Below are 144,179 nucleotides of genomic sequence, written 5' to 3' on the forward strand. Positions count from 1 at the left end.
TTCTGTGCCTCGTTTGACAATAATTCACCCAATTTCCTTCTCCATTCTACCTCCGTTTCCTTTTCTATCTTTAAATCTCACCGTTGGGCCTTCAAAATTCCAAATGCCCAGTTCCCCTCTGCTACTCTGTTACAAGTTCGCAAGGCTGCAATTTCCAGGGTAATATTTCGCCGTGCTGTAGGGTGAGGGGAGGAAAAGTCTAACCAATGAAGCATGCAGTGAGACGCACTGCTCCAGCAAATTCTGGGCCAATTATTTTCATGGTAGATACAACAGTACTGTCTGAGTTCTGCTTTCGCCCGCTCGAAATAAACTCTTGACAAAGTTTCCAAAACAAAATACACAGTCCGAACCGGAAACAACACAGGATGTCACAAAGCTAATGGTGCTCAGCTACGCGGACGCGCATTTTGTTTCAAAAAGAAAGAACAACAAGTGTATACACAGACTTCAACTGGGGCAAGGAAAGGAGAGCTAGACGCTGTATAATTAAGATCTGTCTGCATTCAGGCACAGTCGGATTGCAAAGAATGTCTAGCAAAACAAATCAGCGCCCTTGAACTTGCTCCCAAGAGATATTTATTGGCAAGAATCAGAGTCACTTACATCCTCATACCATTAATAACTCAGTCAGTACTGTTCTATGGGAGTGGGGAGAAATTCATTACCATTTCTCAAGGAAAACATGAAATATTACTGTGTGAATATTACACTGGAGCTACTTTGATAAATAAACAACCAAGTGCAGATAGTCAGACTTTACGCCAGTTTACATATTTTCTTTTTTTTAAAATTGAGAGTACCCAATTCATTTTTTCCAATTAAGGGGCAATTTAGCGTGGCCAATCCACCTACCCTGCACATCTTTGGGTTGTGGGGGCGAAACCCACGCAAACACGGGGAGAATGTGCAAACTCCACACGGACAGTGACCCAGAGCCGGGATCGAACCTGGGACCTCGGCGCCGTGAGGCAGCAGGGTAACCCACTGCGCCACCGTGCTGCCCATTTTACATATTTTATAAGCTCCGAAAAGATGAAATTCATTATTCCTGTACAAACCCACAATGCCTTGTTGCTTTGCTACTATTTTAACAGACATTAATTAATTTCATAAACAGATAGGGCTGGATTCTCCGTTTCAGCGACTAAGTGCTGGCTTGAATGGAGAATTTGCGAGACATTTACGAACAAACACCGATTCTGGGACGGTGAGGGGCGAGCAGTGGCGGCGGGTGAAACTCCCGGCTCCCGCGCCGAAAACGGCAGAAGAATGACCGGGTCCCTGGCCGCGCATGGCTGACAACCTTCAGCGGTCGCGCCGTACAACATGGCGTGGCCGTGCGCGGACCTGACCTGCCACCCGCGACCCCACAGGCTAACTCCTGGTCACCCCCCCACCAGTCCCCTCAGCCCTCGTGGAAGCCGGCGGCATGGAGCCCGGCCGAGTGTGGCGGCCCCTGGACACAGTCCGCAGCCACCACGCCGGGTTCTCCACCGCTGAGACCACACGTGTCCTGCACCATTGGGAACTCGGTCCGTCGGGGGGGGGGGGGGGGGGAGCATCGCGGGAGAGGGCCTGCCGATGAAGCGCCAACACTGTCCCAACGGCGCGCCACGCGATGATGCCATTTCCGTGGGGGCGGAGGATGGCTGACTGGCATCAAACCGGCATCTGCCCCAATTTGGGCGGCGGAGTCGATTCTCCGCCTGATCACCGATTACGATACCGGCGTCGGGCAACTGGGAATCCAGCCCATAGTGTCTGTATATCGAAACATATATTCCAAGCATTAATGAGGAAGCCATAAGCAGCATGTTTCATATTGTGATTTACAAAATAAATAGGGATGACGGTGGCCATTCGGCCAATCTAAGCTAATAAATTCAGATTGACTTTTAAACATTCCTCCAGCTGCTCCCCTTCCCAGAGAAACATTAGTGAAGCAGTTGGAATTGTAACAATACTCTTATGTCAGGCCACAAATGATCAAAATTAGTAAATGAGGTTTCACTACCTGTCTCAGTGGGATATCAATTTGGAACCTCCAGCTGGTCAGTTTTTTCACAGTGCCAAAACTATTAAACTACTTTAGACATTTTAACCCTTTCTTGCTCCCCTCCCTGCCCCATCTCATCAGCATTGTTGGTGAGATACCAACTGTTCCAGGGCTCTATCACTGTGAAAACAACATTGATCAATCCATACAAACATACTAATTAGGAACAGGAGGAGGCCACTCGGCCCCTCGAGCCTGCTCCGCCATTTAATAAGATCATGGCTGATCTGATTGTAACCTCAACCCCACATTCCCTCCTTCCCTGATAAGCTTAAAAAATCGGGAGACTGGCACGTGGCTGTTGAGGGAGAGCGAGGAGGTAGGACATGCAGAGGCGCGACTGTGGTAGTCACCACTGTTGTATTATATTGTATATATGGGTATTACGGTAAGGCCCCTGTACTACAGGTACGGGGGTAGATCGCTGCCTGCTGGCTCCGCCCAGTAGGTGGAGTATAAATGTGTGTGCTCTCCGAACAGCAGCCATTTCGTAAGCTGCTGTAAGAGCCACACATCTCTGTGTAATAAAGCCTCGATAACATTCTACTCTCGTCTCGTCATAATGGATAGTGCATCAATTTATTACACAGAGAGTTTTCAGAGATGGATCTCCGCATCAAGCCGGATCGCCTGCAGCTGCATCCTCAAGCAGACAACACTCAAAAGGACTTCCAACATTGGCTAGCTTGCTTTGAAGCATACATCGGGTCTGCGCCAGACCCAATCTCAGAAGCACAGAAGCTCCAGATTCTGTACACGCGGCTGAGCTCCAACGTTTTTCCCCTCGTCCAGGACGCGCCTACCTACGCAGAGGCCATGGCGCTACTGAAGGTGAATTACGCTCAGCAGAGCAACAAGATCTATGCCTGGCACATCCTATCCACGCGGCACCAACTTCCCGGAGAGTCTGTGGAAGATTTCTGGCGTGCCCTGCTCGCCCTGGTGAGAGACTGTGATTGCCAGGCCGTTTCGGCCACTGAACATTCGAACCTGCTAATGAGAGACGCGTTTGTTACGGGCATAGGGTCTGACTACATCCGCCAGCGCGTCTTAGAAGGGGCCACGCTTAACCTCGCGGCGACCAAGAAACTAGCGCTCTCACTCACAGTCGCTTCACGCAACGTACAGGCTTATGCCCCCGACCGCACGGCACCCCACCCTGTGCATCGTGGACCCCGCCAGCGGCCACCCCATCGTGGACCCCATCAGCGACCGCCCTCAGCCAACTGCACGCCTGCGCCGCGCGGCAGCCAACCAACCCCGGGGGACCCAAGTGCTACTTCTGCGGACAGACAAAACACCCCCGGCAGCGCTGCCCGGCACGGAGCGCGCTCTGCAAGGCCTGTGGCAAGAACGGACATTTCGCTGCAGTGGGCCAGGCCTGCTCAGTCGCCACTATTGTCCCCGTATCCCCCACGTGCGGCCCGTGGGCGCTGCCATCATCCTCTCCTCAGACCACGTATGGCCCGTGGGCACCGCCATCTTGCTCCACTCACAACACATGCGGCCCATGGGTGCCGCCATCTTGCTTGCCTCAGAACCAATGGGCACCACCATCTTCCCTGCTCCAGGACACGTGCGGCCCATGGGCGCTACCATCCTACCCGCCTCAGAACCCCTGCCTGTCGCGCACCTCATCGGAACGCTCATTGCCTGCAACCGCCGCCGACCAGCCGCGTCTCGCCTCGGTCACGATCGACCAGTCTCGACCGCACAACCTCGCGACCGCTTCGACAAAGGTGAAGGTCGACAGGCACGAGATATCCTGCCTTCTGGACTCCGGGACCACGGAGAGCTTCATCCGCTCTGATACGGTAAGGCGCTGCTTCCTCGCGGTACACCCCGCTAACCAAAGAATCTCCCTGGCTTCCGAATCCCACTCCGTGGCGATCCGGGGGTACTGCATCGCCACCCTCACTGTCCAGGGCGTAGAGTTCAGCGGCTTCCGGCTCTACGTCCTCCCCAACCTCTGCGCTGCCTTGCTACTCGGCCTGGACTTCCAGTGCAACCTCCAGAGCCTAACCCTGAAATTTGGCGGGCCCCTACCACCCCTTACTGTGTGCGGCCTCGCGACCCTTAAGGTCGACCCGCCTTCCCTGTTTGCAAACCTCACCCCGGATTGCAAACCCGTCGCCACCAGGAGCAGACGGTACAGCGCCCAGGACAGGACCTTCATCAGGTCTGAGGTCCAGCGGCTGCTGCGGGAAGGTATCATCGAGGCCAGCAACAGCCCCTGGAGAGCCCAAGTGATGGTGGTGAAAACTGGGGAGAAAAACAGGATGGTCGTTGATTACAGTCAGACCATCAATCGGTACACGCAGCTCGACATGTACCCCCTCCCACGCATATCTGATATGGTCAATCAGATTGCACAGTACCGGGTCTTCTCCACAGTGGACCTGAAATCTGCCTACCACCAGCTCCCCATCCGTAAGGCGGACCGCCAATACACTGCGTTTGAAGCAGACGGCCGCCTTTACCATTTCCTTAGGGTTCCCTTCGACGTCACCAACGGGGTCTCGGTCTTCCAATGGGAGATGGACCGAATGGTTGACCGGTACGGGCTGCGGGCCTGATGCCCTGGACAACATCACCATCTGCGGCCACGACCAACAGGACCACGACGCTAATTTCTCCACACCGCCACATTCCTCAACCTAACTTACAACAAGGAGAAGTGTGTGTTCAGCACAAACCGATTAGCCATCCTCGGCTATGTGGTTCAGAACGGAGTTCTAGGGCCCGACCCCGATCGCGTGCGTCCCCTCATGGAACTCCCCCTCCCCCACTGCCCCAAGGCCCTCAAACGGTGCCTGGGGTTCTTTTCGTATTACGCCCAGTGGGTCCCAAACTATGCGGACAAGGCCCGCCCACTCATTCACTCCACCGCTTTCCCACTGGCGGCCGAGGCTCACCAGGCCTTCAACCGTATCAAGGCCGACATCGCCAAGGCCGCAATGCACGTGGTCGATGAGACGCTCCCCTTCCAAGTCAAGAGCGATGCATCAGACGTCGCTCTGGCCGCCATCCTCAACCAGGCAGGCCCGTGGCATTCTTTTCCCGCACTCTCCATGCCTCTGAAATTCGGCACTCCTCCGTCGAAAAGGAGGCCCAAGTGATCGTTGAAGCTGTGCGGCATTGGAGGCATTACCTGGCCGGCAGGAGATTCACTCTCCTCACTGACCAACGGTCGGTTGCCTTCATGTTTAACAACACACAGCGGGGCAAGATCAAAATGATAAAATCCTGAGGTGGAGGATCGAGCTCTCCACCTACAATTACGAGATTTTGTATCGCCCCGGTAAGCTCAACGAGCCCCCCAATGCCCTGTCCCGAGGTACATGTGCCAGAGCACAAGTTGACCGACTCCGGACCCTGCACGACGATCTCTGTCACCCAGGGGTCACATGCTTTTACCACTTCATAAAGGCTCGCAATCTACCCTACTCCATCGAGGAAGTCAGGGCTATCACCAGAGACTGCCAGGTCTGCGCGGAGTGTAAACCGCACTTCTACCGACCAGACCGTGTGCGCCTGGTGAAAGCCTCCCACCCCTTGGAACGCCTCAGCATGGACTCAAAGGGCCCCTCCCCTCCACCGACAGCAACACGTACTTTCTTAATGTGGTCGACGAATATTCCCGATTCCCCATCGCCGTCCCATGCGACATCTGCCACCGTCATCAAAGCCCTCAACACCATCTTCGCTCTGTTCGGTTTCCCCGCCTACGTCCACAGAGACCGGGGATCCTCATTTATGAGCGTGGAGCTGTGCCAGTAGCTGCTCAACAGGGGCATTGCCTCGAGCAGGACGACCAGCTACAACCCCCGGGGAAACGGGCAGGTGGAGCGGGAGAATGGGACGGTCTGGAGGGCCGTCCAGCTGGCCCAACGGTCCAGAAATCTTCCGGCCTCCCGCTGGCAGGACGTCCTCCCCGACGCCCTTCACTCCATTCAGTCGCTTCTGTGCACCGCAATCAACGAAACCCTCCATGAACGTCTCTTTGCCTTCCCCAGGAAGTCCACCTCCGGGGTTTCGCTCCCAACATGGCTGGCAGCTCCAGGACCCGTTCTCCTCCGCAAGCACGTGTGGCTCCACAAGACGGACCCGCTGGTTGAGAGGGTACAGCTACTTCACGCAAACCCGCAGTACGCCTACGTAGCGTACCCCGACGGCCGCCAAGACACAGTCTTCCTCAGGGATCTGGCACCAGCTGGGACTCCACACACCTCCCCCCGCTGCCTCGCGCCACCCACCCCTCCCCCAGCGCACCCCACCATAGCCCCCGCTCCAGGCCAATCTGTCCTCCTCTTGTTCCCTCCCAGGGATGAAGAGGATTTCGACACGCTCCCGGAGTCACCGAAGACCAAGCCGACACCTGAGTCGCCACCAGCACTGCGGCGCTCTCAACGACAGATCAAGGCGCCTGATCGTCTAAATTTGTAACCTTCTCTGTAATTTTAAAACCAATCTGTATGTATATAGTTTTCCACCGCCCCCGCTGGACTCATTTTTAACAGGGGGTGAATGTGGTAGTCACCGCTGTTGTATTATATTGTATATATGGGTATTACGGTAAGGCCTCTGTACTACAGGTGCGGGGGTAGATCCCTGCCTGCTGACTCCGCCCAGGAGGCGGAGTATAAATGTGTGTGCTATGCGAACAGCAGCCATTTCATAAGCCGCTGTAGGAGGCCACACATCTCTGTGTAATAAAGCCTCGATTACATTCTACTCTCGTCTCGTCGTAATTGATAGTGCATCAGCTACCATGGGCTGATGGTCCTGACACTGGCTGGAATGGGGGGGGGGGGGCAGCAGGGCAGGGGAGGAGGGGGGTGAGTGTGATGGGCGGCAAGCCGTGGGGCTGGGATGACCCCCCCCATGGGACTGGAGCAGTGTCCAGGCACGGACCGTCATTGCCGCAGCGTGCAAGCAGCCATATTGCTGCGCACCCCACTGACCACCCACCCTGGCCCCTGGTTCTGCAGAGTGGCACAGGCCATATGGATGCCCCCCCCCCGCACTCTACCCTCCGCCGATCTATACCCCCCCCCGCAACTAGCTGCCACCCACCAGCGGGGCATCACGAGGCCCACCTAAGGACCATGGCCACAGTTCCCCTACTATAGGGGGTGCCGGACGGGGGCCGTGGAGCGTACCACAGGTAAGGGTAGCATCAGCCGATGGTACCTCTGGCAGCAAGGACGGGCGCCAGGGCCAGAGGCTACCTGCGGGCACCGACGGGGCAAGGGGTGCGGGGCTCAAGGGTGGGGCACATGCGGGGCAGGATCTGCAATGCCATCCGGGGCCACCGTGCAGCCCGGTGGAACTGGGCACAGGGGGGTATGCACCATGCTAACACGTCGGCTATTCACCCACAGCAGACAATGGATATTGGAATTCACCTAGCAATGGTGGCCTTCCTGCTAGTCGCCGCAGCCCTGAGAGATGCAGCGTGATGAACGAGCTGGAGCTGCTCGCGGAGGAGGAAGATGCAGCAGCAGAGCCAGCCCCAGAGGAACAGGAGGCAGCCGCTGAGGATGGAGAGGCAGTCGCCCAACCGGCCGAGGGTGGAGGAGGAGGTGACAAGGAGGCGACGCATGAGGCCGGACTGGGCAGGTGCACAGTGTGACATCTCCGCCGGATGATGGCGCACCTGGCACGCGGTGGAATGGGGGAGGACACCCGGTGGACGTCAAGGTGACGGTCGTCCTGAACGTTTACGCCATGAGGTCCTTCCAGGCGCCAAATGGAGACCCATCCGGGATCTCACAGGCGTTGGTGCACAGGTGCATACATGCCGTCATGGAAGCCCTATATGCCTAGTCGGTACAATACATCCATTGTCTTATGAAGAAAGGCTGAGGGAGCTAGGGCTATGTTGAACTAGTGTAGAACTGGTTCATCCTCAGATGGAGTATTGCACCCAGTTCTGAACACTGTACTTCAGGGAAGTTGTGCATTGGAGAGGCTGCAGCAAAGATTCAGGAGTATAATTCCAGGGATGAGGGACATGCGTCATGATGATAGATTGGAGAAATTGGGACTGGAGAAACAGGGCTGAGAGGAGATTAGATAGAGGTATTCAAAATCATGAGGGATCTGGACAGAGAAAATAAGGAGTAAATGTTCCCACTCGTAAAAGGATCAAGAACGAGAGAGCACAGATATTAAGTCATTTGGAAAAGAAGCCATAGTGATCTGAGAAAAAGGTTTTTCATGCAGCGAGTGGTTGGGGTCTAGAATGCATTGCCTGGGCGGCACGGTAGCGCAGTGGCTAGCACTGCTGCCTCACGGGCCGAGGACCCGGGTTCGCTCCCGGCCCCGGGTCACTGTCCGTGCGGAGTTTGCACATTCTCCCCGTGTCGGTGTGTGTCTCACCCCACAACCCAAAATTGTGCGGGGTAGGTGGATTGGCCACGCTAAGTTGCCCGTTAATTGAAAAAAAAATGGAATGCACTGCCTGAGTGTGGTGGAAGCCGGTTCAATACATGCATTAAAAAGGGAATTAGTGGCAGCACGGTGGCGCAGTGGGTTAGCCCTGCTGCCTCTCGGCGCCGAGGTCCCAGGTTCGATCCCGGCTCTGGGTCACTGTCCATGTGGAGTTTGCACATTCTCCCCGTGTTTGCATGTGTTTCACCCCCACACCCACACATGTGCGGGGTAGGTGAATTGGCCACGCTAAATTGCCCCATAATTGGAAAAAATGAATAGAACACTCTAAATTTAAAAACAAAGAGAATTAGACTGCTAGCACTGCTGCCTCACAGCGCCAGGGACCCGGGTTTGATTCCAGCCTTGGCTGACTGCCTGTGTGGAGTTTGCACCTTCTCCCGTGGGATTCCCCTGGGTGCTCTGGTTTCCTCCCACAGTCCAAAGATGTGCAGCTTCGGTGCATTGGCCATGCTCAATACACGGGGTTACCAGGATGGGAGTGGGCTCCAGGGGGAGTGCTCCTTCGGAGTGTCGGTGCAGATGCAATGGGCCGATTGGCCTCCTTCTGCACTGTAGGGATTCAATGAATTGCAATGAAAAGAAACAATACGGGGAGAAGGCAAAAGAATTGCATTCAGGGAATTGCTCATTCGGAGAGCAAGCACAGACAAGGATGGGCTGTGTAAAAACGTTGTGATTCTGAGATAGCTTGCAGCTTGGCTCCTCTCCTACCTGACACCCCTTCAGCTCTGTGATGTATACTGTACTTCAAATAACAGACTTCTGGCCTGTTCTAGCTGTATGGATAATGAGATCTACAGTATTTATCTTTCTGTTTGACATCTATTATCAAATTGGAGTGCTCGCAATTCTGTACAGCATAAATGGAAGCCGCTTCTCCAGCCCATGTCAAAACTTCCAGAATGTTTCAAGGTTCCCATGCACACCCTCCAACCTAAATGTTTGCCAAAAACAGGAAACAAAGTTCCCCCAGAATGCCTGCAAAAATATGAAGACTGAAAGAAACTGTTAGGTAGTTTCAATAAAGGCAACTGATGTTACTGATTCTGTCTGCTCGCTCATTGATGTTCCCCGATCTAAAGGCACGTAAAAGCGATCCAGGGGCAGCATGGTGGCGCAGTGGTTAGCACTGCAGTCTCACGACGCCGAGGTCCCAGGTTCGATCCCGGCTCTGGGTCACTGTCCGTGTGGAGTTTGCACATTCTCCCCGTGTTTGCGTGGCTTTTGCCCCCACACCCACAAATGTGCGGGGTAGGTGAATTGGCCACGCAAATTGTCCCTTAATTGGAAAAAATGAATTGGGTACTCTAAATTTATTTTAAAAATAAAGAAATAAGTAAAAGCGAGCCATACAGCATTATTAGACTGGCTCACTCGGACATAGACCCTCACCCCCCACCTGTCACAAAGCACGTTAATGCTATCTGAGAGGTTATCCCAATTTGGAACACCAGATCGTGGGGGTGTAGTTTTATTGTGTTTTGATGTGAGGAGACAAGTGAAACCCCAGTGAGACTAAATAGCCCAGTTGTTGGTTAACAATTGTTAAAGACCATTTATTAAAGTAAAGACAGATAGACACAAACAGGACTATTCTACTCTCACAATTAAGATGTATGAATTACTAAACACGCACAGTTTATGGAGAAACCTTGTTACAATATATATCAGCGATACCTGAACCCTGTAAGACTTCCTCTGTTCCCCAAACATCCAAGTTGAATACCCATTATAGTTACCACACAATACAGGGATGATACTCCAATCTGGGAAACGTTTTTTCCTGGTCCAGCGAAGATATTTTACAACTGATGTTACGAAGGTTTTCAGCATTGCCTTGGCTCTAAGACTTAGAAGCTCATTTACTGCAAACTTGGCCTTAAGGCTTGGCCGCTGGAAACTGGCTTATCTACTTTCTGAGACTGCTAGATGGCTTCTCAGGGTCTGGGCAATTAAACCTTTGTTGTTCTTTGATTATGTCTTCTGTTTATTCGGTTTCCTTGACTATACATTAATCTATCTATATCTCAGGGGCCTTCCCAATCGCCTAGAATCTGTTTCTCCTCTCTAAGCTAGTCACACTTAATTATTACCTAAACGGCTGTTCTAAACCCGTTACCGGGAGAGAGGCAGACCAACTGAGGTCCTTTGAATGCTGTCGACTGCTATCTCCAGACAGATTCATGACACACCTCTTTTGGTGCAGGGTGGCACATTTCAGAAAGTACCCTTTCTCTTCACCTTAGCAGAGAAAGAAAAATGCCATCACTAATGTTTTCCTGTTCTTGTTGTGGCTTAGCATATTCCACACCCTCCCTCATGCTAGTTCCATTAGCACATATTTTACCACTGCTGCTTGTTCATTTACACACAATATAATCTTCCCATCTCAAACTGGTTCTTCTTTAACACATGAAAACCACACCACCAGCAGCACCCCGTAGCAAGTAAACGTGTACAATGTGTCTCAATCGTATCTCCATTCTTTTCTTCTCCCCTTTGCCAACACGTACACATCAACTTGTATTTATTTAGCACCTTTATATATAACATCCCAAGGATTGTTCTCAAATAAAATTTGACACCAAGCGGCAGAAAGGAATAGTAGGAGAGGTGAGCAAAAGCTGGGTCAAGGAGGGTCATTTTAAGGAGGAGGGAGGGGTATTGAGCCAGAGGATTTTCAAAAAGGAATTTTAGGGCTGAGGGCTGAGGCATCTCATGTGACTGCCGCCAGAAATTAAAACCAGGCGTGTGCAAAAGACCAGAATTAAAGGGACGCAAAGATCTCAGAGGCTTATAGGGCTGAAGGAGGGTTCAGAGATAAGGAGGGGTGAGGCGATGCTCAGATTTGAATAAAAAGAATAATTGAGACTGCCAGGCTTCAAGCGTAGGTTGGTGAGCGTGGGGATGATGGGCAAATAGGGTTTGATGCAAGTTAGGATATAAGTAGCAAGTTTTGGATGAGATCAAAGTTAGGGGAGCTGGAAGGCTGGCCAGAATTGCATTGAAGCAGTCAAGTCCAGTAATAATAAGGACACTCATGATGCTTTCAGCAGGAGGTGAGTTAAGGCAGGGGCAGAGGAGCGAGTTTATGGAGGTGGAAATAGATAATATCCCACAAGGGACCTATGGGGTTGGAATGGTCATCTTCCCAGTGTTTCTTGTGGAGTCCCGCTAGGGGCTGGATACCTCATTAATCATTGAATAAAAGTAAGGCACCAATTAGATTAAAACTCGGTAGGAATCTACCAGGTGGTGTATATATTGTTTGAAAATAAAACTTTGTTTCTTATTTTACTTGGTGTGGACTCCCCGTGTCCTTATTAAAGATAGAATTGGTGATGGATCAGATGTGTGGCTGGAATCACATCTCAGATAAAATAAATCACCAAGAAACAGTCTGGTTCTGTCTCAGCCCATCACCAAGTTTGTGACGGGGAATGAAGAAATAGCTTTGGTCATCCAAATATTTAGCTGAAGGAAATTTCTTCTTATCCAGTACTGGAAAAGGTCAGTGGGTCTGGCAGCATCTGGGGAGCGAGAAACAAGAGTTAACATTTCAAGTCAAATATGGCTCTTCTCCGGCAGAAGCCATTCTGGACTCAAACGGTTGATTCTGTACCTCTCTCCACAGATGTTGCCAGACATGCTGAGATTTTCCAGCACTTATTTTATTTCATATCTCTAGCATTCACAGTGCTTCACTTTTATTCTGGATGCTGGACAAGCAGTCTGAGGATCTAGAAACGTTGGGAGTTTGCTGGGACAGATGCCATGGCAAGGTTGAGTTGGATACCATCAGTGTTCACGTGAAACCGAGTGGTTTTTTAATAATATCGCTGAGTGGCAGCATTTGGATGAGAAATAGGAGGGAGCCAAGAGGTGGTAATACAGGAATGGGAAGAGAAGCTAATGCAAATAATTTTCTGGCTACCACTGGATAGAAAAGAATGGAATGATTATGGATTATATTACCTCGTAAACCAGTGTGTGATATTGTCACATCGTTCAGGATATAATGTTTAGACAGAGTGTATGCCTTTATTTTTAAATTAAAGTATGAATTATGTAGGAGTCTTTCCTGTTTATTTCCTTTGTTTTATTATTTTCGTCTGTGGACCCATATTCGGGATGTGACCTTAAGCAGCAGACTCAGTTGAAACAACCTGCTTACCAGGACACTATGTTCCCAGTCTTTGTATTTTGGCGAGGAGAAGCCAGACTCTTCGGCACCGGGTGGATCTTAGGAACCAGTTGTGGAGGGAGTAGTTTCGATTGGTTAACTAGCAACTGGTGGGTTAGCCAGGGACAGTGTTCTGCCTCACAACGGTCAGTGATTGGTTCCTGCGTGATGTTCTCTGAGAGAACTTTGCAGAAGTGGACCTTGGAACGAAAGGTACTCTCTCTCTCTCTCTCCCTCTGCTTGCAGAACATCTCTATTGCTCCAAAAGCAGTGGGTGCCTGGCTCACCCTTGATGCAGAGTCTGCAGAGATGGTAGATAATCTTGCCAGAGAAAATCGTCTCAAGCCTAGAAGGAAAAAGTATCAAAATGTAATCCTGAACTTCAGAATGACATTGACTGGAAGTCAGCCTAGTGCATCAGAGATCCTTGTCCTTTTATTTTTCTTTTCTTTTCCTTTACAACACCATGGGGAGGCAATGGCAGAGTGGTATTGCCACTGGATTAGTAATCCAGAAACCCAGGTTCAATCTGAATTCATTAAAAATCTAATGACTATGAAACCATTGTTGATTCTTGTAAAAACACAAGTAATGTCCTTTAGGGAAGGATAGCTGGTACCCTACATGTATCTCTAAACCCACAACTCCCAAATGGCCTTGCAAGTCATTTAGTTCAAGGATGGCCCAGCCAACAGTGCCCACATTCAATGAATGAATGAACAAGCACACTGATACCCTGGGTCGGATTCTCCACACCGCCACATTTCAGTTTCATCCCGCCGGCAGGATGCTCCGTTACGTCGGCCGGTCAATGGGATTTCAGCCCCACGCCGTCGGGAAACCCCCCAGGCTGCTGGCAAAATGGAGGATCCCGCCGGCAGTGAATCCAGCTCCTTGACTTTGAAGTGATGGTGCCTGAATGCACTGTTCAAGAATCCCCCAACCCTCCATACCTTGGCTGGTGGTTGGGATTGCCTTGGGAATGAACCTCAGCAGTCTGGCAAATGGTAATAAGATGTGGTGGGGGTGGGCAGGCCAAGATGATGGCAAGAGGGGGAACCTTGGGGTATGGAACGCTTTGAGGATTTCTGGTGGGATTATTCCTCTCACCTCCTGGCTCACTGGGAAGCCTGAACCCCCTCCCTCGTGTAGCCTTATGGGAAGGCTGTCACTGCATTCGCCTGTTTCAGAAAATGGGACTAGAATAGTTAGGTGGTTGTTTTTGACCGACACGGACGTGATGGGCTGGAGGGCCTTTGTGTGTAGAAAGTGGTGCAAGTTAGGAAGGGGAAGGAGTTGGGAAAGGTTTTGGAAAGTCAGTTACATTTTCTGTTTGTTTAATTTTTATATTATACATGTTAAAAGGTTACTTGTGTTTTAAAGTTACAAACGTGGAGCGCGATTCTCCGACCCCCCCCACCGGTCCGGAGAATCGCCGGGGGCCGGCGTGAATCCCGCCCCCGCCGTGTCCTGAATTCTCCGCCACCGGAGATTCGGCGGGGGCGGGAATCACGCCGAGCCGGATGGCGGAAATCCCCCGGCGATTCTCCGGTCCGCAATGGGCCGAAGTCCCGACGCTGTCAACCCATGCCAGCCGGCGAGGATTGAACCACCTTTCGAACGGCGGGACAAGGCGGCGCGGGCGGGCTCAGGGGTCCTGGGGACGGCGCGGGGCGATCTGGCCCCGGGGGGGTGCCCCCACGCTGGCCTGGCCCGCGATCGGGGCCCACCGATCCGCGGGTGGGCCTGTGCCGTGGGGGCACTCTTTTCCTTCCGCCTTCGCCATGGTCTCCACTATGGCGGAGGCGGAAGAGACCCCCTCCACTGCGCATGCGCGGGGATGCCGTGAGCGGCCGCTGACGCTCCCGCCCATGCGCCGCACGGCGAAGTCATTTCCGCGCCAGTTGGCGGGGCACCAAAGGCCTTTCCCGCCAGCTGGCGGGGCGGAAATCAGTCCGGCGCGGGCCTAGCCCCTCAAGGTGAGGGCTCGGCCCCTCAAGATGCGGAGAATTCCGCACCTTTGGGGCGACGCGATGCCGGACTGATTTGCGCCGTTTTTGGCGCCGGTCGGCGGACATCGTGCCGATTGCGGAGAATCCCACCCCTGGTGACTGCAGTTTATTGGGCTCAACCAAGGACCTCAGATATCTTGAATAAAATCTAATTTGACCTGTGTTGCAACTATGGATTAAATGTAGCTGGAATTGACTACGCACTAGCCCAGGGTGTTCGGGACAATTATTTGTCTATTTCCTTCTCCCAGTTGTCTCACGTCTTCCTTAATCACATACTAGATGTGTCAGAGGAGGTTGAAGATCGACGGTTCCCTCAGTTTTTTCTCTAGTTGTTCTGGGCTAGCTAAGGATAAGAATAGTTTAGGAAACGGTTTGGCATCCTACAGATCGGATCACACTACAGCGATCCAGCTGTGAGGGACTTACAAAATTGCACTCATACTACAAACTTGAAGCAATTATGAACTTAACATCAATTCACCACAAACTATTCTGCTTGCCAGTATTAGTTCATGATGTCACAATAGGGGTATAGTGGTGTAATGGTTATGTTACTGGACTAATATTCCTGCGAATCAGAGTTCAAATTCAGAATTCAAGTTGTGAATTTAACTTCAGGTTTAGTAAGTCTGGAAATTAAACAGCTGGATTATCAGTGGTTAAGACGCAATATTTTGTGACATCCACGTGCTGAGAAAATAACGAAAAACAAATCTGTGTTCTCTGATGTTTAAGGTGCAATGTCTAGAGGCATCCACACCAAGCTTGTTTTGTGCTGTGTTATTTCTCACTTTCAACAGCATCAACCAATTACATAGCAGGGACTCTGACCTGTTGCGAAAGTTTCCACACTACCAGTCTCCAGAGCTTTATTGAACACTAAAATAAAATTAGGTTTGTTACAGTAACCACCTGTGCTCAGTGATCCAACCTGTAAATCAAGATTTTATACAATCGCCTGAGGCACAGCGTGTGCAACCAACATTTTGACCACAAAACCAGAAATGCAAGTTGCTGACTGCATTGAAAATTGGTTGAAGAATCTTTCACTGCCAAGGCAAAACATATTAGATCATCATCTGTTTCTCTCTCCGTGGTTTTAATTCAAACAAAGTTAACACAACATAAGATTAGGCATGCCCGAGCGGAGGGCATATCGACATTCACAAACATTAAAATCAATTGGAGGGAAAACATGATGCTAAGTTCAGTATTTGCAATGTTGTAAATATAGCATTAAAAAAAAAATCAAATTTATAATTTTCCATCGGTGCGTGTTCCCACATAATTGGAGGTGTTAGGAGGTCAACTTGCTTGGCTGCTTCCAGGTCAAGCACTCCACTTCCATTGAGCACCTCCTCCTAAACGCCAGGCCAAATATTGAGCACCTATTAAACTCCCGAAGGCTATGAAAAGGTAGGAAAACATGCCAAAGTCTGAATCCGTCAACCAGGTACTCCTACTTGACAATGTTAGAAATGAAGGCCCCTTTACTAGTAAACCAAGCCTTGCTTTAGAGAGAATTGAGCAGGTGATGCTCATTGAAGCTTGTATTTAAGAGATAGGTTTTCTCCCAGTTGGGCAGTTGCTCCTGGACAGGGTGAGGATCCAGAAGGGAAGAGTAGAAACCAATGTTTGTACTGAAGACCATAGGAAAAAAACAGAGGCTGTGTCATGTCAACATGTTAGAACAGTACCTCAGCCAAGAAGTGAACAAGCAAATAACTGTCTTTCAGATGGCAAAAGAACTGGGGGACAAAAGGGAGAGTGAGGACAAATTAGGAGGCCAGGGTGAGGCGTGAATTGAACCCCCTTCCGTCTGAAGGGGTTAGCAAATAGAACATTTTAGAGAAACTAAATTCACCATTTTCACCCATTTAAATGGTTGGACAAAGAAGAGGCTGATTGGCCATTTCGCTAAGAAATTGAACAAACACCAGAAATGATATTCCACTGTGCAGAAATAAACCTTAGGATTAGTGTTGGCTCTCAAACACTTTTTGATATATGACCAAAAAGGATACACAGAAGCCACAGTCTTTATCAGGCATTGTCAAACTCGGGGGCGCAACCCGCAGGTGGGTCACGGGCGGGTGTCGGGAGGGCCGTGGAGCCATCCGTCGCGGCGCTCCCGATCGCGCAAATCTGCACCCAACAGCCGGCTGTTAATAACGCCAGCTGCAAGTGGCCTTGAAAGTGGCCATGAGCATGTAAAGAAAATGCAGCCGCACTGCGCATGTGTGCCAGATCATCAGCTTTTTTTAAAAAACGATCGCAGCTTTTTGTTTTACAAGTTGAGGGGGGTTTTATTCATTTACTTTTTTTTTCCATTTATTTTATTCATTTTATTTTTATTTACAAGTTCGGGGGGTTTTATTTGATAGAATTTTACAGGAAAAAAAATGCAGAACTGTGGACAGATGGAGACTCCATACTTTCCAACACCGGAAGGCTTCCCCTTCATCCAACAGATTCCATTGGCACAGGTGGTTCCATTCCGACCTCCTCAGAAGACAAACATGGGACACAACCGACAGGATACCCTTCGTCGTCCAGTACTTCCCCGGAGCGGAGAAACTACGTCATCTTCTTCACAGCCTTCAACACGTCATTGATGACGATGAACATCTTGCCAAGGTCATCCCCACACCCCCACTACTTGCCTTCAAACAACCGCGCAACCTCAAACGAACCATTGTTTGCAGCAAACTACCCAGTCTTCAGAACAGTGACCACGACACCACACAACCCTGCCATGGCAATCTCTGCAAGACGTGCCAGATCATCGACATGGATACCACTATTACACGTGAGAACACCACCCACCAGGTACGCGGTACATACTCGTGCGACTCGGCCAACGTTGTCTACCTCATACGCTGCAGGAAAGGATGTCCCGAAGCGTGGTACATTGGCGAGACCATGCAGACGCTGCGACAACGAATGAACGGACATCGCGCAACAATCACCAGGCAGGAATGTTCCCTTCCAGTCGGGGAACACTTCAGCAGTCAAGGGCATTCAGCCTCTGATCTCCGGGTAAGCGTTCTCCAAGGCGGCCTTCAGGACCCGCGACAACGCAGAATCGCCGAGCAGAAACTTATAGCCAAGTTCCGCACACATGAGTGCGGCCTCAACCGGGACCTGGGATTCATGTCGCATTACATTCATCCCCCACCATCTGGCCTGCGAAATCCTACCAACTGTCCTGGCTTGATACAATTCACACCTCTTTAACCTGGGGTTACCCCATCTCTGGATCTGTAAAGATTTAATCACCTGCTAATGCTCGCATTCCTAGCATTGTTTGGCATCTTTGAATTTGTCTATATATGTGTTTCTGGAACAGACCTCTGCATTCACCTGAGGAAGGAGCAGGGCTCCGAAAGCTAGTGACATCGAAACAAACCTGTTGGACTTTAACCTGGTGTTGCAAGACTTCGTACTGTGCTCACCCCCGTCCAACGCCAGCATCTCCACATCATACAGATCACCATAGTGCAGAGAAAAAAATGTGTTTGCAGATGCACTCTCCAGAGTTCAAAACTGGTACAGGAACAACAACCAGAACCTGAATAAGGAACAACCAACAGAGTAAAAGGGATGTGAGTGTTGTGCATGAACATGCATGCGTGGGTTCTGTTTATTTTGATTATTTGTGTTCTTTCCCACTCTTGTAATGAAATGAGAGTGAATGTCATTTCATTCCCTTTAGTGCAGAAATGCTACAAGGATGTGCTTGTTGAATATACAATTCCAATGTTTTGTATCTGGCTGGATGGTAAAAAAATGGGGACCCTATACAGACAATGGAAAACCACTCAGCCTGCTGCTAGACACACAATTTCACATTCCACCGAGTAGGAAGGAGAGCATGAAATATCCCACCGTGTCAATTCTCACCACCCTGAACCTTTTCAAGTGTATCTTAGATGAGACATTAAAATGCAATGATTTGTTCTGAAACAATAACTGCAGCAGGCACTAATCAATAGAATTTCTCTGGAATATGCAACCACCAAAGTATTTCTGCTTGACATTTCAGGCTGATTGAAGCTGTGCGCTCTCTCTCTCTCTCAAAAGTTGTGCTGGGCTTGCAAGGTTATCATCTTGGGAAGAAAAAAACTACAGCAAACTGAGGTCATCTCAAAAAACCGTGGAGGGGAGAATCACGTGATGCAAGTGTGGAAATAGTAGTGTTTCCATGGGCTCTGGTGCTACTCAGCAATTAATCCTCTAATTTATCGTGCTTATGTGGTCCATACTTACATAATCCAGGAGTGAATACGCCATAGTATGTCCCATATAAATATATTTTATTAAAGTTTTTCGATCAAACAAAAATTTCCCATTTTACAACTTTATAATAATATATACATTGATCATTTAAAAAAATAAATAATATGCTAACTAACGGCAACTGCCAACAACAAAATAAGAGACAACAGAAATAGTAACTAAAATAGTAACTTCGTAAAATCTAATATAAATAACTAATATATAAACACACACATAAAACCCCTGAGGACCCAAATGAGACCTCCCCCACACACCTCCCCCCTGGGTTGCTGCTGCTACCTTTCCTATTTTCCCTTATCGCTCTGCGAGATAGTCGAGGAACGGTTGGCACCGCCTGGTGAACCCTTGAGCCGAACCTCTTAGTGCGTACTTTATCCGCTCCAATTTTATGAACCCTGCCATGTCATTGATCCAGGTCTCCACACCCGGGGGCTTAGCTTCTTTCCACATAAGTAGAATCCTTCGCCGGGCTACTAGGGACGCAAAGGCCAAAACATCGGCCTCTCTCGCCTCCTGCACTCCCGGCTCATCTGCAACCCCAAATATAGCCAACCCCCAGCCTGGTTCGACCCGGACCCCCACCACCTTTGAAATCACTTTTGCCACACCCACCCAGAACCCATGCAATACCGGACATGACCAAAACATGTGGGTGTGGTTCGCCGGGCTTCCCACACCTATCCTCCACTCCAAAAAATCTACTCAGCCTTGCTCCAGTCATATGCGCCCTGTGTAAAACCTTGAATTGTATCAGGCTGAGCCTGGCACACGAGGACGAAGAGTTTACCCTACTTAGGGCATCTGCCCACAGCCCCTCCTCAATCTCTTCCCCCAGCTCCTCCTCCCATTTTCCCTTCAGCTCCTCTACCATCGTCTCTCATTTCCCTATATATATATCTGACACCCTACCATCACCCACCCATGCCCCCGAAATCACTCTGTCCTGGATCTCTTGCGCCGGGAGCTGCGGAAATTCCCTCACCTGTTGCCTCACAAATGCCCTCACTTGCATATAGCGAAATGCATTCCCAGGTGGCAACCCATATTTTTCTGTCAGTGCTCCCAGACTCGCGAACGTCCCGTCTAAGAACAAGTCCTTCAATTTCGCAATTCCTACTCGCTGCCAAGATTTAAATCCCCCATCTATCCTTTCCGGGACGAACCTATGGTTGTTCCTTATCGGGGACCACACTGAGGCACCCGTCACTCCCTTATGTCGTCTCCACTGCCCCCAGATTTTCAGAGTTGCCACCACCACTGGGTTTGTGGTGTATTTTTTCGGGGAGAACGGTAACGGCGCCATCGCCAGTGCTTTCAGACTAGTTCCCCTAAAGGACGCCATCTCCAATCTTTTCCACGTCGCTCCTTCCCCTTCCCTCATCCAGTTACATATCATTGACACGTTGGCGGCCCAATAATAATCACTTTGACTCGGCAGTGCCAGTCCCCCTCTGTCCCTACTGTGCTGCAGGAACCCCCCCTTTACTCTTGGGGTCTTTCCAGCCCACACAAAGCTCATAATACTCTTGTCCACCTTCTTAAAAAAGGCCTTTGTAATCAATACAGGGAGGCACTGGAACACAAAAAGAAACCTCGGAAGGACCACCATTTTAACCGCCTGCACCCTGCCTGCCAATGACAGGGGCGCCATGTCCCACCTCCTAAAGTCCTCTTCCATCTGCTCTACCAGTCGTGCCAAGTTAAGCTTATGCAAGGTTCCCAGTTCCTGGCCACCTGGATCCCTAAATACCGGAAATCCCTTGTTACCCTCCTCAACGGTAAATCGTCTATTCCCCTGCCCTGTTCCCCAGGGTGCATCACAAACATTTCACTCTTCCCCATATTCAATTTATATCCTGAAAATTCTCCAAACTCCCTGAGTGTCTGCATTATCTCAGGCATCCCCTCCACTGGGTCCGCGACATACAACAACAAATCATCCGCGTATAATGACACCCGATGCTCTTCTCCTCCTCTAAGTACCCCCCTCCAGTTCCTAGAGCCCCTCAGCGCCATGGCCAGTGGCTCAATTGCCAAAGCAAACAGTAACGGGGACAGGGGACATCCCTGTCTTGTACCCCTATATAGTCGGAAGTGGTCAGATCGTTGCCTATTTGTAATCACACTTGCCACCGGGGCCCTGTACAGTAGCTGAACCCATCTAATGAACCCCTCTCCAAATCCAAATCTCCTCAGTACTTCCCACAGGTAGTCCCACTCCACTCTATCAAATGCTTTCTCTGCATCCATCGCCACCACTATCTCCGCCTCCCCCTCCGGTGGGGGCATCATCATCACCCCCAGCAGCCTCCGTATATTAGCATTCAATTGCCTCCCTTTAACAAACCCCGTTTGATCATCATGCACCACCCCAGGGACACAGTCCGCTATCCTCGTCGCCATCACCTTGGCCAAAAGCTTGGCATCTACGTTCAAGAGGGAAATAGGCCTGTATGACCCGCACTGCAGAGGGTCATAGAATTTACAGTGCAGAAGGAGGCCACCCAGCCCATCGAGTCTGCACCGGCTCCCGGAAAGAGCACCCCACCCAAGGTCAACACCCCCACCCCATCCCCACAACCCAGTAACCCCACCCAACACTAAGGGCAATTTTGGACACTAAGGGCAATTTTAGCAAGGCCAATCCACCTAACCTGCACATCTTTGGACTGTGGGAGGAAACCGGAGCACCCGGAGGAAACCCACGCACACACGGGGAGGATGTGCAGACTCCGCACAGACAGTGACCCAAGCCGGAATCGAACCTGGGACCCTGGAGCTGTGAAGCAATTGTGCTATCCACAATGCTACCGTGCTGATCTCTTTTCAGGATCAGCAATATCGTCGCCTCCGACATCGTCGGGGGTAGTGTCCCCCTTTCCCTAGCCTCATTAAAGGTTCTCGTCAGAAGTGGGGCCAGCAGGTCCACGTATTTCCTATAGAACTCCACCGGGAACCCATCCGGTCCCGGGGCCTTCCCTGCCTGCATGTTCCCAATTCCTTTTACCACCTCCTCCACCTCAATCTGCGCTCCCAGTCCTGTCATCTCCTGTTCCTCAACCTTCGGGAACTCCAGCTGGTCTAGGAAACGCATCATTCCCTCTTTCCCTTCCGGGGGTTGAGCCTTATATAGCCTCTCGTAAAATACCTTAAACACCCCGTTCATCCTCTCCGCTCCCCGTTCCATCTTTCCCTCCTCGTCTCTAACCTCTCCGATCTCTCTCGCCGCCCCCATCTTCCTAAGTTGTTGGGCCAGCAGCCAGCTCGCCTTCTCTCCATATTCATACTGCACTCCCTGTGCCTTCCTCCATTGTGCCTCCGCCTTACCCGTGGTCAACAAGTCAAAGTCCGTGTGCAATCTCCGTCTTTCCCTGTATAGCCCTTCACCTGGAGCCTCCGCATATTGCCTATCCACCCTCAAAATCTCCCTCAACAATCTCTCCCTTTCTTTACCCTCTTGTTTCCCCTTATGGGCCCTTATGGAGATCAGCTCCCCTCTAACCACCACCTTCAGCGCCTCCCAGACCACTCCCACCTGGACCTCTCCATCATCATTAATCTCTAGGTACCTTTCAATACATCCCCTCACCCTTACACATACCCCCTGGTCCGCCAACAGTCCCGTATCTAATCTCCAGAGTGGGCGCTGCTCCTTTTCCTCTCCTACTTCCAGATCTACCCAATGTGGGGCATGATCTGAAATAGCTATAGCCGAATACTCCGTTCCTGCCACCTTCGGGATCAGCACCCTTCCCAGGGCAAAGAAGTCTATCCGGGAGTACACTTTGTGGACATGGGAAAAGAAGGAAAACTCTTTACTCCTTGGCCTAGTAAATCTCCAGGGATCCACTCCTCCCATCTGCTCCATAAAGCCCTTAAGCACCTTGGCCGCTGCCGGCTTCCTCCCGGTCCTAGATCTGGACTGGTCCAGCCCTGGGTCCAGCACCGTGTTGAAGTCCTCCTCCATTACCAACTTTCCCATCTCCAGGTCCGGGATGCGCCCCAACATGCGCTTCCTAAAGTTCACGTCATCCCAGTTCGGGGCATATACATTCACCAGCACCACCGCCTCACCTTGCAATCTGCCACTCACCATCACGTATCTACCCCCACTGTCCGCCACTATGGTCTTCGCCTCAAACAATACCCGTTTCCCCACCAGTATTACCACCCCTCTATTTTTCGCATCCAAGCCCGAGTGGAATACCTGTCCCACCCATCCTTTTCTTAATCTGACCTGATCCGCCAGTTTCAGGTGCGTCTCCTGAAGCATGACCACGTCTGCCTTTAGCTTCTTTAGGTGCGCAAATACCCTTGCCCTCTTAATCGGCCCATTCAACCCTCTCACGTTCCACGTGATCAACCGGGTTGGGGGGGCTCTTTACCCCCCGTCGACTAGCCATCCCCTTTTTAGACCAGCTCCTCACCCGGTTCCCACGCACCCGCTTATCCCCCCGACGGCGCCCTCCCATCCCATCCCGTAACAGCTCCCCCTCCCCCTTAGCAGCAGCAACCCAGTTAACCCCCCCCCCCCCCCCCCCGCCCGCTAGATCCCTCTCTAGCTTAGTTGCTCCCCCCATATTGCTTCCGGAAGTTAGCAAACTGTGGCTGACCTTGGCTTCCCTCGTTTATCCTTAGCCTCCCATTATGTGAGGCCCCCTCCTTCCTGCGCCCCCTTTTCCCGCCACAATTTCCATAGCGCGGGAACAAAGCCCGCGCTTCCCTCTCGGCCCCGTCCCTGATGGCGCAGCTCCCTCTCTCCTTCCTCCTCCCCTTCCCCACCGGCGCCCACATTTCTTCGTGTCCCCCCCCTTCGAGGGGAAAGAAAATTTTCCCCCATCTGATTCACAGTCCCTTACCACCACCTCACTACTTCATTTCAAACACTCTTTCTCCAATCTAGTCCAACTTCTCCTCTTCAATAAATGTCCACGCCTCTTCTGCCGTCTCGAAGTAATGGTGTTTACCCTGGTATGTAACCCACAGTCTTGCCGGCTGCAACATTCCGAACTTCACTTTCCTCTTGTGGAGCACCGCCTTGGCCCCATTGAAACTCGCCCTCCTTCTCGCCACCTCCGCACTCCAGTCCTGATACACGCGGATCACCGCGTTCTCCCACCTGCTGCTCCGTGTCTTTTTCGCCCATCTCAGGACCATCTCCCTGTCCTTGTAGCGGTGGAACCTCACCACTATTGCTCGAGGTATTTCTCCTGCCTTTGGTCTTCTCACGAGGACTCGATACGCTCCCTCCACTTCCAGGGGGCCCGTCGGGGCCTCAGCTCCCATTAAGGTATGAAGCATCGTGCTCACATACGCCCCAACGTCGGCTCCCTCTGCCCCTTCGGGAAGACCCAAGATTCTTAAGTTCTTCCTCGAGCTATTTTCCAGGGCTTCCAGTCTCTCCATACACCTCTTATGTAGTGCCTCGTGCGTCTCCGTCTTCACCACCAAGCCCTGTATCTCGTCCTCATTCTCGGCAGCTTTTGCCTTCACTCCACGGAGCTCCATCTCTTGGGTCTTCTGCGCCTCCTTTAACCCCTCAATCGCCTGCAGCATCGGCGCCAGCACCTCCTTCTTGAGCTCCTCCACACATCGCCGGAGGAACTCCTGCTGTTCCAGGCCCCATACCAACTGGCCTCCCTCCACCGCCATCTTGCTTCTCACTTCCCTTCTTTGCCGCTGCTCCAGAGGATCCTCCGCAATCTGGCCACTATTATCTCTTCTGTCCATTCACATCCGGGGGGACTCCCTTCTATGTCGCCTCACAGTGGGTTTAGCCTTCGAAAATTGCCGTTGGGACTCCCGATAAGAGCCCAAAAGTCCGTTAAAACGGGAGGTGCCGAAACGTGCGACTTAGCTGGTCATCGCCGCACCCGGAAGTCTCCGTCCCATACTATGTTGATGACAAAATGCAGATGAATCCTAAAACAATCGTCCACAAAAGAGAGCAGTCAGATGCAGCTGGGGTGGAGCTGACTGCTTAACATGAAACTTAATCCTCGAGTGGCACTCCTGAAGGTATTACAGCCGATGACTGCTAATATTATTAAAGTCCTTGACTTTTGTTTGTTGGCACAGAATATCAGTGCTCATGAGGTTGATCTACAGAATGGCTGCAGTAAGTGACTCGATGAAGCGGAGGTGAGAATCCTGACCATTGAAAATGAAATTTCCTCAGTTGAGGCCCGCTTGCAATCCTTGGAAAACGAGCTATGTGGTATGTCAGAAATCCTGTAGGATTTGGAGAACGGAGACCCGAAGAAAAGTGTCTGGGTTGTCAGGAGTGAAGGGTAAGCTTCCTGTTAAATTCTTTGAGAGCTGGTTGCCACATTTTCTTAAGCTGGATATGGAAGCTGGGTGTATTAAGTTGGAAAGGTCACATCGTATCCTGTCTTTGAGGCTGTGGGACAATCAACACTCCGGCCCGTAATCATTAGTTTTCATATCTTCGGAGATCGCCAAAGAGCGTTAGAAACCTGCTCTACAATGGAGCGAAGGTCTCTTTCTTCCAAGACTTCTTGGCGGCGACGCAACAGAAGCGTAGACGAAGTTAGAAAATGACTCAAGGTTGTTGGAGTGAATTATGCACTTCTTTATCCGACACCTTTGAAAAGACAATAATTCCTTGGCTTTAATGAACTCCTTGGAAGGTAATAATTTAGAGTAACAATCGGCAGTTAACTGTAAAATCCAGACTCTATCCGTTGTCATTATATTAGCTGCCTGATCCTATGTTGCTATTTATCATGTTAGCAGAGATGTGTGAGCAATTGAATCATAGAATCGCTATAGTGCAGAAGGAGGCCATTCGGCCCATCGAGTCTGGACTGACTTTCTGAAAGAGCACCGTACCTAGGCCCACTCCCCTGCCTAACCCCATCTAACTTGTACATCCTTGGTCACTAAGGCACGATTTTAGCATAGCCTGTCCACTTAACCTGCACATCTTTGGACCTTGTGTGAGGAAACTGGGACACCTGGAGGAAATCCACACAGATACGGGGAGAAAGTAAAAACTCCACACATGCACCCAAGGCTGGGATTGAATCCGGGTCCCTGCAGCTGTGAGGCAGCAGTGCTAACCACCATGCCATCCTTAACAATCTGTGGGACTGCCATTTACCTTGAGTGGAAAACACCCTTCAGCATGCTCCTTCTAGCTAAGTGGTGCGCTGTGTAGATGGTATGGTAATGGGGCTGCGTGATAGGTATCCATCTTTCTTCTTCTTATCCCTATGTTGGTGATTGTAATCTATGCTTTATGGTCTTAATCATGACAAATATGAGTAGCACCACTGAGGGAGGTAGACAAGTAGTTGAGTCTTCATGGGTGGAGTCAAAATGCAGAAAGGATATTTTATTTCCATTCTGGCTTATTTTATCTTTTTTTTTTGAGGAATATTACTTTTTTCCCCCCAAATGTACACAATAACAAAACATCCAACAAAGCAAAGTTTGTACATTTTTTCCCGTTTAGTCCCTTCCTTCTTCCCCCATCCTCTTGATGAACAGCTCCTCAAATATTCTTCCACTGTACCCAAGCCCTCTTCTGACCCCCTTAAGGCAAATTTAATCTCCAATCGGAGAAACTTTTCCAGGTTTCCCAGCCAAGCTGCAAATCTTGTATCTGACCTCCAATTCAAAAGAATCCATCATTGGGCAGAGAGGCAAAGGCCACAGTATCGGTCCCCTTCCCCTCCAACGGCTCTGGCATCTCCGAAACCCCCAAGATTACCACCATGGGGTCCGGTTTCACCTCAGCCCCCACTATCCTTGATAGGATCCCAAATCTCCTCCCAGTAGTTCTCCAACCTCTCACATCCCCAAAACATGAGAACATGATTCACCGGCCCCCGCCCACACTTCTCATATGCATGTTACCTCCGGAAAGAACCCACTCATCCGAGGCATGTGGACCCTGTGCTTTAACTGAATCAAGCCCATTCTGCCACAGGAGGTTGCGTTCACTCGCCGCATCGACTCACCCCAGAGTCCCCATCCTCTCTCCCTTCCCAACTCCTCCCACTTCTGCTTACTCCTTTCACCTTGCCCTGCTCTCCCAACCACCCATACATTTTCCCAATCTTGCTCTCCCCCACCTCACCTGGGAGCAGCCTTTCTCCAGTAGCATGTACTCTTGTAGTTGGGGGAACCTCCTTTCGCGCAAAGTCCCGCACCTGCCAGTACCTAAACTCATTCCATTTCGGCAACTCGAACTTCTCCTGCAGTTCATCCAACCCAGCAAATTTCCCCTCACGAGGACAAATCCCTGACTCGCTGCAGCCCCTCCACTGCCTGTACATCCCATCCATTGCCTCCCGCCATCAACCAATGATTCCCACAGTGGGTGGGATTCTCCGACCCCCCGCCGGGTCGGCGAATCGCCGGGAGCTGGCATGAATCCCGCCCCCGCCGGGTGCCGAATTCTCCGGCACCGGATATTCGGCGGGGGCAGGAATCGCGGCTGTCGGCGGGGCCCCCCCCCCCCCCCCGGCGAGTCTCCAGCCCGCGACGGGCCAAAGTCCCACTGCTGTCATCCCTGTCTCGCTGGCGTGAATCAAACCACCTCTCTTACTGGTGGGACTAGGCGGCGCGGGCGGGCTCCTGGGGGAGGCGCAGGGCGATCTGGCCCCGGGGGGTGCCCCCACAGTGGCCTAGCCCATGATCGGGGCCCACCGATCCGCAGGCGGGCCTGTGCCGTGGGGGCACTCTTTTCCCTCCGCCTCAGCGATGGCCGACATGAGAGATCCCCCCCCCCCCCCATGCGCGGGGATGTCAGCGGCCGCTGACGCTCCCGCGCGGACGTCCGCTGCCCGGCGAAGTCCTTTCGGCCCCGGCTGGCGTGGCGCCAACGGTCTTCCACGCCAGCTGGTGGAGCGGAAACCACTCCGGCGCGGGCCTAGCCCCTCACGGCGAGTGCTTGGCCCTTAAAGGTGCAGAGAAATCCGCACCCTTGGGGTGGCCCGACGCCGGAGTGGTTCACGCCACTCCATCCCGCCGGGACCCCCGCCCCCGCCGGGTAGGGGAGAATCCCGGCCAGTGACACCAACATTTGATCCAATTTAAAGTGCCTCCTCAACTGAATCCATCTCTTAATAGTCAACTCCAACACCGGACTCCCCGTATACCTCCTTGGAGCCAATAACAACAGGGCCGTCACCAGGGCCCTCAAATCCGAGCTGTTACAGAACTCCCCCTCCAATGGGATGTACTCCACCCCCTCACCTCCACATCCACTGCCCAATATTAGTGCATCAGGTTTGGGAGTGCCATCCCCCTCCGCCTGCCTTTGAGCTGAGCCCTCTTAGATCAGCACCTCCACCTTCCGGAAAAAGGCTTTAGGGAGAAAAATCAGGAGGGGCTGAAAAACCAAACAGAAACCTTGGAAGCACATTTATCTTCACCACCTGCATCCTCCTGTCAACGTCTCAAGTGCAGCACGTCCCAACTTTTAAGATTTCCCATGACCTCTTCACTAACCCCGTCAAGTTCCACCTATGCATTGTGGCCCACTCATGGGTTACCCGAATCTCCAGATACGGAAACTGCTCCCTTGCCACCTTGAATGGTAGCGCTCCCAGGTTTGCCCCGCAGCATTCACTGGAAACACCTCACTTTCCCGCATGTTCAATTTATAACCCAAAATGGCCCTGAATCTCTCAAAGCCCATTATTCTGCCCATACTCTCCAGTGGGTCCGACATAAACAGCAACAGATCGTCTCCATAGTGATAGCCAATTCTTCCCATCTCCCTCACAATCCTTTGCCACTCAGCCAATGCTGAAGGACCATCGCCAAGGGCTCGATCGACAAAGCAAATAGCAATGATGACAATGGGCACCCCCGCCTCATCCCCTATGCAACCCTAAATACGTCTCCCATGGGGGACGCATACAACAAACTCGCGACTCTAACCTCGGCCCAAACCTTCTTAGAGCCGGAAACTAGTACCTCCACTCTACCCGATCGAATGCTTTCTCCGCAAGAATGGACACGAATACCTCTGGCTCGTGTCCTCCTTACGGAGTCATAATTACATTCAACAACCTCTTAATATTACTCAAGAGCTACCTCCACTACAAAAAACTGGTTTGGCCCTCAAAAACCATCTCCGGCACACACCTCTCCAACCTACATGCCAACACCCTCTCCAGGACTTTCACGTCCGTGTGTAGGACCCACATTCCAACACCATCGCCAGGACTTTTACTTCTGTGTGTAGGACCCACATTCCAGTGGGCCTTTCCTTTTCAGGATCAACGGGATCGACGCTTGCGTCAGCGTAGCCAGCGGCTCCCCCTTTTCCATTGCCTCACTAAACATACCCAACATCTGCATCCTACCAATACACTCCATCCAGGAACTGCCCCAAATCTGCGCCTCCCCCACCGGCTCGGCCCTATACAGCCCCTCGTAGAAGGCCTTAAACGTCCTGTTTTTCCTCCCTGGTACTACCCCACCCCCCTTACACGATTACATTTCTGTACACAAATTTGAACGTGCAAAAAGCACAGAACTACAGTGGAAAGTAACAAAAATGCCAACAGGTCCTGAAAAATTCCCAAAAATGCACAGTACAAAAACCCTCCAAAAAAGTATGGGATGAGGCGGGGGAGATGAAACCGCCCCCCCCCCCCCCCATACAACTTCTCCCAGTCAGCAAATAAAAAACAAACCTTTACAGAGGTAACTCCTCCACCCAAAGCCATCCCTCTGCTCTCCGCCAACTTGTGCTCCTTGATAAAGTAATTCACCTCCTCCGGCGCCCGTATTGCATCATTGACTTTTGTCTAAATACGTGTTTCTGGAACCCACCTCTTCATTCACCCGAGGCAGGAGCTGCGCTCCGAAAGCTAGGGAATCGAAACAAACCTGGTGTTGTCAAGACTTCTTACTGTGCCCACCCCAATCCAACGCTGGCATTTCCACATCATGGCCCCATTTCCAGTTTACCAGTGGTGACGACCCTTCCCCCTCTACCATTTTTGTAATTAACACTGCGCCCTAAGCCTCCTCCAACTCTTTTGCCAGGTCTTTCACAGTCTTCTATCGAGTTTGATAACCCGTAAACATGCCCATCCAGGGGAGAACCTCTTCCCCCTACACTCTCGCACCACTTTGCCGCTACCCAAAATTCAGTTAAAAAGGGCTAAAACCAATGTTTTCAAGCAGGAGCTGCCCTGTGTGCAACCACTCACTCCATGGCCGCTTCCAGAAGTCCCATTTGCAAGATCTGATCACAAAACATACTTACATCTCAGTAGGGTATAGCTTTAAATGTTGAATTAAAAACTCTGCTCATGATTGCTAGATTGTAGACCTGTTAGTTGCATTTATTTCTTAGTGCAAATCTTTACGTTCATGTGGAAATTTTATAAATTCCATTCACTGAACAGTATGGCTGATGGCTCACTCAAAACGGCAATGTCCTTTAATTAATCTTTGTTCTGTGGAGATTCAGCTAACTTTCGTGTGGTGGGAGTGTGAGCACAACAGTGAAGCTTCCAGAGACCTGCACAGAGGAAGATTGGGAAAGAAACAGCAGGAGGGGAAGCACCAGTAGTATCCACAGTCCCATTCCAAGTCAAGATCCCATATAAACCAAGTTTGTGTTACCAAATGAACAAGTGTGTACAACACAGCAAGGGACAGTTTGGCCAGGAGCATGAGATTCCCTGCATTCAAAGTCGACATAACCACAGGTGCAAAACAAAAACAAATGGCCACATGGAAAACACACCAGAAGGCCAATACTTAAATCACAACTTTCCAAGCAGTAGCAACAGGGGACATGTTAAAAACACAATCATGTTTTGACAAAATACAGAAAAGATAAAGATGTAACTGTGTAGCAAATATTTCCTTGCATGGTTTTGTTTGAAGACAACACATGAGTAGTCAGGATAACCTATTCCTCCCTGTATTGGCATATACATACAAACATATACACACGAAAAATGAAAGCACACTTTAAATATAGAAAACTTTATTTAAGGAATTTTAATAAATAAGGCACATTCAAGACTGGAGCTAGCATTTAAATAGTTCCAAAACAGAGCACTTTATATAGAAACATCACCAAATGAGAGACACATAAGTTAAGATGTGAACTCTGAGCCAACTGGACACCATTTATGGATAAAACAAGATGATATTTCACAGGTCCTAATGTGAGCTTTGAGGGGAGATTAGCAAAACAGCTTCAACTCAGTAGGCAATACAGTCACTGGGCTGTTTGCAAGAGACCTTCTGTAGCTCGGGTACATACAACACTGTGCTTTAGAACATTTAAATTCCATAAAGATTTGTTTTCCCAATTACCACTGGCTTTAAAAGTAGATGTCCTTTAGCCACTGAAAGCATTTGGAAGCCAGGAACATCTGCAGAAAATACTCAAAACAGGAACAGTTGTGTTTGACCAAATATGCTCAATTCAACAGTGTCCAAAAGGCACTCTTGGAGTAGTAAGAATTAATCATTGCAACATTTTTTCTCCATTGTTAGAATGCACATCTGTATCCTAAGAGTTTTTTCAAATCTGCAATTTACTAAAAAAAAAAAAAATCAATTCTTATCTTAGTTTCATTCAAAGGCTAACAATGCAGATTTAAAAAAAAAAGTTGTCATTTACCAAACACTTGGGAGATTTTTCAGTTCTGTAACACCAGAGTGCTGCAGGGTACAGCCAAGTGCAGTCCAGTCTGTGTTTAAGATTTGGAAACTGTCTGCTCAACAAGTTGTGCATAAAAATTATTATGGTCTTTATACTATTTATTTAAATTGAGAAAAGCTTGTTGATGTGCCGCTGCTTTAATCATCTAATTGCATTAATTATGGAGTTTCACTGATTGAACTAAAAATAAATAGTTTGTGCCAGGAGCCGTGCATTTCACCGCTTGAGGATGGAATTGAAAATTGCACAAATTCTTAAAGTTTAACATTTTTGAAAGTTTATTTTTTCCTTATCCCCACAGCTGTAAAAAAAAAAAAAATCAGACCAAATTTCTAATATAAAATAATTGCAGTGGCATATCTTAACTGGCGCACACAATGAGAAATTGAAACAGACCTGGATGGTTAAAAAAGAAAATTCTGCTGCAATGAACCATGTGTGCAGGAGTCAAAATGTTTTTCTTCCCTGGATAGGCTGATCTTTATCTCAATATACAAAGATAAAAAGGTTTTACAATAAAAATTGAGCAGGACTCATTACAAAAAAAATGTATACATCTACACACAGTAAAATCACAAAAGGGTGTACTGACAGGAGAACAGCATTCGTAATTCTGAACTAATATCCAAAGAGTGAAGCTGCCCCTTCCTCTGGATAAAAAGCATTTTGTACCTAAAGCTCACTGTGCACTAGTAGGTGCAGTGTCCCAATAGCGTTGTTAGTAAACATTTTTGTTGATACTTCCAGCAAAACTTACATCTTCGGAAAAAAACCCAGAATATTGCTGTCCCAAAAGATAAAATACAGGAAGCAACGGTGTGTTCCATTTAACTTTAAAATAGATGTTTAGATGGAACTTTGGACATGTTACATTGGAAATCAGCTCCACGGTGGACTCTACAGCCTCACCACAAATGCAGATTGCAGTTATGAATATTATAGATTATTTTGGAGTGGGTAGATGACCATGGCTTGTGCTGAAGTTTAGCCATCTGTTACAGTAAACGCACTCTCCATAAAAAAAGTTAGCCGAAATGCCTACATCATAAAGAAGAATAGTCATTTAAAAACCCCAAAATACACAATGGAAATGCCATGGGTTTTAAGTACTGGGTTACTAAAACAGAATATATAAATACTTCTTTCAAGAATGCCTCTCTCATTCTTCATGAATTTGTACTTCTTACGAGAAACCTTTTAGAGAAGAAGAAGAACAGGCAGCATGTTGCCTTTGCAAGGTCGTGGAAGTCTGGAGTATTAAGACGAAATGCAGATATTACTTAGATTAAAGAGGGCCCATTTGTTTTGGTGGTCTATACAAGCTCCCATGCAATACAAAAGAGAAGTAGCACAATTAAAATCCCAAAATATACAAGTGGGCTCAACCTTCAGGATACACAGAAATATGTAACATATTGGGGCAAAATACAAAACATTGGGCTTTGTTGACCTGATCACCCCCTCAACACCGCTCCGTATTTTGTAATACAACTCCAGGTGATATACATTCCAGAGACCCAGCTCATGCTTTGCAGAGTCTCATGTCACAGGAAAACATATTGGAAAATTGGGAGCAACAAATTGAGCCCATTAACCTCTGCATAAAACTGTTCAAATTCTGCTTTTCTTGATCTAGCTTCCACACGAGAAGCAAGAGTCTCTGAAAAATTCCCACCAGGTTTGTTGGTAATACTTGAAATTCAAACTTAAAGCAGAGAGATACAGGTAAGCTAGTAACATGGAAAATGCCCATTTATAAGGCGTGCGATGTATCATTATGATACATTTAAATACTTTTAAATAAAAAACTTTTAAATAAAAACAAACACAAGTAGAGTTTCTATAGGAGGCTGGACACTTTTGAACACACCAATAGCCAAAAGCCACATTTTAACTGCAAGAGCTTGGTAGATGCACACGTTGGTCTTTTCTCTTTCCATAGAATCTTTACAGTGCAGAAGGAGGCCATTTGGTCCATTGGCTCTGCTCCGAGAGAGCAGTCTACTTTGGCCCAATCCCCCGCCCTATCCCCCCAACCCATTGGATAAGGGGCAGCACGGTAGCATTGTGGATAGCACAATTGCTTCACAGCTCCAGGGTCCCAGGTTCGATTCCGGCTTGGGTCACTGTTTGTGCGGAGTCTGCACATCCTCCCCGTGTGTGCGTGGGTTTCCTCCGGGTGCTCCGGTTTCCTCCCACAGTCCAAAGATGTGCAGGTTAGGTGGATTGGCCATGATAAATTGCCCTTAGTAACCACAATTGCACTTAATGTTGGGTGGGGTCACTGGGTTATGGGGATAGGGTGGAGGTGTTGACCTTGGGTAGGGTGCTCTTTCCAAGAGCCGGTGCAGACTCGATGGGCCGAATGGCCTCCTTCTGCACTGTAAATTCTATGATAATCTAGGATACTTAGGGGCAATTTAGCATGGCCAATCCACCTAACCTGCACATCTTTGGACTGTGGGAAGAAACTGGTGTACCCGGAGGAAACCCACGTAGACATGGGGAGAATGTGCAAACTCCACACAGTCACCCAAGGCCAGAATTGAATCTGGATCCTTGGAGCTGTGAGGCAGCAGTGCGAAGTGCTGTGATACCATGCCACCCATATTCCCTGCTAGATAGGAATGTTGGTTCTAGGCATCTACTGCATGGAGTCTGCTACTACAGGGAAATGAACATAGCTTGGGTAATTTACCCAGTTAGTGCCCACTCTCAGAAGCAAAGATAATCAGAAATTCCTACCCTCACTGCTCTGGACAGTGCATCAATGATCAAACACACTGCATTAACATCCTTCCTGCACGTGTTATCTTTACTCACTAATCTCAACAATGATCAATCCCAACATTACAGATTTTTAAGAAATTTATATTGATACTACCACTCAAATAGGGGATTTGACCACTGTCTGAACATGTAAACAATAGGGAATGAAGCAGTGAGAGGGAAGACAGAGATTTACAACCTGAGAAATGGTTACACAATTTCCTTCTTTACCAATTACTTACTGACAATAGCAACATATGGAAAAACTGCTAAATGAAAGCAAAAGACTGAACTGGGAGCGTGTTTACTCTTAAAAAAAATACAGCAACTGGATGGATAGCGTGATGTGCCCAATAATTAGTGAAGAATATATATACACTTCTAATGCAAAGAATTTTGAATTAAACCATGCAATAAATTCAACAAATAGACATACAAATGATTATGAATAAAACTTAAGAAAATTGAATCTTTCAATAGTTTGGATGTTTATTAATTGGGAGAACTGACGTCCAAGACATATCAAAATGAACCTGGTTAAGAGAATTCTACCCATAAATTTAACAACTTGGAATAACTTTCTGATTAAAAAAACAAAAACACTTTTGAAAGATTATTCTGAAGTTTCAATTATAATTTAACCCAGAACATTAAAACTACAGATTTAAGAGTACATAATAAGCCAGTATTAACATAAGTAATATGTATCATTGACTCTACATATGACAGCACTGAAAAGCTTAACACTTGCAAAATATTTTTTTTTTAAAAAGCTATTCTAACCTCAAGGTTTTCTTTCTGTCCGATATCAAAATGACCAAAACACCATGTAAGAAATTTGCAGTAATGAGTACATACTAAATGTTACTGTGTAAATTCTATCTTGTTACAGTGTGATTGGGACTAAAATTGCTAAAGAATGAAATTAGATGATCTGTTGGGGGTGGAGAATTGACATTGCAATTTAGCCTATAATTTGGACAGGTCAATAAAAATGTTAGGGCTATGGTGTCCCTGAATCAGATGATATAGAGACAAAAGATGCACAACATATACAGCTAAATCACCATTTTGCTATTTTTCCTTCCAATTCAGTTTGAATGATTGGACAGTTTTCTGTACATTACAAATCTAACAGCCACTTAATGGTTTGAATTGGTGGTGGGGGGAAAGTTTTTTAAGACAGCAACTGACATGTCTGACTATTATGATATAACCCTCAATTTGGTTAAAGCAGTGAAGTTCAACAATGTTCAACTACTTTAATACTTTGACCACTCAATTCTTAGGCCATTGCTATTTTGGCATATACACCTACTCTGGAGCCACCTGTGGATCAACATCTGGTGTGGTTCGAGTATCCAGCTGCTCTGGCTGAGATGCCGCTTGATTGCTCATTTTCTCCAGGAAGTAGGCAAAAGGATTTTCTTGATTGCTTTCCATTGCTTGATAGACCAGGAAGAGGAGAAACACCACAAATATGAACAGTAGGATCTGTAACCACACTGGTACAAGACGTTGTGCTGGCTTGCTCTCCTTTGTAACCAAATAGGTGTTTCTCTCTTTATAATTCTTTCTCTCTGTAGCCCGTGTCAGCAGCTCATCAAAGTTGTACTGAATTGGTCGACCTGCTGCTCCTTTGATGGGTCGTCTTCGTGTTGCACTGTGCAGAGAAACAAAAATGTACATGTAAATTTATTAGTGGAGGAGTTCCTGAATGTACTCAATGAATAGCAGGATACTAGAAAGGTCAGAGGAAAAGAAATCTTGGGGCACTTGTCCATAGATCCCTTAAGACAGCAGGACAGGTTAATAGGGTACTTTGGAATGTATATCAGCCTTTGTCAGGCGTGACATGCATTATAAGAGCAGGGAGATTATGTTGGAGCTGTAAAAACAAAAACTTTGGGAAGACCATTGCTGGAGTAAGGTGTGAAATTCTGGTCGCCTCACTATGGGAAGGATGTGATTATATTGGCGAGGGTGCAGTGGAGATTCACCACAATGTTGCCTGGGATGGAGCGTTTGAATTATGAAGAGAGGTTGAATAGGCACAGGTTGTTTTCTTTAGAGCAGAGAAGGCTGAGGAGAGACCTGATTGAGGTGTGTACGATAATGAATCGCATGGATAGGAAGCAGCTGCTTTCCTCTTAGTTGAAGGGTCAATAATTTTAAGGTGAGGGACAGGAGGTTTAGAGGGGATTTAAAGGAGGAATGTTTTCACCCAGAGGGTGGTAGGAGTTTGGAATGCACTGCCTGGGAGGGTAGTAGAGGCGGGAAACCTCACAACCGTTAAAAAGTATGTGGATAAACACTTGAAATATCGTAACATTCAAGGCCACGGCCAAGTGCTGGAAAGAGGAATTAGTGTAGATTTAGTATAGTTTTGTTGGCATATACTCGACGGGCAGAAGGGCCTTTTCTGTACTGGAAAACTCCATGACTAAGAGTCCTTTGCCCCCTCACCCCACCCCTCCCAAACTACTGGTATTTGAAATATTTAAGCTTAAATAAAATTGATATGCGTCTTACTTGATTCCTGATGGAGAGTTCATTTCATCTGGAAACATTTGGGTCAACACATCTCCAATCTCCTTTGGCTGCAATTAAAGGATAAATTATATTGCTTTAATATTTGCGATGTTCCAGCTGGATATAACTAGCTGACTACAACTACAAAAATGCTTCTGCTTTTCCCCCCTAGATGTATTCAGATGTCTGCAAAAATAGTCATTTCGCAACTCATGAGTGCAGATGAGGACTTGTAAAACATTTCCCTCCCAGTACAGCAATGGATAATAAATACGAACAGTGCAGAAAGTTCTCTTTCACCTATGACTGTAAATTAATTAAGTAAATTCCATAATTCATCAACAAAATGAAAATAACACTGGCTAGACTGAAGACAGTAGAATACTTCAATTATTCTATCCAGCAATGTAACAAACCTTAAGTGCCCCCCCCCAAAAAAAAGTGTGGTTTATTATGGTTAATACACCACAGTAAATACATGGCGAGTAATTAATAATCACAACAGGTTTTGATTCCAGAAAAAACTAGGGGCAACATTTACATGGGGCACATAAAAATTTATGTTTTTATAAGCCAAAAGGCACACAAGTATATACAGTTAAACAAAAAAGCTTTTCTGAAATCACTCATTCTTGCTAGGGAACAGTTCCTTGGTTCTGGAAGTCTTCCAGTACCTTGCTACATGGATACTGTGAAATAAACTTAAAACATTTTTTTTTTAAGATTACCCAATTATGTTTTTCCAATTAAGGGGCAATTTAGTGTGGCCAATCCACCTACTCTGCACATTTTTGGGTTGTGGGGGCGAAACCCACACAGACGCGGGGAGAATGTGCAAACTCCACACGGACAGTGACCCAGAGCCGGGATTGAACCTGGGACCTCAGCGCCGTGAGGCAGCTGTGCTAACCACTAGGCCACCGTGCTGCCCGTGGATACTGTGAAATGAGACAGAAATTGCAGTAGGCTATGCAGCTAACGAAGAGCAATACAGCAGTGTCATATTCTTGCTATCACAATCTCTCTCCCCCTTCACTTAAGCAGAAATAAGTTAACAATAACCACCGCAATAAACACTTATTCCCATGCTCTCTAAAACGTGCCCTGAATGGAGAAAATGTCAAACAGCACTTCACAGAAGTAGATGCAAAGGATGGATTAAAATGAGTGACCAAAGGTTGGTCACAGAAATGAGATTTAAGGAAGACATTAAAGGAGGAAGTCCGGAATGGAAGGCTCAGCCATCATTGGTGAGGTAGGATGCACAAAAGAGGCTGAAGTCAGAAGAATGGAGAAATCTTGCGTGAGTGGGCAGGAATGGAATCTTACTGAACAGAGGGGCCATTTGACCCATTGTATCTGTGACATTTCTTTAAAAGTTATCCAATTAGACCCATTTCCCTGATCTTTCCCCACAGTGTTCCAGCTTTCTCCTTTTCAAGTGAATTCCCTTTTGAATTACTACTGAATCTGCTTCCACTGCTCTATTAGGCAGTGCATTCCAAATCATCATAACTTGCTGCATTAAAAACTAATTTTCTTTCAGGGATATTTTGCCAACTGCCTTAAATCTGTTACTGACCCTTCTGCCAGATGAAACTGTTTTCCCCTATTGACTCTATACTTTTGAACACATCTATTGAATCTCCCCTTAACCGTCATTGCTCACAGATGTATAGGCAAGGGGGTAGGGAAGAAAGGTGTGTAAAATTTAAAATTTGAAGCATCTGGGGGAGTCAAGAGACATGTCAACAAGAACATGAATGAAGTCAAGTCAACATGGGACAGATAGGATACCAAAAAGAGTTTTAGGTGAGGTGAACTTTAAGAAGGGGAGACAAGAGCACTTCGTAAATCTAGAAATGATAAAAGGATTCAATTAGACCTGGAACCAAACTAGGGAACTTGTTTAGTGGCTTAGTAGTACAGAGGCTTGCCTTTTTACTTTATGTTCAAACCATTGTCCCAGTACCCGGAAAATGAGTACTACTATGAAAATTATATAATGCACATCCCAAAAGAAAAACAGTGGGATGGATTCTCCGATCGTTGAAATTGTGTTCGGCGATTGGCTGGAGAATGCGTTTTTACGCTGTAATCAAGGGTGGCACTGTTTTTCCGATGCTCCACCCCCTCAGAAACAGTGTACTTGAGGAATATGCTGCACACCGTCGGGATGACCTCAGGGTGTCACCTAAGGCCCGCCCCAATGCTTTGCCCCTGATGGGCCGAGTCCTCGACTGCGTGGGGCACAATTCCTCACAACTTTCGGAGACCTCGCATGGCAGCTGCGGACGGCGTTCCGCTGGCGGGGGAGGGTTTCGGTGGGGGGTGGTCCGGGGGTAGTTTTTGGCAAGCCTGGTCCGCGCACGGCCGGCGCCATGTTGTACGAATGCGCTGTCACGGACCTGGCCATTCTGCAGCCGTATCCGGTGCAGGGGCGTCGCCGACTTTTTGGTCGTAAGACCAGACGCATCCTGCGGACATAGCCGCAGGATTTGAGAATCCAGTCCAATATTACCCACACAGAAAAAATTATTTTTTGGGCAATGTTTACAAGAACCACAACATGTACCTGCACCATGCAGTCACTTCCATTTACATTTATTAAAATATTAAACCAATATTTACATATTAATCTGAGCATTCAGTAACACAAAGCTACAGCGAGTCTGTTGTCCATGTGTGCTGGCTAACTGCTTTTTGTCAAGTATGAGATGACAAATTACTGGATTGAAACATGCTCCACTGTAACATGAACTGGAATGTGACAAACACAAGACAACGCACAGGACAACGTACAAACACTACACATTATTCTAGTATTTTGAATCTGCTTTTGTACTTCGAAGGAGTACAATTCACATTAAAACAGCAAAATTCTGCATTTTTTGCTGCAGTCATACATTACACCAGACTATTGTTTTTTAATAAAAAGTATTTTTATTCAAATTTTTAACATTTAAAACACACATTACAAAGTAAAACCAAGACAAAACCCCAAACTTGCACCCGAACCATCCCTGCGCAACATCCTAACCAACTTCTCCATCCCCAGCAGTTCAAGGTAACCAGCTCCTTGAAATGTAATATAAAGAAACTCCATCTCTTATGGAACCCCTCACTCGCCCCCCTTGGAGAAAATGTCACCTTTTCCAAGTACAAGAACTCCATTAAATCCCCCGGCCAAACAGAGGCACAGGGTGGAGAAACTGACCTCCACCCCACCAGGACCCACCTGCGAGTGATCAACAAGGCAAAGGCTAAAACATTTGCCTCTGCTCCAGTCTGCAACACCGCAGGTCCGACACCCCAAATATGGCCCCGACGACTGGGCTCTAAATCCTCATGCAAGATCGCCGAGATGGTGAAGAACAACCTCCAAAATGTCTCCAACGTCGGGCAGGACCAGAACATATACACAGGATTGCTCATCAACTCCCACACTGCTCACAAACATTCTCCACCTCCTCAAACAACCGGCTCATCTTTACAGGTGTGCTCTGTTAGCTGTATCAACCCCAGCCTCGCACACGAGGTTGAGGCATTCACGCTCCACAGCACCTCACACCAAAGCCCCTCCTCCAGTGCCATCCCCAGCTCCTCCTCCCACTTGGCCGTAACCCCTTCAGATATGCCATATCCTCCTCATAAATCCTCCCATACATCGCCGAGATGCCCCCCCCCTCCCCCCCCCCCCCAAGCAACGAGGAAGGCTGTGCCACCGGAAAAGATGGAAAAACCTTTTTGCAAAATCATGCACTTGCATGTACCTGGCCACCACCATCGGATTTCCTGAGTACTTCCCAAATGGGAGTGGCGCAGTTGCCAGCGTCGCAACTCCGACCCCATACAAGTGCCAGCTTCCATCCTCATCCACAAACCCTCCATCTCCCTGCTCCAATCTAGCACCAACCTTGCACCTTTTCAGCGTTTGCCGCCCAATAATAGCATAACAAGTTCTGAAGGACCAGCTCCCCCCCTGCCCCCCCCACCCAAACTGTCGCCCTCTCTGAAGCACCGTCCTCAATCTTTTTCACCGTATCTGCCCATACAAACGACAAAACCAACCTATCCATCCCCATAGAAAATGGCAAAATGACCGGTAGGCACAGAAATAAAAATAAAAACTGCGGTCAGAAGTTAATCTTAACCGCCTGCAGCGGGCCTGTCAAGGGTAGGGGAAGGCTACCCCACCTCAGTAAATCCACTTTGACCCTACCCACCAGCCTCGTGAAGTTCAACTTATATAGCCGAGCCTAGTCCCAAGCCACCTGCATTCCCAGATACCTAAAGTGGGTTGTTGCCACCCGAAATGAGGCGCCCAAAATGCAACCTCCACCTACGTATTTCACCGGAAGTCCCTACATCAGACTATTGTAAACAAACATCAGTTCTAGTGGTGAGGGGATTAGACAGAAGAACTCAAGGAACGAGACTGAGAAAAAGGAAGAAAAAAGGCCTGGTTTTCTAAGTTTGTGAAATCTACTGCCACCATTGAATGTCATGACCAGAATTGATCGAATTATTTTCTTTACACCTCTCTCCATTTTCTCTTTGTTGTCCCGGACATGCTTTCAGTTAACAATTTTACTATAGAGCTGATTAACAGCATACAGATTTAGTTCTGGCCTGCTGTGAGAGCTTTCAATCTTTTTTTAACATCTATCTTTGTTCCTGATGCATTAATTCATAAAATGATCACTATAGATTTGACTGCAACATTCACACTGCAAATGTAATTATGTATTTAATACTGATGAGGTATAATTAAGGCAACAGAGTGTCATACTGTTACTAAAATAGATGTAGGCGCACACCTTGAATGAACTGATTAATTTAATTGGTGAATATTATATGCAGAGCTGTGCCATTCCCAAAGTCTAGACTTTATTTAAGCCGTATCATAAAACTGGTTACAATTGCATTCAAGAAAATTATAAAATTACATGGAATATACAGCACTTAAACAGGTCATTTGGCTCAACTAACCTGTGCCAGCATTTATTGCTGTGCATGAATCTCCTCCCTTCATCTATTCCCATCAGCAAACCCTTCTATTGCTAACTCTCATTTTTATCTAGATTCCCCTTCAATTCACCTGTCCTCATTTCCCTGACTACCCCTTGTAATAACAAGTTTAATTAAAAAAAAAGTGTACCCAATTCTTTTTTTCCCAATTAAGAGGCAATTTAGCGTGACAAATTCGTCTACCCTGCACATCTTTTTGGGTTGTGGGGCAAGACCCACGCAGACACGGGGAGAATGTGCAAACTCCACACGTACAGTGACCCGGGCCGGGATCGAATTTGGGTCATCGGCGCCGTGAGGCAGCAGCGCTGTGCTGCCCACAAGTTTCAATTTCTAACCATTCTTTGGGTAAAGAGGTTTTGAATTCCTCACTGGATTTTGTACAGATTATTTTATATTCAAGGCGACCAACTTTGGTTTCTCCCATATCTATTCTATCAAACCCCTTGATAATTTTAAACACCACTATTTGGTCACTCAAGAAAAACCCTCCTCCTGTTCAACCTCATCATTGCAATTCACCTCTACACCTTCTCCAGTACCTTCATGTCCTTTTATTAATAGAAACAAGAACAGAACATTACAAATTCAAAATAACTTCATCGCATCCCAATTTTATTCCTGTAGAAATGAAATAATACGTTTTGACTTTTAAAATAGCCATAACAACCTGCATTGCTTCTTTTGGCGATTTATGTACCTGTATTCTAGATTCCTTTCCCCGATTTAAGACTTATTTTGCAAGCAATACATGTGGTCTCCTATTCTTGCTACCAAAATATAAGAACTCCACATTTAGTTCAATTTGTTAATTACACACTCATTAGGTAAATTTACTAATGTTATCTTGTATTTTGTTGCAGTCTTCATTAACTATAGCTGCAATTTGATATCTTCACGTTCTGAAATTGTACTTCCAATTCTACAATCCTAATCATTTGTGCAAATTGTGAACAGCAGTAGCTCCAATGGAACACCAGGTTCCACCGTTTGCCAATCTGTGTGGTGAAGTATAAATAAATATTACACAAAAGTAAATAAGGTATTCACTTATCATGAATTTGCAGTTAAAACTATTTCCTCACTTCGGTTTCCATTCTGCTATTTTCGTAATGCGAGTGGCCTATTTTAGAAATTTGATCAGCCAAAATTGACCAGCCCAGTGGAAAAGAAAGTTGATCATAGGGCGCGATTTAACCAAAAAAAAAAAAAAATCAGTCTGTTTCGGGCGAGATTAGCTGGGTTGCTCCCGGCACTTGTAGCCTCCAACTCTGGTGGAATGTGGCTGGTAAATCACACCCATACTTTTCACCTAATTTATATGGGCATCATTACCTGAATTGGTTCCGATTTGCTGGTACTACTTGCCGCTGTGGCCGTGACTTTCATTGTGTTTTGCCTTTGATATGAAGAATCTGAAGAGACATATATTGATAACATGATTATTACAATTTCCTAAATTCAGAGTACAGCAGAATATAATTGGGGATTAAATCCATAATTGGGGATTAATACCATTGGCTATACCATTCTAAGCTTCAGTTTTATGATTCAGCAGGTGTTATGCCATCATAAATCCACACTACATTATGTGCTGTCTCCCAAACCATAAAATAATAATCAATGTCCTAGAGTGAACAAGGTTCCATTTTAAAGACCAAGGTTCCATAAATGTCTTGAGACATTAGAAATGCCCAAAGCAGATGTCGCAGGACGAGCTAATTCAAAGGATGCCATTAACCAATTGGACAAAGGTTGGGAACAGTTAAAGGCATTGCCGTTACAATTCCTTATTATTTGTTTCAGTAATTCAAAAGCAATGCAAATTGGTTAAAAACAGTGGCAAAATTATCATGATTACAAGTGAATTTTGATTAACTTGATTTCATCATTTCAAAATTCTAAGAAGGTGAATAAGATCACTAACATGAATCATAATTAAAGCTTAAATTTGCATGAGATGCACAGAATTCATGGCAATAAAATATGAGAACCTGTGAAATTAAAGATTCTTAAAATCAAAAGCACGAAACAGAAAGTATGTCCGTCTTTAGGTTGCCACGTTCAATGGTCATAACCAATCATTTAGTAGGATGTATTGCTTTATAGTGAAACACTGTCCTGGTTCATATCTTATTTGTAGAAAATGTAGATGTGTAAAGGTGCAGGCTAACACGCAGGCACAAGAATGGTGTGTTTTTGACCTAGAAAGTTGGCTCACCTCAGACTCAGTAAGTGGTGGTTATCTGCAGAAGAAAGGAGAGACACCAACATCCTTTCTGACAACTGAGGTAACGGAACAGTGCATCTTTCGCTTGTCACAATTATTTAAAATAAGTTCATGATCTTCAGGAAAAATCCTGATTCACTCTATTGAATAAATAGAGTATCTGTACTTACCTCAGTCATTACTCATTTTTCGAATTGGTTTTATCTGGTTACATTTTTTATTTTTATTTGTATATAAATTCTAGTGAGTCACTGAGCTATAGAATCATTAAAAAAATCAGGATGAGAGTCAGCCAATTAGCTCCTGTAATTGAGGAGCTGTTTTCATGTCAGAGTGATCTCCTCTTTCCAATTTCCCTGCATTTGCCCTGTACTTTTTCATATTTAGATCTTCTATAATTTTCACATTTTAGAATCCCACATCACAAAAATGGACATGCTCTGGCTCGGAAATGTGATTATTCTTCAATTGCTCTTGTGCCGTTCAAATTTTCAGGTGCAGGAGTGTTTTTGTCTTTTTTACTTGTTCTTGAGATGTGGTAATGGTTACAAAGAGCATATTTTGTCAATCCCGAATGCTCTCGAAAGGTGGTGATGAGCTGTCTTCTTAACTGTTGCAGTCAGTGCGGTATAGGTACATCCACAGTGCTGTTAGGTAGGGAGGGACTTCCAAGATTTTGACCCAGCGACAATGAAGGCACAATGATATAGGGCGGGATTCTCCGACCCTGTGGTGAATCGCGCCACACGATTCTTCGCTCTTGGCGCGGCGCCAGTCGCGGGGCGCTCTACGCGGCCGGACCACCAATTCTCCAGCCCGGATGGGCCAAGCGGCCGTAAGAAAAGAGCCGAGTCCCGCTGGCGGCGTTCTAACCTGCTCTGGGCCGTCGGGACCTCGGCGTGTAAGGGTCGGGTGGCGGCCTTTTTGGAGGGGGGGCGACCCTGATGGGGCCTGGCCCGCGATCGAGGCCCACTGATCGGCAGGCTGGCCTTGGTGGCTGGGGGCCTTCTTTCCTACGTGCCGGCCCCTGTAGTCCTGCGCCATGTTGCGTCAGGGCCGGCGTGTTGAAGGAGGACACTGCGCATGCACACGTTGGCACCGGTTCCACAGAGCATGTCCTCGTTGGTGCCGGCGCAACTGTGCATGCGCGGATCCCGCGGCGCACAGTTCGTGCCGGGATCTGCAGCTGGAGCGGTGCGAACTGCTCCAGCGCCGTGCTGGCCCCCTGGAGGGGCCAGAATTAGTTGTGGGAGCGGCCCGTTCACGCAGTCGTAAAACGCAACGGCGTTTACAACGGCGTGGACATTCTTCCGCGGGATTGGAGAATAACACCCATAGTTCCAAGTCAGGAAGGCGAAGAACTTGGAAAAAACATGCAGGTGGTGGCGTTCCTATGAGTCTACTACCTTTGTAGATAATAAGTTTGCAAGGTGCTGTCGAAGGAGCCTTTGAAATATTTTGGACGTTTCTAAATTTTCCTTACCGAGACTGGCTCTACATTTTGTTCATTTTAATGTATTTTTATGCTGCAACTATGCCACATTATAAAATGAAAAGCTTCATAATCATGCTGGACTTGAATGATGATTAAATAAGTATGTAATTTAAATTTTCATATTTACAGTAGAAATATATGGTATGGATTCATTTCATTTTCTGATTGTTTACATTGATTTCTGGGCATAAATTCCCTGTGTCATTGGGATAATTGGGTGTATTTGACATTGGCAAAATGGGCACAACACTGGTAATGCTTTGTGACTGTATTTAGAGGAGCACATACTAAAGTACGTTTATGGAATTATCCAAGCACAATGAAGGGCACAGCGCAATCTCAATTAGTGGAGGTCAGTCAGGATATACTTGATTGAAGTGCCCACAGGGGTAGGGAAGAAATTGACCAGAAATCCTGCTTATTAAGCCTTTTCAGCTTGTGCTGGAAGTGCCAATACAGATATTCAGAGAGGGTAGAATTGGGCTCATACAGCCCATTAACACTCACCATGACTTTTGTAGCCATCTGGGATGGCCAGGTCCCGATTACAAAATGGACACTTTGCAAAGAATGCAGGGAAAATTGGACAATACCGAAAAAGCAAGCAGATGCAAGGTCTGTCTGTTGATTAGAGCTGTAGCTCTCAGACAAGACCGATACTGCAGAACCATCTACATACTAATGAGCCATCCCCGGGAACAAAAAGGCAACAGTTAGGTAACAATGCTAAGACAGACACCCCGGTCAGCCAGAGGAGACTAAAACAAAGCAAACCAACGGCCACCTAGGACACGCCCAGCAACCAGGGAACTCACCCCTCTATTGGAGGAAAATCGATAAGGACGATTGGGAAACAGCCCAATTAATTGGGGCCAAGTTCAAGGCCCGCCCAAAAGCGCGCAAAGCGCTTTGGGCATAAAAAGGATTCCCCAAGAGCGAATCTCTCTCTTGGCCTTGGCTCACAGTGAGGAGAGACCTGCCAAAGCTACTCCAGGCCAAGTAAGTTCCAAGTCAACGCATGCTACGAGATAGACGCTCCTAGTTGCTATCCTGTAAACAACTCAACCCAGCAGCCTCAGAACCGAGCAACGGCCATTGTTCCTCTGACTGAGTGGGCACCCGAAGCTAAGTATAGGCTTTTAGTAATAGTGATAGTTTAGGTTGTAGAGTTTTATGCATGAGTATGAGTATATTTGACTGTGTGTAAATAAATGAGCATTGCTTTTGAACTTACGAACTGGTGTATCGAGTCTTTGATCAGTATTCGGTTTTGAACCTTGTGGCGGTATTGAAAGATACCTGGCAACTCTTGAGCAAAGGTAATTAAACAGAGCCAAATTAAGAGACAACAGCAAGTTTGCAACACTTTCTCACACCTGTGCAATGTACTGGGAGCCTGTGAGACCACACTGATAGGTGGTCAATATTTTTCATCCTTCCTAAATGTAGCAAGATCTTCAAGAGTCCATGCTTCACCTAGATTGTTTTCCTTTTCCAAATGTGCAATTGTGAAATATTACCAAAGTTTGAAGAGAAATGGATCATTTCAGTCTAGGAGTGTATTGTCTAGATTACATTCAACTGCACCAAGAAACTCTTTCGCTCTTTAATCTATGGAACAACACAACTTTTTGCACAAAACATCAAATGGATATTTCATTTCTAGAATCAGTCTGAACCAAGACTCCCATGCAGTCTTTATTTTGAGCAATCTAAACAGTAAAGAGAGTGCTGGAAATAAGCAGCAGACTCAATTTCCCAATGCACGATACAGCAAAACTGTAATGTAGGTTATCTAGACTTGAAATGTTAGCTCCAGTACAAAGCAGCCTGCTTGATTGCCACCTCTTCCACTAATATTCAATCCCTCCACCACCAACAAACAGTGGCAGCAGTGTGTACCATCTTTAAGATGCACTACAGGAACTCACCAAGGTTCCTTAGGCAGTACCTTCCAAACCCAAGACCACTACCATCTAAGAGGACAAGAGCAGCAAATACCTGGGGACACCACCACCTTGGGAGTTCCCTCCAAGCCACACACCACCCTGACTTGGAAATATGTTACCATTCCTTCACCACTGCTGGGTCAAAATCCTGGAACTCCCTCCCCAATGGCACTGTGGGTATACCTAACCTCTGAGTGCAGCAGTTCAAGAATTCAACTCACCACCACCTTCTCAAGAGCAACTAGGGATGGGTAATAAATGCGGGTCTACTGAGTGACGCCCAATCCCGTAAAATGAATAAATGATCGGTTCAGGCAAATAAGAATCCCTGGTTGGAATATAAAACTTAGCGTTACGATTCCAGCTGATGTTAAGACTAGACAAGCCCCGGATAGATCCTAAACTTAGCTTTTTTTGAAGAAATTGTAAAGGTCCATATTGAAGATATTCACAAGAGAATGCCAGTGTACTTTTAACAAAAATATAACATTTTTTTAAAACAAGAAAAATGAACTATATTTCATTAGATAGAAAGGTTGGAATGATACCAGAAAATGATTCATACGGACACAATTCCTTTTATCCCAGCAATACCCTTACAGACACAAACCCCAGTGATTTACCGCCATTTGAAAACCAAGGCTTCTTGATTTGGGCTCGGGGGAAGGGGGGGGGGGGAGAGAAAGAGAGGCGCAAAGATTACCGGGATTCCCTCCGGGATTGCATCTGCCTCGATCCAAACGCAATTTCATGTTATGGGTGGACAGGGTCATGGATGGAAAGCCTGCTCGTGCCCCTATTAAGCTACTTAAGGGCCGTTTCCCACCCAGCCTCAATTTTAGGCTGGCAGCTGGATCAGGGTGCCAAATATAAAAAGTTATCTTGATCTCAGGTGGGAAGCGCCTCACGCGTGTTCACCAATCTGAAAATCTAAGCCATGGATTCCCCTAAATGGAGTTCCTCAGCAGTCTTGCTGGAATTAAAGAGGGAGTTTAGAACTCCTGGTTTCACTGTCTTTTGCATACATGCACTGACTGAGCTGCCCTTCTGTCTTTCCCTATGTTTGTGTGTGTACCTGGACCACTGTCGCTCGGCAACAGCAGTTTTTCTACTTTAAAAAAAAAATCACTAAATTACTAACCCCTTTGTAACTCATTTCTTTGCATCAAAGGCTGTAAAACCTCATTAAAAATGTACGTTTTACAAACAGGACTTCCAGGTGTTCCAGCACCAAGCTCCCAAAAAACACACAAAATGAAAATAGAACCATGATCCACCTCTCAACACACAAATATAAATTAAACTTGAAGTTATACATTATTCCTAACACTAGTTTCAACTCACCAATTATGGTGCGTGTGGAGCCCTCAGGAGGAAAGTCTGCAGAATAGAATAACAATTTTGTAAATATTTCAATTTAAAAGGAAAGCAAGGCATTTCAGAATAGAGGAGTTAGAAAATCTAGCAGATATAAAATCTGATCCACTTAATAAATAGTGAAAGCTTATATATTTGGGAATTCAAACCCAGGGATAAACATTCCGGTACCTCAACTGACCACTTCACAATTTCTACTCTTAAGTACAGGCCATGATTTAATGGCATTATCTGAGGTCCTCAGAATTTAAGTGTTGAATACATGAATTGGAAGAAGAATTCAAAGAGGAATTCAGAAAAATTCAGATTTAATTGGAAACATTATAAATCTAAACAAGGATCTCTCCTTTAAACTCCATCTTCATAAGATTGCCAAATCTTCTGCATACTATGGGCTAATTATCAAAAGAATATGACCATGCCATTGTTCCTGGATCCATTTTGTCATTGATTGATGGATGCATGAGCACGGTCAAGATGAAACTTCAGGCTATACAAAGATTAAATGAAACAGGATAATATACTGTTCTTTCATTTTTTTTTTAAAATAAAATAATTTTTATTGGGGTTTTCACAAAATATCAACAACAGAATGAAAAAGGAACCCAATAGAATTAAATACAGAACATCCCCTATACATAAATAATAAATTAAAACCCCGAATTAACACAAAGCAAACATTGCAAATATATACACCCCTCAGATCCCCCAGGGTAAATAAACAAAAATAAAATAGAACCCCCCCCCCCCGGGTTGCTGCTGCTGCTGACCATTGTCTACCGTTCTGCCAGGAAGTCCAAGAACGGTTGCCACCGCCGAAAGAACCCTTGTACTGATCCCCTTAAGGCGAATTTCACCCTCTCCAATTTAATAAACCCCGCCATATCGTTGATCCAGGATTCCACGCTTGGGGGCCTCGCATCCCTCCACTGAAGAAGAATCCTTCGCCGGGCTACCAGGGACACAAAGGCCAGAATACTGGCCTCTTTCGCCTCCTGCACTCCCGGCTTCCCTGCAACCCCAAATATTGCGAGCTCCCAGCCCGGCTTGACCCTGGATCCTACCACCCCCGACACCGTCCTCGCTACGCCCTTCCAAAATTCCTCCAGCGCTGGACATGCCCAGAACATATGGGTGTGATTTGCTGGGCTCCCTGAGCACCTAACACACCTGTCCTCTCCCCCAAAGAACCGGCTCATCCTTGTCCCGGTCATGTGTGCCCTGTGCAGCACCTTAAACTGGATGAGGATGAGCCTCGCGCACGAAGAAGAGTTCACCCTCCCTAGGGCATCTGCCCACTTCCCCTCTTCGATCTCCTCTCCCAACTCCTCCTCCCACTTGCCTTTCAACTCCACCACCGAGGCCTCTTCCTCCTCCTGCATCACCTGGTAAGTTTCCGAGATCTTCCCCACTCCAATCCACCCCCCGCGAGAGCACCCTGTCCTGTACTGTGTGTGGCAGCAGCCGCGGGAATTCCACCACTTGCCGCCTGGCAAACGGCCTTACCTGTAAATATCTAAAGGTGTTCCCCGGGGGGGGGAGCCCATACTTCTCCTCCAGCTCACCCAGGCTCGCGAACTTCCCGTCCACAAACATGGCCCCCAACCTTCTTATCCCTGCCCTGTGCCACCCCAAAATCCCTCCGTCTATTCTCCCTGGGACAAACCGGTGGTTTCCCTGTATTGGGGTCCACACCGAGGCCCCAGCTTCCCCCCTGTGCCGCCTCCACTGCCCTCAGATTTTGAGGGCAGCCGCCACTACCGGGCTTGTGGTATACCGCATTGGAGGGAGCGGCAGCGGCGCCCTTGTCAGCACCTCCAAACTCGTACCCTCACAAGACGCCGTCTCCAGCCTCTTCCATGCAGGCCCCTCCCCCTCCATCATCCACTTGCGCACCATCGCCGCATTGGCGGCCCAGTAGTACCCACAGAGATTGGGCAGTGCCAGCACCTCCCCCCCCCCATCCCTACTCCTACTCCGCTCCAGGAACACCCTTCTCACCCTCGGAGTCCCTCGCGCCCACACAAACCCTGCTATGCTCCCGTTGACCCGCCTAAAGAAGGCCTTTGGGATAAACATGGGGAGGCACTGGACCAGGAACAGAAACCTTGGGAGCACTGTCATCTTAACTGACTGCACCCTACCCTACCCGCCAGGGACAGCGGCAGCGCGTCCCACCTCTTGAACTCCTCCTCCATTTGCTCCACCAGCCTCGTGTAATTAAGTCTATGCAGGGCCCCCCAGCTCCTGGCCACCTGGACCCCCAAATACCTGAAGCTCCTCTCCGCCCTTTTTAGTGGGAGCTCGCCAATCCCCCTCTCCTGGTCCTCTGGGTGAAACACAAACAACTCGCTCTTCCCCATGTTGAGCTTGTACCCTGAGAAATCCCCAAACTCACTGAGGATCCCCATTACCTCCGGCATTCCCCCCACCGGGTCCGCCACATATAGCAGCAAGTCGTCCGCATAGAGTGACATCCTATGCTCCTCCCCACCCCGCACCAACCCCCTCCAGTTCCTCGACTCCCTCAGTGCCATAGCCAGGGGTTCAATCGCCAGTGCGAAGAGCAGGAGGGACAGGGGATACCCCTGCCTCGTCCCTCGATGCAACCGAAGGTACTCAGACCTCCTCTTGTTCGTGACCACACTCGCCATCGGGACCTTGTACAACAGCCTAACCACCTGACAAACCCCTCCCCAAACCCGAACCTCTTCAGCACCTCCCACAAGTACCCCCACTCTACCCTATCGAAGGCCTTCTCAGCGTCCATTGCCACCGCTATCTCCGCCTCCCCCTCCCTCGCCGGCATCATAATAACGTTCAGGAGCCTCCGCACATTCGCGTTCAACTGCCTCCCCCTCACGAACCCAGTTTGGTCTTCGTGGATCACCTGCGGCACACAACCCTCAATTCTCGTGGCTAAGACCTTCGCCAGCACCTTGGCATCTACATTTAACAACAAAATCAGCCTGTAAGAGCCACACTGCAGGGGATCCTTGTCCTGCTTCAGGATCAAGGAGATCAGTGCCCGGGACATCGTCGGGGGCAAAGCCCTCCCTTGCCTCATTGAAGGTCCTAACTAGCAACGGGCCCAACAGGTCCACATATTTCTTGTAGAATTCGACCGGGAAACCGTCTGGCCCCGGTGCCTTCCCCGCCTGCATGCTCCCTATCCCTTTGGCCAGCTACTCCAGCCCAATCCCGCCACCAGTCTCTCCTCCACCTTCAGAAACCTCAAATGGTCCAGAAAGCGGCCCATCCCTCCCTCCTCCAGTGGGGGCTCGGACCGATACAGTTCCTCATAAAAGTCCCTGAAGACCGCATTGATGCCAGCCCCACTCCGCACCACACTCCCTCCCCTATCCTCAACTCCCCGATCTCCATCGCTGCCGAAGCGCCTTTTCCCCAGACTCATAAATCGCCCCCTGGGCCTTCCACCACTGCACCTCCGCCTTCCTGGTGGTCAACAGGTCGAATTCGGCCTGGAGGCTACGCCTCTTCCTCAACAGTCCTTCCTCAGGCACCTCTGCATACCTCCGGTCTACCCTCACCATATCCCCCACCAGCCTCTCCCTCTGCTCTCTCTTCTCCTTGTGGGCCCACTGCCTTCAGCGTCTCCCATACTATCCCCACTCGGACCTCCCCGTTATCGTTGGCCTCCAGGTATCTCTCTATGCTTCCTTGGACCCGCTCACTCACCTCCTCGTCCGCCAACAGCCCCACAACGGGCGCTGGTCCCTCTCCTCCCCCGGCTCTAGGTCTACCCAATGCGGGGCTTGATCCGAAATGGCTATCGCCGAGTACTCGGTGTCCTCTACTCTCGCTATCAGCGCCCTACTCATAATAAAGAACTCGATCCGGGAAAAAGCCTTATGAACATGCAAAATTCCCTAGCCCCCGGCCTTGCAAATCTCCAAGGGTCCACCCCTCCCACCTGGTCCATAAACCCCCTCAGCACCTTAGCCGCCGCCGGCTTCCTACCCGTCCTACACCTGAAGCGATCCAGTGCCGGATCCAACACCGTGTTAAAGTTATCAGGCTCCCCACTTTCAAGTCCGGGATCCGACCCAACATGCGCCACATAAAACCCGCATCGTCCCAGTTCAGGGCATACACATTGACCAGCACCACCCTCTCCCCTTGCAGCTTACCACTTAGCATTATGTACCTGCCGCCATTGTCTGTAACAATGCTCAACACCTCGAACGACACCCTCTTTCCCACGAAGATCGCCCCCCCACCCCCCGATTTTTGGCATCCAGCCCCGAATGAAACACCTGACCTACCCACCTCTTCCTCCATCTTACCTGGTCTACCACCTTCAGGTGTGTCTCCTGGAGCATGACCACATTCACCTTCAGCCCCTTTAGGTGCGCGAACACCTGGGCCCGCTTGACCGGCCCGTTCAGTCCCCTTACATTCCAGGTTATCAGCCGGATCAGGGGGCTACTCGCCCCCCTCCCCCGCCGACTAGCCATATCCCCTCCTTGGCCAGCCACGTGCCCAGACCCCACTCCCCTCCCGTTCCCCACGGCGGCAGACCCCCGTCCCAACCCCCTCTACTCGCTCCAGCTCCCCCTTGACCATAGCAGCAGCAACCCGGTTCCCCCCCACAGCTAGGACCCCTCCTAGCTGCTTTACTCCCCCCATTGCATTCCCGCAAGTCAGCTGACTCCTGCTGACCCCGGCTACTCCCACCACTCCTTCGACTCCTCCCATTGTGGGACATACCCTCGCCCTCCTCCTCCTCCATACTCACCCTCCATCTCCATAAACCATCCACAGGCTCTCCGCCTCCCCCTTCCATCCCAAGCGTGGGAAACAACCCTTGCTTCCCCGCCCCCTCCTGCGCGGGAAAAAGCCCGCGCTTTCCACCTGCCCGGCCCCGCCACCTCTGACGCCGCTCCTTTTACAGGCCCTGTCCCCTCACCCCCGACTCGGGCCTCCCCCTCCCCCGTGGGGCCCCCTCCCCCCTACCGGCCATCCACCCCTACTCCATTTACTTACCCCCCTCCACGAGCCCACCCGACAGACCCAACCAAAACAGTGTCCAACCCACCCTAACCGAACCAAAAAGAAATAAGAGCAACGAACCCCCCCCATAAAATGTACCACCCCAACAGCAATCCCCGACCACCCATCCCGACCCTCAGTTTGTGTCCAGCTTCTCGTCCTGGACAAAGGCCCACGCCTCCTCCGGAGACTCAAAATAATGGTGCCCTTTATTGTAGGTGACCCACAGTCGCGCCGGCTGCAGCATGCCAAACTTCACCCCCTTCCTGTGCAGCACCGCCTTCGCCCGACTATACCCGATCCTCTTCTTTTCCACCTCCGCACTCCAGTCCTGGTATATTCGAACCTCGGCGTTCTCCCACCTGCTGCTCCTCTCTTTCTTGGCCCACATGAGCACGCACTCCCGATCAGCGAACCGATGAAGCCGCACCAGCTCGTTAGCCGTGGGCCTCCTCGCCAGCACACTATGGGCCCCTTCCAGCTCCAGGGGCCTCTGGAAGGACCCCGCTCCCATTAGAGAGTTTAACATGGTGACCACATAGGCCCCCACGTCCGACCCCTCCAGCCCCTCCGGGAGGCCCAGAATCCGCAAATTCTTCCGCCTCGATTGATTCTCCATCTCCTCGAACCGTTCCTGCCATTTCTTGTGGAGCGCCATCACCTTTACCGCAAGGCCTCGTTGTCGGAGATCTTTTGTCGGACCTCGCGGATCGCCACCCCCTGAGCCGTCTGGGTCTCCAGCAGCTTGTCGATAGATGCCTTCATCGACTCCAGCAGGTCCGCTTTGATCTCCCTGATGCAACGCTGGATAACCTCCTGCTGCTCCTGCGCGCACTGCATCCATGCTGCCTGGTCCCTGCCCATCACCATTTTGCTCTTCTTCCCTCGCACCTTCTTTGGGTTCACCACCACTTTTTTAGTTGCCCCGCTCCTGGTCCAAGCCATACACTGTCGGGGAACTATTGCAATCTCCTTCCCACACCGGGAAATGTTGAAAAAATTCCGTTGGGGGCCCTGAAAGAGCCCAAAGGTCCGTTTTTAGTGGGAGCTGCCGAATGTGCGACTTAGCTCCGCATAGCCGCAACCGGAAGTCTCCCTGTTCTTTCATTTACGCGTCACATGTTGAATTGCAGTCTGGATCAATGCTAACTACTGAAAGGATTTATGGTTGGAACTGAAATTAGCTTGTAAATGCTCAATCCTACTCGAAATGTAGAAATATAGAAAATAGGAGTAGGAATTAGCCATTTGGCCTTTTGAGCCTTCTCCGCCATTCAATATGATTATAGCTGATCGTCTATCTCAACATCATCAACTATTGCGCTCCCCCATACTCCTCAACACCTTTGGAGTCTAGAAATCTATTTCATTCTTAATTATATTCAGTGACTTGGCCTCCACGACCTTCTGTGGTAGAGAATTCCACAGGTTCACCACCCTCCGACTGAAGAGATTTCTCTTGATCGCATTCCTAAATGGCATATTCTGTATACTGAGACGGTGACCACTTCTTCTCAACCGTCCAAACAGAGGAAACTAACATCCATGCATCCAGTCCTGTCAGATTTTATACGTTTCAATGAGACCCGCTCTCATTCTTCTAAATTCCAATGAATACAGGTCTAGTTGACCCAATCACTCCTTGTACAACAATCCTGCTATTCCAGGAATTAGTCTGGTGAATCTTTGTTGCACTCCTTTATGGGAAGTATATCCTTTCCTGGATAAGGAGACAAAAACTGCACACAGTACACAAACTGTAAAGCTGCAGCAAGATATCCTTGTTCCTATACTCAAGTCCTCATGCAATGAAGGCCAATGTACAATTTGCATTCTAAACCGATTACTGCACCTATCTGCTTGGTTGCTTTAAGTGACTGGTGTACATCGCCATTTCCCAATTTATCACCACTTAAATAATACTCTGCCATTATGTTTCTCCCTTTACGTTCATCCACACTATACTGCATCTGCCATGTACTTATCCACTCTCTCAACTTGTCTCAATCACCTCTTAACATCCTCCTCACCAATCATGCTCTCACCAAGTTTTGTGTCGTTAACAAACTGAAAATATTACATTTTGTATTCTCATCCAAATCATTGATGTATGTTGTGACCAGCAGGGGCTCGCACACTGATCCCTGTGGGACCCCAGCAGTTACCATCTGCTACTCTTAAAAAAACACATTTAATCACTACTCTCTGTTTCCTGTCTGTTAACCAATTTTCAATCCATGCCATACCCCTCAGGGGTTTCATTTTGTACACTCGCCTCTTATGTGGAACTTTATCAAAAGCTTTCTGAAAATCCAAAAATGCCACATCCACTGGTTCACCTTTATCAATTCTGCTAGTTACATCCTTAAAAAACTCCAGGTTTGTCAAATATGATTTCCCTTTCATAAATCCATGTTGACTAGGTAAAAGTTCACACCATAAATATTTGGCACCAAGTGGCAATCTGTTCCAGATAAGATTGTAATACAAAGAGGACAGGTGAAGCAGAACTTCAATCTACAATTAAACTTTTCCCTATTTAAAGTCTCTGATGTAAAGAGCAAATAGCTAAAAATGCAATCCCCAAGCTGTCATATTTTTCACCTGGATTATCGTAAAATTAATTTTAAACTCATATATTTGTTTAGGTACTGAAGGAAAAAAACTTGTTATATAAGATAACAATTTTTAAAAATCCTGATGAAATATACAATCCTAAACATGAGGAATGGAAGATAGTTGTATATTTAGTGCTGTCTCAGGGTCATTTCATTGATTTATTGAGCTTTTACTTTTAAAAGTTATGAATGCAGACAATCCAGACGATTAATGATTAGACTTGTGAATCATAAATACTATTTCTAAATTTACAGACTACACCAAAGTAGTGGTGGTGGGTGGGGCATACAATACGGAAGAGGACAGCAACCGTACAGGAGGACATTAATAAACTTACAGAACATGCAAATGAAGTTCAACACAAATGTAAAGCAGCACATTTTCGTAGAAAGAATAGGGAAGTCAATTATTAATTGGAAGGTGTCAAGTCGAGGTGGGTAAGGGGTCTTGGAGTCCAAATACACAAAATCACTAAAAGCTGTGTCACAGGTTAGCACCGTCATTAAAAAGGCAAACAAAGCACTGGGTTTTATTTCTAGAGGGATAGATTAGAAAAACAGGGAGGTTATGCCAAATCTATATTGATCATTGGTTAGACTACATTTAGAATACAGAGTACAGTTCTGGTCACATAAAATAAAAACGATATGGTGTCAAGGAAAGAGATAGTTTAAATAGTTTAAAAGATTTATATTTGTATTATGTGTGTTAGAAATAAGTGGCGTGAATCAGAGACGGTGTTGTGCCCGGCACCAATCGGGGTGGTCAAAATCGAGATTGGTGCCGGGTGAGAACCATTTTGTGATTCACCCAGCCAACTCCCGATGGCGAGTTCCGATCACACCCAAACATGATGAGAATATCATTAACCCCCATTTCATTCATTTTAATCTCATTAATGAGATTGAAGTTGAATGCAGCGGCCTCCCGGGAATTACCTGATTCCCCAGTGGGAAGTCAAACGGGCATAATTTAGTGCTCCTTTTCAAAAACATAAACCTGGCTCAATGGCTACTGACAAGAAGTGAGGAGGCAAGTACCCATTTCCCAGTATGCAGCTCAAGGTCACCGGTGCCACTGCCCCAGTGCTGGGAGGATCCCGTCAGGGGGAATAGGCTTGTTCAGAGGGCTGTTCCAGATCATGGGTCACCCCTATGCTGGGGGCGAGCGGCTGTGTGTCCGTGAGGCCTTCAAGCTCTATCTACCAAACTCTTCCAGGACAGAGCCTTGCTGCGGCTTCTATCCTGAAATTCAATTTCTCTTCTCTTGGTTGTGAGCAACCTCAAGTTTCACAGCTCAAGGTTATTTCAAATGAGGAATTAGCCTGGTTAGTTATGAGAGACTAATGCTCCTCAGCTCTGAAGTGCCTACTTGAGGACACAAGCGCCATGCCTCAGAGGACGATTAGCACAATGCATGTCCAGCAAGCTTTGATGCCTGAATACTGTGCCTGAACTCTGTCATGGTTGGGAGATATTAGGAACTGAAATGGGGTCCAAGATGTAGCAGGCAATTTAAGGGTGAGACAGACTGAGGGAAAAGACTGTCAGCAGCAGAGTCAGCGGGATACACCCACACCCCGAGTTACCTTGTCCCATTCAGATTTAACCTTGTTCGTGGGAATACACAGGATGCCCTGTTCAGCCAGGATCATCCACTCAAGATCGTTGTCATTTGGGACAAACTTGTTTGACCAGCCATTATTCCATCGCAGTCTGATGACATATTTGTCTGTCAATGGAAGGTTAATTGCATATGAATGACATAACTCTGCTCTTTTGCAGAAACAAGAGTGGGAAATCCGACAGCAAGATAACGATAATGGATTCAATTCTGGCCAACTCAGGGGAGAACTTTAGTTTTAGGGGTGGGTGGAGCTTAAAGAGAGAGAAAGAATGCTCTTCTGAACAGTTACAAGAAAAGGCTGTGAAAATCGACCAAACAGATCATGAAAGTTGCCACCAAGGCAGGCTTTGGAAAGCGGTTCTGAAGAAATGTTCCGAACAGTAGGAAAATTGCTTCATAAATGAAAGTATTGCCTTGGTTGCTTGTGTAAGCAGCATGAGAGTGACATGGTTAATTAAATTGCTGTTAATGGGAACTAGTGTGTTAACCATTAGAATATTCATGGACAAAGACAAGAGTGGTCCTAAAGGAAGAGTGCTAAATTGGGGAAAGGCCAAGTATAACAAAATTCGGCGGGAGCTAGGGAATGTGGATTGGGAGCAGCTGCTTTCAAGGGTAAATCCACATTTGAAATGTGGGAGTCTTTTAAGGAAAGGTTGATTAGAGTGCAGGACAGACATGTCCCTGTGAAAATGAGGGATAGAAATGGCAAGATTAGGGAACCATGGATGACAGGTGGAATTGTGAGACTAGCTAAAATGAAAAAGAAAGCATACATAAGATCTAGGCGACTTAAAACTGATGAAGCTTTGGAGGAATATCGGGAAAGTAGGATAAATCTCAAACGCGCAATAAAGAGGGCTAAAAGGGGTCATGAAATATCTTTGGCTAACAGGGTTAAGGAAAATCCCAAAGGTAACTAGAGAAAGGATTGGCCCACTCAAAGACAAAAGAGGGAATTTATGCGTGGAGTCAGAGGAAATGGGTGAGATGCTCAATGAGTACTTTGCATCGGTATTCACCAAGGAGAGGGACATGACGGATGTTGAGGCTAGGGATGGATGTTTAAATACTCTAGGTCAAGTCGGCATAAGGAAGGGGGAAGTTTTTGGAATTCTAAAAGGCATTAAGGTGGACAAGTCCCCAGTTCCGGATGGGATCTATCCCAGGTTACTGAGTGAAACGAGGGACGAAATAGCTGGGGCCTTAACAGATATCTTTGCAGCATCCTTGAGCACGGGCGAGGTCCCGGAGGACTGGAGAATTGCTAATATTGCCCCTTTGTTTAAGACGGGGAGCAGGGATAATCCAGGGAATTATAGACCTGTGAGCTTGGCGTCAGTGGTAGGCAAACTGTTGGAGAAGATACTGAGGGATAGGATCTATTCACATTTGGAAGAAAATAGACTTATCAGTGATAGGCAGCATGGTTTTGTACAGGGAAGGTCATGTCTTACAAACCTAATAGAATTCTTTGAGGAAGTGACAAAGTTAATTGATGAGGGAAGGGCTGTAGATGTCATATACATGGACTTCAGTAAGGCGCTTGATAAAGTTTCTCATGGCAGGTTGATGGAAAAAGTGAAGTTGTATGGGGTTCAGGGTGTACTAGCTAGATGGATAAAGAACTGGCTGGGCAACAGGAGACAGAGAGTAGCAGTGGAAGGGAGTGTCTCAAAATGGAGAAAGGTAACTAGTGGTGTTCCACAGGGATTCGTGCTCGGACCACTGTTGTTTGTGATATACATAAATGATCTGGACGAAGATATAGGTGGTCTGATTAGCAAGTTTGCAGATGATACTAAGATTGGTGGAGTTGCAGATAGCGAGGAGGACTGTCAGAGAATACAGCAAAATATAGACAGATTGGAGAGTTGATCAGAGAAATGGCAGATGGAGTTCAATCCAGGCAAATGCGAGGTGATGCATTTTGGAAGATCTAATTCAAGAGCGGACTATACGGTCAATGGCAGAGTCCTGGGGAAAATTGATGTACGGAGATCTGGGAGTTCAGGTCCATTGTACCCTGAAGGTGGCAATGCAAGTCGATAAGAGTGGTCAAGAAGGCATACAGCATGCTTGCCTTCATCGGGCGGGTTATTGAGTACAAGAGTCGGCAGGTCATGTTACAGTTGTATAGGACTTTGGTTAGGCCACATTTGGAATACTGTGTGCGGTTCTGGTCGCCACATTACCAGAAGGATGTGGATGCTTTAGAGAGGGTGCAGAGGAGGTTCACCAGGATACTGCCTGGTATGGAGGGTGCTAGCTATGAAGAAAGGTTGAGTAGATTAGGATTGTTTTTGTTGGAAAGACAGAGGTTGAGGGGGGACCTGATTGAGGTCTACAAAATTATGAGAGGTATGGACAGGGTGGATTGCAACAAGCTTTTTCCAAGAGTGGGGGTGTCAATTACAAGTGGTCATGATTTCAAGGTGAGAGGGGGAAAGTTTAAGGGAGATGTGCGTGGAAAGTTTTTTACGCAGAGGGTGGTGGGTGCCTGGAACACTTTGCCAGCGGAGGTGGTAGGGGCGGCCACGATATCATTTAAGATGCATCTAGACAGATATATGAACGGGCAGGGAACAGAGGGAAGTAGATCCTTGGAAAATAGAAGACAGGTTTAGATAAAGGATCTGGATCAGCACAGGCTGGGAGGGCCGAAGGGGATGTTCCTGTGCTGTAATTTTCTTTTGTTCTTATTAACAAACTGCATGTAATCTGTTATGATGTGGTGATGCCAGCGTTGGACTGGGATGAGCACAGTAAGCAGTCTTACAACACCAGGTTAAAGTCCAACAGGTTTGGTTCAAATCACTAGCTTTCGGAGCACCGCTCCTTCCTCAGATGAATGAAGAGGTAGGTTCCAGAAACATACATATAGACAAAGCCAAAGATGCAAGACGATACTTTGAATGCGAGCATTTGCAGGTAATTAAGTCTTTACAGATCCAGAGAGAGGGATAATCCCAGGTTAAAGAGGTGTGAATTGTCTCAAACCAGGACAGTTGGTAGGATTTCCCAAGCCCTGGCCAGATGGTGGGGATGAATGTAATGCGACATGATTTATTTCTGACAGCAAGGTTAGGGATGTAATAATAGTGGTGATGGAACTTATAACTTGGCTGGGTATTTTATCTCGTATAACTAATCGTGGAGAAGAGTGTCAGTATTGTCTCAGTGGTGGCACTTTTGCCCGAGTCCGAAGGTTATGGGTTTTAAGTTTCACTCCAGAATCTGGACTGGCAATTTATTCAATTCAATACTAAAAGAGTACTTTGTCTAGCTGTATTTTAAAAAAATGGGAGTAATTTGCTATTTAATTTTTTTTTAAAATTTAGAGTACCTAATTATTTTTTACAATTAAGGGACAATTTAGAATAACCAATCCACCTAGCCTGCACATCTTTGGGTTATGGGGTAAGACCCACGAAGACATGGGGAGAATGCACAACCTCCACACAGACAGTGACCCGGGGCCGGAATAGAACCCAGGCCCTCAGCGCCGTAGGCAGCAGTGCTAACCACTGCGCCGCCCAAGTACTTTGCTATAAAAGAAAAACCAGCAGTTGAAATAACTTTTTCACATGATCCAGGACAACTCAGTAAAATGCAATTTCTCTTTCAGGGCCACTTCATAATCAAGGAATTCTTAAGTCTACAGACTGGACAGTTGCATGATGCAGCAAATCAAATTTGACAACAAAATCACAGATTTGGATTCAGCAGGAGGCAGAGAAACAAGCTTGCCAGAGAGGAGGCTAGAGACAAAAGTAGTAAGCAAGTGTAATTAAAGAAACTAGAGTTCTACTGAAGGGTCACATTAGAAAAAATTACTGATCCCTTTCTTTTATACGCTGCCTGGTCTGCAAAGCTTTTCTAGTTTTTAGACATTATTACTATGTACACAGACTGTGACTTTGAAAACAAGCAAGATATTAAAAATAAAATATAAAACAAAATGCACGAAATACACAGCAGATCAGGTAGCATCTGTTGAGAGAAACAGATTTCAGGTCGATCAAATTCTGCCCTATCACCACAAATGCTACCTGACCTGCTGCATATTTCTAGCAACTACAATGTTTTGCCTTTATATTGAAAATAATATCAACTTTACCGTCTTCCTCTTCACTGTCTGAGTATTGGTCAACATCTCCTGTTCCATTTTGTTTGAGTGGGGGCACAGCAGGCCCTTGTCCCATCAATTTCAGCAGCTTTTTTTCATAAACCATTCTAGTAGTGGCTACAAAATAGAGAGGGGAACAAGGTCAACAAAAACAACACTGAAGAATGATTAGCAAATAGACAATCTGTGGAATATTTGGAAGGATGGCAGCAGGTTAAGTATACATTCATGGAAAGTGGTAAAATCAGGGTCGTTTTGTATGCTCGTTTAGGGTCATTCAATTGTGGAAGGGGAAAAAATGGCAAGTGGAGAACAAAAACGATTCATTTTGTAAAAAAGTTACATTTTTGTTTAACTAACACACTCAACTGTGTGACAAGGGAATAAACTTCATCACCGACTAGCGTTTTCTAGGAACATAGGAACATGAGTAGGCCATTCATTGAGTCTGCTCCACCTTTCAATGGCTGATCTGTGGCCTAACTCTATTTGCTTAACAAAAATATATCTAGCTCAGATTTAAAATGAACAATTGATGTAGCATTAATTGCCGTTTGTGGAAGAGTTCCAAACCTCTACACCCTTTTGTGTGTAGAAGTGCTTCCTATCATCTCTTCTGAATTGTCTGGCCCTAATGTTTAGACTATGCCCCCTGGTTTTAGAATCTCCAACCAGTGGAAACAGGTTATCTTTATCTACCCAGTCTTTTCCTGTTAATATCTTGACTATTTTGATCAGGTCACCCCTTATCCACCTACATTCTAGAGAAAACAGGTCTAATTTGTATCTCCCCTCATAACATAACCCCTGAAGTTCAGATATCAGATATATTCCCGCACCGGCCTCCCCGAACAGGCGGCGGAATGTGGAGACTAGGGGCTTTTCACAGTAACTTAATTGAAGCCTACTTGTGACAATAAGGGATTATTAATTTAATTAATTAATATCAACACTCTCTCCAAGGCCACAATATCCTTCCTAAGGTGTGATGCCCTGATTTACTCACAGTACTGCAAGCGGGATCTAACCGGGGTTTTGTAAAGCGCCAGGGTCCCAGGTCCAGTTCCCGACTTGGGTCACTGTCTGTGCAGAGTTTGCACATTCCCCGTGTCTGCATGAGTTTCCTCCAGGTGCTCTGGTTTCCTCCCACAAGTCCTGAAAGACGTGCTGTTAGGTAATTTGGACATTCTGAATTCTCCCCGTTTACCCGAACAGGCGCTGGAATGTGGCGACTAGGGGCTTTTCACAGTAACTTCATTGCAGTGTTAGTGTATGCCTACTTGTGACAATAAAGATGATTATTATTAAAGCCACGGCATAACTTCTGCATCCTTATACTCCAATCCTCTAGATATAAAGGCCAGCATTCCATTAGCCTTCTTGGTTACTTGCTGCACTTGCTTGTGGCATTTTAAAGAGCTATGCATCTGAACCCCCAGATCTCTTTTGGACATCTACTAAATTTAGCTTCATACCATCTAGAAAGTGCCCTGATCTGTCCTTTTTTGGTCCAAAATGGATAACCTTACACTTGCTTACTTTGAAATCCATCTGCCAGTTTTGCCCATTCACCTAGTCTATCAATATCCCTTTGTGATTTTATGCTGTCATCTACACTTTCTAATAGTACAAGACAGATCAAGAGCTTGTTATGGAGGTAAATTACAGCTAAAAATTTAAATGTTAAATCATTCCACTACTCAAATCAAGAACATTTCTACATAAACAGAGCAACAACAATAATTGGCATTTATATGGTACCTTTAAAATCATAAAGCACCCAAATGCGCTTGAGGTGCAAGATCTGACAAAATTTGACACTGAACCAATGGAGGAAATATTAGAGCACATGACCAATGCTTGATCAAAAGATTTAGGTTTTAAGCAGTTTTGAATGAATGAGAGTGGTGTGGTATGCCAACATCTAGAGACTGACAGCACAGTCACCATGGGTGAGAAAAAAAAAGCATGAATTAGGGCCAAAGCAGTTTACAGAAATTATGGATGATACCCTGGATGGAGGTGAACGCATGGATAAATATTTTAAAATCAAAGCACTGAAATATTTGAAGTCACGCAAGAGAAGCAGTGAACTTTCAACTTGCTTGAAAATCTGTAGCTTGTTATAATTAAAAGGTTTAGTCACACCAACTATCCCACCTAATATATAGAGGAAAAACAGGAAATACTCAGGCAGCATCTGTGGAGTGAGATAAAATCCAATTTTCTGTCTCCCCGTGTTCCATGTAGCTAGAATTCTGTGGAGATAGTAACATTTAAAGAACATAATAGTCCAAGGCGTGTTACATTTGTTCCTGACTAGTAAAAAAATATGCACCTCTGGTGGGATTTTGATATGTCATTCAGACCAGTTCAAGTGTCAGTGAACAGTTCAGAGGCAGTCAGTTTTTTTGGTTAGTCAGGGAAGGGGTTCCAGGCAGCAACAATACTGTTAGCTGGCTGTGCACTTCGAATTTGGAAGGTCTGGGGGCTGTTTGATGACTCAAGCTGTGGAACAGGTTAGGGCTAAATAAGTCCTGGAAACTACTGATAGTTCAGAGTTGGGTCAACGATATCCGCAGCAGTAGGGACAGGGACAGCTCAGTGAACTAGCTGCTTGGTAAAAAGCCAAAATATGCTTGTAAGTAGTTTCTGGAACCCTGGACAACGCAGTCTCAGAAGACATTGATGTACCAGGCAGTGAGCAGTTATTAAGGCATTCTGAATTGGAGTGGCTTTGAGGGAATTCCAGGCTCGATCTTGAAAAGGTGCAGAATTGAGATCTCTTGAGATTTAGTGATTCTCAGTCTTTGACGTTTGGGCAGGTTGCTGAAATCCGTGGGATCTACATGTGCACTATGGGGTGTTTGCTCACATTTTAGCTGTTAATTCGTTGCCTCATGTTATAAGCTATATATTGCAGATCGTTTTACATTTCTAACTTAGTTTATTTTGTTTGTTCAAAACAGTGGAATCTGGTGGCTTTTTTTCTCTTAATATCTCAAACTTTGTCCTTTAAACACAAAGTTACTGGTCTCCTTGTATTGGATTGTATGGGAGATCTAGTCCAGGATCATATTAAGAGTTAATGGTTTAGATTTTCAAATGGTTGAGGGATTGGGACCTGATGTTGACACAATTGTCAAATTGTTCTCCCAAGGTCGTCTGGGGATCCCAATGCTTCCAGGATATACCAGTTTTACAAAGGGTTGGTAAGGAGGTGGAGGTACAGGAAACACAATCACCGATAATGGCACATTAAACTGTTTTATAGGCTTGTTAAAGGGCATGTGTGGTTATGAATGGAATTATATTTTTCTAGCCAAACGTCAACAGCTTGGTGCATGTTAATGCACTTAAAAAAGGTTTACTGCAGAACCAAACAAAATTTATTTGTCTTGGTGTTAAAATAAAATTTGATGGCCTCACTAGTGCCGGATCGAGCGATGTACTTAAACTTGGCGTTCTTGGCCACGTTCCACCCTACTTCACCTCCTAACCTTTTAAAGAACTGCCTCCTCTATCCTGCAAGGAGGCTGCAGCCTACCTTTGTCACTGATGTCAGCTGGGCAACCCCGACGTCTTGGAGGCACCTGATGGCTCCAATTGGGCGCCAAGCTCGCTTCCTGCCCAATTAGGTTATTTGATTAGGTTGAGCAGTAAGCTTACAGATGATACAAAAATTGGTGGGGTGGTAAATAGTAAGGAGGATAGCCTTAGGTTACAGAAGATACGGCATGATCAGTGGCAAATGGAATTCAATCCAGTTAAGTGAAAGGTGATGCACTTGGACAGGACAAACAAGATAAGTACGAAGTCTTACAACACCAGGTTAAAGTCCAACAGGTTCGTTTCGATGTCACTAGCTTTCGGAGCGCTGCTCCTTCCTCAGGTGAATGAAGAGGTATGTTCCAGAAACACATATATAGACAAATTCAAAGATGCCAAACAATGCTTGGAATGCGAGCATTAGCAGGTGATTAAATCTTTACAGATCCAGAGATGGGGTAACCCCAGGTTAAAGAGGTGTGAATTGTGTCAAGTCAGGACAGTTGGTAGGATTTTGCAGGCCAGATGGTGGGGGATGAATGTAATGTGACATGAATCCCAGGTCCCGGTTGAGGCCGCACTCATGTGTGCGGAACTTGGCTATAAGTTTCTGCTCGGCAATTCTGCGTTGTTGCGCGTCCTGAAGGCCGCCTTGGAGAACGCTTACCCGGAGATCAGAGGCTGAATGCCCTTGACTGCTGAAGTGTTCTCCGACTGGAAGGGAACATTCCTGCTGGTGATTGTTGCGCGATGTCCGTTCATTCGTTGTCGCAGCGTCTGCATGGTCTCGCCAATGTACCACGCTTCAGGACATCCTTTCCTGCAGCGTATGAGGTAGACAACGTTGGCCGAGTCGCACGAGTACGTACCGCGTACCTGGTGCGTGGTGTTCTCACGTGTAATAGTGGTATCCATGTCAATGATCTGGCACGTCTTGCAGAGATTGCCATGGCGAACGGGCTATGGCACTCGACTCATCGATCGACAGTTCCAACGCGCCACAGCGAAAAACCGCACCGACCTCCTCAGAAGACAAACATGGGACACAACCGACAGAATACCCTTCATCGTCCAGTACTTTCCCGGAGCGGAGAAACTACGTCATCTTCTTCACAGCCTTCAACACGTCATTGATGACGATGAACATCTTGCCAAGGTCATCCCCACACCCCCACTACTTGCCTTCAAACAACCGCGCAACCTCAAACGAACCATTGTTTGCAGCAAACTACCCAGTCTTCAGAACAGTGACCACGACACCACACGACCCTGCCATGGCAATCTCTGCAAGACGTGCCAGATCATTGACATGGATACCACTATTACACGTGAGAACACCACCCACCAGGTACGCGGTACGTACTCGTGCGACTCGGCCAACGTTGTCTACCTCATACGCTGCAGGAAAGGATGTCCTGAAGCGTGGTACATTGGCGAGACCATGCAGACGCTGCGACAACGAATGAACGGACATCGCGCAACAATCACCAGGCAGGAATGTTCCCTTCCAGTAGGAGAACACTTCAGCAGTCAAGGGCATTCAGCCTCTGATCTCCGGGTAAGCGTTCTCCAAGGCGGCCTTCAGGACGCGCAACAACGCAGAATTGCCGAGCAGAAACTTATAGCCAAGTTCCGCACACATGAGTGCGGCCTCAACCGGGACCTGGGATTCATGTCACATTACATTCATCCCCCACCATCTGGCCTGCAAAATCCTACCAACTGTCCTGGCTTGACACAATTCACACCTCTTTAACCTGGGGTTACCCCATCTCTGGATCTGTAAAGATTTAACCACCTGCTAATGCTCGCATTCCAAGCATTGTTTGGCATCTTTGAATTTGTCTATATATGTGTTTCTGGAACATACCTCTTCATTCACCTGAGGAAGGAGCAGCGCTCCGAAAGCTAGTGACATCGAAACGAACCTGTTGGACTTTAACCTGGTGGTGAACTGTGCTCACCCCAGTCCAACGCCGGCATCTCCACATCAAAACAAGATAAGGGAATACATGATGAAGAATGCTGGGAAGCACTGAGAATCATAGAAACTTTTGTGTGCATGTACACCAGTCCCTTAAGGCAGCAGGGCAGGTGATTGAAATGGTTAAGAAGGCATATGGTATACTTGCCGTTATTAGCCGAGGCATAGAGCTGAAGAGCAGGGAGGTTATGCGGGAACTATATAAAACATTGGTTAGAGTTAGAGTATTGTGTGCAGTTCTGGAATCCATGTTATAGGAGGGAAGTGATAGCACTGAAAAGGGTGCAGAGGAGATTTACTTATGAAGAGATTAAGATAAACTGGGGTTGTTTTCCTTGGAGCATAGAAGACTGAAGGGGGACATGACTGAGATGCATAAAATAAGGGGCATAGCATAGATAGCATAGGCAGGAAGAAACCTTTCCCCTTGGATGAGGATCAGTGACCAGAGGGAATAAATTTAAGGTAAGGGGCAGGAGGTTTAGAGAAAATGTGAAGAAAAACCTTTTCACCCAGAGGGTGGTGCGAGTCTGGAACTTACTGCTTGAAAGGGTGGTGGAGACAGAGACCCTCACAACATTTGAGAAGTGTTTAGATGTGTACTTGTGATGCCAAGGCATACAAGGCTATGGGCTAAGTGCTAGAAAATGGGATTAGAATGGTTAGGTGGTTGTTTTTTTAAAAACCGATGCAGACACTATGGGCCTAAGAGCCTGCTCTGTGTTGTAGACCTCTATGACTATGAGGTCAGGACAAGGAATTCATTCGGCTTTGAAAATACAGACTAATGTTTCATGTCTGTCACTTTTTGTCAGAACTGTCTGACAAACGATCATCAATCAGAAATGTTAACCCTGTTCCTCTCCTCACAAATGCTGCCAGGCTGGCTGAGTGTTTCCAGCATTTATATTTCAGATTTCCAACATCCTCTGTTTTGCTTTGCCACTTTGTTAAATGTTGATCACAGGAGCTCTGTAACTAAAGACAGATTTTGCTGATTGAATTTTAAATGGAAGTAGTTATCATAACTTAGCCTGGCTGCATCCATCAAAAGTAGCATTTATCCTATCGTCGACTTCCAAATAAATCTAGCTGTATTTTCGAAATTCCCATTGTTTTGGTATTCAGAAACAATAGGCAGTGACTGAGCAGTGGAGAAAAATATCTTTCAATTTTATACGCACCCACAATAGGACCAGGCGTAACTCCATGTTTCATAAGCTGCTCTTTTAATTCTTCATTGCTCAGCTGCGTGACATCCATTTTATTTGTATGGCTATTTTCAATTTCTTTTAGTTTGGGCAGTTCCTTAGTTACAAAGCAAACAAAAGACAAATGTACAGTTTAATAGCAGTTGCAATGAAGTATGCAGTATCACTACATCACAAATGGAAGCTGACTAAAGATATGAACTACAACACATGCAAAGTTTATTTCAGGAGGGATAGGTAAATTAGTAAGATAAACACAGTATGGAAGGCAAATAACTACACATGCAAATAGAGTCATGAAGTAAAAATTTAGAGCACTATCGAACGGTTTTGTTGTGCCCCACTTGGTGATGCAACGAGACTGCTAAATCTCATGAGAGGCTTCTCATGGGTTCTGCAATGCTCGGAACGTTTCGTGAGATCTAACGAGATCTCGCAAGACGTCGCAATCGGGATCTTGCTCTCACTGGCCGAGATCCAGCTCGAACTCAGCTCGTCAGTGCAGGAAATGAAATAAGTGCGGCCTCGGTGAGGCCAAAAAAAAAGTCCAGTTTGACAGCGGGGTTGTTCACACCCTGCTAAACGCACTCAAAACGGGACTCTTTCACTCCTCCCCCATCAAATTGTGCTCTTGGTTTGAAAACACACATCAGTGCATTTGTATTCAATTTATAAACAGCAGAATCTGCACAGTCTTGTTAAGACTGATCATAAGCTTTGAAATACAGCCATTTTATTAAAAAACTTGCCAATATTCTGTGGAATATATAACAATTATATTTTAATTCCATTGCTAATTTGTGGTTGAGGGCGTGTTACACCTTTCAGTAAATTCCACATAAACCTGTGAAATGTCATGATGACAAATGATTTAACATTACACCCTATTAAGTTTTAGTAATTTAAAACTATCAGGTGTCTAACTTTGTAAAACCATCAGAACCTCAACCTCAATAAGTGGCCGGTAGGACTGAATTTTGTAGTGTTAAAGGCAATGGCTAAAAAAATTCCCAGGGTACAACACTTCTCAATTCAGAAAAATGCATTAAATTACTAAAACAGAACCATTAACATTCCTTATTGATAAAATAACCCTCATTTAATGTCTAGTGAGTGTATGGAGACTTGGGAGAAAAACACATGACAAGTTTTGAAGTTGGAAATTAGGGTTGTTTTGGGACCTATTGGGCGCTATTCCCCCCCCCCCCCCCAACGCCAGGTGGGAGAATCGCTAGGGCGCCGTGCGAATCGCGCCCCGACTCCCGCACGCAATTCTCCCACCCCCCCGAAACCAGCGGCGTGCGATTCGCACCGCGCCGCTTGGAGAACCGGCGAGCGGCGATTCTCCAGCCGGATGGGTCGAGCGGCCGCTACGACACGAAAGGTTCCCGCCGGCGCTGTCCACCCCTGGTCGCTGCCGGCAGGAACTCTGCGGGAACGCTGGGGGGGCTCCTTCACCGGGGTGGCCTCTGATGGGGTCTGGCCCGCTGTTTGGCGGGCCGGCCTCCCCCCCCCCCCCCCCCCCCCCCGCCGGGCCTGCCTCCTTCCGCGCGCGGCCCCAGAACACCGGCTCCCTGTTGGTGAGGGGCCAGCATGCATAAGACGTTCCCCGCGCATGTGCAGGATGGCACGGCCCAACTGCGCACGCGCAGGATTGGGCTGCCCCAACTGCGCACGCCGAGTTGGCACGGCGCCCATTTGGCGCCACGTAAGGACACTGGAGCGGCGTGAACTGCTACAGCACCGTGCTGGCCCCCTGTGGGGGCCAGAATAGGTCGTGTCCGGGCCCTGTTTGCGCCGTCGTGAAATGCAACGGCGTTCATGACGGCACAATATCGGAGAATCGCCCCCATTGTAGGTGGAAAATACAAGTCACTGTTTGTAAACCCCCCCACATAAAACACTTGAACCATTTTTAACAGCATGGGTATTTTTAGATTGGGACAAGATTTATTGTTGTGGCAGTTAAGGAAATTAAAATGAAAAGCATTTGCAGGTATGCTTCTTTCAAAGTAAAGAATCCTGCAAGTGGTTTATACATCACATGTCCAATCACCATCCTTGCTAGTGATATAATTACATCAAATAATAATTAAACTATAAACAATTTACACCAAATCTAACTTCAGCCTATCACTACAACATGATAGATCAACCAAACTCCTTGACAGAAAGTCCTGATACCAAGATTAGCACATTACTGCCCGATCTATTCATGGCCCTTACCTTTCTTATCTACTCACTGCCCCTCAGTGACATCATCTGAAGTTGTCATCAGGTTCTAAATGTATGGTGATGATATCCATCTCTATGTCATCACCAACTCTCTTGACTCTCCTGATGCTTATGTTACCAACCTGCTTGTCTGACATCCAGTCTGGATGGATAGCACGTTTTCTAATTAAGCCTTAGGAAGACCAAAGCCATTTCCTTCATCCACTGTAACAAACTGTTCTCTCACCAACGATTTCATCTCCGTTCCCAGCCAGTGTCTCAGTGATGGAGACCATTTGTGAGCTCAGCATCGTTTTTGACCCAAATTAAGCTTTCAACCCCATAATCTTTCCATCATAAAGCCAACCTACTCCCACATGCGTAGCTTCAGCATTTTGTTACTTCCAGACTCAAATATTGGAATGATCGCCGAGATGGCTTCTCACTTTTGAACCGGAGCTTAAATTTGCAACCTGTTAAAACTCCCACCCTATCCCACTCACCTATAACTCTGCTTGCGGACAAGTCTACCAACAGCTCAAATTTAAAATGCTCACTCCATTGTCTCATCCCTCCCTATCTATTCTTAAAAAAATAATAGGCAACCTTAAACACTGGGCTTTTAAACATCTCCTACTCTCTGCCCCATTATTGGTAGCATTGCCTTGATCCAATAGCCACCCAGGGCCTCAGACTCCCTTCCCAAAACTTTCAACTTCTCTCTCCTCCTGAAAACCTAGTTCTTTGACCAACTTTGAGTCTGTCTCAAAATCATTTTTGACTTGGTGTCAATTTTTATCCAATTATGCACATCATACAATTTAAGTTAAAGGTGCTACATAAATGCACGTCATACTTCAACAATCTAGCTATGTTCACACACCAAAAGTAAAATTGAGAGACATGCAGGAATTAAAATGACAAAAAGGTAACATTTACAGACATTTCAATACCAACTGAAGTGATGGTCTGCTGTGCCCTCCACAACCTTGCACAGCAGCGGGGCGATGATCTGGAGGTTGGTGATAAGGAACATATGGCCACCTTTAAGAGGAGGATGATGAGGTGGCGCTGGACCAGCAGGGTCTAGAGGACGAAGCCGGGGAGGAAACCGAAGACCAGCTGGTGCCGACAGGTCGCCACCTGGGATGGCCACTTCCAGAATACAAAATAGATGCGCACAAAGAATGTAGGGAAATGTGGACAATACTAGACAAGCAGGCACAGTGCCTGAATGTATATTTGGGAAGCAGTTACCAGACGGAATCGAAACTCTGGATCGATTAGCATATTGATGGCCCATCTCCGAGGAACAAAGGACGAACACTCAGGTAGTTGATACTGTTACAGACATCCCGGCGCCAGAAAGACACAAACAAAGCAAGGCCAACGGCCACCTAAGACACGCCCAGCCATCAGGGCACCCACCCCTTTTATTGGTCAAGATCGATAACAATGATCAAGAAGCTGCCCAATTAATTGGGACCAAGTTTAAGGCCCGTCTAAAAGCACGCGAAGCCCCTCCAAGTATAAGAAGGAACCCCCACGAGAGATTCGCTCTCTTGGATTTGGCTCTCAGGCGGAGAGACCCATCCACCAGCATCACCAGAAGCAAGTACGTTCAAGGTCAACGCTCGCTACCAGACGGACGACCTTAGCTGTTCTCCTGTATCTCTTTGAACCCAACAGCCTCAGATCCGAACAACGGCCATTGTTCTTCTGACTTAGTGGGCATCCGAAGTTAAGTATAGGCGTTAGCATTAGAGATAGTTTAGTTTGTAGTACTGTTGTGCATGAGTAGATCTGACTTTGTGTGTAAATAAACAGTATTGACTCTGAACTAACTGGTGTATTGGCTCTTTGATCGGTATTCGGGTTGAACCTTGTGGCGGTATCGCGAGATACATGGCGACTCTGAAAGTAGAAACATAATTAGGATTAAGAAAGTTGACCATATTGACCGCCATATTTATAACCAGATAAACAGAGCAACATCACTGGCGACATCTGATGGGACTCGACCTAGAAGTGGCTTTGCCATTCCGAGAACACCCAAATTTGAATTAGAGATCCAATTGGAAAAAGAAAAACCACAAGCGTAAGACCAATACCGATCAAACCTCCGAGATTCGGAAGTGTGTTATTTGCATGCGTACTAACAAGGGAAATAAGGTAAACTTGATAGATTTTGTTGCATAAAACTATCGGGAGTTTTGTAGACCGGAAAATAGAGCAAGCCGTACCTGTGTTTACATCACCACTTTATTCCCCCCTGTTCCAAATTCGGTAGAAACCCAGAGATAGCGATAGAAATGGCAATGAAGGCAATGGAACGCCTTATGAACGCCCAGGAATTCGAGGTCGCAGCGACCAGTAGAGTAGGGAAGAGGAAATCAGAAAATATCTCAAAGGGAAAGGATGGCCCCTTTGGAGTGAATTTTGTGCGAACGATGAAACTGGTCTCGGAAGTATAGGGCATACTTGGTGGGAGAACCTGAGAGATCCATAAGAAGAGCTTAGGGAAAGCTCGTAAGCCGATGGCAATCGTGTCCTGCTTGGCACAATTAGGAGGCACAGAGGAGGTTGTGAGGATGCTCTGCAGAGAGATTGAAGAGAGATAAGAATAGTGAGGGAGACGTGAGTGAGTACGAGAAAGTTAACAGGGAACTGAGAGAGCAGTTAGCGGCGAAGGACACGGAGATGGCGGATCTCAAATGGGCAGACCAATCTTGTCTCGCCCATTTAAGCAGCTTTCAGTCGCAATATGATAAGGCCTACCGAGGCACGCAACGCGCGGTGTTGGTAAGAGAAGAAACAGAACACCAAGTCGAGCAGTTACAGAAACAATGGAACGATTTAAAAGCAGCCCCACGAGCACGCCACAGTTCCACGATGGAACAATGGCAGAGCTCGGTAGACCACGCCAAATGCCGAAAGCAAATTGCAGACCTGCAATCCCTGCTTTCTATACAAAATGGATTCCAGAATACATTTGGACCCCAATTAGACCAAGAAAATAGCCCCGATTGGCAGGAGTTAAATGAGACTGAACATAGATATGTACATGGCACATGTACTCAGGACAAACCACAGAGAAGAAAAGCACCCCCATCCCCGACTGCACAGACAGAGCACAACCCTTTGAACCCTGTCACCACACAGCGCAGGGCCACATCAGACGGAGACCCCGATTTTCTGTACACCACCCCATTAACCGTCGCTCAATTAAGGGACGCGTGCGATAAGATAGCACCGTTCCTACCCACATCGGACCCACACCATTATTTCGCAAGAGTCAAACAACAGGTGACCATGTACCGCCTGGATGAAAAAGAGCACGTGAAGCTCACACTTCTGAGCCTCGACCCCTCAGGCGTGGCAGCCCTTCCCGACCCACAAAATGTAGGAGGAGGCACCCTCCAAGAAATGCATGCAGCGATCCTAGATGCGATCGGCTACAATAAGGGAGAGCCCGTAGAAGGCCTAAACAAATGTAGGCAGAAAAAGACCGAGCACCGACCGCACAGCATTTGCTGGACTCCTGTGGATTCATTTCACAGCGGTATTTGGAGAGTTAGCCCGCACCCATTTGACACCAGACAATATGGCCAAATGGACTCGAATCCTTGTCTCTCACGCGACAGAAGCAGGACAGAGAGCTTGCGCAAATTACGACCCCTCAGACGAGGCCCACAATGAGAAATGGGTACTAACGAGATTGTCCCGAGCTTGGGAGCTGTCCGTTCAGGGAAAATCAGCTTACGGTAAAGCAGAGGAAGAGCAGGCAGTTACTAACATGCATCCAGTTAGGACACACCAGAACCCCACATGGGTAAATGAGGGAAGAAACAGCCCACAGCAGCCTAAATCCCAAGAATGTTACAATTGCGGACAATTAGGACATTATGCACGAGAATTTAAAGCCCCCCAGAAGCAGCAGCGAAACCAGCAGGCAGGCACCCTGAATAAGAATAGGGCCAGGCCAATCCATAGTGTTAGTGCCCGTTCCGATAGCGCAGATATGAACGGCACCGATTGACGGTGTTTGGACTCCCCAATTTGGGTCTGCGACACCCTTTGGGACAAGTCCGGAAGACCGGTAGTGGCAGGCACAATCCGGGGATACCCCGTAGAAATTCTTTCGGACACAGGAGGGTACCGCACCACGCTCAACTCCTCCACAATGTTTCAACGAGACACATGGTCCACCACAGACACCATTACTCTCAGCAGTTTTACAGGGCACTTGCAGCAGGGACACATCACAGCCCCTGTAGCGATTCAGATAGGGAACATTAAAACTAAACACCCCGTAGTTCTAGTCGATCTACCCCAGACAGCCGAACACATTTTAGGCATAGATTTTATGAGCTCCCGCAATCTATCGTTCGACCCCGTAAACAAATGTGTGTGGAGAACGGCAAAGGCAGCACGAGTCCCCGCCACGATCACAGTTGGAGACTACGCACACAGGATTAGCGCAGTAGGAAACCTCTGGTACGAACCTCGATCCATTAGTCAGGACAGAAAGGCAAGAGACGTTTTGCAGCGACACAAAGCAGCTTTTGCCCAGCACAAGCACGACTGTGGCAAGACCGCTGGCTTAGTGAACATTACAGGTCCCGACCCCAAACCCCAAAAGCAGTACGGTTTTCCCCAAGAAGCAGAGGGAGAAATCGCAAAGGTTATCCAGAGTCTGCCTGACCAAGGCGTACTCCGTTCAGTAGCCTCAACAAACAATGCCCCAATTTGGCCCGTCAGGAAACCTGATGGATCATGGCGACTGACCATCGATTACCGGGAACTAAACAAAGTAACCCCAGTAGCAGCCCCCACAGTAGCCACGAGTTCTGAGACAATGTTAAAGCAGGGACTACAGTCAAAACGTTTTTTGGTTTTGGACATTAGCAACGGCTTTTGGTCCATCCCATTGGATAAAGCTTACCAATATAAATTTGTTTTCACCTTCCAGGGACAGCAATGCACGTGGACGTGCCTTCCACAACTCCCCCTCCATTTTCCACCGACAGCTGGCGAATGGATTAGCCAAATTTTCCCGACCCGATTGCCTTGTCCAGTATGTAGACGACTTGCTACTACAGGCGGACACTAAGGGAGAGCACATTTCGCTTCTCGCCGAACTATTAGGACTCCTTCAACAAATTGGATGTAAAGTGAACCCCAAAAACGCCCAGATTCTACAAGAAAAAGTAATTTATTTAGGAACAGTGACCACCCATGGCAAATGCGAGATCGAGCAGGAACGCATCGACTCCATTGTCAAATTACACCTGCCCCATAATGTCACAGCCCTCCGGTCATTTCTAGGACTGGTTGGCTACTGTTGGAATCACATCGACGGTTTTGCCACAAAGGCAGCGCCCCTCCCCAAACTCCTAAAGAAGCAAGCACCATGGGAATGGCTTCCACAGCACACGGATGCATTAAAACGAGCCCTCAGCACAGACCCCGCAATACAGGTCCCAGATCCACTCTCCCCATAAACAATTGAAGTTGCAACCACCGACCGAACCCTTTCGGCCGTGCTCCTCCAAGAAAGACACGATCGTTTAGGCCCCGTATTATACGCCTCACGAGTACTTGATCCAGTTGAGCAAGGATTTTCTGTCTGTGAAAAGCACCTGCTTGCAGTTTTTTGCGCAGTTCAATACTTCGCTTACATAACAGGACTCAACCCCATCACCATTTTAACTGTGCACAACCCAACCCAACTTCTCCTGGATGGTAGACTAAAGGACGGCACAGTCAGCCAAATTTGCGCCACCCGATGGACCCTGCTCTTACAGGGACGGGACATAACAGTGAAGAGGACAAGAACACACTTTCCTTGCAGACAATTTACACTATGCCGGCACCCCACATGAATGCGAAATCATCTCCACCAAACACAACACAGGACCATTTGTATCAAAGTCAGCTCCCCCGAAACCAGGTACTCCAACCCAGAGACTCCAGCCCACAGACATAGGCGCACCCCTAAAGATTTATGTGGATGGCTCCTCCACAGTTTTGAACGGTAAAAGGATTACCGGTTGCAGTATATATGTAGATGACTTGCAGGGACGCGCGTTAGAGGAGATATATTTGAAATTGCCCGGACATTTAGGCTCACGGGCAGAACTAGCAGCAGTAGCGTATATTGTAGAGCACCCAGACTCGTTCCCGACCCCAGCCGACATATATTCCGACAGTCTATATATGTCTGTAATAGTTTAACAGAATTCCTACCCCTGTGGGAATCTAGAGGTTTCGTTTCCGCAGATGGAAAACCCCTACCCTCAGCCCCATTACTCCAGCATATTCTAAGGACAGCTAAAGATCGGAAATATGGTATTATTAAAGTTCGGAGCCACCATCGTTCTTCCCACCCCCCCCCCCGGGTAACGTTAAGGCAGACGCCCTAGCAAAGGCAGGTTCCAGACACGGTCACTTTTGGAAGCCTCCCGAGAGTGCCCCAGTACACGCGGTTCAGGTCTCACAGACCAACATTCAGGATTTAGCGCAGGCCCAAAAAGTTGAAGAACAGCTCAGGGAAGTTTTAAAAGGCAACTTCCCAGCCCCCTACGATAAATACAAGAACACGTTGACGACACATGACGGTATAATTTTAAAAGAAGGTATTTATGTGGTCCCCACTCAAGACAGAAACCAAATTATTTGTCAATTCCATGACAACCATGGACATCAAGGCATAGAAGCAACCCTCACCCACCTCAGACCTCTTTGCTGGTGGCCCGATTTAAAATCCAATGTAACGCACTACATTGAAAACAGTTTAATCTGCGCCCAGAACAATCCCGACAGATATGCAAGGAAAGGTCAGCTTAGTCACACCCGCCCCGTTAATGGCCCCTGGACGAATTTGCAGATTGATTATATAGGACCCCTACCCCCCTGCAAGAATGGTTTTAAGTATGCGTTGGTGGTCATTGACACCTTCACAAAATAGGTGGAAGCCTTTCCATCCAGAACGAACACGGCTAAAGCGACAGCCAAGATCCTCACTCAGCACATATTTACAAAATGGGGACTTCCCCGCAGCATAGAACCCAGGCTCACATTTTACAGGACGAGTGATGGAAAACGTCTTCACAATTTTCGGAATCAAACAAAAATTCCACATTGCATATCACCCCCAATCAAGCGGAATAGTAGAGAGAATGAATAGGACTCTCAAAGCAACCCTAAGGAAAATGGTGCAACAGCACAACAACACCTGGAACACAGTTCTCCCCTTATGAACTAATGTTCATAAGGAACACGGTATCCACGTCGACAGGATACACCCCCCACACCCTCATGACCGGACGGCCCATGAAGGGGACAGGTCGATTTGGCCAGTCCCACAGTCACTGCCCTCACCCATGAGAAAGCAGTTCAGCAGATTGTCGAGAATGTAAAAACAGCCCAGCTCACAGCAACTGTTAGGCTTGGGACACGGAAGAAGCAACGTAAAGTTTGCTTCGACAAAACAGTACACGCCACAGAATTTGTAGTAGGGCAGCAGGTCATGCTATCCCTAAACAACCCCAGCTCGTTCCTCTCCCCCAAATTTGCAGGACTGTTTGTACTCCATTTCTGATAAAGTCAGCCCCTCCGTATATAAAATTACTTATCCCAATGGCAAGTCTGCATGAACGTAAGAACTAGGAGTAGGAGTAGGCCATCTGGCCCCTCGAGCCTGCTCCACCATTCAATGAGATCATGGCTGATCTTTTGTGGACTCAGCTCCACTTTCCGTCCCGAACACCATAACCCTGAATCCCTTTATTCTTCAAAAAACTATCTATCTTTATCTTAAAAACATTTAATGAAGGAGCCTCTACTGCTTCACTGGGCAAGGAATTCCATAGATTCACAACCCTTTGGGTGAAGAAGTTCCTCCTAAACTCAGTCCTAAATCTACTTCCCCTTATTTTGAGGCTATGCCCCTTGTTCTGCTTTCACCCGCCAGTGGAAACAACCTGCCCGCATCTATCCTATCTATTCCCTTCATAATTTTATATGTTTCTATAAGATCCCCCCGCATCCTTCTAAATTCCAACGAGTACAGTCCCAGTCTACTCAACCTCTCCTCGTAATCCAACCCCTTCAGCTCTGGGATTAACCTAGTGAATCTCCTCTGCACACCCTCCAGTGCCAGTATGTCCTTTCTCAAGTAAGGAGACCAAAACTGAACACAATACTCCAGGCGTGGCCTCACTAACACCTTATACAATTGCAGCAGAACCTCCCTAGTCTTAAACTCCATCCCTCTAGCAATGAAGGACAAAATTCCATTTGCCTTCTTAATCACCTGTTGCACCTGAAAACCAACTTTCTGCGACTCATGCACTAGCACACCCAGGTCTCTGCACAGCAGCAGGTTTTAATATTTTATCATTTAAATAATAATCCCTTTTGCTGTTATTCCTACCAAAATGGATAACCTCACGTTTGTCAACATTGTATTCCATCTGCCAGACCCTAGCCCATTCACTTAGCCTATCCAAATCCCTCTGCAGACTTCCAGTATCCTCTGCACTTTTTGCTTTACCACTCATCTTAGTGTCGTCTGCAAACTTGGACACATTGCCCTTGGTCCCCAACTCCAAATCATCTATGTAAATTGTGGACAGTTGTGGGCCCAACACTGATGCCTGAGGGACACCACTAGCTACTGATTGCCAACCAGAGAAACACCCATTAATCCCCACTCTTTGCTTTCTATTAATTAACCAATCCTCTATCCATGCTCCTACTTTCCCCTTAATACCATGCATCTTTATCTTATGCAACAACCTTTTGTGTGGCAACCTTTTGTCAAAGGCTTTCTGGAAATCCAGATATACCACATCCATTGGCTCCCCGTTATCTACCGCACTGTTAATGTCCTCAAAACATTCCACTAAATTAGTTAGGCACGATCTGCCCTTTATGAACCCATGCTGCGTCTGTCCAATGGGACAATTTCCATCCAGATGCCTCGCTATTTCTTCTTTGATGATAGATTGCAGCATCTTCCCTACTACCGAAGTTACGCTCACTGGCCTATAATTACCCGCTTTCTGCCTACCTCCTTTTTTAAACAGTGGTGTCACGTTTGCTAATTTCCAATCCGCCAGGACCACCCCAGAGTTTAGTGAATTTTGGTAAATTATCACTAGTGCATTTGCAATTTCCCTAGCCATCTCTTTTAGCACTCTGGGATGCATTCCATCAGGGCCAGGAGACTTGACTACCTTTAGCCCCATTAGCTTGCCCATCACTACCTCCTTGGTGATATCATAGAATTTACAGTGCAGAAGGAGGCCATTCAGCCCATCGAGTCTGCACCGGCTCTTGGAAAGAGCACCCTCCACCCCATCCCCCCAACCCAATAACCCCACCCAACACTAAGGGCAATTTTGGACACGGCCAATCCACCTAACCTGCACATCTTTGGACTGTGGGAGGAAACCGGAGCACCCGGAGGAAACCCACGCACACACGGGGAGGATGTGCAGACTCCGCACAGACAGTGACCCAAGCCGGAACCGAACCTGGGACCCTGGAGCTGTGAAGCAATCGTGCTATCCACAATGCTACCGTGCTGCCTACTCAAGGTCCTCACCTGTCATAGCCTCATTTCCATCAGTCACTGGCATGTTATTTGTGTCATCCACTGTGAAGACCGACCCAAAAAACCATAAACACATAAACCAGCTTAAGGCACACAGAACAACCATTCACACCACATCTCACTTGCAGCAGCAGATGAACATGCCCCGCCCAACGACGACCTATTCCTACCCTCCCCCAACCAGTCCAGCCCATCCTCAGACACTACTTCGACTCCACCCCCAGAGGCACGACTTTGCCTCTCCCTTCATTCAACCAGCAGCGACGGCCCCATAGCACCGTGACACGAGTACACCCCTGCACCAGGCCCCACTCCCAGCGACTCCGAACAAGATTCCAGAAACCCCTTTGAGACCACGTACATTAAAGCCCCTGATCCAGACCCACCGACTATGGATTGCCCCCTCCCACCTTGACACGAAACATTGGCACCGCGACAATTCTTATAGACTCATCCGGAATGATGAGATGGACCCGAATTCGCCCCAGGAAGCCTTCAGCACGACTACTCCAGTCACGAGTATGGCAACCAGGAGAAGATGATGACTTAAGAGTCTGACTCCCACCAGACAAGCTCCTTTGCGACTCTGTTCGCTATAGAGCAATGAGGTGTCCAGATGATGGTAAAAAGGAACCGATGGAGATTTACGGTGTCCTTCTGATGGAACCTGCACAATTTTGTTGTGTTACGTTAAATGTTTGTTACTGTAAATGTTAAATGTTGTTTGTTCACCTAAAGTTTATTCATAGCCCCATGCCACCATTCCTTTAACGCCCACTGGCAGTTAAAGGAACAGATTTGTCGGTAGACAACCGATCATAACTACTCTTCTGATTCGAAGGTAATCATACGAGGCAGTATCCACGATGAACACAAATTCTTTCCATTCTTGTCCGGTCGCTCAGGCAGTGGAGAAATGCCACTGGTCCCCGCCCTGCCTGAGGACCCCCATCTGGTCAGCTACGCTCGGGTCGTGCACATACGGCATTGGTCACCGTCCTACTCGGCGATTCCACCCATTCTTACCCGCCGCGGCCCATACGCACCCCATAAGGAACTTTTGGTTCAAAACTCTTTTGTTTTCCAGCGACCCTTAGATTGCTCTCCATATGCTATTTACATCTTCAAACACTGGGATGGCACACTCACCGCATCGATCGCACAGGCTGTGAGACTGCTTGCGCTGTGACAGTATTTTCTTCTCGGATGTTTTGTCCCAAAATATTTAGTTTAAAAAAATAAAAAATAAATTTTTTTTTAAATGTGGGAGTCACAGATGATGACCAATTATAATGGGTAATTGGTAATAAAAGGACAGACAGACAGACATACGAGATCTTAAGCAAGATAATAACAGATATTATGCTCGAGTCCACAGAAGCCACAGAAAGACCACGGAAGGAAGAAGAGAACATGAGGACAAACATCATGGTCTACATTTGGATCTTCGCGGGATCCCTACAGTTGCGTGCGACTTAGGAAATGGCAAAGGAAAGCCTCCCGCCCTCCGGTATATATATTCAGACCCCCTATTTTCAGACTTCAGTAAATCCCCCACTCTCTTTAAGTGAATTAAAGTGCAACAACTTTTTTGTTTGTTTATTTGTTCTAATAAAAAGATGTAAAACTCTGTACTCGACTGCCAAGCTACAGATCCTGTATTGCTGCTACTGTATAGTTTATACTGTCGTAAATTCTTTTAAGTGACTCAGGATAGTTTAGATAAGAATAGTTAAGAGGTTCCCGTGTTTAATTGTAATGCATGTCTGAATGTCATAGCGCCTCGCAGAATTTTACAATAATGTGTGTATATAAAACAATTTAGGTAAAGTTCCAAATCATAGGACAGAGTAGAGTCGAGCCTGTCCTTGATTGCGGGTGCTCGACTTAGGCAGAGAACAAAGAAGATGCGGTAATATGATCCTTCACGCTTCGCGTTGAGGATCACAAGGAGGGTGTGTAGCCATCTGGGATGGCCATTTCCAGAATACAAAATGGACGCTCACAAAGAATGTAGGGAAATGTGGACAATACTAGACAACAAGCAGGCACAGTGCCTGAATGTATATTTGGGAAGCAGTTGCCAGACGGAATCGAAACTCTGGGTCGATTAGCATATTGATGGCCCATCTCCGAGGAACAAAGGACTAACACTCAGGTAGTTGATACCGTTAGACATCCTGGCGCCAGAAAGACACAAACAAAGCAAGGCCAACGGCCACCTAAGACACGACCAGCCATCAGGGCACCCACCCCTTTTATTGGTCAAGATCGATAACAATGATCAAGAAGCTGCCCAATTAATTGGGACCAAGTTTAAGGCCCGTCTAAAAGCACGCGAAGCCCCTCCAAGTATAAGACGGAACCCCCACGAGAGATTCGCTCTCTTGGATTTGGCTCTCAGGCGGAGAGACCCATCCACCAGCATCACTAGAATCTGGTTATAAATATGGCGGTCAATATGGTCGCCTTTCTTAATCCTAATTATGTTTCTACTTTCAGAGTCGCCAGGTATCTCTCGATACCGCCACAAGGTTCAACCCGAATACCAATAAAAGAGCCAATACACCAGTTAGTAAGTTCAAGGTCAACGCTCGCTACCAGACGGACGACCTTAGCTGTTCTCCTGCATCTCTTCGAACCCAACAGCCTCAGATCCGAACAACGGCCATTGTTCCTCTGACTAAGTGAGCACCCGAAGTTAAGTATAGGCATTAGCATTAGAGATAGTTTAGTTTGTAGTACTGTTGTGCATGAGTAGATCTTACTGTGTGTGTAAATAAATAATATTGACTTTGAACTAACTGGTGTATTGGCTCTTTGATCGGTATTCGGGTTGAACCTTGTGGCGGTATCGAGAGATACCTGCCGACTCTGCAAGTAGAAACATCATTAGGATTAAGAAAGGCGACCATATTGACCGCCATATTTATAACCAGATAAACAGAGCAACACACCCTAGCAGTGTTGGCTTCAGTGCCATGCATTGTCGATGACATTTCCTGCGCCCGTAGCCTTTGGGACTCCTCCAAACGCCTATGGATCTGCTGGAGTGACGCTGACATCTCCCTCTGAATGTCTCGGCCACTCCCTGATATCTCCATCAGCTCCGGGTAACCTGTTCCACAGGCTCAGCATCAGACTTGGACCCAGCTGGGTCCTGGGATCCAGCAAACCTCCGACTGCTGTCCCGCCTGCGGGTTCCTGCCTCCACCTGATGTACATCAACAGCAGTGTGGTGCTCACCAGATTGTGCCCCAGAACACTAACATGTCCCACTCAGGTGTGTGTATCTGCACTATAGGCTGGTGGGGATGGCGGCTGTGACACAACTCTTCTGGTGGCATCCTCTGAGCTCTCCTCCGAGGTGGTCTCCTGGGAGACTGGAGAGTGTGCCACCCGGGATGGGCAGGCACCATCGGCTGGAGGAGCTGTGGGAGAATGGACGTATAGTCAGTGGGAGGGATGGGTCAGTCAGTAAGGCAATAATTCACATTTGACAGGTCCCCCGGATGGAGCCCGGTGGTTCCTCACCTCTGTGACATCCGCCATCCTCCGTGTGGGTGTCCTTGGCCACACAGGTCACGTCCAGAGCACGTTCATCGAAGGTGGTGAGAATTCTGATGGTCTGGCACACCTTAGCCAGTCTGGGTTCTCTCCTGGCGACTGTGGGCGAGCTTTTCCTGGAGGAGACACAGAGGGCATCGGTAGCCATACACGTGGTTCACAGTGGTTGGGGGGGGGGGAGATGGTGTGAAGGGACGGTTGAAGGAGTGTGGGGTGGAGGGAGGTTTAAGTTTTGCATGGAGAGTTTGGGGGTGGTTGTTCCCGTGTGGGGGGGGGGGGCTGTCCGGTGTAGGTTATTGATCTTCCTCCGCTACTGGACCAGTCCTTCTGATCACACTCCCGGTGCTCACAGCTGTTGCCACCTCAACCCAGGCAGCACTGGCTGCCCTATGGCTGACCCTCCTGGACCCTTGGAGAAACAGGACATCCCTCCTAGCCTCCACAGTGTCTAGCAGCCTCCCCAGGTCAGTATCCCCGAACCTTGGGGCTCGTTTCCTCAGCGCCACTGTTGCGAGCTGGTTGGTATTGGCTGAGCGAGTGCAGCTCAAGGGCTGCTCGACTTTATTAGCTGGAGGGCTGGCGAGCGCAGTGCTGGCGAGCCTTCATTTGCAGCAAGAGGCCCGTCAGGCCTCGTTAAGTGGACCAATTAACGTTGAATAGCATTGCCGGCCTCGCTGGGCTGAGCGCCCAGAAGCTCGTGGCAATTCATGCTCACTACAATACTTCAAAATCTTTCCGGAGTCACGTCCTGTGACTCCTCAGGTTCTATTGGTTGAAAAATGCAGGGGTTTCAGTTAATTTCCACCAAGAATTCTTCCTTCTCAAATTTAGTACCAATAGGGCTAAAATATGTAGCAGCAAAATAAAGTCACAGGTCAAATTTCATTCTGGTAATTAATTCCATTCAAATTACTTGCCCGTGAATAAGTTTGCACTGAGCCTTTCTGATGCAAGCGGCTATTTCAGGGAGATAAACGTGAAGAGACAAAGTGGGGTAGAAATTAGATTAGGTTTGCTTGCTGGCCTGAACTAGATGGTCTGATTAAAATATCTCATCAGCATATTTCTGAAGTTTGCCAATTGAGTCTCCCGTTGCAACCTGCTACTTTTGGGTTAACTGCCTTGTCAGAAATGGCTCTGAGGCAAATACTAGGGGGTTGAGGGGAGGGATGAAAGAAAAGGAATCAAAGTATGGCTGGCAGTTAGTTGCAGTTTTTCCTGGTTTTGGAGTCGGGGAAACATTCTGTTCCCCCTGCCCCCACATGAAGGGGTACTTAAATTAATTTATGCAAGAGGTTCTGGAACAGGTGTTGAACCCTCTTTATGCAAGAGGCCCAACATCTATTCCAGGCTGGTACCAGGATTGCCTTAGTAGCACTGTCCCTAATTTTACACTGGAAATCTTTTTACTGAGAGCTTCCATCTCACACATCCAATAACCTGTTCTGAAAACTCTGCACACATGTCAACAGCTGAGACAACTCACAAAATTGTTTTAAAAAAGTCATTTGCCCCAACAGGTTCTTAAAAAAATTCCAACATACTCCTTTTCACCAAAAACGAATCAGTTCTTCCCTGGGCCATACACTACTGCATTACTAGTTTTGCCGCTAAACGTCCATTTGGTTTTGGGTATACTTATAGACAAAGAGATGAACAAACATGGGTGAAAACATTATCTTCAGCCTGCCTTCAGTGACAGAGGTAACCAAACACATTTTACTTCGAATCAAACTCCAGTCAACAAGTTCAGATTACCCCTGCTCTCGCCCACCTCAATATTAAACTAGTTCTTTAGTTCACTACTACCGTATTCTGATATATAGCATCCAGCTTATAGCGAGGAACAAAAAAATTGAAGGTTTATTTTATGCACATACAACATAGCTAATCTTCTCCAATAAAAGCAAAATACTATAGACACTAGAAACCCAAAATAAAAACAGAAGATGCTGGAAAGGCTCAGCAGGTATGACAGCATCTGTGGAGAGAGAAACAGAGTTAACATTTAAAGATGCTGCCAGACCTGAGTTTTTCCAGAATTTTCTGCTTTTATTTCAAAATTTTCTACAAGTTGGTTTCATAAAAACAATTTAATTGTGATTGAAATCAGTTTTTCTCTCTCCTCCACCTTTTTTTTCAAAAGAATAATCTTTAGCAGTGTCACAAGTTAACACTGCAATGAAGTTGCTGTGAAAATCCCCCGGTGCCCACACTACGGCATCTGTTCGGGTACACTGAGGGAGAATTCAGAATGTCCAATTCACTTAACAAGCACATCATTCGGGACTTGTGGGAAGAAATCAGAGCGCCCGGAGGAAACCCACGCAGACACGGGGTGAATGTGCAGACTCCGCACAGACAGTGACCCAAGCCGGGAATCGACCCCGAGACCCTGGCATTGTGAAGCAACAGTGCTAACGACTGTGCTACCGTGCCGTCCATACAATACCTCACAACCAATTACTCAAAATTGAAATTTATCTCCTCCTCCAGGAGCAAAATTTGTTGAAATAATTTATTGATCACAAATTGCATTTATATTGTACCTTTATGTTAATATAAAGACCCCAAGATAATTCAGTATTCTAAAGCACAATTTGACATTAAGCCACATAAGGAAATATTTGGGTACATGACCTAAAGCTTGGTCAAATAGTGTTAGGTGTTAAAGGAGAATCTTTTAAAAATGAGGAAGGGGGGTGGGGGGCTGGTCACATGATGTGAACACAGGACCAGCTGCGTTTTTGAGAACTTTGCTCGTCTTTTAATCCTTATCCTAAATGGATATTCTTATATTTTAGATATATATCTTGTACTATGACCCTGGATTATCCTGGTCGGAGTTTGGTGGTGAGTGGGCCTACGCCTCGGTGGTGCTGTTTGCATCGGGATGATGGCTGTCAATGCAAGTGATGACTATCTCGGCACCGTGGTGCTCACTTTTGATGAACTGCGAAGTATCCTCGAGAGAATGGTAGAAGCACAGAGAGAATCCTGGTATTTAATAGAGCAACATCCCCGGTAAGGGCTCACCATTGGTCCTTGTAAATCCTTTTGCATGGGGTGTCGTCCATCCTGGCCGACTTGGGAATAGAACTGGACCAGGAGTGTTCGTGAGCTTGGTCTCTTGCAAGTGGGAGGCGAACTCCCGACTTGAGTATGAAAATTGGATGCCAGGCTTTTGCTGTCTTTATTTCGAGGTCGGGCTCATCAGGTTCGTGGAGCATGCTATTTGGTCTTCAAAGCCTGGGGTCAGGTGGAGACCTCGACCACTGGTCTTGCATTATCCTGTTCTCAATGCTCATCTGAGGGGTTGGGGGTGGTTGGTTGTGACATACCTCCTATCCCATCCCGTTGGCCAGGGCCTAGGTTCCTAATCGCCTGTGTACTGGCGTGGCAGACAATGGACAAGGTGCTTCATTCGATGGAATTGGAGAGATCCTGAAGGCTGTTCGACAATCTTGCCATGGCTTTGGCTTTTCCAAATGGCATAGACGGTGTTATCATCCTGCAATTCGTCAATAGTCCTGGACTTTATTCCCTCGTGATTATGTTATTGATTTTAATGTTGTTGTCTTTTCTCCTAGCAAGGGTATGCGGTGTGTGAGCATGAATGAGGGTTTTCTGTAGCAAAAAACAGTCAGTAAAATGATATGATTCATGCGCAGTCATGTTCCCTTTTTTATGTGTTCTAATTCTTGCAATTATGAGAAGGAAGGGCATTTTAGACACCCCTTCTCTCGTTTATAGAGATGAGTAGAGCCATGGCAGGATGGTGGGTGGCTTGTTGGGTAGGTGGTGGGCAATATGGTCAGTTAAGTCCTCACTTGGATTAAGGATAGACAGACCCCAGTTAGAGCAAATTGTATCTGGTCTATATATATTTTTTTGTTATTGTGAATTTTGAGAATTCATGCTTACCTCCTTTGAAGTCCCGGGTAGATCATGTATCCTGGAGAGGGCTGGGTTCCTTATGGTTCCTCTTTGTGGTAGGCATTTTTGGAGCTTTGTGTGAGCATGGTGGGTTGTGATCAGTTAATCCTTATTAGAATTGTTGAAATGACAGCCTGTGTGTTATGCCTCTATGCTGTTGCAGTCCATCTTCAGTTTGAGGGTAGGCTGATGGGGGAAGTTAGAAGTCCTCCTCCAAGTAGTCTTACATGGTGGTTTCCTGAGCGTCTGCCTCGTTGAGTTTGAGTCTTCTATGGGCAGGGCAGTGTTTTTGTTTTGAGGAAGCACTGCCTTTCCCCCCCTCGTATCCTTCTTGCAATGACATACAGTGCTGGTTGATGGTTAATGTTCCTGGGTTAATTCAGACATTCTTCCTAAAAGGGGGTTCTGCTTTGCTTTATCTGGGTGAGCAGTGTACTGTTATAAACCCTGTTTTGGTTCCTTGGGTTGCGGCTGGGGGGAGGGGGGGTTCCCCATAATTCTAGTAGGGGACAGGGGAAGAGAAAATTGGCCTCCCTCCCAATTGCTTTATGTCTTGACAATTCTTCTTCCCTTCGGTGGTGGGGGTCTCCCCAGTTGAAGCTGGTGTGATTTTTCTAGTGTCAGTGGGGTTGGCGCACTGCCCTCCCTGGGTGTGGTCGGTGAAGTGCAGGGCCAGCTGGGTGATAGATAGATCTCGGTGTGTGTTAGAGAGTGCTGGACCAGGCCATGCCTGGTATTATGAGGCCCCTTTATGCTTGGGGACGTCCCTTCTTGAAGGCGCTTATTAGGGACATCCTGAGAGACTTTTTTTTTTGATGTGCTTGAATATCCTTGGTTCATTGACTCCTATGTGCACGAGGGCCTGGGGTTGAGCCGGGTCCTGTACTATGGTATAATCCTGTTTACTCCCCTGATTAGGACATTCCCTTGTCTGAACGAGCAGCTAGTAGATGGTGGGGGTGTGTGGGAGAAATACGGGTCCTTGGTTCTGGTCCTCTTTCATCCGGTGAGCTTCTGCTCCTGGTAATTCTCCCTTTTCTTTGTACCTCGACCAGTTTTATGAAATGTGCTGACAGCACTGACCATAATTCGAATCTGTAGCTGGGTCTTCTCTGCATAAATATTGACGAGGTGATGATTGTTCTGTACTGTGCCTGAGGTTGGGGTTGTGTTGCATTGTGTGGCATATTGTGTGTATATCCTCTTAAGAATGGGGCGGTCTCGGTGTATTTTTCCATTTTTGTTATGGTGGGCATAAATTATCCATTATTGGCTCCTGTTGGAGTACAGACAGTCTAGAATCTGAGGAGAGGAGGGTGCCGTGTCATTGGTGCCTCCTATGATACTGGAGTTGAGGGAAATAGGTGGTGTGTGCCTGAACATAGCATGAAAACTTTATCCTGAATTTGCGTGGTTGTTGCGAGCAATCACCACATGGGAAGGTGTGCACCATTTTACCATGTTTTCATGGCCATATCCTTTTCTCCAATGTAATCTAGTGATCTGGTTAGAGGCACCGAGTTGAGTCTAATGATTGTACTGAGCCAGCTATATTGCTGTTCTCCTGTCCCCTCTGTATCCATGCATGTTGAGTCTCTTATTTTTTGCTGAACTGTACCAAACCTCAAAAAAAAAACACAAAAAAGAGGGGGATGTAAAAAGAGAAAGAAAGCGGTGCTGAGGTTTAGGGAGGGAGTTTGAGCTTACAGCCTTAGCAGCTGAAGGACGATCACCAGGGAGAGATTAAAATTAGGATGCTCAAGATGCCAGAATTTGATGTGTAGAGATCTTGGAGGGTACTGGAGGGGAAGAGACTACAGAGATATGGAACAGCTAATTATGAAGGGAATTGAAAACGAGAATGAGACATTTAAAATTGAGGCATTGCTTAACCGGGAGTCAGTGTAGGTCGGTGAGTATAGGTGACGTGTGAACGGGACTTGGGTTGGAAATTGGAGTATGGAAACTGAGTTTATGAAGAGTAGACTGTAGGAGGTCAACGAGAAGTGGGTTACAATATTCACGTCTGGAACTAATAAAAGTATGGATGAGTGTTTCAGCAGCAGGTAAGTTGAGGCAGAGTCAAGTAATGATCAGAAGGCGGAAAAGGCAGTCTTAGTCGGAGAATGGATGTGTGGTCAGGAGTTCATCTTACGGTTAAAAATGACATGAATGTTGTGAACAGTCTGGTTCACCTCAGACAGTTATCAGGAAAATAAATGGTTTACTTGCTTGGGAATGGAGTTTGTAGCAGGTGCCAAGGAAAATGGCTTCAATGTTTTCAATTTTAGTTGGAGGAAATCTTTGCTCATCCAGTACTGGATTTTAGACAAGCCTGGATGAATATCAACTAGTAACGATGCATAAAATAATGCAATACCCAGTTTATTCAATCCACAAAGTTGTAAACAGCTTATAACAATGTTTAAATCTAGGTCAGACCAGCAAAATTAAATGTTTGTTCCTTCTGCTGACTGGAAAATGAAATGGATTTGGATTCAATCTTGCCTCAGCTGCTATTAATGTGGGTGCAAGTCCAAACACAGCAAATACAAAAATGGCTATAATTAAGACACGTTTCTGCACCGATTACCTGCCACTAAAGGGGCTGATGCTGACAACAGGTGCTTAAAGTGAGAAAGTGTTTTTGTACCAAAATAGACATCCTGTACCTTGATAAGCAAAGAAAAACAAACCTTCCTACAGTTAGAACATTTTCCCAGATTTCAAATCCCTATGCTAAATCAGTGTTGTGATTCTCTGATCCCAGTCCGTCATGCTACCGCTGCTAGCGAGAACAGAACATTTTGCGCACCAATGGAACTGGAGATTCCTGCCGGCATGAATGAACGGAGAAATCTGCCCCAGGCTTTCTGTGATACCTTCGTAACAAATTGATCAAAAATTGGGTATCGCAAAAGTTACTTCAACAACTCTTCATGGCTTAGGAGAAATTTCAAGTAGTTTCACTTTAGATTTAGTTTTGATATTGCTCCAGAATTTGGCTTGGAATTGTTTCATAAATATATGTTTAGCACAGGCTGTTTAGCACAGGGCTAAATCGCTGGCTTTGAAAGCAGACCAAGGCAGGCCAGCAGCACGGTTCAATTCCCGTATCAGCCTCCCCGAACAGGCGCTGGAATGTGGCGACTAGGGGCTTTTCACGGTAACTTCATTTGAAGCCTACTTTTGACAATAAGCGATTTTCATTTCATTCATTTCATATGTGTTTTTTTTTAAATATATATTTTATTGAAATTTTTCATTCACAATTTTTTCCCCTTACACATCAAACATAAAGAAAATTTAACAGTACAAGTAACATGATAACTACCATCTAATAAAGAGTAACCAACTAACATGGTAAACTAACCAAATAACATAAAATGAAACTTTCCCCTCCCTCCCCTCCCTCCCTCCCCTCCCTCCCCTCCGGGTTGCTGCTGCTGGTCATCTATCTTCCCTCTAACGTTCCGCTAGGTAGTCGAGGAACGGTTGCCACCGTCTGGTGAACCCTTGAGCCGATCCTCTCAGTGCAAACTTAATCTGCTCCAGTTTTATGAACCCCGCCATATTGTTCATCCAGGCCTCCAGTCCGGGGGGTTTTGCTTCCTTCCACATGAGTAAAATCCTACGCCGGGCTACTAGGGACGCAAAGGCCACGACATCGGCCTCTTTCGCCTCCTGCACTCCCGGCTCATCCGCAACTCCAAATAAAGCTAACCCCCAGCCTGGTTTGACCCGGACCTTCACCACCTTCTAAATCACTCCCGTCACTCCCCTCCAGTGCCGGGCACAACCAAAACATGTGTGTGTGGTTTGCCGGGCTTCCGCCGCACCTCCCACACTTGTCCTCCACTCCGAAGAACCTGCTCAACCTTGCTCCCGTTATGTGTGCTCTATGTAGCACCTTAAATTGAATCAGGCTAAGCCTGGCACATGAGGAAGAGGAATTTACCCTGCTTAGGGCATCAGCCCACAGACCCTCCTCTATCTCCTCCCCGAGCTCTTCTTCCCACTTTCCTTTCAGTTCGCCCACCAGCTCCTCCCCCTCTTCTCTCATCTCTCGGTATATCTCTGACACCTTGCCCTCCCCGACCCACACCCCCGAGAGCATTCTATCCTGGATCCCGTGTGTCGGGAGCAATGGAAATTCCCTCACCTGTTGTCTTGTGAACGCCCTCACCTGCATATACCTAAAGAAATTTCCCCGGGCCAGCTTATACTTTTCCTCCAACGCTCCCAAGCTCGCAAACATCCAGTCTATAAATAAATCTCCCACCCTCCTAATTCCCAACTGGTGCCAGCTCTGGAATCCTCCATCCATCCTCCCTGGGGCAAACCTATGGTTGTTCCTAATTGGGGACCCCACCAGGGCTCCCAGCACACCTCTGTCGCCTCCATTGCCCCCAAATATTTAATGTTGCCGCCAGCACTGGGTTTGTGGTAAATTTTTTTGGTGAGAACGGTAGTGGCGCCATCACCAGCGCCTCTAGACTCGTCCCTTTACAGGACTTTCTCTCTAATCTTTTCCACGCCGCTCCCTCTATCATCCATTTACGGATCATCGCCACATTGGCGGCCCAGTAGTAGTCGCCCAAATTCGGCAGCGCCGGTCCCCCTGTCTCTACTACGTTGTAAGAACCCCCTCCTTACCCTCGGAACTTTCCCTGCCCACACGAAGCTCGTGATGCTCCTATCTATTTTTTAAAAGAAGGCCTTAGTGATCAGTATAGGGAGACATTGGAATACAAATAGGAACCTCGGGAGGACCATCATCTTAATTGCCTGCACTCTGCCCGCCAGTGACAGTGGCTGCATGTCCCACCTCTTGAAGTCCTCTTCCATTTGTTCCACCAGTCGTGTCAGATTAAGTCTGTGCAAGGTTCCCCAGCTCCTGGCTATCTGAATCCCCAGGTATCGAAAGTTTCTTTCCACTTTCCTTAAAGGCAGGCCATCTATCCCTCTACTCTGGTCCCCAGGGTGTATCACGAAAAGTTCACTCTTTCTCATGTTAAGCCTATATCCCGAGAAATCTCCGAACTCCCTCAATATCTGCATGACCTCTGTCATCCCCCCCACTGGGTCCGTCACATACAACAGTAGGTCATCCGCGTAGAGTGACACTCGGTGTTCTTCTCCCCCTCTAATCACCCCTCTCCATTTTCTGGAGTCTCTCAGCGCCATGGCCAGTGGTTCAATTGCCAACGCGAACAGTAATGGAGATAGCGGGCATCCCAGTCTTGTTCCCCTGTATAGTCGGAAATACTCCGATCTGTGCCGACCCGTGACCACACTTGCCGTTGGGGCCCCATAGAGGAGTTTGACCCAGCTAACAAACCCGTCCCCGAACCTCCTCAGCACCTCCCATAGATAGCCCCACTCCACCCTATCAAATGCCTTCTCTGCATCCATTGCCGCCACTATCTCTGCCTCCCCCTCTGCTGGGGGCATCATTATCACCCCTAATAGCCGTCGCACGTTGACATTTAGTTGTCTCCCCTTTACGAATCCTGTCTGGTCTTCGTGCACCACCCCCGGGACACAGTCCTCTATCCTCGATGCCAGCACCTTTGCTAGCAATTTGGCGTCCACATTTAGTAGTGAAATAGGCCTATAGGACCCGCACTGCAGCGGATCTTTATTCCGCTTCAAAATTAGCGATATCGTCGCCTCCGACATTGTCGGGGGTAGAGTCCCCCCTTCCCTGGCCTCGTTAAAAGTCCTCACCCACAGCGGGGCCAGCAAGTCCACATATTTTCTATAAAATTCCACCGGGAACCCATCTGGTCCCAGGGCCTTCCCTGCCTGCATGTTCCCCAGCCCCTTGGTAACCTCGTCCACCCCAATTGGTGCCCCCAGGCCTTCCGCCTCCTGCTCCTCCACCCTCGGGAACCTTAATTGGTCCAAAAACTGCCGCATCTCCTCTTTTCCCTCCGGGGGTTGGGACCTATAAAGTCTTTCGTAAAAGGTCTTAAACACCTCGTTTATCTTCCCTGCTCTCCGCACCGTAGCTCCCTTTTCGTCTCTAATTCCCCCTATCTCCCTCGCCGCTGTCCTCCTTCGCAGCTGATGGGCCAACGGGCGACTAGCCTTTTCCCCATATTCATATCTCATCCCCTGTGCCTTCCTCCACAGCACCTCCGCCCTCCTGGTGGTCAGAAGGTCAAACTCCGTCTGGAGTCGTCGTCTCTCCCTGTACAGTCCCTCCTCCGGGGTCTCCGCATATTCTTTGTCCACCCTTAAGATCTCCCCCAGTAATCTTTCCCTTTCCTTGGCCTCTGTTTTCCCTTTGTGGGCCCTGATGGAGATCAGCTCTCCTCTGACCACCGCCTTTAGTGCTTCCCATACCACTCCCATTCGGACCTCCCCGTCGTCATTGGCCTCCAGGTATCTCTCGATACATCCCCGCACCCTTCCACAGACTCTCTCATCCGCCAACAATCCCACATCTAATCGCCAGAGTGCACGCTGCTCCCTCTCCTCTCCTAGTTCCAGGTCCACCCAATGTGGGGCATGATCCGAGATAGCTATGGCTGAATACTCAGTTTCTTCCACCCTCGAGATCAACGACCTTCCCAAAACAAAAATATCTATCCGGGAATACACCTTGTGAACATGGGAGAAGAAGGAGTACTCCTTGGCCTTCGGTCTAACAAATCGCCATGGATCCACTCCCCCCATTTGGTCCATAAACCCCTTAAGCACCTTGGCCGCTGCCGGCCTTCTTCCGGTCTTAGATCTGGATCTATCTAACCCTGGGTCCAGCATGGTGTTGAAATCTCCCCCCATTATCAAGTTTCCTACCTCCAGGTCCGGTATACGTCCCAGCATTCGCTTCATGAATCCCGCATCATCCCAATTCGGGGCATATACGTTAACCAACACGACCTCCATTCCCTCCAGCCTGCCACTCACCATCACATATCTGCCTCCACTATCTGCTACAATGCTCCTAGCTTCGAATGATACCTGTTTCCCCACCAGTATGGCCACCCTCTATTCTTTGCATCCAGCCCTGAATGGAACATCTGTCCCACCCATCCTTTCCTTAACCTAACTTGGTACGCCACCTTCAGGTGCGTCTCCTGGAGCATAGCCACGTCTGCCCTCAGTCCTTTCAAGTGCGCGAACGCTCGGGCCCTTTTAAATCGGTCCATTTAGGCCTCTCACGTTCCACGTGATCAGCCGCACTGGGGGGCTACCTGCCCCCTTCCCGTGTCGACTAGCCATCGCCCTCTCTAGGCCAGTCCCACGTCCCGATTCTGCGCTCCCACTCGTTCCCCAGGTGGCGCATTCCAGCCCCGACCACCCTTTCTTTAGCCAGTTCCTCTTTGATTTCTGCAGCAGCAACCCAGTTATCCTCCCCCCCACCCCGCTAGATCCCCATCTAGCGTGATTGCTCCCCCATATTACTTCCGAACGTCAGCTGACTTCAACTGACCCCGGCTTCTCCCGCTCACTCCTTGACCCCCCCGTGTGGGGAACTCCCATCTACCTTGCGCCTATCTTCCCGCCATCACCTTTTTGGCGCGGGAACAAGGACAGTAGGCTCCATTTTCTCTGTAGCTGTCCCGCCCCTTGTGGCGCAGCTCCCTCTCCCGCCCCACTCCCATTCCTCATCCTCCGCCTATGTCTCTTCTTTCCCCCCACCGGCGCCCACATTTCTTAGTGTCCCCCCCCCTTCCCAATTTACATCTCTATATACATTGACAGTGACATTTCCCTCTAATATCAGTCCCTCAGTTCCGATCCAGTTTCTCGTCTTTAATAAAGGTCCATGCTTCTTCCGCCGTTTCGAAGTAGTGATGTCTCTCCTGGTACGTGACCCACAGTCGCGCCGGCTGCAGCATCCCGAACTTCACCTTCTTCTTGTGTAGCACCTCCTTGGCTCGATTAAAACTCGCCCTCCTTCTCGCCACCTCCGCACTCCAATCCTGGTACACCCGTACCACCGCATTCTCCCATCTACTACTCCGTACCTTTTTGGCCCATCTCAGAACCACTTCTCTATCATTAAAGTGGTGAAATCGCACGATTGTCGCCCTAGGTGGTTCTCCCGCCTTTGGTCTCCTCGCAGGGACCCGGTGAGCCCCCTCCACTTCTAAGGGGCACGAAGGGGCCTCGCCTCTCATCAGCGAGCTTAGCATCGTGCTCACGTAAGCCCCGCAGTCCGCTCCTTCCACTCCCTCAGGGAGACCCAGGATCCGAAGGTTCTTCCTTCGTGCTCTGTTTTCTAGGGCCTCAATCCTTTCATTGCACTTTTTGTGGAGCGCCTCGTGCGTCTGTGTTTTGACCGCCAGGCCCAGGATCTCGTCTTCATTATCCGTCACCTTCTGCTCCACCACGCGGAGCTCTGTCTCCTGGGTCCTTTGTGCCTCCTTAAGCCCCTCAATTGCCTGTAGCATCGGGGTCAGCACCTCCTTCTTAAGTAGCTCCGCACACCGTCTTAAGAATTCGTCTTGATCGGGCCCCCAGGTCGCCTGGGCTTTCTCCGCCGCCATCTTGCTTCTTTTTCCTCCTGTCCCTATCGTCGAGGATTCTTCGCGATGTAGCCGCCGCCGCCGATATTTTTCTCTTTCGTTGGGGGGGGGGGGGGGGGGGTGGGGGTGGGGGGGACACCCTGTTAACTCACCCCACACCGAGTTTCGTCCTGAAAAAATTCCCCGTTGGGGCTCTTAAAAGAGCCCGAAGGCCCGTTTGAGCTAGAGCCGCCGAAACGTGCGGCTTAGCTGGGCATCGCCGCAACCGGAAGTTCATTTCATATGTGTTTTAAGGTGGATTTTGCAAAGGATAGATAATGCAGTATGCTGGAACTATGATGGGAAGAGGAAACTTTTTCTCCAAATTCAGAATTACAATATTTTGCTTAAGCCCAATTAGGGGCATGAAAACTCCTTAGCACAGTGAGCTAAACAGCTAACTTGTAATGCAGAACAAGGCAGCAGCGCGGGTTCAATTCCCATACGGGCCTCCCCGAACAGGCGCCGGATTGTGGCGACTAGGGGCTTTTCACAGTAACTTCACTGAAGCCTACTGTGACAATAAGCGATTATTATTATTATCCCTGCTTGATGTCTGATATTTTAAGCAGCTTTCACTAGAAACGCTGAGAAAGAAACAAAGTAGAATCAATGGCTTGCTGTATTATTCAGCATGCATTGCTGAAGTCTAAAATATCAACAAAATAAAAGCTTTAAAAGGAGAAAATTCAAACCTCTCCATCCCTTTCCATTGGTGACTTTGGGAAGAATTGGCAAAAATTATGTTTTCTCCAGTTAGTTACACGTTGTTTACTTCATAATGCTTCCACATTGATGCAGAATCTTTAGAACATTACAGCGCAGTACAGGTCCTTCCCCTCGATGTTGCGCCGACCTGTGAAACCACTGTAAAGCCTATCTACACTATTCCCTTATCGTCCATATGTCTATGCAATGACCATTTGAATGCCCTTAGTGTTGGCAAGTCCACTACTGTTGCATTCCACGCCCTTACTACTCTCTGAGTAAAGAACCTACCTCTGACATCTGTCCTACATCTCCCCTCAACTTAAAGCTATGTCCCCTCGTGCTAGACATCACCATCCGAGTAAGAAGGCTCTCACTGTCCACCCTATCCAATCCTCTGATCATCTTGTATGCCTCAATTAAGTCACCTCTTAACCTTCTTCTCTCTAACGAAAACAGCCTCAGGTCCCTCAGCCTTTCCTCACAAGATCTTCCCTCCATACCAGGAAACATTCTGGTAAATCTCCTCTGCACCCTTTCCAATGCTTCCACATCCTTCCTATAATGCGGCGCCCAGAATTGCACACAATACTCCAAATGCGGCTGCACCAGAGTTTTGTACAGCTGCAACATGACATCATGGCTCCGAAACTCAATCCCTCTACCAATAAAAGCTAACACACCGTACGCCTTCTTAACAACCCTCAACCTGGGTGGCAACTTGCAGGGATCTATGTACATGGACACCGAGATCTCTCAGCTCATCCACACTGCCAAGAATCTTACCATTAGCCCAGTGCTCTGTCTTCCTGTTATTCCTTCCAAAATGAATCACCTCACACTTTTCTGCATTAAACACCATTTGCCACCTCTCAGCCCAGCGCTGCAGCTTATCTATGTCCCTCTGTAACTTGTAACATCCTTCCGCACTGTCCACAACTCCACCGACTTTAGTGTCATCTGCAAATTTACTCACCCATCCTTCTAGGGCCTCCTCCAGGTCATTTATAAAAATGACAAACAGCAGTGGCCCCAAAACAGATCCTTGTGGTACACCACTAGTAACTGGACTCCAGTCTGAACATTTCCCATCAACCACCACCCTTTGTCTTCTTCCAGCTAGCCAATTTCTGATCCAAACTGCTAAATCACCCTGAATCCCATGCCTCCGTATTTTCTGCAGTAGCCTACCATGGGGAACCTTATCAAACGCTTTACTGAAATCCATATACACCACATCAACTGCTTTACCCTCATCCACCTGTTTGGTCACCTTCTCAAAGAACTCAATAAGGTTTGGGAGGCACGACCTACCCTTCATAAAACCGTGTTGACTATCTCTAATCAAATTATTCCTTTCCAGATGATTATACATCCTATCTCTTATAAACCTTTCCAAGATTTTGCCCACAAGAGAAGTAAGGCTCACTGGTGTACAGTTACCGGGGTTGTCTCTACTCCCCTTCTTGAACAAGGGGACAACATTTGCTATCCTCCAGTCTTCTGGTACTATTCCTGTAGACAAAGGTGACTTAAAGATCAAAGCCAAAGGCTCAGCAATCTCCTCCCTAGCTTCCCAGAGAATCCTAGGATAAATCCCATTCGGCCCAGGGGACTTATCTATTTTCACACTTTCCAGAACTGCTAACACCTCCTCCTTATGAACCTCAAGCCCTTCTAGTCTAGTAGCCTGAATCTCAGTATTCTCCTCGACAACATTGTCTTTTTCCTGTGTGAATACTGACGAAAAATATTCATTTAGCACCTCTCCTATCTCCTCGGACTCCAAGCACAGCTTCCCACTACTGTCTTTGACTGGCCCTACTCTTACTCTAGTCATTTGTTTATTCCTGACATATCTATAGAAAGCTTTAGTATTATCCTTGATCCTACCTGCCAAAGACTTCTCATGTCCCCTCCTGGCTCTTCTTAGCTCTCTCTTTAGATCCTTCCTAGCTAACTTATAACTCTCGAGCGCCCTAACTGAATCTTTATGTCTCATCTTTACATAAGCCTCCTTCTTCCTCTTGACAAGTGTTTCGACTGCTTTAGTAAACCATGGTTCCCTTGCTCGACCACTTCCTCCCTGCCTGCCTGACAGGTACATACTTATCAAGGTCACGCAGTAGCTGTTCCTTGAACAAGCGCCACATTTCCATTGTGCCCATCCCCTGCAGTTTTCCTCTCCATCCGATGCATCCTAAATCTTGCCTCATCGCATCATAATTGCCTTTCCCCCAGATATAACTCTTGCCCTACGGTATATACCTACCCCTTTCCATCACTACAGTAAACGTAATCGAATTGTGGTCACTATCACCAAAGTGCTCACCTACCTCCAAATCTAACACCTATCCTGGTTCATTACCCAGTACCAAATCCAATATGGCCTCACCTCTCGTTGGCCTATCTACATACTGTGTCAGGAAACCCTCCTGCACACATTAAGAAAACTATTAATGCTAACAGATTTCTTCCTGTTCACTGTATGTCACAGGATACATTTTTCTTTGTTAGGCAGCAGCATATCATTTTACACACAAAGGAGGAGTCGTGAATCTGTTCCTTTATGCTATAAACGCCCAACTGATGTAAAAAAGAAGTTAATTCCTACTGGGTGCACGCCGATTTCAAATACAGCAACAGTTTATCTGTAGATTGGCATTTTACTGGTTCCTCTCAAAGCTTTAAAGGAATCATAATGACTGTTTTATTTAAAATCACAACTTGCACATGTACTTGCAGATGAAAATGCATACCTAACCTTTGCCCAGGAGCCTGAGATTTGGCGAGCAGTTGCGATGTTTGGTATGATCCAATTCTAAGCAGAGAACACAGTGAAGGGCTGGAGGGAAATGTGCAGTGGGTGGGACAGTATACGAGAGAGAGGAAGCAAACAAGGAAACAGAACACAGCAGAGGCAGGTGAGAAAAAAAACCCAGCACAGCTGAGAGAATACAGTACAAGGAAAGAACACAGAGTTGAGGACCAAACTTGTGCAAAAATTGAAATGAAAAAGGAGCTGGAAAGAGATAGAGACAGGGACTTGCATGGTTAAAAGCTCTGCAAAGAGTATTTGTTCTCAAATTTCCTCAGTGCTTTCCAATCTCAAAACTGCATGAGAGAATAAACATTTTTTATTTATTCAAATTATGGAATGTGGATACCCTTTATTAAATAAAATGATTGAGAAAGAGGCTAATTATTTCTGGAATGAGCTACAACTTCCTGTTTCAGATGAGACGCTCAGCTAATGCTCTGTCCTATCTGGTGGATGTGAAAGTTCACATGGCACTATTCAAAGAATCACTATTCACCTTGCAAAGGCTCACCATTCACCATGCAAAAACAATGGGGATAATTTTCTGCACATTATCCCCAAAGTCACAACGGGGAGTGGAAGAATCTTTGTGGAATTTCTAGACCACAAATCATATCCCGAACCCAATGGGCCACTTTCCGGCATTTGGGTTATGGCTCTTTAGGTGCATTTCCAGACAACTTTTAAATGAGTTGAGTGTTTCTGCATCTATTACCTTTTCAGGCATAAGATGCAGACCCTACAACCCTCTGGGTGAAAAAGAAACCTCATCTTGCCACTTTACTGCCCTCTGTTCACTGACTTCTTTGCTGAAGTAAATAGGCTATCCCCATCCACTCTATCCAGGCCCTGACAATTTTGTACATCTCAATCAAATCTCTGCTTAGTCTCCTCTGTTCAAGAACACCCCCAGCCTATCCAGTCTCTCCTCATAGCTGCAATTTTCCAAGGCAGAATCCTTGTAAATTTCCTCCGAAGGTGACCAAAACTGCACATAGTACTCAAGTTGTTTTCGAAGTAAAGTTTTACCTGCTGCTCTTATATTCTACGCCTCAGCTAATAAATGAAAGGACTCCATATTTACATAGAATTTACAATGCAGAAGGCCATTCGGCCCATCGAGTCTGCACCGGCCCTTGGAAAGAGCATCCCACTTAAGCCCATGCTTCCAACCTATCCCCGTAACCCCATCTAATCTTTCTTTTTGGACATTTAAAGGAAATTTATCATGGCTAATCCACCTAACCTGCAGATCTTTGGACTATGGGAGGAAACCGGAGGCACACGGGGGAAACCCACGCAGACACGGAGAGAACGTGCAGACTCTGCACAGACAGTCCCCCGAGGCTGGAATTGAACCTGGGATCCTGGAGCTGTAAAGCAACTGTGTTAACCATTGTGCTAGCGTGCCTTCTTAATCACCGTATCAACCTGGCCTGCTACCTTCATAGATCTATGGATATTTACTGCGAGGTCATTGACTTCTCACATTTGATGTGCATTCCTTTGCCTTGTTTGATCTCCCCAAATTCATCACCTCTCCTGGTGCATTCAGTCAATATTTATCCCTCCACCAACATCTTATGCAGATTATAGAACATTACAGCGCAGTACAGGCCCTTCGGCCCTCGATGTTGCGCCGACCTGTGAAACCAATCTAAAGCCCATCTACACTATTCCCTTATCGTCCATATGTCTATCCAATGACCATTTGAATGCCCTTAGTGTTGGTGAGTCCACTACTGTTGCAGGCAGGGCATTCCACGCCCTTACTACTCTCGGAGTAAAGAGCCTATCTCTGACATCTGTCCTATATCTATCTCCCCTCAATTTAAAGCTATGTCCCCTCGTGCTAGACATCACCATCCGAGTAAGAAGGCTCTCACTGTCCACCCTATCCAATCCTCTGGTCATCTTGTATGCCTCAATTAAGTCACCTCTTAACCTTCTTCTCTCTAACGAAAACAGCCTCAAGTCCCTCAGCCTTTCCTCATAAGATCTTCCCTCCATACCAGGCAACATTCTGGTAAATCTCCTCTGCACCTTTTCCAATGCTTCCACATCCTTCCTATAATGCGGTGACCAGAATTGCACGCAATACTCCAAATGCGGCCGCACCAGAGTTTTCCACAGCTGCAACATGACCTCATGGCTCCGAAACTCAATCCCTCTACCAATAAAAGCTAACACACCGTACGCCTTCTTAACAACCCTCAACCTGGGTGGCAACTTGCAGGGATCTATGTACATGGACACCGAGATCTCTCAGCTCATCCACACTGCCAAGAATCTTACCATTAGCCCAGTACTCTGTCTTCCTTCCAAAATGAATCATCTCACACTTTTCTGCATTAAACTCCATTTGCCACCTCTCAGCCCAGCGCTGCAGCTTATCTATGTCCCTCTGTAACTTGTAACATCCTTCCGCACTGTCCACAACTCCACCGACTTTAGTGTCATCTGCAAATTTACTCACCCATCCTTCTAGGGCCTCCTCCAGGTCATTTATAAAAATGACAAACAGCAGTAGCCCCAAAACAGATCCTTGTGGTACATCACTAGTAACTGGACTCCAGTCTGAACATTTCCCATCAACCACCACCCTTTGTCCTCTTCCAGCTAGCCAATTTCTGATCCAAACTGCTAAATCACCCTGAATCCCATGCCTCTGTATTTCCTGCAGTAGCCTACGATGGGGAACCTTATCAAATGCTTTACTGAAATCCATATACACATCAACTGCTTTACCCTCATCCACCTGTTTGGTCACCTTCTCAAAGAACTCAATAAGGTTTGTGAGGCACGACCTACCCTTTTATCTCATTTGTCTCATTGTTGTCTGTGGGAGTTTGTTGTGCACTAATTGTTTCCCAACATTGCAACAGTGACATTACAGGAAAAGAACTATATGGGTTGTGAATTGCGTTTAGTTGCCCAGAGATCATGAAAGGGTGTATATATACACAAACTCTCAATTTCAAGTCCCTTTCTTTCTGTGCAGCATGGACTGAAGACAGCAGGAAGATTTGGGGAATTTCAGCCTATTAGAGTGACACTAGTACATTCCAGGAGTTTGGTAGAGGGTCCAGCAAAATTGCATCACAGCCTTCTTCTCCAGAGAAATGTCTCTACAGCAACACAAAAAGAAATTCAAATGCATGCAAATGAATTGTTTCGGGAAGTTTAAATTTGTCATGAATTACTGTTGATATATTTTCTTTGTTTAGAAACTTTACTTTAGGTCCTGAAATGACTGTTATCAAGATGGTCCTCAAATGATTTTTGAAAATATAAAATCAAACTATTTTGATGATTAACTTTTTTTTAAAAAATTGCTGGCTATTACTTCAATGGCAATTTTTAAATCAGCCAAATGCCAGTGTACCAAACTTATACTAGTTGTAAGGCATGTAATATTTATTTATTATGACATTTTGGTACAGAAATCCAAACACTTGGGTACTTTGTGGTGTTCAGTGTCACCAGAATGAAATCCTATATATAAGAAATAAAATGCTGGAAATTTATTGCAAAGCTATGGGACAGATTTTCTGTGTATTTTCCCCAAACGTTTCCCAAAATCACAACAGCAAGTGATGAATTCCTATGGATTTTCCAGGCACCAAAAATCATATACCTTACCCAATGGGCCAACATTGCTGCATGTAATTAGAAAATAAGTACAGAAGCGTAACAGTCAAGTGCATTTCTAGCTGCAAACAATTCAGTTTGCAATATTTAGCACCAGTCATTGAAAATAACTTATGAATGGAAGGCCTAAAAACTAGAACCAGAAGACACCATCTCAGACTAAAGGGACGATCCTTTAAAATAGAGATGAGGAGGAATTTCTGCAGCCAGAGGGTGGTGAATCTGTGGAACTCTTTGCCGCAGAAGGCTATGGAGGCCAATTCACTGAGTGTCTTTAAGACAGCAAAAGATAGGCTCTTGATTAATAAGGGGTTATGGGGAGAAGGCAGGAGAATGGGGATGACAAAATATCAGCCATGATTTAATGGCAGAGTAGACTCGATGGGCCAAGTGGCCTAATTCTGCTCCTATGTCTTATAGTCTTATTTCTCCACCATCCCAACTCACAGCCTCGGGGTCACTCACTGCAAACAAAATGAATGCTTTAAAACGAATAATTCAGCACTTGGTACAGCTGATGTTTGGCCCCTGTCATCTATGAATCCACTGAAATATAATTCAGGCTGCTGGTAATCTAGCTTTTAGCATACAATGAATGCTTTAGTAAATGGCACCATACAATCACCATTGAGGAAATCAAGTGACATCTATTACCATTATAAATCACACTAATACTATCAAGGGTATTGCCTACCAAAATATTCAGCTACTTTACTCTACAGTATGGTTAGTATTTGGAATGTATTGTCTAATAGGGTGGTGAATATAGATTCAATAGTGCCTCTCAAAAGGAACTGGATAAATGAGAAAAAAATGCAAGAATGCGGGGAATTAGCAAAGGAGTAGAACTAACTGAATTGCTCTGTGAAAGCTGGCACAGGTTTGCATGTCCAAATGACCTCCTTCTGAGTTGCACCATTTCATGATTCTATGAAAACTATTCAATCACCATAAATGGAAATTCCTGTTCATTGTTGTTCCTCTTCTAGGTGTTTGTTTCTTGCTAGGATACAGTTCTATTGGTCATGTCCTGGGAACCTTCACTCAAGTGATCAGTACGTTTGTAAGAATTGGAGCAGAATTGCTGACAGTTGCTAAGCATAGCAGGCATCACAGCTGAATCTGATCCTGTATTAACTCTACAACACCACATGCGCATTTCAAGCAAGCAAGTAATCGGAAGTCATCCCTGAACCAGATAACATTAGCTATTTCAGTAGAGGTCAGAAACGGAATCATAGACCTCTCTGGTATATATATCTAGAAAACCCACTCTCAGTGTTCATCTCTCTTGTGGAATTCTTCCATTAAGCTGACCCTAAAAACAACAAAGGTCAAAAATAACAACTCACTTCTATGAACCTTTTCAAACACAGATCTTAGCACGGGATTATAAATATCTGACAGGTCTCCCTTCATAGCAGATGGCAAGTGCAGCATGTAGCTGAGTCATATGGATCAGTGGCAGCAGATTGAATTTCCAGTCTGTGCTGAGTTAGCCAATCTTAGCCAGTATCCTCAATACAGATTTTTCCCAGCAGCTATCTTAAGAGGGGGCAGGCAGACAGTCAAAAAGTAAAAGAGAAACCAAAACAGAGAGAAAGTTAAAAAGAAATTGAAAGAATGCCCCTTTTACGTTTGTACATAATAAACAAATTCTCTATTCCACACGTACCAATGTTGAGTGAAAACAAAAGTAAAATCTGTGGATACTAAAAATTTTGGAAATTAAAACAGAAAATGCTGGAAATACTCAGGTCTGGAAGCACCTGTGAAGAAGGAAACAGTTATTGTTTTGAGTCGCAAATGACTCTTCTTCAAAACTGAAGGCAGGTAGATGGATGTCATTGAAAGGAGAGGTGGTGGAAGAACACAGGGGATGGAAGGTTTGGGATAGATTAGAGGGCAGAGAGATTAAATGACAAAAATGCCATGGAATAACAGGCAAAGGGAATGGTGATAATAATAATCTTTATTGTCACAAGTAGGCTTACATTAACACTGCAATGAAGTTACTGTGAAAAGCCCCTAGTCGCCACATTCCGGCTCCTGTTCGGGTACACAGAGGGAGAATTCAGAATATCCAATTCACCTAACAGCACGTATTTCGGGATTTGTGGAGGAAATCGGAGCACCAGGAGGAAACCCACACAGATGCAGGGAGAACGTGCAGACTCCACACAGACCGTGCCCCAAGCCGGGAATAGAACCTGGGACCCTGGAGCTATGAAGCAACAGTGCTACCCACTGTGCTACCGTGCTGGTCGTAGTAAAGAGGCAAAGCATTTGTCCAGAATGCAAATGTCAGAATAATGGACAGCACTGTCCAAAAGAAAAAATTAAAACTAAATTCAAACCCACACATGGCAAAGAACACAGAATCAAAAATGGAGAACAGAGCTCATGGTCTGAAATTGTTGGACCGAATGTTGAGACAGAAGGCTGCAAAGATTGTTCGTTTATACCAAATTTATAAATACAGAAAAAACTGGGCCATTCACACCATCACAAATCAGCCATCCAGAAAAATCCTATAAGACCCCATTTCAGCACTGGATTATTTTTTTTTTTAAAGAATCCAGAGTTTGTGGTCTCTGGACACCTATTTCATGCACTGATTGTTCTGAGGGATAAATGTCTTCATGTGCTTCAGGAAATTAACATGAAGCTACAAAAAAACAATTGCAAGCCATTGAGAGGAGATGAAGAGAGAAAACCCAGTGAAGGTCAGTAAGGATGAGAGCGTGGGTAAGCAGGGCAGGGTGGAAGTGTGTGGATAGGGTGGAGGTGTGGGCTTAGGTAGGGTGCTCTTTCCAAGGGCTGGTGCAGACTCGATGGGCCGAATGGCCTCCTTCTGCACTGTAAATTCTGTGACAGGTGTTAATTTATAGAAGTAGACAAATGTATGAGAAATTATCCACAGTGGAAGTGTCAAAAGCTTGGTGATCTGTTTAACGGGAGAAGCTTGTTGAACTGATTCACGGGAGAAGACAGAGGGTCAAAGCTGCAAAAGTAAGCAGCCTGATAGGGAATAGGATTTGAACCTCACAGAGTCAAACAAGATAAGAATATTGCAAACAGTCTGACTCCGGGAACTGAGTGCAAGCTTGGTCAAGGAGGAATGTAAAATTAGTGATAGGGAAGTGAAATTAATGATGCTAGCTGAAAATCATACCTTCAATTTAACTGATATTGAGCTGAAGAAAGCTATCATTGAAAATATCTGCTTGCACTAACCCACCCATGTCCTATTCTGATTCTTATTTTAAAATGCCCACCTAAAAAGGAATTTACTCTCCGAATCTTTCTAAAGAACTTGTGCAGAAAAGGTTTTTTGAGAGGTGGCGGAGAAAAAGGATTTAATTTGTATTTTGTCTCCCCCCCCCCACCCCACCCCACTCAGTTCCCCCAAATGCTATTTCTGAATCAAGAGGCCAGGTAGGCAACCTGCTTATGCCACTGCCACTAATAGACACTTGCATGGTCTAGATCAGAAGTGTCCACATTTTGTGATTAGAAAACCACAAAGTATCAAGGATCGCGCTTGCCAGCCAACTTTGTTATTTTGATTTATTCTTTCTCCACCATTCTAAAAACAGACTTTTCCAAAGCTCAAGGTCCACAAAATTCAGATGAGACAACCAGCAAATTAGAAATAAAATCACATGGAGTTGCCTGCATTTTGAGGGCCAGCCAGCTTGTCATCGTTTGGGGGCCACATATGGCCTTTGAGTCAGAGTTTCAAAACTTCTCCCAAGCCCTGGACAACATTAAACATTTATTTTGCGGGGGTAGAGAGGACAAAGTGGCCCAGTTGTTAATGTTGATACTGCAAACCAAGAAACTGACTTAAGTGTCGGGTCAATTTATCAATTTCTCTCCTTACCCACCAAAAGATCCCAAGAGCACTAGTTATTTAAAATGTAAATACGTTTCAGACAGAAAGGAAACTGCAAGTGCAGTTTGCCAGCAGCTCAAAAAAAACTTTCTATACTGCTAGAATTCCCCACACTCGAATCCGCTCCTAGTAGTAACGGCCATTTTGTAGCTTAAATATTTTTAATAAGCTTTGCTATCAGTTTGGGGAATTATCTCGTTACTACCTCAAAATAAAACTCTGGGACAATGCGGCATTTTACGTGTGATTCCTTGCCCCTTCACCCCCCCCCCCCCCCCAAAAAAAACCGTATACATTTAAGTTGGGTATTTCAATTTATATTCTGCACGAAAACAATGTCATTTGAAATCCCAGATGTGAATAGAATCGAACAAAATTCAACAACCGCATTCAACTAACACAGGCAAGCTTGGAACAAAATCTTCAAAACAATAAACTTCGCACGCAAAGTCCATTATGAGCAATGCCAACATCGAGTCCGACACCCACCTAAAAATTCAAATCTCACAATTCGACGCGCCATTAAAAATTATTGAATGACAACCATTATCACACTCAAATACAAAAACATACACAAACATATCGAGTCCCCTAAACTCACGGTGCTTTTAACTTCTGAAGAATCCTCCTCGTCGCTGGAAAAATCCGCCCTTAATTCTGACTTATTCTTAGAAGTAATGTGTTTTAAATAGAGCTTCACATAAACCTCTTTCTTCTGCTCCCTCTGCGGTAAAGACACGTTATGAGCAATTAATTCACTCTTCAGTCTGCTTTTAGTTAAATGAAACGGATCCTGGTTCGCCCCAATATCTGACATATTCAACACGAGAGTCAGATCACTCTTTTGTTTATAAATTAAGGTTAAAAACTAACCAAAGAAACAGCATACAATATCCCACTGCACACACGCATGTACGAATTACAAACTGTACGTGAGAACAAGTTGAAGGTGGATTGGACGCGATAGAAAAGGGAACCCCATTGGAGGAACTGTTATTAACTCCTTCGAGGCCATATCAAAGGCTACAGATTCTGCAATCAACCCCTTACGTTAAATAGTTTAAAACAGCACTAGCATTGCATTGAATTTTGGTTTTCCTGGATAACATTCTCCTAAGGTCCCTATCAACATAAATATCAGAATTCAGACAATTAATTTTTTAATAAATGTTTTTTATTAAAGATTTTGAAGCTATACAAGACAAAGGCAATTGTGAACATATATTGAAAACAGAAAACAAAAGAAAAAAAAATATCCATCGGCTGTCTTTTGCTATGTGCATCGGTTGTGGCTTCTTGTTTTGCGTTCTCCAGTGGGTGCTTATTCCCAGCTGGGTCTCTCGCTATTCCCCCCCATCTTTCGTCTAACTCCCCCTCCCCCTCTAATCATCTGGCACGCTCTCTTTCCTCTTCAGCTCCTATATCTTGTTCCTGTATGATTGGCGTGATGCTGTGTATTTTGTTATTTGCTGATCTTGGTTGGGCACTATGTACCTTTGTTTCCACCCCCCCCCCCCCTTTCATTGGCATTCGTTATTGTGTTGTTTGTGGCTTTCAGCTCCCTCTGGTTTACTGGCTATTGGCTGCAAATAGGTCTTGGAACAACTGAGTGAATGGCTCCCACGTTTTGTGGAAGCCTTCTTCTGGCCCCCGGATGGTGAATTTGATTTTCTCCATCCGGAAAAATTCTGATAGGTCGGACAGCCAGTCTGAAACTTTGGGTGGTGCTGCTGATCGCCAGCCAAGCAGGATTCTCTGGCGGGTGATTAGGGAGGCAAAGGTGTTGGCCCTCCTCCCCATGAATGGATCTGGCTGTTCTGAGACCCCAAAGACTGCTATTCTTGGGCATGGCTCGAAGAAGTCTGTCCAGAACCTGACAAGTCTGGGGCAAGGCCACAACATGTGGGTGTGGTTGGCCGGGCTCCTTGGCACTGTTTACATTTATCCTCCTCCTCCGGGAAGAATCTGCTCATTCAGGTTCTAGTTAAGTGGGCTCTGTGTACCACTTTTAGCTGCATTAGCCTTGCACAAGTGGAGGTGGAATTGACTCTGTGCAGTGCTTCGCTCCAGAGTCCCCACCCTATTTCAAACCCCAAGTCCTCCTCCCATTTTTCTCGTCTCGTCCAGTTGTGTGTTTGCCCTTTCCAGTAGTCACCCATACAGGTCACCACAATTCCCCTTCCCTAAGATGTCCGCGTACAGTATGTCCTCTAACAATGACTTGCGGTGGTCCTCATTTCCCTACGTAGGACGTTATCAACATGCATATACCCGTTCGTTCCCCCCTGTCAGCTGGAACTTCTCTGTTAGTTACTCAAGTGTTGTCAGTCTGTTGTCAGTGTAGAAGTCAGAATCCCTTCGTCCTGTCTCCACCTTTTGAAGGTGGATGTGTACCTGTGGTTATTCCAGATGGGGGCCTTGATGGTCATTTTGGTTAGTCCGAAGTGTTGTCGCAGTTGGTTCCATGACTGGAGTGTTGCTATCACCACTGGGCCTGTTGAGTATTTGTTTGGTGGGGATGGGAGCGCTGCCGTGGCCAGGGCTCTGAGGGAGGTCCCCCTGCAGGAGCCCTCCTCCATTTTCTCCCACGCGGCTTCTGGCTCTTTTATCCACCCCTTTACCCTCTCCGCAGTTTCTGCCGTGGTAATATTGCAGAATTGGGAATGTCCCCCTCCATGGCTCTCGTTCTCTGCAGCACCTTTTTTGGGATCCTTACCTTCTCTCCAACACACACACACAAACGCCATGATCAGTTTTTCTAATGAGTTGAAGAAGGCCTTGGAGATATAGATCGGTATGGACCTGAACAGAAAGAGGAACATAGGCAGTTCATCTTGATTGTCTGCACTTTCCCTGCCAGAGGGAGTGGGAGTGTGTCCCATCTCTGCAGGTCCTTTTTTACTCCCTCCGCCAGAATGGTCAGGTTCAATTTGGATTCCCAGGTAGCAAAATTTGTGCCGGGCCTGTTTAGATGGCAGTCTCTTCAGCTCTGCCCCTCCCTCTTGCGGGTTCACCGGGAAGACCTCGGAAGAACCGCTTCAGTACCTCTATGAGGGACTTCCATTCGACTCTCTCGAAGGCCTTTTCTTCGTCCAGGGAGATGATCACCTCAGGTGTTCTCTCCCCGGATGGGGTCATGATCACGTTCAGCAGGCGCCTGACGTTCGCTGTCTACCATTGACAAAGCCCGTTTGGTCTTCTGCTACTACCTCTGGTATACAGTCCTCCAGTCTCTTGACTAGGATCTTGGCAAGTATTTTTGCATCCACATTTAGCAGCAAAATGGGTTTGTACGTTCTGTTGGGTCTTTGGGCGGGATTCTCCGACCCCCCGCCGGGTCGGTGAATCGCCGGGGGGCGGCGTGAATCCCGCCCCCGCCAGCTGCCGAATTCTCTGGCGCTGGAGATTTGGCGGGGGTGGGAATCGCGGCGCGCTGGTCGGCGGGCTCCACCTGGCGATTCTCCGGCCAGCGATGGGCCGAAGACCCGCCCGTTCTATGCAGGTCCCGCCGGCGTAAATTGGAGTTGGTCCCTTACCGTTGGGACCTGGCGGCGCGGGCAGGCTCTGGGGTCCTCGGTGCGATCTGGCCCCGGGGGGTGCCACTATGGTGGCCTGTCCCGTGATTGGGGCCCACCGATCCGCGGGCGGGCCTGTGCCGTGGAGGCACTCTATTCCTACACGCCGGTCGTGTAAGCCTGCGCGATGGCCGGCGCGAAGGTGAACCCCTCCCTGCGCATGCGCGGGGATGACATCAGCAGCCGCCTTGCCCGCCTGCATGGAGTTCATGCTCTCCCTGACTTCTCCCAGTTCTAGCGGTTCTTCCATCCCCTGTTTCTTGTCCTCCACACGACTGGCATGTCCAGTCCATCAAGGAACTATTTCATCCTCAAGTCCCCTACTGGGGGCTCGGAGGTGTACAGCCTCCGGTAGAAGGTCTCAAAAGCTTCGTTGACCTTTTCCAGTTCTGCCATGTTTGCCGTTGCTATCTCTAACGTGAACTATTTCCCTCGTGGCTGCCTGCTTTCTAAGTTGGTGAGCAAGCAGGCGTCTGGCTTTGTCTCCGTGCACATAGAGGGTCCCCCCTACCTGGCGGAGTTGATGCACTGTTTTCCTCGTGGGGAGCAGGTCAAAGTCCATTTGTAGCTTTTTCTTCTCCGCCAGGAGCTCTACGATCGGGGTCCTGGAGTATCACCCATCTACTTCCAGTATGGAGTCAACTAGCTGTTGCCTAGCCACCCTCTCTTCCTTATCTCTTTGTGTTTTGTAAGCAATGATTTCACCCCTGATCACAGCCTTCAGAGCCTCCCAGAACATGGAAGGTGAGACCTCCCCATTCTGGTTATCAGTAATGTACTCGTCTATTGCCTGTGATATTTTCTTGCAGAAAGCCTTATTGGCCAGGAGGGCCATGTGCAACCTCCATTGGGGGCATTGGGCACGGCCGTCTCCAACCTCACATCCATGTAGTGTGGAGCGTGGTTGGAGATTACGATCACGGAACTTTGGGGACAGTGACCACAATTCGGTGACGTTTACGTTAGTGATGGAAAGGAATAAGTATACACCGCAGGGCAAGAGTTATAGCTGGGGGAAGGGCAATTATGATGCCATTAGACGTGACTTGGGGGGATAGGTTGGAGAAGTAGGCTGCAAGTGTTGGGCACACTGGATAAGTGGAGCTTGTTCAAGGATCAGCTACTGCGTGGTCTTGATAAGTACGTACCGGTCAGGCAGGGAGGAAGGCGTAGAGCGAGGGAACCGTGGTTTACCAAAGAAGTGGAATCTCTTGTTAAGAGGAAGAAGGAGGCCTATGTGAAGATGAGGTGTGAAGTTTCAGTTGGGGCGATAGATAGTTACAAGGTAGCGAGGAAGGATCTAAAGAGAGAGCTAAGACGAGCAAGGAGGGGACATGAGAAGTATTTGGCAGGTAGGATCAAGGAAAATCCAAATGCTTTCTATAGGTATGTCAGGAATAAGCGAATGACTAGGGTAAGAGTAGGACCAGTCAAGGACAGGGATGGGAAGTTGTGTGTGGAGTCTGAAGAGATAGGCGAGATACTAAATGAATATTTTTCGTCAGTATTCACTCAGGAAAAAGATAATGTTGTGGAGGAGAATGCTGAGACCCAGGCTATTAGAATAGATGGCATTGAGGTACGTAGGGAAGAGGTGTTGGCAATTCTGGACAGGCTGAAAATAGATAAGTCCCCGAGGCATGATGGGATTTATCCTAGAATTCTCTGGGAGGCCAGGGAAGAGATTGCTGGACCTTTGGCTTTGATTTTTATGTCATCATTGGCTACAGGAATAGTGCCAGAGGACTGGAGGATAGCAAATGTGGTCCCTTTGTTCAAAAAGGGGAGCAGAGACAACCCCGGCAACTATAGACCGGTGAACCTCACGTCTGTAGTGGGTAAAGTCTTGGAGGGGATTATAAGAGACAAGATTTATAATCATCTAGATAGGAATATGATCAGGGATAGTCAGCATGGCTTTGTAAAGGGTAGGTCATGCCTCACAAACCTTATCGAGTTCTTTGAGAAGGTGACTGAACAGGTAGACGAGGGTAGAGCAGTTGATGTGGTGTATATGGATTTCAGTAAAGCGTTTGATAAGGTTCCCCACGGTAGGCTATTGCAGAAAATACGGAGGCTGGGGATTGAGGGTGATTTAGAGATGTGGATCAGAAATTGGCTAGCTGAAAGACAGAGGGTGGTGGTTGATGGGAAATGTTCAGAATGGAGTTCAGTTACAAGTGGCGTACCACAAGGATCTGTTCTGGGGCCGTTGCTGTTTGTCATTTTTATCAATGACCTAGAGGAAGGCGCAGAAGGGTGGGTGAGTAAATTTGCAGACAACACTAAAGTTGGTGGTGTTGTCGACAGTGTGGAATGATGTAGCAGGTTACAGAGGGACATAGATAAGCTGCAGAGCTGGGCTGAGAGGTGGCAAATGGAGTTTAATGTAGAGAAGTGTGAGGTGATTCACTTTGGAAGGAATAACAGGAATGCGGAATATTTGGCTAATGGTAAAGTTCTTGGAAGTGTGGATGAGCAGAGGGATCTAGGTGTCCATGTACATAGATCCCTGAAAGTTGCCACCCAGGTTGATAGGGTTGTGAAGAAGGCCTATGGAGTGTTGGCCTTTATTGGTAGAGGGATTGAGTTCCGGAGTCAGGAGGTCATGTTGCAGCTGTACAAAACTCTGGTACGGCCGCATTTGGAGTATTGCGTACAGTTCTGGTCACCGCATTATAGGAAGGACGTGGAGGCTTTGGAGCGGGTGCAGAGGAGATTTACCAGGATGTTGCCTGGTATGGAGGGAAAATCTTATGAGGAAAGGCTGATGGACTTGAGGTTGTTTTCGTTGGAGAGAAGAAGGTTAAGAGGAGACTTAATAGAGGCATACAAAATGATCAGGGGGTTAGATAGGGTGGACAGTGAGAGCCTTCTCCCGCGGATGGAAATGGCTGGCACGAGGGGACATAGCTTTAAACTGAGGGGTAATAGATATAGGACAGAGGTCAGAGGTAGGTTCTTTACGCAAAGAGTGGTGAGGCCGTAGAATGCCCTACCTGCAACAGTAGTGAACTCGCCAACATTGAGGGCATTTAAAAGTTTGTTGGATAAGCATATGGATGATAATGGCATAGTGTAGGTTAGATGGCTTTTGTTTCGGTGCAACATCATGGGCCGAAGCGCCTGTACTGCGCTGTAACGTTCTATGTTCTATTCCGCCCTTACTAATCCTGGAAGCACCAATTTCTCCATTACAAAGAAGTCAATCAGTGTATATACTTTGTGCACCTGGGAGAAGAAGGTGAACTCCTTATCTCCTGGGTGAGTGAATGGCCATGGGTTCACTCCATGAATATGTTGAGTTCTTTCACCATGTTGGAGATCTTTCCTGTTTTGGGATTCGACCTGTCTGTCTGTGGGTCTTGTACACAGTTAAAGACTCCCCCCCCCCCCCCCAATGAAAAGTCGGTGTGTGCCAATGTTGGGGATTTCCGCAATGGTCTTGTTTATAAACTCCGTGTCATCCCAATTGGGCACATACATTTTTACAAGGACTACCGGTGCTCCGTCTAGTGCATGGCTGATCATGCCATACTGTTCCCCTTGATCCGTAACCGTCCTCATTGCAGTAAACATCGTCCTCTTATGGGCCAGGGTTTAGAGAACCCCAAAGCGTATTAAGGAGTTCACCTGACCCACAACTTTTAATAGATTGTGGTATGGGGAGCACACGGCCCACTCTACAGGTGTGGTACAGCAGAAATGGAAAAGTAATTTTTTAAAGCAAAACAATGTTTATTCTATGAACTCAAGTTAACCTTTTTAAAACACAGTGAACATCTTAGCAACCATTAGTCAAATACAACCACCAAAGAATACAACACTGAGTGCCCCTTACGCTGTCCTTTTAACATCCATAAGACTTAATAAAATAACTTTTAACAGAAGCACATCAAGTTAAAGTCACTACTGAGAGCAGTTATTAGTTTTAAATCACCAAAGGATCGATTTACAGTTTTTAGATTACAGAGAGACTCATATCCCTTCTGGCTGTGACTGCAGCTATCCAGCTCTGAAAACGAAACTAAAACACACCCTGCATTAAACAGCCTAAAACGAAAGTAAAAAGCCGACAGACAGCCCAGCTCCACCCATACTCGGACATCACTGATAAACACCCATTTCTTAAAGGTACATTGCTTAAACACCCATTTCTTAAAGATACTCTCACATGACACACTTATTTAACAGTAAGGCTACCCCCTGGCTCTTGTCTTGTAGCAGGCATGGTATGTCTGTCCCACCCAGGCCTTCCTTACCCACAATCGGTCCTTCTCCCTCAGGTGCATCTCTTGGAGGAAGGCTCTTGGAGGAAGACTTTCATACTTTTCAGGCGGGCAAAGACCCTGTATCTTTTCATTGGGTCGTTGAGTCCCTGATGTTCCAAGTGACTATTCTAATGGGGGGGATTTTGTTCCCCTCCCCTCCTACGGGGTCAACCATACTTACCTGGTGGAAGGGCACCTCCATTCCGGGGTTTCCCTTTGTTTAGGGGACCGTCTAAGATGGACGTAGTCACTGTTCTCCCCATGAGGTCGGGCTCTTGCACTCCGGGGTTTCCCTTGTCCAGGGGCCACCCAACATGGCTGCCAACTGTGTGTACACCATGTGGGTGAGCCCCTGCACTTCAGGGTTTCCTTTTGTTCAGGGGCCCTTCATGCACGATCAATTGGACAAAGACGAGAGTTGAATACAACTGAGGCTTTATTCCTCTAAGATGTGTGGCCTCCCACAGCAGCTGGCGAATTGGCTGCTGCACGGAGGACACACATATTTATACTCCGCCTACTGGGCAGAGCCAGCAGGCAGGGACTACCACCGTACCTGTAGTACAGGTCCTGCCGTACATCACCTAATATAGGTGCAACAGTGGTTTACCACATTCACCCCCTGTTAAAATTGAGTCCGGCGGGGGTGGTGGAGAACTATATACAGCAATTGAATTTACTATACAATATTTGCGGAGAAAAAAATTATTTGGAAGTCCAGTGAACCAGTTAGAGGTTTAACCAGTCCCGCTGTGTGCCGCTGGGAGTGACGCAGTGGTGGCGGCGATGCCGATGCTGGTCTGGTCTTCGGTGACTCCGGGAGCGTGCCAAAATCCTCTTCATCCTCGGGCGTGGGCAGGGGGAGGACAGATGGTTCTGGGGGGGTACCTGCTGGGAGCCGGGTCAGAGGTGTGTGTGTGTGGAACCCGCTGCTGCCAGGCCTGAAGGAGACAGTATCCTGGCGGCCTTCGGGGTACGCCGCGTAGGCATACTGGGGGTTCGTATGAAGCAACTGCACCCTCTCCACCAACGGGTCCGCCTTGTGGAGTCGGACGTGCCTACGGAGAACGACGGGTCCTGGAGCTGCGAGCCAAGTCAGGAGTGACACCCCGGATGTGGACTTCCTGGGGAAGGCAAAGAGACGCTCATGGGGTGTGTTGTTACTGGCAGTGCACAGTAGTGACCGAATGGAGTGTAGTGCATTGGGGAGGACCTCCTGCCAGTGGGAAACTGGGAGATTCCTAGACCGTAGTGTCAGTAGGATCGGCGCGTTCTCCCTCTCCACCTGCCCATTTCCCCTGGGGTTATAACTGGTAGTCCTGCTCGAGGCGATGCCCTTGCTGAGCAGGTACTGACACAGTTCGTCGCTCATGAATGACGAGCCCCGGTCACTGTGGACATAATTGGTGAAACCAAACAGGGTGAAGACACCATGTAAGGCTTTAATGACGGTGGCCGTGGTCATGTCGACGCAAGGGATTGCAAAGGGAAAGCGGGAGAACTCATCGATAATGTTGAGAAAATATGTATTGCAGTTGTTGGAGGGGAGGGGCCCTTTGCAATCGATACTGAGGCGCTCAAAGGGCCGGGATGCCGTCACCAGGTGGGCCTTATCTGGTCGATAGAAGTGCAGCTTACACTCCGCACAAATTTGGCAGTCCCTGGTCATAGCTGACCTCCTCGGTGGAGTAGGGCAGGTTGCGGGCCTTGATGTGGTGGATAAGCCGGTGACCCCCGGGTGGCAGAGGTCATCGTGGATAGCACGTAGTCGGTCATCTGGCGCATGTGCCGCGGGACACGGCATCTGGGGGTTCGTTGAGCATCCCAGGACAATATACTATATAGTAATTATAGATGGAGAGTTCGATCCTCCACCTCAAGATCTTATCGTTCTTGATTTTGCCCCGCTGCGTATTATCAAACATGAAGGCTACCGATCGTTGGTCGGTGACGAGGGTAAACCTCCTACCAGCGAGATAGTGCCTCCAGTGCCGTACGGCTTCCACGATGGCTTGGGCCTCCTTTTCGACTGAGGAGTGCCGAATTTCGGAGGTAGTGAGGGTGCGCGATATAAACGCTACTGGTCTGCCTGCTTGAATGAGGGTAGCGGCGAGAGCGACCTCTGATGCGTCGCTCTCCACCTGGAAGGGGACGGACTCGTCCACCGCGCGCATCGCGGCTTTGGCGATGTCCGCCTTGATGCAGCTGAAGGCCTGGCGGGCCTCAGCCGCCAGTGGGAAGATGGTGCCCTTGATTAGTGGGCGGGCTTTGTCCGCATAGTTGAGGACCCACTGGGCATAATATGAAAAGAATCCGAGGCACTTTTTCAGGGCCTTGGGGCAGTGGGGGTGGGGGAGTTGCAGGAGTGGGCGCATACGGTCGGGGTCAAACAAACAAAGAAAATTACAGCACAGGGACAGGCCCTTCGGCCCTCCCAGCCTGCGCTGATCCGGATCCTTTATCTAAACCTGTCGCCTATTTTCCAAGGATCTACTTCCCTCTGTTCCCCGCCCGTTCATATATCTGTCTAGATGCATCTTGAATGATGCTATCGTGCCCGTCTCTACCACCTCCGCTGGCAAAGGGCGCTGGCAAAGCGTTCCAGGCACCCATCACCCTCTGCATAAAAAACCTTCCATGCACATCTCCCTTAAACTTTCCCCTTCTCACCTTGAAATCGTGTCCCCTTGTAATTGAAACCCCACTCTTGGAAAAAGCTTGTTGCTATCCATCCTGTCCATACCTCTCATAATTTTGTAGACCTCAATCAGGTCCCCCCCTCAACCTCCGTCTTTCCAACGAAAACAATCTTAATCTACTCAACCTTTCTTCATAGCTAGCACTCCATACCAGGCAACTTCCTGGTGAACCGCCTCTGCACCCTCTCTAAAGCATCCACATCCTTCTGGTAATGTGGCGACCAGAACTGCACGCAGTATTCCAAATGTAGCCTAACCGAAGTCCTATACAACTGTAATATGACCTGCCGACTCTTATACTCAATACCCTGTCCGATGAAGGCAAGCATGCTGTATGCCTTCTTGACCACTCTATCGACCTGCGTTGCTACCTTCAGGGTACAATGGACCTGAACTCCCAGATCTCTCTGTACATCAATTTTCCCCAGGACCCTTCCATTGACCGTATAGTCCGCTCTTGAATTAGATCTTCCAAAATGCATCATCTCGCATTTGCCTGGATTGAACTCCATCTGCCATTTCTCTGCCCAACTCTGCAATCTATCTATATTTTGCTGTATTCTCTGACAGTCCTCCTCGCTATCTGCAACTCCACCAATCTTAGTATCATCTGCAAATTTGCTAATCAGACCACCTATACCTTCGTCCAGATCATTTATGTATATCACAAACAACAGTGGTCCAAGCACGGATCCCTGTGGAACACCACTAGTCACCTTTCTCCATTTTGAGACACTCCCTGCCACCACTACTCTCTGTCTCCTGTTGCCCAGCCAGTTCTTTATCCATCTAGCTAGTACACCCTGAACCCCATACAACTTCACTTTTTCCATCAACCTGTCATGGGAAACTTTATCAAACACCTTACTGAAGTCCATGTATATGACATCTACAGCTTTTCCCTTATCAATTAACGTTGTCACTTCCTCAAAGAATTCTATTAGGTTTGTAAGACATGACCTTCCCTGCACAAAACCATGCTGCCTATCATTGATAAGTCTATTTTCTTCCAAATGTGAATAGATCCTATCCCTCAGTATCTTCTCCAACAGTTTGCCTACCACTGACGTCAAGCTCACAGGTCTATAATTCCCTGGATTATCCCTGCTACCCTGCTTAAACAAAGGGACAACATTAGCAATTCTCCAGTCCTCCGAGACCTCACCCGTGCTCAACGATGCTGCAAAGATATTTGTTAAGGCCCCAGCTATTTCGTCCCTCGCTTCCCTCAGTAACCTGGGATAGATCCCTTCCGGACCTGGGGACTTGTCCACCTTAATGCCTTTTAGAATACCCAAAATTTCCCCCTTCCTTTTGTCGACTTGACCTAGAATATTTAAACATCCATCCCTAGCCTCAACATCCGTCATGTCCCTCTCCTTGGTGAATACCGATGCAAAGTACTCATTAAGAATCTCACCCATTTCCTCTGACTCCACGCATAAATTCCCTCTTTTGTATTTGAGTGGCCCAATCGTTTCTCTAGTTACCCTCTTGCTTCTTATATACAAATAAAAGGCTTTGGGATTTTCCTTAACCCTGTTAGCCAAAGATATTTCATGACCCCTTTTAGTCGGGTCCTAGAACCACGTTTTCCACGACGTAGCCGAGGATGGCTAGTCAGGTTGTGCGGAAAACGCATTTCTCCTTGTTGTAAGTGAGGTTAAGGGTTTGGGTGGTTTGGAGAAATCTGTGGAGGTTGGCATCGTGGTCCTGCTGATCATGGCCGCAGATGGTGACATTGTCCAAGTACGGAAATGTGGCCCTCAGCCCGTACTGGTCCACCATTCAGTCCATTGTTCTTTGGAACACCGAGACCCCGTTCGTGACACCAAAGGGGACCCGGAGGAAGTGGAAAAGGCGGCCGTCTGCCTCAAAAGCCGTGTAGTGGCGGTCCTCTGGGCGGATTGGGAGCTGGTGGTATGCAGACTTCAGATCCACCGTGGATAACACCCGGTAGTGTGCAATCTGGTTAACCATGTCTGCAATCCGGGGAAGGGGTTGCGCATCGAGTTGCGTGTACCGGTTTATGGTTTGGCTGTAATCTACAACCATCCTGTTCTTTCCCCCAGTCTTGACGACCACCACCTGAACTCTCCAGGGGCTATTGCTGGCCTCGATGACTCCCTCCCGCAAGAGTCGCTGAACCTCGGACCTGATGAAAGCCCTGTCCTGTATGCTATACCGCCTGCTTCTGGTGGCGACTGGTTTGCAGTCGGCGGTGAGGTTTGCGAAGAGTGGGGGAGGGTCGACCTTTAGGGTCGTGAGGCTACATACGGTGAGTGGGGGTAGGGCCCCCGAATTTCAGGGTTAGGCTCCTGAGGTTGCATTGGAAATCTAGTTCCAATAGGAGAGGAGCGCAGAGGTCTGGGAGTACGTATAATTTAAAATTGGTGTACTCGGCGCCCTGTATTGCTAGGGTTGCGGTAGTGCACCCTTGGATTTGCACCGAGTGCGACCCAGAGGCGAGGGAGATGGTTTGGTGCACCGGCAAAATTGGGAATGAGCAGCGTCTTACTATGTCCGGATGAATGAAGCTCTCTGTGCTCCCGGAGTCGAAGAGGCAAGGCGTTTTGTGCCCGTTTACCCGGACGGTCATCATGGAACTCCGGAGGTGTTTGGGTCGCGACTGGTCCAGAGTGACCACGCTGAGTTGCGGGTAGCCGACGTGGTCGGAGGCGCTGGGGCGGTTCCACGATGGCTGCCCTTGTTGGTCGCACGTGTCGAGCGGCGTAGCAGATGGCGGCCCCCGTTGGTCAAGCGTGTCGGGCGGTGAGGAAGTTGGCGTCCAAGATGGCGGCCCCCATGGATCGCACGTGGCTGGCCGCGTGGGGGAGGATGGCCAAGGTGGCGGCCCCCGTGAGTCGCACGTCCTGTGTGGGCTGGAAGATGGCTGTCCCCACGGATCGCACGAGGATGATGACGTGCCTACAGGGAGCGGAGTCGGCAGACACGCTGCCACACTGGGGGTCTGCGGGCCTCTGAGTCTGAGGGTTGGGCCTGCGGTTTAGAGTTCTTGGACCTGGCCAGGCAAACTTTGGCGAAATGTCCTTTTCTCCCGCAACTGCTGCAGTTCGTGATATGGGCCGGGCAGTGCTGCCGGGGGTGTTGGGACTGGCCGCAGAAATATCAGGGTAGCCCCCCACTGCGGGCGGGCAGCCGCGCGGCACAGGCCTGGGGTAGTCTTTGGTCGGGGGCCACGAGGGGGTCGTGTGGTCAAACGGGAACGCGTTAAGGCTTTGGAACGTTACTTCCAGAGAGGAGGCTAATTTTACCGTATGATCCAGGTCTAGGGCCCTTTTTTCGAGTAGCCGCTGTCTCACGTAGTTGGACCGGACTCCCGCCACGTAGACTTCTTGGACGGCGAGGTCCATATGTTGAGTGGCTGTAACGGCCTGGTAGTTGCAGATGCGTGCGAGGACTTTGAGGTCTCGTAGGTAGTCTTCTAGCGATTCCCCGGGACGCTGGCGGCGAGTGGTGAGGATGTGTCGCGCGTATACCTCGTTCACGGGCCTTACATAGAGGCGTTCGAGCATCGCGAGGGCGTCTGTATAGAAGGATGCCTCCTCGAGTTGAACAGAGATTCGATGGCTCACCCGTGCGTGGAGGAGGCTCAGCTTCTGTTCATCGGTGACTAAAGGCGTGGAGGAGGCGGCGAGATAAGCCTTGAAACAGTGGAGCCAGTGCGAAAATATTTTTTGCCTCCGCGGCCTGCGGATCGAGTTCCAGTCGGTCAGGTTTGAGGGCCGATTCCATAGTTGCATTGTAGTTGATTAAATTGATGTGACCATCAATGCATTCGAGACAAGAGTAGATATAAACTGTGGCTTTAATCAACTAGAACAGTGCCTGCCTGCGACTGATCTAACACTGAGAGCCGCCTACAGGTCGACTGCTCTTTATACCGCCCTTCAAGGGAAGGAGCCATGGGCGGAGCCCATACAAGCCCCAACATGTTACCTGATGGATAATGCCATACAATGGCCCATAGGTGGAGCCCACAAGGGCAACAGCATAGTACAGATACAAATGGTGGATTATTAATATAATACATTCACCACAGAGGTGAGGCTTAGGAGAGTGGCAGTGTGAAGAAATTTGGCAAGGTTGGCATCGTGGTCCTGCTGATCATGGCCACAGATGGTGACGTTGTCTCGGTACGGGAAGGTGCCCGCAAACCGTACCGGTCAACCATTCGGTCCATCTCCCTTTGGAAGACTGAGACCCCGTTGGTGACGCCGAAGGGAACCCTGAGGAAGTGAGAGAGGCGACCGTCTGTCTCGAAGGCAGTGTATGGACGATCTGCCTTACGGGTGGGGAGCTGGTGGTAGGCGGATTTGAGGTCTACCGTTGAGAAGATCCTGTACTGTGCAATCTGATTGACCATATCAGAAAAGCGTGGGAGGGGTTACGCGTCGAGCTGCGTGTACCGATTGATGGTCTGGCTGTAGTCCACGACCATTCTGTGTTTCTACCCGGTTTTAACTACTACCACTTGGGCTCTCCAGGGGCTGTTGCTGGCCTCGATGATGCCTTCCCGAAGCAGCCGCTGGACCTCGGACCTGATAAAGGTCCTGTCCTGGTGGCGACGGGTTTGCAATCCGGGGTTAGATTTGCGAAGAGGGAAGGTGGATCGACCTTTAGGGTCGCGAGGCCGCACACAGTAAGGGGTGGTAGGGGCCTGCCGAATTTCAGGGTTAGGCTCTGGAGGTTACGCTGGAAGTCCAGGCCGAGTAGTAGGGCAACGCAGAGGTTAGGGAGGACGTAGAGGCGGAAACCGCTGAATTCTACGCCCTGGACCGTGAATGTGACCGTACAGTATACCCGGATCGCCACGGAATGGGATCCGGAGGCCAGGTAGATTCTTTGATTGGCGGGGTGTACCGCGAGGGGGCAGCGCTTACCGTATCCGGGTGGATGAAGCTTTCGGTGCTCCTGGAGTCTAGCAGGCAAGAGGTCACGTGTCCGTCGATTTTAACGCTGGTCGATGTGGTGGCCAGGTTGTGCGGACGAGACTGGTCGATGGTCCCTGAGGCGAGTCGTGGTTGGTCGTCGCTGGTGTTGGATGATGGGGTGCCCGAGTGGCACGGGTCCTGGAATGCTGGTGGTGCCCATGTGCCGTGGGGGAGACAAGATAGCGGCGCCTGAAGATCTTGGGGAGGGCAAAATGGCGGCACCCATGGGCCGCACATGGCGGGTGTTGAACAAGATGGCGGCGCCCATGGGCCGCACGTGTTGCGCGGAGGGGAAGATGGCGGTGCCCACTGGCCACGCTTGGTATGAGGGGGAGAAGATGGGGCCGCACATGGTCCGGGGGGAGAAGATGGTGGCGGCCATTGTGCATAAACAAGGTGGGTGGGGGCGGGCCTGGCACACCGCGGCGAAGTGCCCCTCCTTACCGCAAGCCTTACAAAGGGCACCGCGGGCCGGGCAGCGTTGGCGGGGGAGTTTTTGCTGGCCGCAAAAGTAACATCGGGGACCCCCGGGGTTAGCTTGCTGGCGCGTGGCGCAGGCGTATTGGCTGGGTAAGGCCCCCGCTGGGGCGGCCGTCTGTGGGGTCCACGATGCGTAGGAGGGGTGGGCCGCGCGGCTGGGGGCATAGGCCTGAATATTGTGCGAGGCGACCGTCATAGAGAGCGCTAGCTTCTTTGTCTCTGCGAGATCGAGCGTGGCCCCTTCTAAAAGTCGCTGACGTATGAGGTCTGACCCAATCCCCGTAACAAAAGCGTCCCACATAAGGTTAGAATGTTCAGTGGCCGTAACGGCTTGACAGTCACAGTCCCGGACTAGTGGGATTAGGGCCCGCCAGAAGTCTTTTATGGACTCACCAGGGAGCTGAGAGCGTGGCTGGCAAAGAGCGTGTTTGTCCCTGGGCGTAATTTTCTTTAAGTAGCGTCATGGCTTTGTCGTAGTTCGGCGCGTCCTGGATCAGCGGAAAGACGTTGGAGCTCAACCTCGAGTACAGTATCTGTATTTTCTGAGCCTCCGGAACAGGGTCTGGTGCAGACCTGATGTACGCCTCGAAACAAGCTAGCCAGTGCTGAAAGTCCTTTTTGGCGTGGTTTGATTGCGGATCCAGCTGCATGCGATCCAGCTTGATACGGAGGTCCATCTTCTGAAAATCTTAGAGCAGTAAATTGATGCACGATCAATTGGACAAAGACGAGAATTGAATACAACTGAGGCTTTATTGCTCTAAGATGTGTGGCCTCCCACAGCAGCTGGCGAAATGGCTGCTGCACAGAGGACACATGTTTATACTCTGCCTACTGGGCGGAGCCAGCAAGCAGGGACTACCGCCATACCTGTAGTACAGGTCCTCCCGTACATCACCTAATATAGGTGCAACAGTGGTTTATCACAGCCCTCCAAAGTGATTGCTTGCTGTGCCTTTTTGTTCCAAGTCGCCACGTGTGGTCTGCTGCAGTCAACCTAATGCCCTTGCTATCTTTGTTCCTATGTTCCCTCTATGGTATTTTCTCCCCTCCCCCGGTCTCCACCCCCCTCTCTTCCTGGAGCTGTCCCCCCACCGTTCCCTTCCGTCTGTTTCTTCCCCTAGTCGTCCCCCTGTCGCTGATGCCTACCCCCTCCCTTTGTCAGGCGCTCTCTTTCCTTCACGCTTCCCGGTGCTAGCTTCCCCGCAGTGTGGTGGCCCCCCTCCCAGGGTTGGTTATGTGTCCTCCTGTCACCCGTTCCCTGTGCTCCCTATTTGCCGTTCTCCTCACCTTTCCTGCACTCTGCTGCTCTCGCTCTTTCTTTCCTCTATTTCACCTCTTGTCTCTAGAATGGGCAGTGCAGTCCTGAGCAAAATGTTCTTCGAGATGGTAAACATTTAGTCAATAAATAAATTTAGTCTCTTCAGATGATCTTCTCACCACTTTCTCTGCTGCCGTTTCTCTAGCCCGTTCTTCAGGACAAATTTGTCTGCGTCTACAGGGGGCTTGAAGAAGTGCTCCCTGCTCTGGAATGTGACCCAGAGTTTGGCTGGGTACAGCATCCCAAATTTTAAGTTGCTCTTGTAGAGGGCTGCTTTCGCCCTGTTGAACTCTGCCTGGCGCATGGCCAGGTCAGCCCCAATGTCCTGGTAGATCCTGATCTGGTGACATTCCCAGTTACAGTTCTTTGTTTGCCTTGCTCAGTGCAGGGTTCTTTCCTGGTCTTGGTACCGGTGCATTTTAGCAATTATCGCCCTTGGCTTTGGGTTTTGGACGAAGCGACCTGTGGTCTCTATCTATTTTTGGTGGGTTGGAGAAGCTATCCCTTCCCACCAGATTGCCCAGGATTTGGGCCACATAGTCTGTGGGGTGCCTATCGTTGATCCCCTTCGACAGGCCCACAATTCGCAAGTTTTGGCACCTCAATTGGTTTACTTGGTCCATAATCTTTCCTTTCAGACTCTCCTGCGTCACGACCAACCTTGATATTTCTTTTTCCAGGGATCCGGTCGTGCTGGTCTGTTGAGGACTGATCTAGCTCCTTTATGGTGCTTTCTTAGGCTTCCAGTCACCTCTCCGCCTTGTCTATGGCCAGCTGCATGGTCATCAGAGCTTCCGCGACCACCACCCTGACTGCAGCCTGGATGTCGGTTTATGTCTCCTCTCTGTGTTCTCTCAGTTCCCTTGAGAGAAACATCCACCAACCATCCCTGGCGAGGGGGGGGGTGTTCTTGTGCGGCTGGTCGGTCCTTCTCACTGGCGAGGTCCAGGTTTTGATGCCTCGTGCGTCTGCCGGTTCAGGCATTTGCTTCTCCAGGCTTTTTCCACTTCTTGTTTCTGCATGGCCTCTAGAGTGGTGTTGTTCAGCATCACCCTTCTCGCTGATTTTGGTTGAAATGCAGAGATATTTTTTTCCTTCATATTAGTGGGCTATTTCGGGTAAAGGGCCTATTTTCGGGTTCGTAGGCGGAGAGCCACCTGATATGTGACTTCGCAGAACATCACCATCACTGGAAGTGTTGAATTCAGACAATTTAAACATGAAGAGCTTTAATGCAGTCACGGGCTTTGAGCATCATTGGCAAAGTTGGCATTTATTGCTCATCCCTAATTCCCATCAGAAAATGGTGGTGAGTCATTTCTTGAACCACTGCAGTCCATGTGGCACATGTAAGATTCTGACCAGTGACAGTGAATGAATAGCGCTTGCAAGGCAGAATTTTGTGAGCCTCAGACGGCAATTTGTAGCTGGTGTTTTTCTCGTGTCTGCTGCCCTTCTTCTGCATGGTAGAGGTTACAGATTTGGAAGGTGCTGTGAGAGGGAGCTGGGTGAATTGTTGCAGTGCACCATATACACTGCTGTCATGGAGCGCTGATGAGAGAGGAAGTGGTTATTTAAGGTGACGGATGGGGTGCCAATCGAGTGGGGTGCTTTGTAATGGAATGTGTCAAACTTATTGAGCAGGTGGAGAGTTTTCTATCAAATTCCTTACATTGCCTTGTAGATAGGGAGTCAGGAAATGAGTTTTTTGCCACATAAATCTCAGCCTCTGACCTGCTCTTGCAGTAACAGTATTTATATAGCTGATCTAGTTAAATTTCTGATCAACAGTAACCCTCAGGATGTTGATAGTGGGGTATTCAGCGATGGTAATACTGTGAATATCAAAGGGAAATGGTTAGATTTTCTCTTGTCGAAGATGGTCACTGCCTCATTCTTGTGTAGCATAAATGTTATTTGTCACTTATCAACGCAAGCCTGGATATTGTCCAGGTCTTGCTGCATGTAGGCATGGGAATGCTTCAATAAATGAGGATTTATGAATGGTACTGAACACTGCAATCATCAGCGAATATCCCCATGACTGATCCTATGTTGGAGTGCACTGAATACATCAAAAGATATTGATGCTGCAACATGGTGGCACAGTGGTTCGCACTTATTCGATTCCGAACTTGAGTGACTGTCTGTGTGGAGTTTGCGCCTTCTCCCCATGTCTGCATGGGCTTCCTCCCACAGTCCAAAGATGAACTATTTAGGTGAATGGGCCATTCTAAATTGCCGCTTAGTGCCCAAAGGTTAGATGGAGTTACGGGAATAAGGTGGAACATGGGCCTAGGTGGGGTGCTCTTTTGAAGGTCAGTGCAAGCTCGATGGGCTAAATGGCCTCCTCCTGCACTTTAGGAATACTATTCTATTCCAAAAAGATTAAAAAACATCCTGGCTGGAGCACTGAAACATCAGGGGCTAAGTTCTCCGTTGCCGATGCCGAAATCGCAGCGGGCACCAATTTAACGCCAAATCGTAATTCTCCGCTGCCTTGACAGTGGCGGTGTGGTAGTATGCATTAGGGGTCATGTGGGACTGTGAAGCCATGATGTCATTGGCTGACAGATCCCGGGTCCTGGTTGGCCGTTGACCTCTAGCTCCGCCCTGAAGGCGGAGTATAAGAACCAGGAGTCCTCCCCCGCAGGCAGTCTACTACTGAACTGCGGGGGAACAGTCATGCTTAATAAAGCCTCATCGACTTCACTCTATTCGTCTCTCGGAGTCTTTGTGCGCTACAATTTATTAAGCGTGACTAAAGGACTATGGAGCTCAGGATCATCCCGGAATGCCTGAGGATCAGCCCCCACGCAGTGAACGCAGCAGCAGCTTTCAAGCACTGGCAGACTTGTTTCGAGGCCTACCTCAGAACGGCCCCCGGCCGGGTCACAGAAGACCAAAAACTACAGGTCCTGCACTCGAGGTTAAGCACGGAGATTTTCTCTCTCATCGAAGACGCAGAGGATTTCCAGACGGCGTTCGCAGCACTAAAAAGTCTCTATGTTCGCCCAGTAAACCAGATCTACGCTCGCTATCAACTCGCAACGAGACGGCAAAGTCCCGGAGAATCGATAGATGAATTCTACGCCGCGCTACTAATTTTGGGACGGGCCTGCAGCTGCCCGCCGGTGAACGCAAATGAACACACGGACAGTTAATGCGCGATGCATTTGTGGCAGGTATGAACTCCTCCCCAATCCGCCAAAGACTTTTAGAAAAAGAGTCGCTAGGACTCTCAGAGGCACGGGCCCTAGCAGCCTCCCTAGACGTGGCCGCGCGAAACACCCGCGCCTACGGCCCCGACCGCGCGGCAGCCCATTGGGCTCCGTACGCACCCGTCGCGACAAACCCCCCCCCCCCGGACACCCCACAGGCTTGCGCGGTTCAAACGCCAAGTCGCACCGGGGGAGCCCGCTGTTATTTCTGCGGCCAGGCGAAACACCCCCAGCAGCGCTGCCCGGCCCGCGCAGCGATCTGTAAGAGCTGCGGGAAAAAGGGCCATTTCGCGGCTGTGTGCCGGTCCCGGGAGGTCGCCGCGGTCCCAGGAGAACAGGGAGCCCTGCACGCCTTTTACGCTCCCCAACCCCCCCAGCGCCCCATGTATGACCCGCAGGCGCAACCACCTTGGGTCCCAACCACCGCTCTCCCCGGAGAACAGGGAGCCCTGCACGCCTTTTACGCTCCCCAACCCCCCCCCCCCGCGCCCCATGTATGACCCGCCGGCGCTACCACATTGGGTCCCGGCCACCGCTGTCCCCAGAGAAGAGGGAGTCCTGCGTGTTCCTAACGCTCCCCAACCCCCCCAGCGCCCCATGTGCGACCCCAGCGCAGGCGCCGCCATTTTGGGTCCCGGCCACCACGAGGGGAGGAGGGGCGCCGCCATCTTGGACCACCCCAGACCTGTACGACGCATGGGGGTGGCCATTTTGTCCACCCCCGCCGCCATCTTGTGACCCCCCAGCCATGTGCGATGCATGGGGGCAGCCATCTTGTTCACCCCCGACGCCATCTTGGACGGCAACAACGGACCCCAGCGTCGACGGCTCCACGGGGTTCGAAGAAGACGCTCAACCATTACAACCACGGCTGGCTTCAATGACGCTGGACCAAGCACGGCCCCGGACGCTCCAGACGACGACGACAACAGTGCTGATAAACGGGCACGAGACACCATGCCTGGTCGACTCCGGGAGCACGGAGAGCTTTATCCACCCCGACACGGTAAGACGCTGTCCTTTGACCATCCATCCCAGTGCACAAAAGATTTCCCTAGCTGCAGGATCCCACTCCGTACAGATCAAAGGCTTCTGCATAGTTACCCTAACGGTGCAAGGGAGGGAGTTCAAAAACTACAGGCTCTACGTCCTTCCCCAACTCTGCGCCCCCACATTACTAGGATTAGCCCAATACCCCCACTCACTATCTGCGGCCTCGCAACCCTCAAGGTTCAGCCCCCATCCTTGTTTGCAAACCTCACCCCGGATTGCAAACCCGTCGCCACTAGGAGCAGACGGTACAGCGCCCAGGACCGGACCTTCATTCGGTCCGAAGTCCAGCGGCTACTGAAGGAAGGCATAATCCAGGCCAGCAATAGTCCCTGGAGAGCACAGGCGGTAGTAGTAAAGACAGGGGAGAAGCAAAGGGTGGTCATAGACTATAGCCAGACCATCAACAGGTACACACAACTAGACGCGTACCCTCTCCCCCGCATATCCGACATGGTCAATCGGATTGCCCAATATAAGGTCTTCTCCACCGTGGACCTCAAGTCCGCCTACCATCAGCTCCCCATCCGCCCAAGTGACCGCAAGTACACAGCCTTCGAGGCAGACGGGCGATTATACCATTTCCTAAGGGTCCCATTTGGCGTCACAAACGGGGTCTCGGTCTTCCAACGAGAGATGGACCGAATGGTTGATCAACACGGGTTGCGGGCCACGTTCCCGTATCTTGACAAAGTAACCATCTGCGGCCACGATCAGCAGGACCACGACGCCAACCTCCAAAAATTCCTCCAGACCGCTAAAGCCTTGAACCTCATGTACAACGAGGACAAGTGCGTTTTTAGCACCAACCGGCTAGCCATCCTGGGCTACGTAGTGCGCAATGGGATAATAGGCCCCGACCCTGAACGTATGCGCTCCCTCATGGAATTTCCCCTCCCGCACTGCTCAAAAGCCCTAAAACGCTGCCTGGGGTTCTTTTCATACTACGCCCAGTGGGTCCCCCAGTATGCAGACAAGGCCCGCCCCCTAATACAGACCACGACCTTCCCTCTGTCGACAGAGGCTTGCCAGGCCTTCAGCCGCATCAAAGCGGATATCGCAAAGGCCACGATGCGCGCCATCGACGAGTCCCTCCCCTTCCAGGTCGAGAGCGACGCCTCCGACGTAGCTCTAGCGGCCACCCTTAACCAAGCGGGCAGACCCGTGGCCTTTTTCTCCCGAACCCTCCACGCTTCAGAAATCCGCCACTCCTCAGTGGAAAAGGAAGCCCAAGCCATAGTGGAAGCGGTGCGACATTGGAGGCATTACCTGGCTGGCAGGAGATTCACTCTCCTCACGGACCAACGGTCGGTAGCCTTCATGTTCGATAATGCACAGCGGGGCAAAATCAAAACGACAAGATCTTAAGGTGGAGGATCGAGCTCTCCACCTTCAACTACGAGATCTTGTATCGTCCCGGAAAGCTGAACGAGCCGTCCGATGCCCTATCCCGCGGCACGTGCCAACGCACAAATTAACCGCCTCCAAACCCTCCACGAGGACCTCTGCCACCCGGGGGTCACTCGGTTCTACCACTTTATTAAGTCCCGCAACCTCCCATACTCTTTGGAGGAGGTCCGTACAGTCACAAGGAACTGCCACATCTGCGCAGAGTGCAAACCGCATTTTTTCAGGCCGGATGGTGCGCACCTGATTAAGGCTTCCCGCCCCTTTGAACGCCTTAGTCTGGATTTCAAAGGACCCCTCCCCTCCACCGACCGCAACACATACTTCCTTAATGTGATGGACGAGTACTCCCGCTTCCCATTCGCCATCCCCTGCTCTGACATGACCGCGGCCACAGTCATTAAAGCCCTGAACACCATATTCACACTGTTCGGTTGCCCCGCATACGTCCACAGCGACAGGGGGTCCTCCTTCATGAGTGACGAGCTGCGCCAGTTCCTGCTCAGCAACGGTATAGCCTCGAGCAGGACGACCAGCTACAACCCCCGGGGGAACGGGCAAGTAGAGAGGGAGAACGGCACGGTCTGGAAGACCGTCCTACTGGCCCTACGGTCCAGGGACCTCCCGGTTTCACGGTGGCAGGAGGTCCTCCCGGACGCCCTCCACTCCATCCGGTCACTACTGTGTACTAGCACTAACCAAACGCCTCATGAGCGCCTCCTTGTCTTCCCCAGGAAGTCCTCCTCTGGAACGTCGCTGCCGACCTGGCTGGCGGCCCCAGGACCCATCTTGCTCCGAAAACATGTGCGGGCGCACAAGTCAGACCCGTTGGTCGAAAGGGTTCACCTCCTTCACGCGAACCCGCAGTACGCTTACGTGGAGTACCCCGACGGCCGACAGGACACGGTCTCCCTGCGAGATCTGGCGCCCGCCGGCAACACACACACCCCCCCGACACCTTGAACCTCATGTACAACGAGGACAAGTGCGTTTTTAGCACCAACCGGCTAGCCATCCTGGGCTACGTAGTGCGCAATGGGATAATAGGCCCCGACCCTGAACGTATGCGCTCCCTCATGGAATTTCCCCTCCCGCACTGCTCAAAAGCCCTAAAACGCTGCCTGGGGTTCTTTTCATACTACGCCCAGTGGGTCCCCCAGTATGCAGACAAGGCCCGCCCCCTAATACAGACCACGACCTTCCCTCTGTCGACAGAGGCTTGCCAGGCCTTCAGCCGCATCAAAGCGGATATCGCAAAGGCCACGATGCGCGCCATCGACGAGTCCCTCCCCTTCCAGGTCGAGAGCGACGCCTCCGACGTAGCTCTAGCGGCCACCCTTAACCAAGCGGGCAGACCCGTGGCCTTTTTCTCCCGAACCCTCCACGCTTCAGAAATCCGCCACTCCTCAGTGGAAAAGGAAGCCCAAGCCATAGTGGAAGCGGTGCGACATTGGAGGCATTACCTGGCTGGCAGGAGATTCACTCTCCTCACGGACCAACGGTCGGTAGCCTTCATGTTCGATAATGCACAGCGGGGCAAAATCAAAACGACAAGATCTTAAGGTGGAGGATCGAGCTCTCCACCTTCAACTACGAGATCTTGTATCGTCCCGGAAAGCTGAACGAGCCGTCCGATGCCCTATCCCGCGGCACGTGCCAACGCACAAATTAACCGCCTCCAAACCCTCCACGAGGACCTCTGCCACCCGGGGGTCACTCGGTTCTACCACTTTATTAAGTCCCGCAACCTCCCATACTCTTTGGAGGAGGTCCGTACAGTCACAAGGAACTGCCACATCTGCGCAGAGTGCAAACCGCATTTTTTCAGGCCGGATGGTGCGCACCTGATTAAGGCTTCCCGCCCCTTTGAACGCCTTAGTCTGGATTTCAAAGGACCCCTCCCCTCCACCGACCGCAACACATACTTCCTGCCACCGCCGCACCCCGCGACCGCCCCCTTCCCAGGAGGATCGGTCCTCCTCCCAGGCCCGACCAGGAGTGAAGCCCAAGCTGAAACCGTAAGGCTCCCGGAGACGACAACACCGGAACAAGCACCACCACCACCACCGGGGCCGAGGCGATCGACACGGACGACCAGACCGCCCGACCGACCCATGGCGTCGATCTAACACTACAATATGTGGACTTTTAACGAGAACATTTTGTCTTTTTCTCCTGACGATTACTGTAAATAGTTCGAAACAAAAAAAACCTTGTACATACTGTAATAACATGTGAAAGTTTTCCTCCCAGGACCAGCCTTGTAAACCCTTACCACCATGCGAAGCATCACCCCGCCGGGTTCATTTTTAACAAGGGGTGAATGTGGTAGTATGCATTAGGGGTCATGTGGGACTGTGAAGCCGTGATGTCATTGGCTGACAGATCCCGGGTCCTGGTTGGCCGTTGACCTCTAGCTCCGCCCTGAAGGCGGAGTATAAGAACCAGGAGTCCTCCCCCGCAGGCAGTCTACTACTGAACTGCAGGGGAACAGTCACGCTTAATAAAGCCTCATCGACTTCACTCTATTCGTCTCTCGGAGTCTTTGTGCGCTACAGGCGGCAATGCGTTCCAGAATGCATTTACAGTAAACACTGTTTGCATATCATTAGTGGGCCTGACCCGGTATTCTTCGTGGCCTCCATCATTCTCCGCCTTCGATGGACCGAGTTCCTGACAGTGGTTCACTTGGGCTTTAAAAATTGTGAAAACGACATTGTGGCTGCTGAGGGAGAGAGAGGAGGTAGGACACGAAGAGGCAAGACTATGGGCTGCTGGCCGGATACTGGCAGGGCTGGCTGGAGTGGGCCCTGCCAGAGCCGCAGGGGGTTGACGGGGGAATGGGCCGAGTGACCGGGGTGACCCACATGGGACTGGGGCGGCATCCAGGCACGGCCCACCATTGCCGCAGCCTGCAAGGCAACCGTCTTGCTGCCACCCCACTGACCACCCACCTTGGCCCCAAGTTCTGCAGTAACCGGTTCATATGGATTTGTGTCCGGCACAACGTGGCAGTTAGATCACACCTAAAGTATCATTTGATACTCCTCATAAGATCAAAAGTGTTCTGTGCCACCACAGAAACGACTGCTCCATTTGGAGCGTATGATCATTCACTTGTATCGGGACATGAATAGGGGCCACATGGGGTGCTGTCAAAAAGTTCTGCTGCATCTCAGTCTCATCCTCTGCCTCTTCTGGGTCATCCAGATGCAAGGCCCTGCCCTGGGGCTGATGCATACCTCACCCAGGATCCCTGGAGTGCTGGCCCTTCTGCTGCCTGCGGGTACGCCTTGACCAGTGTCTACACGGCGCACTCGGGCCAGAATCACCTTCAGCCGACTCCGGGAATGTCGTACGTCTCGGCGGCCGGCTCTTCGTCCAGAGTAGCAGTGGCGCTTGGTCCGGACTGCAGTGATACCACATGAGGCGTGATACCCTAAAACACTCACCTTCATCCCTTGAATTTCTTGGACGCCGCGTTCCACGCTTTCTTGGGACAGGGAGATCGGCAGCGCCTGGTGAAAAGTTAGTGAGCTTTCGCCCAAAAGTTTTTTATGAGTCTCCATATTATTAATACTACAGACCAAACGATCGAGGAGCATATCGGACAAAACAGTTCCATACTCTCAAAATCTTCCACAGCCGAGGTACGAACTGGGTGATGGGACTCACCGGTGGACCTCTCCACCGTATTAAACTGACATCTTGGAACGATTATTGACAGGGCTGGGTTAAAGTGTTGCGCCACAAGTGTCACGAGCTGGTCGAATGTTTGCATATCTGGTTTTGCTGGGTACCTGAGAAAACTCTGGATCACCCCGAATGTATGCGGTCCACAGGCGATCAACATTATGAGTGTCTGTGAGATTGTTGGCCAGTAAAAAATAACTCATTTGTTCAGCGTACTAGTTCCAGCTCCAACACCGGCGTCAAATGTATATAACCACCGAAACAGAGGCATGGTGAATCAAAGAAATCCAAACCTGGGTCCAGAAAATTGATGAGGTGGCTCAGCTGAGTAGGTTGCAGCGTTGATACCAAATCTACTCATCACCAGTTTAATGAGAACACGGGGAGTCCATACTGAGTAAAATAAGAACAAAGTTTTATTTACACAAATTATATATACACTACCTGGTAGATCCCTACCAGGTTCCTTTCTGGTCGGTGCTTTATTAGCCGACCTTATATACAATGAGTAACTGAGCTACCCCGCCCTTAGCAGGAGAGCTCGTACTCCGCAAGGAGCACGGGGAAGACAGGTATTCCCACCCCATAGGTCTTGTGTGGGATATTACAGGCTGCCTTCAGAGTAGGCTAAAAATGGTGGGCAGGGGAGAGGGGGAGGGGTTAAGGAAAGGAGAGCTGTGGGAGGGTTGGGGGGGGGGGGGGGGAGGAAACACCAAACTAGGTGGCAACAGTATGTAAATAAAGTAAAGAAAAGTAGGTCAAAGCCTTTTTTCTACATTGTATAATAAATGAAAACGAATGGCAAATGTACATAATTTTGAAACAAGCCAATAAATGATTTAAAAAAAAAAAGGATAGGCTAAAAAGAATTATTTTATATGCAAGAATTGGGGCAGTGGTAATGTTGATGTTGATCTAGAGGGAGGTAGAGGCAGACCAATTACACTCCATTTTTGGGTACTTCAAATTTAAATCACTCTTCCCACGCCATTGCCACAATGTACACCCAGAACACATAGCATTCCTTTTTAAAAAAAATATTTTCTTTATTCTCCTCCTTTTTCACATTTTCTCTCAAATTTACACCCACCAACAATAAACAATAATCAGTACCAAATATGTCAATCCCCATATCAATAACAACAATCCCATCCTCCCACCAAACCCCAAACATTAGCCCGCATGTTCACATAAACAAATGACAAAAAGAAATCAGGAATCACCCATAGCCACCATTAACACACCGCCCCCCTCCCCCCAACTCTCCCACCCACCCCCCCTGAACTAATGTTCGATGTTATCCAGTTCTTGAAAGTGCATAATGAATAATGCCCATGAATTGTAGAACCCCTCTATCCTTCCCCTCAGTTCAAACTTAACCTCCTCAAGAGTCAAGAATTCCAACAGGTCCTCACGCCATGCCAGGGCACAGGGTGGAGAGGTTGTTCTCCAACCCATCAGGATCCGCCTTTGGCCGATCAACGAGGCGAAGGCTACAATATCTGCCTTCGCACCCATTTCCAACCCTGGCTGGTCCGACACCCTGAATGTGGCCTCCCGGGGGCCCGGGTCCAGTTTCACGTGCACCACTTTAGAAATTACCCTAAAAACCTCCTTCCAGTAATCCTCTAGCTTTGGACAGGACCAAAACATATGAACGTGATTAGTGGCCGGCTGCACCCCCCCCGGCAACGTTCGCACGCATCTTCTACTCCTTCAAAGAATCAGCTCATCCTCGCCCTCGTGAGGTGTGCTCTGTGTACCACCTTCAGGGCAGCACGGTAGCACAAGTGGCTAGCACTGTGGCTTCACAGCGCAAGGGTCCCAGGTTCGATTCCCCGCTGGGTCACTGTCAGTGCGGAGTCTGCATGTTCTCCCCGTGTCTGCGTGGGTTTCCTCCGGGTGCTCCGGTTTCCTCCCACAGTCCAAAGACACGCAGGTTAGGTGGATTGACCATTATAAATTGCCCTTAGTGACCAAAAAGGTTAGGAGGGGTTATTGGGTTATGGGGATAGGGTGGAAGTGAGGGCTTAAGTGGGTCGGTGAAGACTCGATGGGCCGAATGGCCTCCTTCTGCACTGTATGTTCTATGTATCTTCAGCTGTATCAGCCCCAACCTCGCGCATGAGGTGGAGGCATTCACTCTCCGGAGCACCTCACACCAGAACCCCTCCTCCATATCCTCTCCCAACTCTTCCTCCCACTTTGCTTTGATCCCTTCCAGTGGTGCCTTCTCCTCTTCCAAAATAGCTCCATAAACCGCTGACACTACCCCCTTCTCCAGTCCCCCTGTCATCAGCACCTCCTCCAGCCATGTGGAGGCCGGAAAATCTCGAACCTGCATTATCTAAACATTTCCCCTGCTCCAGCCCATACTTCGCTTCCAGCTCCTTCAATCCTGCAAACCGACCCCTAAGAAACAAATCTTTCAGTGTCTTAATCCCCTTCTCCTCCCATTTCTGAAAATTTCCATCCCACCTCCCTGGCTCAAATCTGTGATTCCCCCGAATCGGCATTTCACTTGACCCTGCCCCCAACCCGAAGTGTTGGCGAAACTGCCTCCAAATTCTCAATGAAGCTATTATTACCGGACTCCCTGAGTACTTCCCCGGGGCCATCGGGAGCGGCGCTGTTGCTAGTGCTTTCAATTCCGAACCCCTGCACAAACTCTCCTCCATTATGACCCACTGGGAATCAACCCCGCTTACCCAGCTCCACACCTTCTCCACATTCGCCGCCCGAGTAGTAATACATCAGGTTCGGAAGACCCAAACCCCCTGCCTGCCTTCCCCTCTGTAGTAGCACCTTTTTAACTCTGGCCACCTTCCCTCCCCATATGAAAGACATAATCCTTCCCTCAATCTCTCTGAAAAAAGCCTTTGGCAGGAAAATCAGCACGCACTGAAAAATAAACAGAAATTGCGGCAACACGTTCATTCTAACTGCCTGTACCCGACCTGCCAGTGACAGAGCGAGACCATCCCACCTTGCCAGATCAGCTTTCACTCTCCCCACCAAGCTAGAAATGTTGTACTTGCGGAGCCCCCGCCACTCCCGGGCAACCTGCACCCCCAGGTACCTAAAGTGAGTCCCTGCCCTACGGAATGGCAGCCCCCCCACACCTGCCCCCACCCCCGGCCGAGACACCACAAAATACTCACTCTTGTCCAGATTTAGTTTGTACCCCGAGAAAGACCCAAACACTCGAAGCAGCTCCAATATTCCCCCTATCGACACACTTGGTTCTGACACGTATAACAGCAAGTCATCGGCATATAAGGACACCCTATGCTCTATCCCCACCCCCCCCGGCACTATTCCTTTCCATACCCCCAAACTTCTTATGCGATGGCCAACGGCTCAATCGTGAGTGCATAGAACATCCCTGCCTAGTCCCACGGTGGAGAGAAAAGTATCTCGAGCTGATGCTTTTTGTGCGGACACTCGCCCTCGGCTCCTAATATAGTAGCTTTACTCAGTTCACAAATCTTGGTCCAATCCCAAACCGCTCCAGAACTGCCATCAAGTACCCCCATTCTACCCGTCGAACGCTTCTCAGCGTCCAATGCCACAACCACCTCTGTTTCTTTCCCCTCTGCCGGTGCCATACCGACGTTCAATACCCTTCTAATGTTTGAAAAGAGCTGCCTCCCGCTCACGAACCCCGTCTGATCTTCACCTATCACCTTCGGGAGGCACTCCTCCAGCCTACCCGCCAGTGCCTTCGCCAATACTTTTGCGTCCACATTCAGAAGTGATATGGGCCTATACGACTCACACTCTGTCGGAATCCTTATCTTTTTTTAGCAACAGGGAAATTGATGCCTGCCCCAAAGTTTGTGGCAACACCCCCTTCCCTATCGCCTCTTCAAACATCCCCACCATCGGGGGTGGCAGCTTATCCTTGGATTTTTTATAATATTTCACCGGATACCCATCCGGCACTGCCACCTTCCCCGACTGCATCCTCCCAATCGCATCCTTTATCTCCTGCTCCACTATCGCTCCTTCTAATGTAGCCCTGTCCCCCTCCCCTAACCTCGGGTACTCCAACCCATCTAGAAATTCCTGCATCTCACGGTCTCCCCCAGGTGGCTCTGACCTGTACAAAATCTCATAGAATTCCTCAAAAACCTTGTTAATCAGATCCGGAGCCACCACCAACTTCCCTGCTCTATCCCTCACCTGCACAATTTCCCTTGCCGCTGCTTCCCTCCAGAGCTGACCTGCTAACCCCTCCCATTTTCACCATTAGCCCAGCCAACGCCTTCGCCCCCCCCCCCCCCCCCCCCCCCGGATGGGACCAGCGAGCGCGGCCATGACCTGTCCAACCTTCGCTCCTGCACCAAGTTGCAGTCCCCCCCCACTATCAGTTCATGTGTGTCCAAGTCGGGGATGGCCCCAAACACCTTCTTTGCGAATGCCACATCGTCCCAACTGGGGCCGTATACACTTTACAGGGCCACAAACCTCCCCTCCAGCGCCCCTGTCACAATCACATATCTACCCCCCTGATCTACCACCACCTTCTCCATCTGGAAGCGTACTCTTTTGCTGACCATTACCGCTACCCCTCGAGCCCTTCCGTCAAGTCCAGAGTGAAACACCTGACTAACCCAGCCCTTTTTAAGTCTCACCTGGTTCTTCACCCTCAAGTGAGTCTTCTGCATCATTGCTACATCGGCTTTCAACCTCTTAAGATGCGCAAGCACCCCTGACCTCTTGACCAGACCTCCTAACCCCCTCACGTTCCAGGTGACTATCCTAACTGGGGGTCTTTCATCCCCCCCCACCCTTCTTATCCACCATCATCACACCACAGGGCCCTGCCCCATGAGCCTGACCCTCTCCTATCCATTATTAACATCGAACCCTTTCCCCCCTCCCCAAAAACCCCCCTACATTTCCTCTCGAAAAAACATCTTCCAGCATCAATCCGTTTCCCCCCCCCCCCCCCTCGCTCGCCTCATAGGCCCATCAAAACCTGCGAACCAGGTTCCAATGTCCGCAGCCCTCTTCTCACCTCACCTCCGTTCACTAGCCGACTTTAGTTAGATAGAGCGGGTGGCTCCCCCGCCAAGATATACCGTCCCCTCCCACCCAGTCCCAGAGAAATAAAACCCCAAAACAATCCAATCCATACGACGGTTATAAGATATAACCGTCGCAACACAGAATGCCAATCAACCCAACCAACTGAACTCTGTAACAATGTGAAGAGAAGTAAATTACAATACACGTCAGTAAAAAGAAAGTTTATACATTTTCCAGCTCCCCAATCACAGTCCACAGTCTCTCTTCCAGCTCCGCTCCTCACGTCTGTCCCAAGCCTTCTGCCCTCACGAACGCCTCAGCCGCCTCCGCTGCATCGCCGGGTATACCATACCAAATCGCACCCCCTTTTTGTACAGGGCCACCTTCACTCGCCCGAACGCTGCTCCTCTTTTTGCCAACTCCACCGTCAAGTCCTGGTAGATCCGAACTCCAGCACCATCCCACTGCACCTCGCCCTTCTGCTTCATGCAGTACTTATGGAAGCAGATGATTACTGCTCTTGGCGGCTCATTCACTTTGGGCTTCGGCCTTAACAACTGATGAGCTTGGTCCAGCTTGTACCGGGAGGGGTTCTCACCCTCCCCCATCAGCTCCGCCAACTTCTTAGCGAAGTACTCTGTTGGCCTTGGGCCCTCTATCCCTTCGGGCAAGCCCACAATTCTCAGATTGTGCCGCCATAATTAATCTCCAAGTCCTTGAGCTTGGCTCGAAGTCCTCTGTTGACCTCCACCACCCTCCGCAGCTCGTTCCCCCATCGAGTGAGCTGGTCACTGTGCTGCGACACGGCCTCCTCCACTTCCTTCATCTTCTCGCCCAGCTCTCTCACCTTGGCCGATGCCTTTGCCACAGCTACTCTCACCAGGGCGACTGCCTCCTCCGCCAATGATTTCAATACGACCATCATCTCCTTCCTCAAAGCCTCCATGTGCCTTGCAAACTGCTTTTCCAGCGCCACCGCCATCACCTCGGTCATCTTCTCCACCGTAAGTAGTGCGGCCCCACAATGCGGTCCAGCCTCCGCCACCTTGTCAGCACTTTTGCTTGTCCTCTCATTCAACGGCGAGCCCGCGTTTCCTCCCTTCCTCGACGCTGCTTTTCGCATCCTTTAACGGCTTATTATTTTTCCTTTTTCTCACCCTTCCTTCCTTCTTCAATCTCAAATTTCTTTAAAACTTCTTTCTCTTCTTTTTGTATACCTCCAGAATTTCCCTGGGACCGGGCTTCAGTCTTCTTACCACATTCTAGGCTGGAGCCATCCGATGTGGGACATCTCACCTACATCGCGCCCTGGCTTCGGGCCTGCAGCCTCGGCCTCCGTTTGGCTCTGCCCCTGCTGCTCCTTTCAAGTTTTCAGGAGAGAGATTTTTTTTTTATCCTCTCAGGAGAGAGAGAGAATTTTTTTTTTTCTCTCTGTGCTCTTTCAGCCCTTCGGCTTTCAGGATGTTCCTTAGGGAACAAAGTCGCTATCCTTGCTCCTCCTCCACGTGCATCCGCTCCGCCGAACCCACCGGGACCAGTCTCTCCTCTCCCGCCCTTCCAACCCTCCGGCTCCGTGAAACGGAGCTTTGACGCTTTCACAGGGCAAGGGAGGCAGGGCCGACCCCGGAGAGGTTTAATTCTTCCAAAAAATCAGCGGGGAACCCCCCGAAAAAGACCACAATATCGCGAACCGGCGGGAGCATCTCCTGAACGCGGCCGCTCCGCTCGCGAACGCCACCGGAAGACGAACACATGGCATTCCTAGCATTCAATCTTGCTAGTGAGAATATGAAAATACATCAAATGCGCAAATGACAGAAATGCACAGTTAATACAATATATCTGCAATATTCAAGCAAGCAAAATGAGTGTTCAATGGGTAATGCCAGATGTTGCAACAGGTAGCTGCCATAATGCCAGAGAATGAAACCCTAACATCGATAACAGTTTACTTTAGATGGGAGAATCTGCTAACTATGAGGCACTACATACCACTACCAAACAGAAATATAAATATTTAACATTAAATTCAAATAAAGCAGCATACTCCTACTGTTGGAACCATAATTAATCTGCTCATTAGAGCTATTTTACATCTCACTTTTGTGCAAAACGCCTGACTCACTAGCCAGCTACAATGCTCCAGGCTCTCTCCCCCCCACCAGCCGAGAGTCCCACTGGCGTGAATCGGTGCAAGTATTGAGGAACCTAGACCTGGCGGCTTGCAGTCCGAGGGATGGCAAGTACCCTCCCTATAATTCCAATAATTGCCGACAGGATGACAAGGGGATCAATCATGGGAGATTGGGGGTCAGTGGACTTGCGCTGGGCTGGAGGGCACAGGTCGTGGGTCCAGCCTGGATGGGGCTCGTTTGGCTACTATTCCCATCTACGGTCTTTAAGCCATTTAACCAGTCTGTAGGTAAATATTAAAGGTTTCTCATAATAAAGTGAAGGTGATCCCATTTGTACTCCTAAACCCTTTAAAAGGTCTGTACTTGGCATACTGACAGAATTTGTAAAGGGTTTAGTAGTGCAGATCGGATCACTTACACTTTATTGTGAGAGGTGTGTACGTCTGAGCCACTGAGTGACTGTTTAAAGGGTTTAAAGGCTGCAGATGGGTAGAGCAGCCAAACGAGCCCCATCCCAGGAATGACTGCAGGCCTGAGCCCCGCCAGTCCAGGGCAAGCCTTCCTGAGCCCAACCTCCCATGAAGGATCCCCTTGGCACTTTGGTATCAATTGTTGGGAGGATACTTACCACCTTGCCACCCCTCAAACTGCAAGGTACCAGGTTGGCACTGCCAAGGGGTGGGGCCTGAAGAGGGGTGCAGGGGGGCTTAAGGGGAGGTACTGAGGTGGCAGGCTGAAAAGGGGGCTGGGAGGAGGGCATTGCCAGCAATTAGGGTGAGGGTGCCCTGCCAACGATCAAGGGGTGAAGGGCTGCAGCAGCTTTTTGACATCGGAGAGCACAGGACCTGTCAGTGAGATTAGGTCCTGCCTCTCTCAGATGCAGCACGGACCAAGATGTGCCATGGAATGGCACGGAACAGCCAATTCAGATTTTTTAAATTTCCAAGGAGTATAGCATGGCATGTTGGAGTCAGTCTTAACACCAGTGGGAATGACTCTGGTTTTCCCACTGGTAGTATCACTTAATCGTGGTTTTGGAGAATCGCAAGCATCATCTTTCACTGCCCTTAGAACAGTGACAGATATTGTGGGTTCATTATCACATGTGTTATGGGCCAGGGTTTAGAAACTCCAAAGTATATTATGAAGTTCACCTGACCTACAAGCTTAATGCTGAATTTGGCTGGGATGAGCACAAGAGCCTTCCCTTCAAGTGTGATTCAAGTCTTCCCAGACACTTTAATCAAAATAAGCTTTATTCTAAGAATTTAGTTAACATTTATATAAACACACTGCAAGAATTTTTATCAATTACAAACATTAAGATACCCCACAGCTACAGAAATTCATGTATAACACTTAATGAATTCCCCCCTTAACTGTTCCAATTCAAAAATAAAATCCCATAAACCAAAAAAACATTTTCAAGGGCGTGGCCCAGCACTCTGCATTCTCATTTGAACAAGACCGTCTTTTCCTGAGATTCTGACCTCGTCTCACCAGCAGGTTTAAACCCTTCCGGAAAGCAAACTATATCTTTTAAGTGACCAAAGCAGGTAGCTATAATCAATGTTTTTTTTTCTGGAACAACTCTTTAAAATTAAAATAGAGAGAGACAGGCCAAAACACTTATTTTCTTAGTCTGAGTCCACAACAGTCAAATCTGAAAGCAAAAGTAAAACAAACCTCACAGCCACAGCTCAGCTCCACCCACAAAATTATATCACTGAAGCCATGTGATAAGACAAAAACCTTTCTTAAAGGGACACTCCCATGACACACGCATTACTCCAGCTGATCAGAAGGAAGATAAGACTCCCGGGTCTGATCTACCCATCAACCTCGCTTGTGCATCATTTCAATTTTCTTCCCTGCTCTCAGATGTTTGCTCATGCTGCGGCAGGATTCCATAGAAGCCAAGCAGTCTTTATTATTTCAATCAAGTGATAATTTTCGGCAAGGAATGTCAGCAGGACTAGTCAACTGTGACAAGCATTACAACCAGCTTCCATGTGTATCTGTTCTGTCAGATGTGTATATGTGCACTTTCACACAAGTCATTAGCAGCCCAGGGAACATATTAATGTAGGTTTCTAACCAGCGTAGGGACCAGGTGACTCACTAACTGATTATACCTTGGACCTTCCTGATCTATTTGACTCAGTTCTATATTACCTGTCACAAATAAATTAATTAA

General features: G+C 48.2%; 1 protein-coding gene across 3 annotated transcripts; it reads right to left on the minus strand.

The window, feature by feature from the left end:
* Positions 1-34,921: 34,921 nt before the first annotated feature.
* On the minus strand, positions 34,922-109,068 carry lemd1 (LEM domain containing 1). 3 transcript variants are annotated; one of them, XM_072480128.1, is made up of 8 exons: positions 109,015-109,068; positions 73,262-73,330; positions 69,176-69,299; positions 62,450-62,575; positions 49,039-49,074; positions 43,356-43,435; positions 36,990-37,057; positions 34,922-36,120 (listed from the first exon to the last, which is right to left on the minus strand). In XM_072480128.1, exons 1-8 carry the CDS (start codon positions 109,051-109,053, stop codon positions 35,772-35,774), a joined length of 891 nt encoding a protein of 296 aa, XP_072336229.1. In that variant the 5' UTR covers positions 109,054-109,068; the 3' UTR covers positions 34,922-35,771. The 3 variants fall into 3 exon arrangements, with proteins under 3 accessions (XP_072336229.1, XP_072336227.1, XP_072336228.1); XM_072480126.1 differs by lacking the exon at positions 109,015-109,068 and adding an exon at positions 108,743-109,008; XM_072480127.1 differs by lacking the exons at positions 73,262-73,330; positions 109,015-109,068 and adding an exon at positions 108,743-109,008.
* Between the last annotated feature and the right edge of the window lie 35,111 nt (positions 109,069-144,179).

Source organism: Scyliorhinus torazame, chromosome 17 (genome assembly GCF_047496885.1).
Source record: "Scyliorhinus torazame isolate Kashiwa2021f chromosome 17, sScyTor2.1, whole genome shotgun sequence".
NCBI lineage: Eukaryota > Metazoa > Chordata > Chondrichthyes > Carcharhiniformes > Scyliorhinidae > Scyliorhinus > Scyliorhinus torazame.

Coding starts and splice junctions, on each gene's coding strand:
- lemd1 (XM_072480126.1), bottom strand. CDS start 108,958: ATGTCAGATATTGGGGCGAACCAGGATCCGTTTCATTTAACTAAAAGC. Junction 62,576..69,175: donor TACGCCTGGTCCTATTGTGG/GTGCGTATAAAA, acceptor TCTATTTTGTAG/CCACTACTAGAATGGTTTAT. Junction 37,058..43,355: donor GCAAATCGGAACCAATTCAG/GTAATGATGCCC, acceptor CTTTAATTGCAG/CCAAAGGAGATTGGAGATGT.